The sequence below is a fragment of the Euwallacea similis genome, chromosome 25, assembly GCF_039881205.1.
Source record: "Euwallacea similis isolate ESF13 chromosome 25, ESF131.1, whole genome shotgun sequence".
Taxonomy (NCBI): Eukaryota; Metazoa; Arthropoda; class Insecta; order Coleoptera; family Curculionidae; genus Euwallacea; species Euwallacea similis.
The window spans coordinates 2632991-2764232 of NC_089633.1; the positions used below are offsets into that span (position 1 = coordinate 2632991).

The 131242-nt window shown below is 35.1% G+C and overlaps 1 protein-coding gene across 5 annotated transcripts; it reads left to right on the plus strand.

The window, feature by feature from the left end:
• The first annotated feature begins 235 nt into the window (after nucleotides 1-235).
• On the plus strand, nucleotides 236-61415 carry LOC136416847 (transcription factor hamlet-like). 5 transcript variants are annotated; one of them, XM_066402218.1, is made up of 8 exons: nucleotides 236-658; nucleotides 37814-38199; nucleotides 50514-50567; nucleotides 52108-52236; nucleotides 52291-52420; nucleotides 56799-56901; nucleotides 58598-58925; nucleotides 58992-61415. In XM_066402218.1, the coding sequence occupies exons 1-8, from the start codon at nucleotides 619-621 to the stop codon at nucleotides 60771-60773; spliced, it is 2952 nt and encodes a 983-aa protein (XP_066258315.1). In that variant the 5' UTR covers nucleotides 236-618; the 3' UTR covers nucleotides 60774-61415. The 5 variants fall into 5 exon arrangements, with proteins under 5 accessions (XP_066258315.1, XP_066258317.1, XP_066258316.1 ...); XM_066402219.1 differs by lacking the exon at nucleotides 236-658 and adding an exon at nucleotides 33094-33336; XM_066402220.1 differs by lacking the exon at nucleotides 50514-50567 and having other exon boundaries at nucleotides 237-658.
• The last annotated feature ends 69827 nt before the right edge of the window (nucleotides 61416-131242 follow it).

Here is a 131242-nt window from a genome sequence, read left to right on the forward strand (position 1 = left end):
GCTTGTGGCCCCCGACAGACCGCAACGCCACATCAGGACTCCCCCCTCTCTCTGCTACGGAGCCCACAGTGAGCCTGTCCCTGTCCCCTCTTTATCCGCTTGGCTCATCCCCCAAGAAGATCCTCGTGCCCCCACCCTTCCCCTCTAACCCTATCGACCCGTTTCGGAATCGGCAGGATTCTCTTATCTAGGCTCTATGTATTCCTGCGAGGAGCCGTCGGCAGCAACGCGCGCGCATGAAACAACAGACAATCGCGCCGCAGTGACAAAACATGACAGGGGCCGCCTATTGGCCGCGAGCGACGTCGCAGGAGAAGAAGAAGAGAAAAAAGTCAGCGTGCGAGTGACAAGTGCTGGCCTGCTTAGCTTCTTATTGTCTCTATAGTCCTGCGGGTTGTCGGAGTTGCCCGAAAGGATTGTTCGCGATATTTGGATGTTGCATTCATTTCGGGCTGGCAATTATTTTTCTGAATTCTGTTAATTGTTTGAAGTTGCAAATTTTAGTTGCAAGTATCGACCTGCAGGAAACTCTTCGGTACTCTTTTGTTATTATTTTGCATCGCGTGTTATGGGGGAATAAAAGAGGTTGGAGAACTTAGGGACTGTTCAATTTAGAAGATGCGCTCCAAATCTGTGGCCAGAAGAGTGACGGCTCTAGGTAAGTAATAATTTTATTAAGTCTTGTCTCGTCTTTATAGAAGAGTTAAATGCAAACAATAGATATGTGGGTCATCTAGGTATTGAAATCATTTAGGTCACTTTGCTTAGTTGAAATATTGGTCTGTTATATTACCAGTCTTTTTACATCAATTTACGTATCTAGATGTTTAGTTTATAGGTAACGAAAAATTTTATGGCAGGCCTCTTTCGATAGAACAGAGGTTGCAATATAGAGTCGATATATAAATTTTCTGTCTGAGAAAATCCTTAAAGAGAATATCAAATTCATTGACTGTTACATCCAATACTAAATACTCTGTTCATGTTGAATTATAAATTTTGTTTATTAACTGTGTTTCTATGTCACTTTAGTGCCTAGTTTACTTGAAAAATAAATATTTCAGTATCATCCAAAACAACAAATCAGAAAAGTGGATTCTAAAGATAAAGACATTTTTTGATTTTTCTAATATCTAAATTTAGGGCTAAGAAAATTTTAATATCTAGGCGGTGTTATAAACGCTTCGTTTCACAGCTTGTGTGAAGAAACGGGAAATAAAATTGAGAAATTGATTAGGGGGTGGGTCTCAAAGAAGGACCACTGTGCTCCACTTTTATGATGGGAAACGGTTTTTTCTCCTTATTCGAAATAGGATATGACGTTATGATTAATTTTTTCTCAGAAACACGTTTTTTTTAACGTTTCTTTTACTCTTACAAACGTAATAAAAATCAATGTAGTTAGTGCAAGAACTAAAGAAAATTGGTGTAGTAAAGGTATCTTAAAGTGGTCAATAGAATCAAAATATCAACAATTTAGCAGAGTTAGATATAAAGCGTAGTATCTAAAAGCTGCAAAAAATATTTGCAGAAATTTGTAGAAATCTCTCTGTATAAAGTACTGACTCGTACGTCCTATATGACTTTAATTTTTGACTATGTCAATACTTTTCTAGTTAGTTTTCTCGCTAATATAAAATCACGTGCCAACAATAATCGCTTTCAGAAAAAATTGTAAAATTCAGTTAAATGACATTGCTACATATTTAAGAGAGCTAGGAGACTTTTCCGGTTTTCCACAGAAAAACAGTTTACAGATTCTGCGGAATTCTAGATCAAACAGTCACATATAGTACGAAATTGAAAAATCTGAGAGAAGACGGAATCTTCAGCGAACACCTTTCATTTTTAGGACAAACACTAAAAAATTTATCGAACAATTAAGTAACATAAAGGCAATGCAAATCGGTAAAACTCAAATTTTTCCGATAATCCCCAATTTATTGCGTGTCACACTACCTGGTTGATGTTAACCATACCGCTTTGTAACGTCACACCTCTGCGAGAGTGTTTTACTCGTTTATGAGAATTTAGATTTTTTTTTTCGATTTTTTCCCCTTAATGATTTATTTGATTTTTGTAAAATTTTATATGTATATAATTATATGACCATTTTTAGCATTGTCTATAATGTTTAATAGAGTTTAACGACTACATAGACCTCCCTATTGACATAATTTGCAAAGTGATTCAATTGATTTACACATAACGTATTGTTACGGCTGGTGTGCTGCCGCCACAAGTAAAAGACAGAGGCAAAAAAAAGGGTTTATCGTGACGGCGCGCTCGACCGAGTGATTTATTGCTTCCTACTATGTATGTCGAATATTCTGATATGTTTGTTTATGTTAATCTTGCATGCTTGTAAGAAAATTGTGAAATCTTCTAGTCACCGGGTCTCTAGTTAAAGAGAGTGATTTATTATCAATAGTAAATCTGAAAGATTATGATACTACATGTCTAATGGTGACCATTGGTGCAAAAATGTCTTATCCAAATATTGACACTTTGGGACATATAGAGGATGGTTAAAGTTAAAATTTGAGTACGTTTGTTCACTATTAATTCTAAAAATATACTCTAGATATATACAATATTACTTCAAGTAACATATTATTTGACTGGGATTTTTTCGGAATCTGGAGGAGATATTTTAAAAGTGTACACGTATTTATTTCATTGAAATAAACAAAATCAGATTTGCGACGGATTTGTGGAACGCTCTGTAGAAAACAAAATGTAACTTTTCAAATTTTCAGGTAAATTACTACAGCTTTTATATGAATTTCTATTCATGTACCATTAAGACGTTGAGTTAATTTTGAAATAAACTTGTTATTAAAATATATAGATGCCATTGAAGATTGTCGCAAAATTTCCGTTTTCCCTTTTCATTATTTCATGTTACTGGGTAAATGAATAATATCACTTTAGTATAAGTATATTGATAGATATATGTGATGATGGTTGAGGCTAGAAGTCCTCTCTTAAGCTCTCGAAAATAACCTTTTCAATAGAAGACGGTATATTGCTACTTTTTCTTTGCAGAGATGCCACATTGCTAGTAAAAAATATCTCCTTTAAATATTAACGCCATTCTATAAATTTCCATCGATACCCATTACAAGCTACTTTGAAAATTTCCCATTCATGTTCACCGAACAATTCGAACGAGCAGCAAGCCTGAAAGCTTTCACAGGTCTTTACATCGGTCAATCGCATGTCCACCGTCTGGAAACCTCCCTCTACCGTAAGTTCGCATCCCCGCATGGAATGGCCCTTCTCATAGATATTCCTTAAGATAACTCGAAATTGCAAAGAACAAAGGTATTAGGTTGCTTATTGCTTTGTCAATAAAGGAATACGATTATGGATTAAATACCACGTTATGCCTTTTATGTGACCAAGTCACAGGAGCAATTTATTAGCAGGTCACGTTAAAAGTTTAAAGGTTAAATTCGGTTTGATGAATTACTTTCTGCAAAGACATGCACGGGATTTTCGCTAAAAACGAGCATGATTTAGAGCAGTGGCGTGTCATACATTGGAAAGTGTGAGTTTTTTGCTTAAAGTTAATCGATCATGAACACCATAATCACACAAAGCATACCCAGTAACATGGATTGAATTTTTTGTGTCGTATGTTATGGCTGCAGTAGATTGGGTACTTCCTCTATATTCTTCAAATTAATTTATCTTTTCAATGGCCAGGATGTTCATTGAAAGACAACTGAAGAAGACAGAACTAAAAACCACACGGTGTAAAATAATACCTTTTAAAGGATGCGTTTCAAAGCGGTCCAAAAATAATCTGTCTAAGATATCTTGATTGTCTTATAATAAAACCAGAGGCGTATCCTTTGAGAACTTTGGAAGAGGGCACTTTCGGCATCACACGCCTCTGAACTAAGGCCGGAAACGCAGAAGTCGCGTCCAAAAGAGGAGGATTGTGTATTGTAGTTAACGGAAGATGGTTTTTTGAAAGCAGATACGAGCATGTGAATGTTTAGTAATGGGATATCCTGATTGATGGGTACACTTTGAAGGTCCCTTATTGGTAAAAATGTCAATCGTGAATTTAAAAAGCAGCAACATTAATTTTATAATACCCAATTGTAGGCAATCCGTTATAAACATCCAATGGCTGCAAGTCGATGTGTTATTGGTCACTTCCACAAGTTGCCTGTGATAAGAGCGGTCTTACAAAATAGCTGTAGTTAAAATAGAAAGAAAAGACCATAAAAGATGAAAAGAATATACCAGTACGTGTGTATTACTTACTTTTGAAATCATAAACCGTTATCATCTACAGGCACTGAATAATTTATTGCAAAATTCATTACCGCTTTTCTGATAAGCAAATTGAAAATGTGATTGTTTCCAGATGAATAGGGCAATTCGGTGCTGTTGCGAAATTAATGCCTTTTGTATCTGAAATGGGTCGAGTTGATGACAGAACGACGTGATCGAGGTCAGGTTGGTACAAAGAGAATGTAACTATGGGAAATATCAGCCAAAGTGTGGCCATAAACCTGAGTCATTTAATTATAAGTGACAAATAAAGCAGAACCAAGGAATTCATACTTAGTGTTATTGGTACAGTAATAAACACGGCAAATTTGGCCGCAATAAAATTTCTGTCAATGTACGCCAGTCAAAAATTCTATGAAAGAGTCATAAGTACGTAGCATTTGGTTAATGAATTCTAGAGAATATTTCAGAAAAAAATTGCATTAGATCGATTCATGCAATCCGAATCAGAAGAAAGCCCAGCCAGCATCTCACAGGGCGGACGTGTTTTTCCATCCTAAATTGCATTTATGTTTTAAGTTTTACTGTTAATCAGGTTTAAAGTCGTTGGTTAAATCCGTTTTGCCTAGATAGAAAAGTGAAGAATAGACAGTTTGCCTCCCTAGATTTTAAACAGAAAAGTCCGGTGCGGTTTTGACTAAGAGGCAAGTATGCATTGAAGACTATCTCTGCATGAGAACTTCTAACTTCTGTTAGCTGAAAATATAATAATTTAGTATCCTATGGTCATGCCCGCACCTGAACAGGCCTTAGCCGCAGGACTCGAATCGCCATCAGCAGGACATGCGACCGAGCCGCAGGACAATCTCTCATCGGCGACACAAAGGACGACAATATGGCGGAACTCGCGTGCGATGGCCAGATTGCGTGTTTTATATCTTACATGTGCGCTTTATTACCTGACAGTTTTCCTTAACCGAACACCTTCGGAGAACGATGTGCTTTTCTTGAGTTCACATCGAAAAAGTCGAAAGCAATTCGAGTTAAGTTCAAAGGGTTCTTTAAGAGTTTAATTTTAAATAATTAGTCAAAAAATAGTAGATTTAATAATTATCCAATATAAATAGGTGAGAAATTACGTTTCGACCAGAAACGCAATAATGTTGCACTTTTGATTATTGATTTTTACGAATCAGTCGATAAATCAAGGTTTTTCGGGATTAAGGTCGGATTTTTTTAATAGAAACTATATTGGTTTCTCCGTCGACTATTCTTCAGAGAACCAAACGCGGATGTTGTTATATTACGTCTTTAGTTGTCCTGATGATGGCTTAAAATACTGAAGCTACAATCTCGACGAAAAAAGCAATCATGTTTCTTCTAAAAAAATCCGATTCTAATCCCACAAAGTCTTGATTTACTAAACGCAATAATTGCTGTCAAGTGTGGCCATAAAATCGTCCCTCTTCATCACTCTAAACAAAAGAGAAGAAACCCTTAAAGTGAATTAATGCTAACTGGCGAAGTTAATGGCAATAAGGGAAAACGAGGGGTAGTTTCGCAACAGACAACAGCGATCGTATCTAAATTACCTCACAACCGCCCTACAATCTAAAGTAATCAACCGCAATCAGGAGTGGGATCAATGTCAGACACTTCCTTGTTATCACGAATGTTTTAGGGCTTTGTTTATGGATTTTGACAAAAATATTTCTTTTATAGGTACCTATTTGATTAATGTCGTATGGAGAAGTTTGAATTCAATGACAAGCTGGAGACCAGGGAGGTTGTACAATAAGTTTTTGATGTTAAGTGCAGAGTACAGTGCAAGAAAGCTCGAAAGAGTCTTGCTTCTTATGTACAGGGTGTTCAAATCGTCGGGACGTCGGCTATATCTGGGAAATTACTTATTTCGGAGTCTGGAGAAAAAAATATTATGACAAAATCGATCACGACCAATCGCTGGAAAGTATTTTCAAGTTCGTAATTATACAATTAAAGGGTGTTTTTATATGACAAATGAATAAAATGCAATTTTTAGTTAAATTTATTCGAAAAATGCATATTTTAAATATAAAATATCAATTTTATACACAAAAAATTTGCCACAACTTTTGCAGGAAAAGTTTTTTTGAATGTTTGAAACTAAAGAGCGGGAGAAGCTTCCAATGTCAGTTTTCTCGATATTAACTGAACACAAAGCTATACTGTAATACCTCATGAGAAAAGGCTTTTTGCAGGCTATAACGTGGCGATTATGTCACCTCATATTAGTTCAACACTAAACCCACTAGGTGACGCTATTTGAAAACCATGGTAATTTTTCAAGTTATTTCGGAAAACTTAAATGGAAAGGTATAATTTTTGTGTCACGATTCGAAAGAGCGTCAAATTCTGTTTGGTGTAGTCAAAACCCAGTGCAAATATCTTGACCAATCGTCAATCGTTTTTGAAATATCGGCCTTTTTAGGTTTTTATACGAAATAATTGAGTTTATACCATTAAGTTCACTTTTTTTAGTATTAAATATTTTCCGCTTTCGAAAATATTTTTTAAACATTCTTAATATACATCTTGATTAAGTTCAACAATTATGTTGGTAAATTGATGTGTTAAAATACTTTGGTTCTAATTTATTTTTTCATAAAAAAAATTTCCAATGTGGCGCTAGCTCAAGAAATTCAAATAGTCTTAAAAACTTCTCTACTGTATAAACTTTCAAATGACATATGACATTATGACAAAATCATATTTCACAAAATTAAAAACGAAAGGAAATATTATTCACAAGAAAATAAGCAACTTTAAATTTAAGTAAGTATAAATCACTTTAAAATTTATAACGCTACTTTTAACTTAAACATTATTACCATTAATTAATTTCATTTTCAAAATTAGACCCTCAATTTCTAATGCGTTTTCTTGCCCCTCTATTCTACCTTCCCTACTCTCCCTCTTTGACGAATATTTCAAAAATTATGAGATTTTGCATAAGGATAAATATAGTTATACCTATATCTACCTTTAATTGAAAACTTTCTATCGCTCTACTAAACATCCTATATATCAGGGTGTTCCAGTTTTAACCCGCATAATTTTAATAGCGTATTGAACGTCAAAAAATAATGTCAGTTTGCTATATAAACCAACGTCCAATAAGGCTTCCTTTAACAAATATAGGGGGTTTAAATTAAATTTAAAAAATGGAAAATATGAAATTTCTTCAACAAGGGCTAGAAATTTTTTAACGAAATTTTGGAGGTATTGACGATTATAAATGATGCTTATGTTTCACTTGAAAACAAATTATATTTTAAGAGTAAAAATAAGTAAAATATGGTGGATCATTTTCGTTTTTTTTTTAAATTTCCAGTAAAGTATTGGTACCATAATGTTCTAATTATTAATTTAGGACGCATATTAACATTATTTTAATTTTTTTACATGGAAACGGTGAATAGGATGAAAAAATCTCGAGAGAAACTATTTCTCTAGAATTAAATGAGGAATCCAAGAATAATTTTTATTTCATTTATTTATTTCATAAAAGCCAGTAGCGTTCCACTTTTTTTGAAAAAATATCCACTAACATGGAGGTAGGTATGCCGCTGAAAAAATTAAAAAATATTTTCTTTCAGTAAAACATATGCGTCGTTTATCGTCGTTAACACCTCCAAAATTTTGTTAAAGAATCTCTAGCTCTTTTTGAAGAAATTTAATAGTTTCATTTTTCAAATTAAATTTGAACCTCCTGTATTTGCTAAAGTATGTTTTATTGGACGTTAGTTTATATTAACAAACTGATATTATTTTTGGACGTTCAATACACTATTAAAGTTATGCGAGTTTAAACTGAAACACCCTTTATACTTAAATGCAATTCCATATTAAATATGGATAATTGATTCTATTAACTGTTCATACCCGTTCGTTATATCCACTAACTAGGCCTAACAGGCTCATATTGTATACGAGATTTCAGTGTTTTATTTCAAATTTATATGTAAATGACGTAGGAAACTTCTTTAGAATCCAGGGTCATTTTTGGCTTTTGTTAACTTACGAATTAGTGGGGATTTGGTTCTAGTCTAATATTTCCTCGTACCAATAAATTCTTTTAATATTTGTGTAAAAATATATTCCATTAACATTTTTGTTACTTCATAAGAATTTGCTTATATTTTTAAGAGAATATAGTATTTCTGGCAACATTTTTAGAACTTGTCTGATAATTTAAAATTTAAAGGAAAATCTACATTTAGAATATCTGCTAATGATGTAATAACCAAAAAACCATTTAAGGAGCGTTAAATGAACTAGCGTAAAAGCCAATTGTTGAAGTAAATCCCCATTAACAAATCACTTCCTCTGTAATGTTAAGAGGAGTCCTAACACACTCCTGCAAAGACTGAATGTTAGGTAATACCTACTTAGGTGCAACTTTAATACTTGATGTTTATAATTCATTTTCAAATCAAAAACAGGTATAAGGCTCTAGCAAACCCTTGATACACTCCTCTAATTTGAAATTCAATCCATCCAATAACCTACCAGCTTTACTATAAGATACAAGCCGCACTTTGTATAACTCGTTATAAGATAATAGATGTCATAACTGAAATGATACTCTGATAAATCCGTTTTTAATTTCTAATATGTCCCCATGAATATATGTATTAAGCCTCAACCAAAGAAGAAACGCAAGCGAATCGATAAATTTATTGGGCAACCCTTCTAGGGAGTTTTAGCCTTTCGTACCCGCATATCTAGTATGTTGAAGGGATGAATGAAAAACCTTAAATACCGCATTGGAAACTTATGCTAAACCTACAGATCACTCCTTATTAAGTTCGTTATTACTGAATAAATCAGGACTTATTTTTACAGATGACAAAAAGTTCCTTCGTCTGTCAATAATGGATCTGACGTTGGTTATGAATTTGTAATGATCAGCCCCGGAAGAATAATAACTGACACACATAATTGGCACGTAACCGTGAGACAGTTTGAGAGATTGATTAAATTTAGACGTTATTGAGAAATTTTGGTATGGAAATATTAAGCCTCTCCGCCACAAAGATGAGAAAATGTGATTAAATTTCAAATACGAGAAAAATTCCACATACAAAATTAAAAGAATAACTGTAGAAGTATCTAGCGCCTGTTATGTTGTTGCATGTTCATTATAACGTTATTGATTCGTTGCTCGACTTCCGTGGAAACTAAATCTCCGATAAACTTAGCATCAGTGCTTAAAAAAATTGACCTTAAAGCAGTGTATAAGTTATTTACGTGTAGAGGACTGAAAGAAGAAAAGTATGCCCGTGGCCGAAGTTTGAGGTCCCATGCGAATTTATTCGGTCAAGGGCGTAATCCTTCTTTCGGTCTGTCGTAACGTTTTACGCACAAATCGTTTTTTAAATCTTTTGCAAGCAAAATAATATTATACTTAGTTATTTGATTAAAGGCGGTTAAAAAATTAACTGGCGTTATATTTATTCTACGGCCCGTTGTAACCAGCAACAAGCGTTATTGCAACTTTACGGCCCGTTGCCGTGAGCGACGGAGCGTAAAAATAAATCAACGCCCGCTAGTCATAACTTCGTTGTTTCTGCAATGGAAATTAAGATGTAAACAAACACTTTCTATCCATTTTTGCGTAAAGAAAAATTTGACGACGAAGGGATGTTTTTTTTTTTCAAAACATCGTTCCAGGTCTTTGCGGGTTCAAACCATAGTTATTTTGCGATTTCAGTAAGTTCGTCTACGATTTCACCGCATCAAACGCGACATTGCTTCAAAAGAGATCATCACTGAGTGCGATTATTCAACTTAAAACAGCAAGTTTTTTTATCTACGTATGCATGCAGCTGCATTACGACAATAAATATTTCAAGAACGGTTTAAGATCATTTCAAGGATAAGGTTTTCTAAAACAAAGACTTCATGTATGAAAGACCCGAATTAACTGAACGCGGACATCAAAAGTGCTCAACAAGCTCTAGAGTGCAACTAACTGATTCGTTCTTTAGGCTGACAATAGACCTCTTTTAACTGAAGCTTTTGATTTTTTGATTTCAAGTGGCTTTATCTAATAAACGGCGAATTTGTGTGCTTGAAGGGCCCTTCGACCGGTAAAAATCTCCCTTAGTGATCAACTTCAAGAGAGAGGTATGCATGTACTGACCAGAGTTGGGTATGTTAAAAAGCATAGGGTAGTTCATTAAACCGTCAAGGGTAATAAGCGAAAAAACTGAGCAATATACCAGGATAAACGGTAGACAGGATTTAGACGGAAATGGGGCTGTCAAGGATCCCGCTATCCCGGAAGTAGGATAGGAAGGCTGTCAGACGTGTGCCACGCGAACGTTTATAATGAAAGAGAAGTGATAAGAAAGCAGTAGTTGCAGCAAGTCGGGGTTAAGACATGGAATAATGGAAAGGTGCACTATTTGGGGTTCGACAGATGTTTGGATTAACCGACTTTCTTTGGTGGGCGGTGCAAGAGTGAGGCTGAACAGATTACTTTTCTTTCATTGCTATTGTTTCCTATTGAAAGAGTTTGAAGAGAGTGGACTATTTTAGAATTTGTTACAATGATCTTGTTCGGGTCAAATTCAAATCCAGATTCAGGCCACTCTTCGGCCTTCAGATTGTAAAAAGTGGTTATATCACGTATGGTTTCTTCTTCGTCGTTGTGAGGCTTTATTTTCTCAAAAATAACTGAATTGTAAAACAGTTCCACGTACTAAGGGGGAAAAATAAGGTATTTCATAAGTTATTATTTTTTTATGTGAAACCTAGAAGTCATTGGTTGAATGTTCAAAAAAATCCCTGATTTTTTTTTGCAATCCAGATAAAGTTAGTTCGCGTTAGTGTATAATATTCCGTCAGTTCTTAAAGTGTTTGGGGTAACATTTTAATCTAACAACAATAAAAATCATCATCCTTAAAGGGGAGTTACCAATCTGCGAAAAAAAGGTGAAATATTTGGCCTGAAATTTCCTTAAGTTTATCTCCGAATAAACAACTGTCCCGTTGTTGAAACGTACATTTAACTGATATTGAGTTTTATGCCTCTGGGAGCCTCTTATAGTAATATCAGACCAAACCTTAGTTTATTATAATAAAAGTATATCGTCGAATGTCAATATTTGCAGTATCGTCTAATTCAAACTATGCTATCTGTTGGTTTACAATGTTTGATATTCCTAAAATTAGGAGAAATTGGCAAAAAGTAACGTATTTGCAAATACTTAGAAGTAGGAACCCATATGACAGACACTGAAAAAAAACCTTGTGGGTGACCATGTACAAGGTGTCCTAGATAAAGTAAGCTCGAAAACTAGAAAACTAAGAAAAATTCTGAAAATTACATTTGATTGCCAGTTGATGATCGCAGAATATTGTCATATTTCATAGATTACGATTGTTGAAAATAATAATTTTTGACTCATATTTTGACAACTCTTGCAAATAAGTTTTATATCAAAGAGTTATCTGAGAGAGCACATCAATGCTCCTCTTTTCTTATTTGACTCACCATGCATCTCTTATCGTTTCCAAAATCCTCATGGAACTCGTTTTTTTTAAACACCCTGTATATACAAAGTTTTGGTTAATACTAAGAAAAACAATATCGGGTTTCATTTTGCAGATCAAATTTACCTCCATACGCACATACCCGTACATTAATAGATAAATGTTTCAAGACCGCGTTATTTTAAAAAAATTTCCGCGTGTAATTCGGTGAAATTAATCTTCCAATTATATCTACCATGAAAGCGATGTATTTCCTAGAAACTTTAGGATAAACACAGTGCTCAAACATTCCTGGAGTATTGTGAAAATATAGATATGAAGCTTCTCAACGTGTTTTTGGAATTCTGAAGGAGCAAGGAGCGGAAGATTGCCCTCTTTGATGGATCCATTTCTTGCGCTGGTCCTAATTCATTTTCATTGCTAATAAATAAGTGAAAACTCGATTATTTTCTTAAACACTTTTGCGTATTCGCTAACGAATTCCATCGTGTTGTAGCTTCCTTGAAAATGTTATTTTCCGCAAAAAATCCAGAGTATTTGATGTGAGGCGTAAACACGGAATATTCTCTACACTTCTGATTAGTAATATAAAGCCCTTCAAATTTATCCCCAACTTGCGAACCTCTTTGGAACACCGTGCCCCACAATAGCCACAAAGGTCAATTGGCAGCACTGTCAAAGTCAGTGATAAACCCAATTCCCTTTAACAGACGCCATGCATTTTGAATAAACGTGTGCGTATGAGTTCCTGGTCAAGCGATTGAAACTTTATAAAGTCGCCAACTTCCAGGCTTTGTACTTCGGATTCTGTTTGTGACTGGATGACAGACCTCGGACCGCAAAATGCCACGTTTTCAACTTTACAAAATGACCGCTATACAAGGTCCAGGGAGTTTATTATATTATTGCACATCAGTTTTTGCTTTTACTGCGACAATACCGTTTTGAAACTCTGGCTCGGAATTGATTGTTTCGATGACCGGGAAATGATGAAACCATTTTCGTGTTAGTTTATGGTGCATGGATTTCGAAATGGGCTTTATGAAGCTAACGAATAATGGGAGAATTACTTAGGAGGGGTAATTGTGTTTGTGGCTAAAGGTCCGGCTATGAAATGTTGCTTAATAAGTTATGGGATGACCGAAAAAGTAAACTTTATGGGTTTCTGTTGTTGCGCAACTAAAAGTGTTTGATGTTTTGATCTTGAAATGAATATTTATAAAAATAACTCACGTCAGGAATATGGTAGTTAAGTAAATTAGTATATGTGTTTTCTACACTACAAGTAGCCTACCTGATCAGATAAAGACTATGGAAATAATAGATAATTTAAATACGCTTTTTAAATTTTTCTTATGAAATTTCAAAAGCTATTGGTGCGGTTTGAAGTGTAATGGAAGTGTGGATGAGTGACTGAAAATGCCTTGTCTCCTCAAATTTCAGGAATCTCTATCCTGACTATATTAAAACGAGTTTGATCTCACTCACATTCATGCTTTTCAACTAACGTAGTCAAGTTTATGTCTTTTTGTTTTCTGCAACTTTGTTCAATGAGACACTAAACAATGGCTTCCTTTGACACGGCTTTACTTTTCCATCTCGACTCTTTGTATCGAGACAGCTTCTTCGAGTTACCGTATGAAAAAAGATTGTCTTCTGGCATATTTTTTGAATCTTTTCTACATCTCAACTAAAAAACTAGGACATGGAATAGTGCACAAGACTCAAGATTTGGGGCTAAAATTCGATTGTATAATATAATAACAGAAATGCCTATCAGGTTTGCAACCCAGTAAATATACCGATAAAACCTAAGATATCCAGTTTCTCTTTCAGAACACGTTTCTGATCAATCCAATCCAAGTGAGATCGAAGCTGAATTAAATAAATCCATGCCAGGTAGGGGTTTAGTCGGCATTAACAATGGACACTTTACGTAAGTGTTTTCCTTATGTTCGCTAGTACCCACTGAATTCATAATTTAGATTACAACTATAATATAAAGCTTGATATTCGAGAAACGAGAGGCATAGACTTTGGAGTAACCACACACAAATTTTTAAGTCTGTAGCATCATCATCAGGGTGCAAACAAACACGAATATAAGACGATTCACATGGACTACAAACCACTTTAACCCACCCAAATCGGCCTTTTAGAACGATGACATAATTTTAGTCAGATAAACCCAGTTTCGCACATTTCAACTGTTCACCTTCTATACATTAAAACTGTAACTGTTGATTTAACTGTTAACTGTTGTTTTTCGTTTTTCTAACTATTTTCACTAGATTCTGAAGATAGTGACGGATTTGTCACCCGAACCTTCACAAGGGTTTTCGTTCGAGTCGTTAGTGAGGAGTGAATGTTATTTTCATATGAACCATCAGTCTGAGGTGGTATGAAAATTTGGAAGAACAATCTGCATGAAACATATAAAATTGAATAATGGAAAAATGTTGTAAGGCTAAATTCTGAAAATTGTTTTTGCCCATGTAGAACGACGAGAATATTGAATTTCCACGTTTTCCATTTTTAAAGTTAGATCGTTGATGCTTGGTAAGTTGATATGAATATTTTTATGTTCTCAGACGTCCACCGTGGTATTCTGGGAAAATCAATATCCAGACCACATTAAACGTTCAGTGTTGCAAATAAAATCAGCATTTAAAGGTACAAAAGTGGAACCTCACACACATGCCAACTGTGCTAAAACGTGACGATCATTTTGGCATCTGAATGACAAAAAATACAATTCAAAGTTATAACATAAAGACTATAAATAATACAAGAACGTGTCTGATGACTGATATTTTCTGGGATATGTTTGCTAATCTAAAATTAAAACCAATATTGATTTTATGGTTAGTTTTTGGCCTAGGAAATTGAATCGTTATGCCAGCTCGTATAATTATTATACGTTTCAGTTACGTATGTCACTTAGATATAATTTTAGATATTTGTGTCTTGTTGCGGGACTATAAAGATATTCTGAGCGGCAATTAACGTGCTAGAATTTGTATTATGCAAAACTTAAATGCTCCTGAATAAATAATCTAAAAATAAAATAAACCTTATTTTGGAAAATTCAGAGCAATTGGCTTGCGTCCGGTGAGGTCTTGTAGCTAAAGGTAGCAATTGGTTGAATCTATCTCAAAACGAATCTTCCCGTCTTATGGACACCTAGGTGACTTGCCAACTGCTCTTATTATTGAATTTGTTGTTATATTCGTCATAACAATTCGTTATTGTTTTTGTTTAATAATTTTATCTTATGAAGCAGGCAAATAGTAACACACAAAATAGTCTATTCTTCATATAAATATTCAACACATTTCTCTGCCTAAGAATCAGCATGCTCTCTCTCTATAAGTAAATCATAATCTTGTTTTTGATGTGTCTGTAGATTTTATCATCTTCCTGGTATTTATTACTTTAATTTGGCTCGGCCAAATATAATAAAATTTCACTGTTCGAGAAGAAATTTTACCTGTCTTAGTGTACTCTATTCAAAATAGAGGCAAAAATCTCTATATCGTAGTAAAACAACTGAAGAGGGTTTCTCCTCATGGAGGTTGTCACTGTCGAGTTAATTTATTATGGTTTCTCCCTTTCAGGCGACACTCGACCGCTTTTAAGGCGAAGATAATTGAATTCCATTGAAAATTTGCGGTGTGACACAGTTCCGATTATTAAGGTTGTTTTAGATGTTGTAGTCTTTCCTATACAACCCCCGGAGACGAGCAAATAAGAGGGAGATTGAAATTAATTTCCGAACAATCGTGAGTCTGCAGATGAATTTGAAGGAAGAAACTCGCCCTTCTCGATTTAACCTTCAGTAATCAGAAAATTTAAATTGTTCGACGAATTTAAGACCGAACTTCACAGGCTGGGCGATAATAACTTCGTGACACCATCGGGCGATAATTATAAGCAATAAAAATTAAGATCAGGCGAAATGACGTCTTAGAGTGACAATAAAGTGAGACAGGGTGTTGCTGCTAATTAAAATGAGCCAAAGATACGACCAATTTGCGTCAAAAGGGTTCAAGACGCTGTTTTGGTAACGGCAAGTTATGGAGTTCCGGAGTTGTCTTAATTATCTTAATAAAGGAAACTTTCATTTTATTTCTTTCCTTCTTTTCGATACAAGGGTGTTTGTGTCAGCTATTACTACGGAACTTTCAAAGAATTCTCAACTAGCGACACTATTATAATAAAAGAACTAATTATGTCACTCACACCCCTAAGTTACACACGCGTCGACTGGCTGAAAAAAAGATCATAATTTATAAAATAATAATAGAGGTCTCCTACTAAACGACGAGTCTGTTACACTCATTAAATAATAACCGCCAAACAACGGTGGAAAAAATTGGTCAATAATCCTGCGACCGAGAGCTTAGAGCACGTTTGTCAGGGGTTGAGGGGGTGCGAGAGCGTCGGTCGTTTCGATTCAAAAGGATCGTAATTTAAGTTTGGCTGGGAAAACAGTGGTCCGACTTGGATAGGGGTTGATGGAGAGGAATAATTGACTTTTCGGTTTTTGCTTTCTCAGTCGAACTCTTTGCATGATCATGCCGGAAACAGCGCAGCAATTCAGAAAATATTTTTATTAAAAAGAGTTTTGCGAATTTTTTGCAAAGTAGAACGTAACGGTGTAAATCGCAAGAAGCAAAGTTCCTGACTTCTGTGAAGACCAAATCTGCATGCTCCTGAGCAGGACAGTCAGCACTCTTCAATTTGAAAGCAAGCCAGATATTTTTACGGAAATTATTAAGGACGGCAGAGCAAAAACCATAACGTTTCAAAACCACCGATCTTGCCCATGGTGTTTACATTAAGTCATTATCATGGGACTAGCCCTCTGGGTCTTTGTTTATATTAACAGCATAAAGATTAGGTTACCCTGCATGATGAATACTCCGCGGGCCTTTTCGCACAAATACTAACCTAGAATGTTTAGTATATGTATATCTTTATGGATTGCTGATGTGCTAACTCTCTAATGCTAAACTTATTATTCATATTGACCTAACGCTTGTATGACTCTTCTAAAGCAGTAAAAAAGTATGTAGAAACATGCAGATAAGGAAGAAAGGCTGCATAGCGGTTAATCGATTTACTCGAAAAGGTCACCTTGTCGGATTCTCCAATGTAAAACCTAATCTCTAACATCCTCTTTTATCTCAATAACTTCACAAATATTGTTATTATTATTTGCTATCAATAAACGTACTCGTCCTAGCTATTATATCATTATATGTATAATCGAATTAACAATTATCCCTTACAAATCTAGGGCCCTAACTTTACATTGAAAAAACGGACTTAAAAACCCGTATTATCTGTTAAATGTTGCAAGCAAAAACATGTGTTTTTGATGTCCATTAATCAAGTGCACATGTGATGATCCGCTATTAAACATCTTATTGAATATGTCCAGTGTAGCGTGTACACTTCGGAAAAGAGAGGGTGCCAGAGAGGATTCATCAGTTGAAAGTGAAACAGGGAGGGTGTAAATGTGTTAATTTTGGAATGGAGTTTGTAAGTTACTCCTGGGGGACTGGAATTTGTCGGTAAACAATTACTGCATTATATTTTTTAACGCGATTTTGTTAAGATTAATTAGGCTCTCCGGAATGAATAATCACGTCCATTTCTGCTTTACATGGGACTTTCTTGTACTTTCTAAGTACAACTTAAATAATCCACAAGAATACAATGCTTACAAGGGCAAAGCAAAACATATATCACTTTATTGTGTCAAGCAAATCCGGCAAAACGTTTCTATAGAAGCAGGGGCGACCAAATATGAATCTCTTTAGTGGATATCGATCACCTACACCAAAGAGAATTGTGTCTGTTGAAGACATCTATGATAAGCAGGTTTAAAATTGATTATGTTTCTGAATAATAGTAATAATGATTGTTATAAATAGCAAAATTCTGAATTTTAACTTTATAGTAATATGTCATAGTTGCATGGCCGTTGATGCAGATTTCCAAAACCCCAAAGTTGCCAATGTATATTACAGCCCGATGTGCCGACAAGATACGCATGTAAAGGGCATAGGGCCGAATAAGGGATGATCCTAGATATCTGACATCTCTATTCACACCCCACACCTGGCCCGTACGGATGGGGATGAACGGCAGGGATAAAAGAACAAAGTGATGACTTTGTTTGCGTCACTGATTTTTGATGGTTTTATTAAGGTTTTGGCAAATGATGCGTGAGTCGTGTATTAACATATAGGGACAAGGTACTAGAGAGTCACGAAAGTTATTTCAGAACTTTATGGTTCTTGGTAGTCCCAATGATGAAAATTAGTATCATCGTTACCTTATTTAGTTCCTAGTTCGAATGTTGGATCGCATGTTTGGATTGTACATTTTCTAAATTCATTGAAATGTAATTTTTCGGACACCCTGTGTAGAACTTCATATTCTCATAAAGAAATACTCAAGATCCGGCTTTAGGTAACCATCTTTAGTTTCATGATTGGTCCATTATCAAGCCCTGGTTGCAACGTGGACTCCCTTTTGACGCTAGCAGGGGGTAGAGTGGTATCCCCCATTTAGCACCATAGGCGATCAAAACACTTTTAGATAATGTCGCGTTAAATGACAATATAGCCCTCTTAATCCTTCATATTATATTTTCTCTGGATGAAAGTCTTTTACACATTAAGAGCCTCCTGTTACAGATTATAATTTTATGCACAATTTGAGTTACACTGCGGCGGAGTTTCAGAGACATCCGATACAGTTTCGGCTAAAATGAGGTGTTAAATCTGTTTATACCATGTCCAAACACCCTCAAACACTCCTTTATGGTTAATTTGAAGCGGCCATATGTGCGCAAAAAATCAAACATCGCCGGATTGAAAATGATGGTAACCGGATATATTGGTTCTGTGGAATCCTCATAAATATAATATTTTATTATGTCGGGATTTTCATTAAAAATCTCATATGACAGCAATATTGTTTATTTTAGTGGTTTTAATATTAGTTTTATTACCATCTCAAGAGTCCGACATTTGATCAGTCGCATGGTCAATACCTTTGATGTTTTCGACTTAAAACCAGTAGGAGTGCTAAGGGTTTCCATGTCGGGATCAACCCCATTGCACTTTAGCAGCCCCTGTAAGCATCCTGCGTGAGTTGATGTGTCCAATTTTTCACCCACAGTCTTTGTGTGATACCGAAGCGACAGGCCGACAATTTACAATCCCGGACACGTGACCGGGACTTTATGGAGATGTCAATATTAGGGGTAAGTTAAAATCGTTTCTGGAGACGATGCTAAATATCGCCTAAATCGAAAAAATTACGAATTGTTGGAGAATTCTGAATGATCTGAGGACATCCCCTACAGTCTTAGTAAAACTCGTTTAACTTAATACGATACGAGATACGAGAAGTACCAGACCTAATACTTAAAAAAAAAAAATGGAAAATATTATATTAGCTCTCAACATAATCACCTTTCAGAATGACACACTTTTTCCATAGATGTTCTATAGCTCCTATACCCTGTTCATAGTAAGAAGCTTCGATTGTTTTTAAATAGGTATCAACCTCGGCTCCACCCCTTCATTATTGGCAAATCTCTTTCTACCACGCTATTTTTTGAAATTTGGAAATAGAAAATAATCCGAGGGGGCTAAATCTGGCGAATAGGGTGGATGAGGAAAAAATTCAACACCGAGTTGATTGATTTTGGTCATCGCGATGACAGAAGTGTGAACTGGTTCGTTATCTTGACGGACCAAGACTTTCTTTTTTCCCAAATGCGTTCGCTCTTTTCTAATTTCTTCGCTCAAACGCAGTAATCAATTTGTATAATATTTTCCGGTTGTTGCTTTTCTTTTAGGGAGATAGTTAATTAAAACTATCCCACGTATATCTCAAAAAACTGAAGCTATCACCTTTCCTGCCGATGGAACGGTTTTCTGCTTCTATGTAGCTGATTCTCCTCTTTATTTTTTATTTTATTGTTTTGACTGTTCTTTCGTTTCAGGTGTGATATAATGAATTCATGTTTTATCCATGGTTATGAATCGATGCAAAAACTCGGCTTTATTGCTGTGAAACTTTACCAACCACTCCTCTTTGTTCAATTGTGAGTAATTGCGACATCCATCTTACGCACAGCTTTATCATATTCAATTGTTCCATCAAAATGCGATATGGATTACTTTTTGAGATGTCTATCATGTCTGCCAACTTGCACTATTTTAACCGACGGTCTTCCAATACAACTTTGTGGATTTTGACCACAATTTCTCGAGTGGTCACCTCAAGGGGTCGACCGCTGCGGAGTTAGTCTTGACCGTATTTAAACTCTACCAACCAATATTTTACAGTTGTTAACGAAGGACCAGATTCCCCCAGAGTAGAATTTGATTCGATGTGGGATAGACCAAGACCTTTCAAATGAAAGTAATAATCAATTTTCTCCATGTTCACAAAATCTACGAAAGCATTTCTTAAAAACGACTCCAAAACAGACTTAATTTAGAAATAAGCTTTTTAAGGTTATGTCTTTGTAATATAAGCAAATTTTTAACAAAAAAATCGTCATTTATGTGTCAGGTCGGGTACTTCTGGAACTATCTTCGTACCTTCTACAAGTTAATAATAACTTGAAATTGTCTTGATTAACGGATGAAGAACAGATAACAGTAGAATTTATGCAAGACAGGCCCCTGATGATATTTCAACGCCTATTTGCACTTACCACTTCAGCATTTTAAAAGCATTTTCTGTTTTCTGGAACTGTGCCAGATGGTTTAGACCTAGAATCACAGGGCGGAAGCCGTGACGATATATCGTGGTAATTAATCTTGCTTATTTGGTGGTCATTTGCTTTACTCATTTCGTGCCAAGACTCTCATATATGGAATTGCTGTTAAAATTCAAGGAGGTGCTGAATTTTAGTTTTATGGACTTCGTAAGTTATAACACTTAGAGGTCTCCGTCCGGGATAAAGATTTTAGGCAGTGATCTGCTCAGATCAGATTACCTCACCAATTAAAACCGTGAGAGTGGCATGAGCTAAATTTTTAAGAATCAGAATACTATTTACTTGGATTCAGATTTTGAAGTGATAAATCAATTTTTGTTAGTGTAATTGAGAGAGATGGAAATAAATAAAGACACCTTTGGTGAGAGTATCGCTATCTTGGACACACCCGACAAAGTTGCATCAGTTAACTGATATCATTGCAATATAAATAAAGTACGTATCTGATAAACATATTTGAGGTTGAAGAGGGTTACATAAAAATACGGAAAGCGTATAAACTTATCTCATTTTGTTGTCTCACACCAATCCATGCAACTTAGGAAATTACAACGTTTCTTCATAATTCATTGAGTGTACAAATAGTAGTAATTAATTCCAACACCTCAAAATTTTCTCATAAATGACTCGAAACCAATTCCAAGGAGATATCACTGGAATCCCATCAAAATACAGAACTTAACAAGAAATCAGATATTAAATTAGGGAAAATTGCTGCCGACGAGCCTGAATGGATCCTTAATTAGTTCTTCAAAGTTGGAAACGACATCCCATCACGCGATATCGTGCCCGATTCATCTATAAAGCCCTTTTGGCTTCTCTATAGGGCGTCCGGATAGACAAAAGTTGTTAGAAGGGTTGGTAACAGTGATTTGAAGGGATTGAGTGTCGGCGAATTAAAGGCGGTTGATTAATTGGTGTCACGAAACTGGGGATTTGATCAGGATAGGAAATTACTGTCTGGCATATAAACAATTATTTTGGTAACGTAAGTTCAAAATCTCGATAAATGTCAATTTTACTAATCCCATCCCATCCAAAAGTAAACCATCCACTCGGACGTATCATTTATCTCGAATGTCGCATTTCGCACCGTATCTTTTTCCATAAATCACCTAATTTCGGCAATTCTAATGAATCGAATGATGGACCCCATTGTGACCCTGAATGGGGTGTCGCGAAAACATCTGCTATCGATGTGTGCAGTGCCAAACTCGATTGAGCGATCATTTAATTCCCCAACGTATGGACACTGTCGTTGTTGGGCTAATAGAATCCATTGCTGTTTGTTTAAGAGATTTAATGTACAAAGCACGGCCAATGAAGCTTCTTCGTCGCTTAGAAAAAAATTAAAAGGTTCCTGCCTGATATGTAACAACGTACCTTACTCGAGGATCGGTAAATCACTGTCTAATATTAAGGAATCCAATTCAGCTTCTGGAAAGTCGGTAATAACGTTTAATATCCCCTCAAAATTGGTGTAGTACAAGACCACTTTGTGTAAGGTGGTTTAATAGGAGGCACAAGTGTTACGGACAGATATACGACATCTTTGCGTTCAAGTGGCCCACTAGTAGGCCATAAATCCTGAGTGCACACGCGGGCTTGATGAGATTTTATTAATTTCGTGAATTACGAGTTCATGGGACAATCTCCTTGGGATGTTGACCTTAAAGTTTTGAGTAGAACCATGCATTGAATGTCTAGGTTAAAAATTTATCTGATTTAAACATTTTTTATAGATCAACAAGGCGCCTTAATACATAAACATTCGAATGCACATTATGCACATTTCCATTTACAAATATTTAAAATTATTTACATCCGCCAAATTAGGTGTGTAAGCAGTTCCTCGAAATAAACAGTTGTCTAATTTATTAGATATCGATAACCCATGTGTAAACTGAATTTCGTTGGCATGAATTATTTTGGATATATCATCACCTTGGCCCTTTCTAAATATTGACAGAGCATCTCTTAGTCAACGATTCCGGGATTCCCTCTAATCAAACATCCACCGCTCTTTTGATTATTTTGACGGTGAGGAAATGCACTAAATTGTCCATTCTTTTTGTATTCTAGCGTAATTTGATCACATATATTTGTATAAGTTCGCATATTGAGGAAAAGTGTCGCTTTTCGTATTTATACAATCATTTGAAATGGTCGAATGCCTCCGTGCTTTGGAAGCTATTGAAAATTACGATCCGCTGCTAGCCTCAGTGGGCTACCTTGGTTTATTTTACCATATTTGATAGAATGCGATAAGTCATGAAGCATTAATGGCAATGGAAAACATTCGATGCAAGCGAAAATTCTGGGATAAGTTTGACGAGTGCAGAGGTAGCGCATATCTTTTTTTTCAAAAAATGAGGTTTGAAAATTCGACTTTTCAATTAAACCTGCTATTTTTTCCGGATATTTTAATATTTTGTGGCTTTTTATTGCTTTTTGAGAATCTAGACGCCCAAGTATTTTATTACCGTTCCTTCCTGATTTGATTTGGTTCCACTGAAAACTTCAATAAATTTAATCTTAGAGATGTTGGTGAAAAACCCGTGTATAAGCATTACACGTTCTGTAAATATCTTTACGAATTTTTAGGTTTTGATAAAAAAAACCTTTGTAAATTTGAGCAATTTTAAAGGAAATTTTCACTACAATTTCGAAAGGAGTTTCAAAGGTCTTTCCAGAGTTTTCAAAAAGCCATCTAATTACACGGAAATATTCTTTATTTGGTACTAGAGTTCCCATTCAATAAATTTTGCAGATTATTCAAACCTTTGCAATTTTTAGAATATTACTCCAAATACTTTCTACTGCTTTTCTGAACGGTTATACGTATGTATGAGCGAAAAATCTTTTGTCATTTTTTTTTTAATTTAAATAAAGACTTATTCTCGTTACAAACCGAATTGACAAGTAAAATGAATTGTAGAAATTCGATACTCATCATAAATGCTTTAATCTGCGAAAGGAAACGTCTCAGCTGTAAATTTTGGTCACAATTTTGATACACGTAATAAACCTTAGTCAGCAATTGTGAATGTCAACATATCAGTTAATCAGCCAACCAAGACACAACCTCATCATACTAAAATTTCATATGAACCATACCAGGAAATATGCAATGAATCCTCCATTTTCCCATACCAAAGTGATGTTTGCACACGCATTGTTATTCTTTGGTTTGCCAAATAACCAGTATCATGCATGAGTCCTATCAGGGACGAGTAATGACTGACTCTCATCCATCAATAAAAAGAAAACAAAAGCAATAACCTTCCGACTTATCAAATGGGATAAAACATAACACAAAGGCGCATCAATGCCTTCTGCAAGTTAAGAGCGATAAGAAGTGTGGGAAAACGTTTTATCAACAGGAGCACCACTTGCGTTGGATGTCTTCTCATCGCTGCTGGAGTCTGTTGGATTTCTGGTGACAGTTGACATTCGGAATTCGGAGTGGGTGAAGGAACGTTCAGTTGGGTGCACAGGTGGGAATTACACATTTTACCGAGTATCACGTGGTGAGCATTTCGGATGCTGCAAATTCAACAGGTGAGTTAGGAAAAATTCGAATATTTTTCCAGTTTTTTAAATCTTTTAATAAAACTTTCATTAAGTATCGAAAAATGCGTCTTTTTTTCAAAATTTCTACAATGTATTCGAAGGAGTTCTGAGTGATGAAATTTGGCCAATAGAAATTTTATTAGTGTACAAGCTAAGAACATATGTTGACCAATCTCCTTGTCTAGTTGTCGCAACGATGTACATATGTGTCGGAACTAATCTCAACTAGTTGAAATGAAACTCTGGTCCTCTCTTTATCCGGACTAATGGAGTAGTGGAATTATGTAATTTGTCTTGTACAGTGACAGTCGTAGTGCTGCTTCACCTTGTCAGCTCCAGCCCCTAATGTATGACTATTTATATTCAAAACAAGCTTTTATATCTAGCTGATAAGTGAGTCGCTGAAAAAAACTTAAATAGATAATTATCAGTTTTTATGGAAAGTGAAAGTGCTGGAAATGATAATTAATCCACAAAATTTCGGATCAGATATACCGTGTACCAAAGGAAAGTGGGTACCTCTTGTAACTTATCTGTTATTTCATATAAAAATGAAAAAATGTAATCACTGATTCAAAATAACATAACGAATTTTTCTAGATAACTTTGAATTTATGTTACTTCTGGCCCCTTCCGGGTTCGAAGAAAAGAAGATAAGGAATTCTCAGAGTTTTTGGTTTTATCTTGTGGCTATTCCATATTTCTTCATCTTCAATGGATAGATAATTTAGATACATTCCTGATAGGCTAGGAATTATAGAGATGTTTTTTTTCCTTCTTAATTTTATTTTATCTCTCTGAATTTTCCAATAGGTAGTTAGTAGTTTTAGAATTCCCTAAAGGCTTTGGAGTTGTCCAAAAGAGTCAAAGATCTCTAATGCTGGACAATGTATTTCAATTTGCTGAAGTAAGATTTGAAAGATATCTCTCATATACAGGGTGTTATTTAAGTATGTGGCCAAACTTCAAAGAGTGATTCTTTGAATGATTCTAAGAAGAAACGTTTATGTAAACATAGGTACGGCAATGCTTTGTTTTCAAGATTCAAGGTGTAGAACTTGTTTAAAAATCGTTTTTCGTGAAAATCTTAATAATCCCTTGGCCGAATTTGTTAAAATTTGACATTTACTTGTTGTTAAATGTTTTTTTTACTAAAAAAATTGCATACCATTTATTTAAGTGTAGTTTTAATAAAGCGTTTTTCTTTTTTTATTTTTCTTATATTTCCGGCACACCACTAGCAAAAGGAGACAAACAAGCCTAGCTCAAAAGATTCCTTTGTACTATATTAAAAACTGTTACCAAGTCATATTAGTTTGCGTCTTGTTACTTAGGAGTTTTTTGTATTATAATATGTAACAATTTTTGAAGAAACTCTGTATCTTGAAACCGGAGCATTACTAGTCCTATGTTTCATAAACTTTTCGTCTTAGAATCGCTCAAAGAATCACCCCTTGTTTGGCCACGTATTTAAATAACATCTTATATGCAAAGTTTAAAATTTCTACATATTTTTAGACTTTCAGCTTTACTAATTAAAAAAAAGTTTCCCAGAAAGCAGTAGGTTCGATGTAATAAAAAGTAATTTAGTATGAGAAAAATGAAGAAACAGAACTGAAACTCTTCAAAAGACTTAAAAATTACTGCGTAAAATGAGCAAACTTAAGCCCCTATACATAGTTTATTCTATAACCCTGTTTTATTAACAAACACCTCCAGGCAAGAAATCTAATCAGCGGGGGAATCCGCTTTCAATATGCTGCAAGTCAGCTGCCTATAAATTATGGAGGAGATATGTCCGAAATTAGTTTCTTTGTTTACATTTGCAGTTATGAAATTAAGAGGCAATTTGTACCGTTCCCTACTAGAAATCTATAGAATTGTTGAGGAACTTCCATTCCAGCAAACGACACAACCAAACTCTTGCTCCAACCCGTAACCACCAATAAAACAAACAATTAACGGCACTTAATTAATCGTTTTGAGATAGCAGCCCTTATCACATCGACCCTAACGAGCGAATAACAACCCCTGGAAGAGTCTTAAAAAGCGCGAGTCTTTGATAGGGCCATCTGGATAGCGACGTTCATTTGTCTGCCGGGGGGCTCTGAGTGCCACTCGTCTAACCGAACCATTAGTCGAGAGATGTACAGAAATGAGTGAGGAGAAAAGGGGGGAAATAAAGTTAAAAATTATTACTTACCACAGTTTTTTTGATGTGGTTTCAGGATTAATTTGGAGCGAAAGAAGTTCGTTTTTGAAACCAATTAGAAGGGACGCAGTGTCTAATTATTTGTCTGAAATATCAATAACCATAACACGCATAGTTATTTTTGAGTGATTCGGATAGCCATAAACGCTAAAATATTATGTCTGAGCTGTCCAATAACTCTGATACATGTTTATGTTGGGTGGCATTTATAGGATCCGACCGAAGTCGTTAAATTTGAGAGACGTAATTATGGAACTGATTTGCCAGAGGCGGAGCTAGCGATCTACCAACAAATCACTCAAAGATATCTCCATTAATAAAAAAAAGTTAATTTGAAGGCAATAATTTTGAGTTACCGTCGAACCCTTTCCAGGAAAAGCAAGCAAATCGTCGTAACTCGAGAAGTTTTCCTGAGCAGAGAAGCAATATATATTCGCACGCAGGCTGAATGCATGCCTAATGTAAAATAATGAATCACTATCAAAACAGCAGTTAAACCTGAAACCAAAACCAAAAACCATAACTTATATTGATCAGAAACGTGACTTGGAACGGATTCCGTCAGCTGGCCATCGTCTCCTCTCCTGACGATCGCCATTTTATCGGCTTGTGCGACTTTTGTTTCTCTGTTTCGTCTTAGTGGGTGAAGAAACATGGAGGGTTTTGTGGTCAGTGGCGTCCTATTCTAATTTCGTACTATATAAAAGTAATTAGTTTCTCGGTATTATATGTATATGATAACATATGACCGATTCCTGAATTGAAAGTTTTTTGGAAAAATATGAAAACAGGATCTCTCTCGACGATTTTTTAACAAATTTCTTTAAAACATTTTTTCCATCACTGCAAATACTTCACGAACCAATTATAATAAATAATACCTCTTGCTAAACTCTTCCAAAACGTGTGAACACCTAAACCGAAAAACTGAGAAAAATCGCCCGTGCACTTATGAGGCTCATTTATGGTATATGCTACACCCATCACAACATTTTAAATTTCAGGATCAGACTGTCATCTCTATCCAACCAGATAATTTGTCGATTTAAATTAAATAAACGCGATATAACAAAATGGATTAATTAGATCAACTTTTATTTCTTCGCCATATAATAGATAAAATAAATCGGTGAGGTATTTATCGAAAGGCACTTTCGAGGAAATTTAATTCAGCTCTTTGTGCACCTAAATGCTTAAAACTCTTCATCCGTCCTTTGCCAGTAACTGGCAAATAATGGTGAGTCAGTTCTTTTCGGAAATATCGCGGGATTTATCGAAGTTAATTAGCATCTAGATCACTTAAATTGTACCATGTGGTTGATCGTGCATTTCACTGGTATGGAAATGGACCAATTCCGAATTAAATCTAAAAGGGAACTAACTGCTTGATGAGATGCATCGCATACCTACACAAGTTTGCCTGATATCATTAATTGGTTGATTTGCTATTTTGTATGTGAATTTATTCGGACGTTACTATGTCCAGACCAATTATTATTGATGAATTTTGCAAAATTTCCATATTAGACAAATTATCAAAGTTTTTTCTTTTTCTGGGGGAATTATTCCTCAAATGGAAACGTTCATTCACTCTACAAAAATATATTCAATACATCTGCTGAACGCTAACCGCCTAAAACAAAACCCAGTTTGTAACTGAGCCTAAATCGCTGAATAGCTAGGGCTTACGCCCCATTCTTTAGTAGAATAGCGACAAAACAATGAAATAAACTAAATATAATAAAACCACTGAACAGGAGTAAACCGAAGTGTTATTATACACTTTTCAATTGCTTCAGTGTTACTTCATTATTTCCGATATTAATGACAAGTAAATTCGATTGCACACGCAGCTTAATAGACAGAACCGGACTCATGAGTTTCTTTCACAGACAATAGACTAGCATTTGATAAAATAGATTAAAAATTAAATTTCGAACTAACCTATTTGAACTATAGCATAAACTGAACCTGAAAGGACGTCGTCAAAAGGGAAAGGTAAAATTTAGAAGCTTGATGAAAACTTTTATGACAATTCTTGCTACGGTCCTTGGAAAAATATCACTCAAGATCAATACAAAATAAGCGTGCACAACTGAACCACGCGCAGATGTTTAAGACTAAAGAGAAATCTTTTTCTAATTTTTGAGGGGTGTCAAAAAAGCACGTTGGGGGTGAAGCACCCTTAACAAATAAAATATTGAAAAGGAAATCTTCCATTATTGCAGCTTTGTTTTAAATTTATGAATGCCAATTTTCGATCGGGGGATAAGATTTTAAGAGGTCGTATATTACGAATACCCCAGTTCAAAAGACTGATAAAATTTTTTTTTAATATCGCAGCCAAAGAAGCGAAATATTCACACACTCCTTTTTGACATCTTCATTTAATTCAATTGTGGAAAAAATTGTAGATTCATTGCGAACCGTTAGCAATCACGCCTTTCTCGACATAGCAGAAAAACCCCATCAAAACCCTTGAAACCATCCTTTTAAAATAACCCTCTAAACGTACAAAAAAAAAGCAATTTCGCACGGCCATCCTGTAAGAAACCCAATAGTTCAAGGGTTAAAAACGCCGCTTTTACCCTTTTTTGGGGCTGAAAGATCTTGTTAAAAACATATAAAATGCGGAATTAACCACCATGAAACCGAAATAAGGGTTTGAGAAATGACTTGCGCCAGGTAGCAGAAAGAGTTATAGAAAAGGGGTGGAACAGGTAAATTCCGAGTTTCCGATTATTATTTGTGAATTCTGGAAGTAACGTTCTTTTACATACAATTATAAAGGGTGATCAGTTCAAGTAAAGTAAAATTTTAAAATAATCAGCACCCCATCCGTAACTACAATGAAACAAATTAGTAGGGCCTTTTTTAGCACTTTGGAGAATAGTCTGCACAAACGGGAAGAGATGTGAACATAATGAAACAGAAGGGCATATTCTAAGCAAGAAGGGTCATCGGAATAGATTTCAAACAAAAGAACAAATTCTTTGAAAGGAATAAACGTCGAAAAAGTGCAGAATTTTAATCAGTCGCACCATGCTTTGAGCTTCATACGAAGCATATTGTGATATCGTCCGAACAGATATAAATAACATAATTTAAAAGTCAGACACAACATGCACACATGTCATATTCATTGTTTTCTCCCTCCAAATACGAACAAATCTGTATCATAGGGTAAAACATTTTAAATTTGCACCATTTATCTCGCAGCATAACTAATATCCAAAACAGAGACAGAACCACCCCAGAATCAAGCTTCTGAAATGAGATAGGATTATTTATATGAATTTTTCCCCTTTTAGTACGTGGGACTGTGTCAAATGGGGTTATCATCGTGTTTGCACGGTGTATATTACAGTCATATATGGAGATATTATGAGAGATTTATGGCTGCATATATTGTGTAATTCAATGACAAGTTTTTTGAAACGTGTCTTTCCTTTATTTGAAACCATAATTTTTCATCAAGTTTTTCCATGAGCTTTGTATACTTATTTTCAGTGTTAAATTGTCTTCTTTGAGTAAAATTTTCATTCCAGAGCCTCAAAATTTAATATCAGTTGGTAAGTCAAAACAAGAGCATCAACAAGCTCCTGTCAGAAACAGTAGCAGACTTTAAAATGGGAGCTTAAAAGTGTTCATGAGAAATTCACGAGAAAGGCGCCTGAGAGGCGTCACGACGCCAAATTGATTTCGGGATGCGATACTTGGTATCCTGCGGGTTTTGTAATTACGGGGGAAAGTGCTGTTTTTGACTTATAACGCTGAAGAATGGGGCTTTGGAGATGTTTTGATGAAGACCGAGGTTGCTATTTAGGCAAATTTATTTTTTATGATGAAATTTCCAGGGGGAGTATGAAAGGGATTTAATTTTTTCTCAATTTTAATTTGTAAGTTCTGCGATTTTCCTGTTTAAATACATGTTTATATGGGGCAAATGGAAGTCGTTTTTTGGGTATTTTGGTGCTTGGTTTTAATTAATTAGTGGTTTATTTGTTACTTACCTTTCTATACAGATTTTAATTGAGATTTTAGGTGATTTATTACATCCATTACGTCTCGTTAGATTTACATGCCTCCCTGTGTTGAATCATGCCTTTGCCCAGAAATTTAACTCATTTACTTGTATATTGGCTCCATTCTGCTTTCTCTAAGTTGCAGTCTTCAATCTCACCCACATAACTAGACCCTTTATCCAGATATACTATCCACGTCCTACTCCTGACACTTTAAAAGGATTTCCTTTCCCAATCGCATTCATAGAAATCCAACAATGGAACTCGGGATATAGATGGTCATATATCTTATCTAAACGTGCTTTAAAGTTGGGGCCATTGCATTTAAATTTGGTCATTCCGGCGTTTGTTGCTCGGGCCACGCGATAATTCACTCCGATCTTATCAGTTTTAAAGTTTTTTTCCCAATTGGAAAATCCATTTGGTCAATTTCGACAAAGGAGAATAGTTGGAGCGAGTGCCTCTGCTTGGCTCTTTTAATCGCCGGGGTTAATGAATGGTAACGGATTTTTACCCCCTGAGCAATGTGTCAAGGCAAATAAGTCCTGAGAGGCTCTAGAATCAAGAAAAATGTCCTCGAGACATCAATAGCTTAAACAGCAAATAAAATATCTCGCTCCTGTCTTTATTCTGTTTACAGGGGCGGACTCTGCAGTATAATCAAAAAGAACTTACAGAGCATTTCAGAATAGAGCTGTACACATTCAGATGGTTTTGTTCGTGGTGGCGATGATGAAAATCATTAAGTATTTTTTAAATGTTGTTTCTTTTAAGATGAAAAGTACGGTTCTGGAAATAGCTTCGCAGTTAAACAGTCGGGAAGACAAAACGCAGCATGTCTTGCTCTCGATGAACGCACCCAACATATTATTAGTGGCCACCCTTGTCGAAAGGTGCGCGGAAGTCCTTTATTCTCTCCAGGAATTCAATGAGAATGCGATCAGATCAGAAATCAGAACTGCATATTCGCGTTATTCTTTTCTTTGCTTGCGGCAATTTGACAAAAGTTAACGCTGTCTGGGGTGGGAACTACTCATTACGTTTAACGAACTTTTTAACTTCTTTTATTCTGTATCTTTAACGATGTTTGCTTTTGTTTGAAAGCTTTTTCTAAAATATTCTGTTGCCTCCAAAATGTCCCATCTTATACGATACAATTAACAATGATCTGAGACAGGTAAAAGCCAACTGCTTTGAACCCCAAATTCAACACAAACGTCTTTATCAGCTTCTCGCTAGATTTCACATTCATAAACTTACTATCTGTGCCGACCCAACATCCCTCTTTAAAGTCAAATTTTTTATCCTCTCCATTTTCATTCAAATTTTTATTTGACTGAGACGTCACAAAGTCAGCCACTTAAATTCACATCCTTTAAATGGAGTTTTGCATGTAATTCGATATTTTATCGTGATTTTTTCAATTGGTTTTAGTTTATATGAAAATTAGGGGTTTTCTGGTTTTTTATTTATGTGTTAACCGTTTCTAGGGCCTGTTTCGAATGGGCATTGTTATGATTCCAGTTTGATTCGATGTATATTCGTTTTTAATTTAGGTTGAAACATTTTATGTTTTAATATGGTATATTTCAGTTTTTAGTAGTGGGAAACTGGTTGAAATTCCAAAGTTAAAGATCAACACAAGAAGGTTTTTTTGGGTTAGGTAGGAAAATAAATTGCTTTTTTATGGTATGAGGATAAGTGACAAAGATTCAATATTTTTGGATTTTCACGCGTTTTAAAGAATAGGAAGATGTCACAAGTCATAACTTAATGGAGAAGAATGTTAAACTGTTTTCCTCTCTTTGGTATATCACGATGTTTTGGTTCTGAATCAAAAAATGTGAAAATTCAAGATGGCGCTCATTAGAAGAAGCAAGTCGATTATGGTTCCCAAAAATGGAAACGTCGGATTGAAAATATGACTTCGTGACATGGTAGAAGGGGAAAAGTCATAATGAACGGGAAGTTATAACGCCAAAAAACTGAAAAATAAATAAAATCGTTTTCCCAAAAGTTCAGTTTTTTCCGAATACCTACGAAAATAGTCGTAATTTTTCAAATTTTAAAACGACATATTCTGGAACTCCCAATTGCGCAATTTTGTCTCAATTTAACCGACCTCGAGTCTTTTGTGGCTACCGAGATCTCCATGGTTGAACTCCAGGCACAGTCACCCTGTATATCAACTTTATTATAAACTGAAAAAATATAGCTCCATAATGACTTGAAATATAGGTCAACCCTGCAGGTTAAGGACAGGCCAAACAATCCTCCTAGTGGATGATTTGTCAGAAGGACCTAAATAAGCAATCACGTCCACGAGTCCAACAAAAGAAGAAACCCGTCTACTAGACGTCCCATAAATCATTGCGAAACCACAATTACCCAAACAAAAACCACCTTTACGGCGCACAAAAGCTAAAAGCTCATTAAAAAGCTTCGCTCCGTGCACAAACCGTCGCTCTATATACATACCTACCCAACATTACATCTCTCCGATCTCTGAGATAACGGAGGAGCGGTGGAGGGGAGAGCGTAGCTTTCGGCTATCCCTAGGGATTCCACATAAACCACGCCCTCTACGCCCCTCCCCAGACTCCGCCTTGTATCCCGGATAGTCCCTGAATCTTTACTGTCTCTGGTGATCTCTCAGTGTGGGCTCAATGCTTGATCAGCGCTGTCATTTATCATGTACTTTTTTGGACGAGTGATGCGAACGTCCCCTGTGATGTAATTTCAGGCTGGAGTCACGTCACTGGTGATCGGGCACAGTTTCGTAGTGATCGAATTGCAAGAAGTATTGTGACTGTAGGAATTCGGTCATTTTTGGTTTGTGTGCGGTTGGGCTGGACTGGGGTCCAGGTTTATTGTCAAGATTGCGGCGGTACTGTTCCAGCACAACCACATTATGACAGGTAATGAATTATTGATTAATGTTTCAGATTCATATCTGTCCAATTAGAGCATTAATTTGTAATTGGGTCAACTAAGTTAGGTCTTGTTTTCTTTTGAAAAATGTCCGTATTTGCACTTTTCTGTTCTTTTTCGATCAGGTATTTTTGGTATTATTTTTGTTTTAACCAATGTTCAATGTTTACCTGTAAGCGAATTAAATTTCGTTGTTATTAATGTACTGTTTCACTATTAAATCTGAAGGTTGTCATAGGGTTGTTGCATGAGTTTTCCCATAACTATTGGTGTAACCCAGATCTTCATGGCGTATTAATACCTATTTTGTTACAAATTAAGGTGCAAAATATGTAAAAACAATGTTTTGTTTCATGAGTAGAACTTACAAATTTTTGGTTTCGCACTTGTTGCACATCATACTTTTTTCACGAATGGTGTTTACTTGCTAAAAAAATCGATTCTTGCAGGGGTTTTTGTCAATGATCTATGTTTGTGATCATATGTGAAAGTAGAAAACATTTACTAATCATGAATATAACGTGTTATAGATAATTACCTTTTTAAGGTGAGTACATTTGCACATCTTTCCTTAGAATTAAGCTGTCGTAAACATTGAAATTTCCAGTCTGACATTCCAGCTAATTTCCTTAGAAACGTTGAAAGAAACGAAGATTTTTTATTTGTACTTAAACAGCTTCATGTTAAAGTTGTTAATTTGGCGCTTACCTTGAGACATACATACAATTTTTATGTGAGGGAATTTATGAATAATTGATACATACACCTTAATTTACTCCAAACTTGATCTTGGGACTGTTATAAAGGGCTACATGTAGATATCTGCAAAGAACCTAAAATCACCATAAATGAAGGTCTTTAGGAAACGCCAACGTAGTAAAGTTGATTTACAGTGAAGTTGATTTGTAAAGTGAAACTGACTTCCGAATGATCTGAAAAATTATTTCTTTTGTCAAATATGATGAACCATAATTTTTATTTTTAGGAATTTCAGGTTAGCACACGTTGTAAGTCCCTTACCAAGCTTTTAATTACCTACGCTTCATTTATATATAGGAACCTTAATACTGTCCAAAATAAGCTACCACCCTTGCTTCAATTCAAGATTTTATATCCAGTATACGCCATTATACGCACTCAAAACTTTCTCTCATGTATTTTTTTCTTTCATTAAAAAAAATGTAAGGCTAAGTCATTCGTTTCTTTGGGCCACTCTGCATATTTAACTTAAGCAAACTGGTACTTACCCTGTCCCTTGTCGAACACCATCAGACTGGTATTCTTCGTTCCAAGGTTCCCTGAACCACCGTGGACAATATACAAGTTAAAATCGGCGTGAAATTTGTGCAAGGATGCGTCCGCCGATTCTTCACTTGTAACTCTTAGAACCCTATTGAAGAATAATCACTTTACCAGCATAACCGTGTCAGTCAACCCATTATCTTCAAGATGAACCCGGTATTGTTTCAATGTGCTTAAAGCGAGAGACAATGGTATCAATTGAGATGGTTCGCAGAAGCGAGCACATAACGTTTATGTTCGAAGTTCTTTCACTAAAATTGTTAGAAACGGATGTAGATTTTTTCTTTCAGTATTTATTGTCGAGGTGTGCGTTATGCATAAATGCATAATGAGTTAATGGCGGTATTCCGTCAGGTGTTCACTACATTCGAAATTTACTGTAGACTGTTATAGATAACGAGAAAATGATACTTACACATACAATGTGAAAGAATTTCTTGCAACAACAAAAAAATTGGAAAACCACATCATGGAAAAGAGAGTAGGAGAGATCATGATATGAGATGTAGACCACCATGTGTAAGAAAGTTTCCATAAAATTTATATTTTTTATTGGTGTTTTCTATACTGCCTGTATATCTTTCATTCGCAAATTTAATGGCATATTCGGTGAGTCAAAGTGAGGAAAAAAATCTCTATAAGCATATCTAAATAATATCTAAAAAAATTCTTTCGTTACTAAATCTAGGAGGTCAAAAAAACACAATCCCCATGTTTTCGAAAGAGTTCGACAGGCATTTAGGGAAATTTTAAATTTGAAAAAGATAGTAATTTTAACCTCCTTTTGTAAATTTTACAATGTTAATTCATTGATTTTAATTTTTTGAGTTGCATTCAGTTTTTTTTAGAGATATACAGGAGTTTGAATTTTACTTTTAATCTTGAAAACGAAATAAGATACGAAAAATAATCAAAGAATGGAAAAATTTTATCTTTAACTGCCCTATTCGGAATAATTATAAAAATTACAAAAATCTACTGGGCGTTACTATTTTTGTGTAAAATTCTAAAATATCTTCTTAGGCAAACTCCTGAAATTCTTCGATAAATTCTTATATGTCTAAAAGACATGCAATCGGTTTAAGCATTTCTTAAAAAGTAGTAAGAAAAACGATTTTTTTCTAAACTTCCAATGCCCTGTATTTTAGAAATAAAACAATTCGGGACATTTGTTGAAGGGAACTTGTATTCTCAGGTTGAGCCAAGGAAGAGCTCTTTACTAAATTTTGTAACCACTCAGGAAGATGATATTATTATTTATCTATATCTCATTAGCATAATTATATTAAAACGGATATCCTATAGTACATAAAATCATATCTCTCTGGCGGTTTAACGAAAATACACCACCGCAAGTTAGTTTAAATTGAGTGTTATCTTTGAAAAAAGTGATATTTGTGACCTATATTCTAAGATCAAGTCATAAAAGCGGCATAATGCAGATTTGTAATAAAGGAAATTAAATTTGCAGCCTAAATTAATTGCTTTTGAGAATGGATATAGAAATTTATTGAAATCTCGATTGAAGTATTGTATGAAGTATTATTAGTAATAATGGTTTCGTGTTATTTTATGAGAATTGTTAACGGAACTCTACAAACTCAATGGTGTTTCTTAAGGATTGCACCTGTCGTGCCTATCAGGTTTTCAAATTCGAGCGACACCACAAAACGATAAATGCAGCTTTAAATAAACGAAGGCAAGTTTGCGCATTTTTTTCAGTAATTTCCCAAAGCAATATCTAAAAAATTCCGATTCTTACCCATTTCAGAAAATTTTAAAAAAATAATTGAAATAAGGAAAAGAATAATTAAAATCTCTACTACATAAATTTTTCATCTCAGTTGAATTTCATCTCTTGGCATATCTTATGGCATAAAAATTTATTTTATCATAATTTGACACTAGAAAAAGGATTTTTTTATATACATATAATAAAATAAATGTTATAGAATTATATAATTTTATAATATTTCCACCCATTCATAATATTGTGATTGGCGTCACGCCTACGTTTGACGGATTCTCACCTTTGGTTTGGTATCTATGAAAAATGTTTTATGGCTGGGACACCTAGAGTTGGCCTTTAATAATACAATCCCGTTGTTGTATAATTAGCACATAAGAAGACAGTTTCAATTACGTCATAGGACTGTTAAGTGGGAATTTCCTACTAAATACCGGATTTGAAGATGGTTGAATATATTGGACTATAACCGCAGTATGTTGATTGAGCGTTGGAGAATAGATATATACAATGTATAGTATAGTTGCCAATGAGCTTTTAAAAACTCATTGTTCGCAATCTTCATTTTCATGCTGTTATCACTTAAGGCACGTGTAAATAAATAGGCTTGGAACAGTTTTTATTACGAGACATAAGACTATTTAAGAAAAGTAATAAGTGAAATTAAATATTTGCTTCACCTTTTCTAAATAATGGATTCTAAACACTGTACTTCCCGAGACAAGACCGCTTGAGACTATAGCTTATGAAGAAGAATTGCATTTTTCTTAATTGGTCTAGTTGTTTTAAAATACTACTCACGTGATCTCCCTAGCAAATCCCTATCGCCCTTCTGCGAAAACAACATTATACGTGAAAACGATCGGGCTGTAACGAGATATTTTCCATGCAGCTCCCGAAGACTTTTATCGGACTTTCTTCAGTACAAACATACGAAAAGCACGTACCAAAAAGGTCGTTCTCCTTAAAACGACACCTTGTTTTGTCTCAGGAACTTCTCAGAAAGACTGAATTAGACTTAACTGGGTTTTTGTCTTGTTTTAAGGCCCGAATGTTAGGTCAGGTCAGGATGATTTTGTCGGCCTACGAAAACAATCGGAAAACGAAAAGCAAAAGGAGATACGAAGGATTTCACACCACAGTGTTAACACCCTTTATAGCTTGTGCAAATTTAATACACGATATCGATAAGGTCTGGTTTTATTGTGTTTGACAAGCTGATGGCTTTATTTTGAGAGCCAAGTGGCCGTCGTTTGGCCTGTTTGTTCAGGACCATCAAATCCACACGAAGCCGAAACTATCAGGTTTCTGCAATTTTCACAACATTTAATTTCGTTATCTCTTTGACCAGCTTTACCAATGTTTAACCGCCTCTATCGCTCTAACCGACTGTTATAACTAACATTTTATTGCAGAGGGATCGGAAGATGAGATCGAAGTAGCGTCCGAAGCTTCAGAAGATCACATCGACAATAGTACTGAAGAGCCCCACACTTACATCAACAACAACTTTCATCGGAATCCCAAAGATATGGTATCAGAGACAGCTATGTTGTCTGTTAAGGCTGATCTCTATGAGAACAAGTTTAGCAAGTTTTTGAAAAGTGAAGATGAAGAGAAGGCGGAACAGTTCTATCGCAGCACTATTGAGATGGTTCGGGCCAGTGGGGTGCTGCCTAGCGATTTGGAATTGAAAGAAAATGGGGTTTTTGCTAAGAGCGCCATTAACAAGGGTACCAGATTTGGACCTTTTCAAGGGAAGTGGGAAGGAACGCCTCAAGATCCTCGGTTTGCTTGGGAGGTAAGTGACTCTTCTCTAATATTTAAACTGTACTATCCATAAAATTTTCGTTACAAAACCCTCGAAACATACGTCCCAATTTCACACCCCAATAGCCACGGATTATATATCCCTTATTTTAGGAAATAATGTACAAATAAAGTTCAGCATTCTCACCCCAATCAGCCACCCCTTGTATCGATAAACGTAACGTAACTAGACCTCTTCATGCAATTTGGATCTAAAACTGTCAACAGTGAGTGTTATTTTAACAGTTTAGTGGTGTAGTGTATCTTACAAAGAAAACTTTCCTTATTAGCTTGAGTATCGGTTTTTTGAGAGGTCGTGAAGCAGGGGAGAGGGGTCGAAATTTGAAGCTTTTGAGTGCTACACGTTAATAAATGAATTTAAATGATAATGATAATAAAATTCGCAATTGCTTAAGTTTCCACCTTTCCCAGCATACACTTAATTACCTACTGTTTGTGGTTCAAATAAGTGTTGTCTTGTAATAGCATTGAGTTATGATGCTACAAGAACAGGCATACCGTATCTTTGTGCTTTGGAATAACGCTGCTAATGTGTTGCATATTGCAGAAATATCTGTTATATTTATTTATTGTTACTGCTGCCCAAATCAACTTCATTAATGATAGTTTTTGTTAAATTGCTGGAATCAAGCGGCAATTTTGGAAAGTATTATTGAGCCCCAAAATATTTTTTTTTATTGAAGGTCTCATTCAAGGTGATTAAAAATCAACTGCAAATTTTTCCTCAGTTTAACCAAGGTTTTCTAACACCGAATAAAACAAGTAGTTTCTGCAAGTTCCATGAGTTCGTCCGTGTTCGGAATATAATATTTTTCTTAATATCATCGTAATCTACTCAAAAAAAAGTTTTAATTATCTAACAATGATATGAATTCCTCTAGACTCGTAGCCAAAAAAAAAAACATCTCGAGAGTGCTTCTCTAGGGAACATTCCTTATATGTATAAACAACGTCAACTGTGTACATGCTCAAGGTATTTGCAAGATATTTAGAAGTGTTCCCGAGGTTAATATTTCAAGGTATTTCGGGCTATTTGTGAGGTATTTAGAGGTATTTTTGAAATATTTCGTTGTACAAAAATTTCATCAGCGATCTATCGGGTTTCGTTTAGACTGTACATTTCTAAAAATATCATTCCACACAAAATCATTCCAAAACATACTACTCCGAGAATTGTCTCGCACCCATCTAGAATTACAGGCTAAAAAGCAATATGAAGAAATTATGAAGATTCCAAATGATAGAAAATGTTCGATCTCCACCTGATTCTTCTATTATTGCATGCAACATAAAAAGATTGCTGAAACTTTACAACTATTGACGGACTATTTAGCTAAACTCAAAGATATGATTTCACTACTATGCGAATGACGTTCTCACAAACTTATAGTCAAATATAAATCATTTGCTTAGTAAAAGTGCATCATTACGTATGAATCTACATGAACAAGGTGCACTGTTTATCGCACCCACCGATCGATGGGTGACATGTAGATGCCTGAGGTTTCCCGAATCATTTGACGATTTGTCGATTAAACAACTTATCATGTTATCTCTTTTATCGCAAGGGAGCTTCTTATCTCTCTGGATAATTTGCATGAAAGCATATTTGATTTTTTAGTCAGCGATTTGATTGCGGTGGAAGTACATGCGAATAAATGCTTGGTCAATCGTTATTTTAAGGGTGGTATGTGCAAAAATTCGAATTATGAGGTAAGTTTTTAACAAAATAAGGAAAAAAGTATGTGCTCAAAATTGCATGCTTATTGAAGAAGGTACGTGTTTCGGTGATATGAAAGTGCGAAAGGCCTTAATTTCAATTTATACTGAGCCAGTTGTTGGGATAACTACCTATTTTCCGTTTCGTTTTATTTTGGATAACATAGACAACCTATAGAGAACAATTTGGCAGTACCAAGCTTACGTGGTACGTAGCTCAGGTGGTACCAATCAAATCAGGAGTAGGACCTTTCTGACAGAAATTTTGAATAGAATTCATGTGATCATCAACTAGATCAAAAATAATTGTTGTGTCAATGCCAAAGATTGAAAAATGTTCTCTCCTACTTCCAATAGTTAAATTTGCTAGCTTGTAATATGGTATTCTGTCAGACAAAATGATCACTTAGCGTCTTCATCTATTTCATATCAAATTTCATCATCACTCTATCCCCCAATCACCTCCTCGTAAGTGTGTAATCCAATCATGATGATGAAATATGAATAACTGTTCATCCATCAGCTGTGTTGTTTAATATCCGTAATATCCAAATCACTTATGTTTACCAGATAAATCATGTCCCCAATAAATTTTTTACCGCATTTCACTCAAACTAAAATATATGACTTTTAAATCTCCTGATGCCTTTATATGCGCTAAAGCTATAATTAAGAAATCATATATCTTGTCTTATCACTAAGTCCCTTTTTAACGTTATAGATAATACTTTCTCATCATTGTACACATTATTATTGTGATTGCATTGTAAATAACGCGTGGTTCGGTGATACCGTAACATTTGATTGAATATTGTACTTACACCTGGAGGCCTTTTTGATATTTACTCAGATTAACTTTATTGGTGTGAGTAAATAATTTAGGGTGATTTTCCAATTTGAATTACGACATTGATTTTTGTTATGGACGCAAGATGATAAAATAAGTATATGCTTGTAAATCTCAATAATAATTCCACTTTTGAAATACTGATTAAAGCATCTTAAAATACATCGGATTCCTTACATTGCTAGTATAAAGTGAGTAATCCACTCATACGTCACTGCGTACATGTGAGTGAAAAACGTTCGGAATTTTATCGATAAATATAAAGCTCAGATAATCCGCCAACAGAGTTTCACACGTTATGCCCATCCCCCAACTGCTGACAAAGGGGATGTAAATTTCTTGCATAAAGCCCTAATTTTGGCAATAAAAGGGAAGATTTCGGGTGTATTGGTGGCATTGTTATTGGGTGCAAAACCAAATATCCTGTAAGGGATTATATCGATCTTCTCGAATTTTGATTGAAAAAGGGGTTTTTGGGTGAATCTGTCAATCATCCCGGCACCTGGTATTGGCACAGCTTAGGGAGAACGTTAGATTAGACGGAAGCTATATGATTTATTTGTAGCAAAGGTTCATTTTCGCCAACAATTTTTTAAGCAATCAACTTTTCATCTTAATTTTCAACATTTTATTTCGCACCTTTAACAAAAGAACAGGTAACAAATCCTCTCCTAAACACAGAGATCCCAGCTTTATCTTCGGATAGATTTACCCAAGCTGGGACATACGTATTGACACCTAAAGTGGCAATTTCTGAAAAAAGATACCTTCCCGATGATTATCTTGTAACCGCCAATATAAAGACTGCCTAGTGAACACAAAAACACGGTCCGATGGGCCAAAATTCCTTTTTGCTTCGCAACAATGCGGGTAATCATTAAATAGATGATGTGCTGGCCATTGAAACGATCACCCGAAGGACATAAATCTCATGAGGATTCTATTTGAATTTATGGCATATTTGTTGGAAGATTTTTGTGTCGAGGTGCGTATTCTTTCATTTGAGCTGTGTTCTTTCCAGATATTAGAAATTTTAATTTCTGCAATTTGCGCTGATCTGTGTGGCTTTTTTGAATTAGAAAAGCTGTTAATGCCAAAATACCCCTTTTCAGTCTAATTCAGGTTATTCAAAAATTGCAAAAATTACTAAACATTTTAATACAGATTATTACAAGCTATTCGAACATTCTTCAAATTTTTGTTACCGTATCTTCTTTTCATCATAATCATCTGTTTTGTATTGAAATTCAAAAATATTTCGCTTTATCTCGTATCTGTTTAGAATTCCCGGGAAGTTTTATTCAGGATCGTTGAGGTTAATGAAACGGAACAAGCTGAAATTTTTCATAATTTTCATGAGGCAAATTCGACAAAGAAGTTACAGTTAGTAAATGACCATTAAGATGATGATTTTGCGTTTGCTTTGTACCGTAAGGAGCAAGACAATAGTTTTTTTAAGAAAGCTTTTTTAGGCTTTTCTGCTAGTCCTTCTTACAAATTATGAATAAAAGAAAATATAATATCTTAATTTATTAGGTTTTTTTTAAATAGAAATATTGGAGCAAAATAATCTAAATTAGATACAATTACGTTACGTTACAGGGACTTCAATCTCGGGATAATTTAAAATCAGTTAAAAAATGTTGAAAGAAATTATTTTAATTAAATCGATTGATAAATATTACTTAAATTACCTAACGAAACGTAGTCTTGTTAAATATTCCGAATACGTCATAGAATGTAATCATTCAATATTAGAAGTTGCTTCTGCTGCCTGTATCGAAAGGTAAATTATCGAATTACGTGTTTTTAGAAATTGAATAAAGAAAAATTTGCCTACTTGAAAATGCGTAAAGGGGATTTTTGATGTCCATTAATTTTAAGTAAATCATTGTGTAAACAAGTTTGGTTTAATCGACAATAAAAGATAAATATTACCTAATTAGAAATTATTATTTTCAATGGTCGTTGATATAGATTTTGAGAGCTATTGAACCTTCGAAAGCGAAAATTATATCTAGGTAAGACACTCAATGGAACTCACGTTGTGATACTTCCGTGTTTCTCCTAATGAGGTGTCATTGCAGTTATCTAACAAGCATCAAAAGATCACAGACTTACTTGTCAGATTAATATGAAAGAAGAACGATTCCTTAAACGTCGACCATTAATATAAAAACTAATAAAAATAAATAAAAAATGAAAAATTAAGAAAGCACCAAACCCATCCATCATGTTCAAAATTCCAACCCTGCAAAAGAGCTTTGCTAAGCCCGGTGGATGAAGCTTTACCATGTAAACGTCATTCTAAACTCAGTTGGGTACCTTTACGAGGTGTCAACCATCACTTATTCTCATCCCTTATCTCTGACCGGTGTTTTCAGGTCCTTAGTTCACAGTCTAATGCTGGATAACTTATACCATGGATGGGTACTGTAGCTCAGATTGGGTCTATTTTGGGAACCTAATCATATTCTAAGCATTAAATGCGGTTCGTGTCAATTGAACGGTAGCATCTCTTTGCTCGCTTTGTATTTTGCCGAAATTTAAAGGCCAGGAGGGCGTCATTGAGAAAATTTAGACCCTGAATGGGGCTTCTGGGACGGGGTGTCGCAGTTTGTAGGTGATTTATTATCTTTTGTGTACTGAAATTTGATCGAAGACTGCCTGTGTTTCGATCATTTATCAAAAAAGTAGATTGAGATCGTACTTTGCCTGCCCGTGCTTTGACTTATCTATCAGTGGAAAGAATCATAAATAACCCCCAGAAACAATTAACACACTTTCAAAAACTCCAATTATTATTCTTCTTGCACCCTTGTACGGCGAAACTTTATTCGTAAAACTTCCCAAGGGGTTGAAATTCGATTGGGGGGTGCAAGAAGGAAATTTACTGTTAATAAGCCGAGTTATTAGTGAGGTCGTATATCAGTTGACATCTGCCAATGATGGCATGTTCCGGATCTGACCTCTCGCTTGGGATATTACCAGAAGATTTACTTTCTCACCCCTTAAGACGCGCTTTGAGGGGTTGCCGGAGCTGTTCTGGTTTTATGATCAATTATGATCTTGTTGTTTTGACGGGCACGATAATAAGTTTAAGATGAAGTGCGTTGGAAGGTGGATTTGATGTTTTTGTTGTTTCTGGGCTCTCTTACAAAATATAGGGTGGGACAAGTTCATACCTATAGGTTAATTTGGGAGCTTTAAAAATATGGTGATGAGAAATTCTTGTTTTGCTTCTGATTGCTCGATAAGCGAATATAATGGGAAAAACTGCTAAGTCATCATTTATTTAAAACATACTAAATCATTATTTTGATTGCAATATCTATCAGCAAGGTTTTCGGAAAGTCTAAGGATAAGGACAACTTAAGAGTCGTTTTTATTTTAAAATGTTTACCTTATTGTAATTGGCAATGTACGAACTTGGTAATAGAATCCGGGAGGTCCCTTCTTATCATCAACGTCACCGTTTTTATTTCCTGCTTATGCATAGGTTAGTTCAGAATAATTTCGTTTCATTTCCTGCTTATCTTATCTTTCTTCTTACACTTTGGACTTCATATTCTTATTATGTACTTGGAAATATGAAGATGGGTATAGGGGGAATTTTGTTTTGATATCCTGAAACAACTTCTATATTTTTTCTTAACGTTTTTTGCCGATAATATGTGTCCACGTGTAATGATTTGGAATAAGCTCATCAACGTTTCCTTAGACAAAACTTCTAAATGTTTTAGGTAAATATTAGGTAAAAATTTAAAAGGTTTCTTGTCACCCTAAGACTCTCATACGTCTTTACAAATTCGCCAAGTTGGTAGGAAACCTATTTTAACGCTGCGAAATTCTCAAAAACACATTCTAAATCGCTTTGAAATCTAATACAATTTAATAGAAAATGTAGTTTAGAAGCATTAAATTTCAAATCCTTTGAAATCCCATATAGAAGATAAGAAATTGCCTGAATTTCTATGATTCCAAAGTAATTTTTATTAAAAACAACTGAAGAAGAAAATCCAAAAATTCAAATATCTCTCTAGTTGCAAATTGTCCCTACTGTGTTGCTAGGCTCAATAGAATCCTAACAAGTGATTCAGAAAAATCTAATAACCCTTGGAGAACTGCAAAAACATTTTAAAACTACAACAAATTTTCGAAGAACTGACAAAAATATCTATGAAAGTATTGATAAAATATCTTTTGTATTTAAGACATTTTCAAGAATAAACGCTTAAATCAAAATTTGGGAATTGTTGAACCAAGTTACATGATTTTTTCTATGTATGTACAATTGCATAACATAGTTATGAAGGAGAAAAATGTTGGCATTTTATGCTGCAAAAATACTATGTTAAATTGATAACACTTTGTGTTTTTTTGTAAGTTTGTAATTTAGAATTATTGTTTGCCCATAACTCAGATATGACCCCAATCAGTTCATTTTAAAATACAATTCTAAGAAAACAAAAATTCCCTAATACTTTAAAAGTCAACACTCAAAACCAAAATGTAGGTCGACATGTAGCCTCCCTATACTTGTTATGCAAATTGCAAAACATCTCAATATCAATAAAATCAATTGGAATCATTGACACATGATTGACGGGAAGGCCATGATGAAGCATTGTTTTCTGACCCGTATGCAAATCAGCTTATACGGTTCTCACACTTCACACTAACTATATTTTCTAAGCTATTCTATTGAAAATTTTCATCCCAAAACGGTGAAAACGTTCACAATCGAAGAAAGCCGGACAAAAAACTACATAAAGAAACAAGATTATCAAGTATAACAGATATTAAGTCGCGCATAAAAATAACATGTTTGGGCGCGGAGAAGATTGACACCCTAAATAGCCGGATCTGGATCCTAGTGACACATTTTTGATGCGTTTTGTATTCCCAATTATGTCTCAAAGAAAACACATACACTTCAAGGGTCAGTTTTTGACCTTGTCTTCTGTTGAGGGATGGGCATATGAATATGTTTATAACGCTTTTTTCTTGTATTAAGGGTGAGAGTTTTAGATCAAACAGCCATCATACCATAAGTCACATTTCACCCCAAAATTTCATCTAATATCCTTAAAAGAATAAATCATAGAAACAATATGGGATTGACCTTTATGTGACTGTTTACAGGATGTTGCTTTGACCATATTTGTGTGTCGTGTGAATGTGACATCTGCTACTATTACCTCGGATATATGTTTGGTTTTAGGATATTTGAGATTTGTAACATTTGCAATTCCCTTATTAAATTGGAACTGAAAGAGATCCGGAACGAAAGCTTTTTTGGGCAATTTGCCAGAAGTATCATAAGTCATCAATGTTCAGGAAGGCTTGAAATCTAAGAGTCAGCTGCATATTCCTTGCGTCATTTCCCTTGCTAGTCTCAACCGCTTTTCCGGAGATTTTCCGGTTGATTTCCGGCCGCCATTTCTTGGGATGACGACGGAAATTTGAGGTTTCGCAGTTATTATAACTTCTAACGTTATTAGATACTGCTTTCAGTATTTGAAGGGATGATTGTAATTTTATCATTGTTGGCATGTAGATTTGTTCATTATTATATCTAATTACTGAAGGATGTGATCCTAGAATGTCTTTACAAATATTTAATTCGAATAACTTTGTAATCTTTAGGAACGTGCTTGATAACGCAAATAGTGCGAGTCATGAATTTTAGAACAAGTGCCACTTTGCAACTATTAAACACAGTGGAGTAAAAAGATAAATGGCCCGTGACAAAAACTGTTGCAACATGCCGGACACTCATTAGCTTTAGTAATCGGCCCTTCAGTGAGCCATCTGCATGGATAATTTGTTTAGAGACAGAAAAGCTGCCACCATCTCATTCCCTAGGTTCAAATCCTATAGGTTAATCCCATTAAGGACGCAGTCCCAAAAAATATCTTACTAATATTATGCAACAGATGCATCCATCACAGTGTAAGAATAACATTATTCAGGAACTAACACCTTAAAAAAAGGCATTTTTCTCGAGAAACGTCCCAATTCCTCCCTTTCAATTGTGAAATCACGTCCGACCTAATCGGGTTATTAACACTTGACAGCTTTTGAATATCGGAAGCTTTTGCAGCTTTTCTATGCTCTTGATCGATTTCTGAACGCCTATTTTCGTATCACTTTTGTTAGAAGTGTTCAAAAGATGAGATGGAATTGCCATTTTAGGGGCTAGTCTAACCTGGAATGGTGAAGACGCTGTTGTACTGTTATTATCTGTTTTTGAGCCATTCTGGTTTCTTCTCTGAAGAGGAGCCTTTGAAGTACATTTGAATTTTCGATGATTTTTTAAAGCGATACTACTGAAATTAAGTAGGATTTTTTTGTAATCACAAAGGTCATCGATCGTATATACCTCAGAAACTTAATACAAATTCGAAACCAAAAATTTCATTTTTATAAAAAAATCTCATATTTTTTGTGACCTATTCGATGGAGGTATTTTGTCAAATTTCATTAAGGAACAGTCTGGATTGTTTTTCGATAAACAAAAAATATATTGGTGCTTTAAATTTAGCGTGTTAAAAGTTTTCTTGTTCATAAATCGGCTCCCAAATATAAAAGTTATTAGAAGCCCAATTTCTCTGAAAATATAGGAACCACGGTCAGAAAACCACAAAAAATATGCCGCAATCTAGCGGCGAAATTTAACAATAAGCTTAATCGATACCTTGCTATAGACAATCTCACGTATACCTTTACAGTTACCTGATACAGACTTGGCTTAGGTGAAACAAGCGTTAAAGCTTTAACGGACAGATGGCGCCACAATTTGAAAAAGGCTTAGTTTTTGATACATTGTTATAATCATAATAGAGATAAAATAATGAAAATCATTAACACCGTGCTAGTGACAAAGCGATTGATTAATGGGTCATGATCTATTTTTGAAACTTATCAAATGAGTAGATAGGGATCTAATGACATATTTTAAAAGTGATGTCAAAGAGACCTACCAAATATGATAATAGGACATTTAGTATTTTATAACTTGAAAACTTTATTAGACTATTTTTTTTTTGACAAACTTGTTCATATAAATTTAAAAACGAGTAGGAAGAGAATATTAGGATGTTCGCAAATTGAGCGAAATTACCATCATATTTAAGTTGAATTTGGAAGCTTCTAACAATAAAGATTACTATTATGTGAAGAGAAACAAAATAAGTCTTGCTAGGAAAAAATTACCAAGAAGATCTTAAAGAACTAGACTAGTTTTTTCAAAAATAAACAGTAACCTGTTAAGTTCAGTTAATTTCATAAAGTTTGCATTAAAATTCATTGCCAACCTTTAAGCTTTTTTATATACAACACTTGTCATATTAATAATTGATAATAAATTAACACAATGGTAATGGCACAACTTTTAATCCGTTGTTTATTATATAAATAAACCGGAAGCGAGACTGTTATTTAGATAATGTGTATGTCTACAAATAGAGAGCAAGAGTAACTTTTATATGTTTCACTGGGAGTAATAAGATCAGCAAAAGCTCGAGGGCATAGAAATAGAAGATTTAATTATTATCTTTTATTTTTATTATTATCTCTACGAGCAAGACCTAGATTACCATCTAAATTCTAATAAGTGTAAAAATTCACAAATATATCAATTTCGTGGAGATTTAATCTACCAAGAAACTATTTCTTACATGCCTATAATTGATTCATAACTCACCTTAACATGACTCTCATGTTAAGGTGTGGTCCTCATCACTGAACTAAAATAAGGGCATTTTAAACTCCTTCCCCATCATCAACTTGCTTTAAATCACTTAAGGACAGCGGCGCTTGAAAACCCACCCAAGCTTATCGTCAAACATAAAAATCGAATTTAAGAGACGACAGTCTAAAATTCTATAACGTCATGCCTCACGAACTACCCTCTATAATTTGGCCTTTTAAGATCCATTTTTTAAGTTTACCGAAAACTTTCGGGACAATAATATTACACGTGCCGCAATTAGGTACTTTTATCGTAATGACTTCTATATATAGCACTATTTAAAAATTTAGATAACGTGTTTAAATATGTACCGGTAATCTAATGCTTAATAATTTGAAGGAATTTTACATATGGTAAAATATTAAAATGCATAAGTGAAATTTTTAACGAATATTCTTTGAATATAATCAGCCAATCCCACGTAGAATGCTGTGGTCCTTGGTGGCCGCAGTATTTCTATAATATTGCATATTCAAAACAGAATTATGTGCGTATTTTTACAAGCTTTTTTCTAGGAATGCAAATCTCTGTTCTTAGAATATATTGCAATTCCTGTAATTTGTTTATTTTTCTACGGTGTGGGATCGTTTTACGCCCAGACAAGGTCTAGACAGCATTTTACATCGGTAGCAGCTATTTTTAGACAATAATATCAAAGTCGTTTGAAAGAAATTAAAGAAAAACAAAACAAAAAAAGATGGTTTAACATCTTTGATGGAGGTAAATTAAAAATGTCCATAATTATAGATCTTCGAATTAATGTTTTTTGAGTTTTACTTTCCATCGTGGTGATAGTGAGCGAAAAGAATCATGCAAAACACAATACATTCGCTTATTTCACACGTTCCAGATCTACCTAAAAATTTTTGGTTTCAAATTATTATGCATTCGCTTAAATTACTCTTACGACAAAAAACTGAACGTGTTACCTAAGAACCAATTGAATTTAAGGCACTAAATTAAAAGCCTGTACAGGGCAATCAATTTATATTAATTCTCTTTTAAATTATAATTACTCCTACAATACAATCGCATTAAACAAAGCTAATGTATACTTTCCTCTTTAGCGGGAAACCGCAATTTCTTGCAGAATTTCCCTTTCATGTCCTGCCAGCAGGACATAATGACAGCGGGATTAAGAATCAGCCCATTAAAGGGCGGCTGAAGGGTCGTTTTCTCCGCTTTGAGGGTGTCGGAAGCCTCTTGCCCTTGTTTCCTCCCTTTGAGGGTTTAATTGATGCCATGATTTTGGCGTTAAATCTCATACGCGAAGGGGCAGATATTGTTAAAGTTCAGTTTCGAATTTACTATCAACTAAGTTGTCAAAAATCGACACATAATTTCCTATTGCACAACGAATCTCACTAAAATATCAAGGTGCAACCTAACTGCCTTATAATCTACTTCTCGTCTCATAATAGTATGATTAATATTTTTCATTTATTAATATACTTTCTACATAAAGTAATAATTTTTTGTAATCAGCAATCAGTAGGCTTGACCGGTTTCTAGATTGATGCAAATCCCTAATTCGCTTAATTATTACAAGATTTATTAATAATCAATTTATCCTTTCTGCTGGTGAACAAATCTGCAATAATTCAATGTTCCTACTTAGCTACTGAGTCAATGTAATATTTCCTCTGGTTGTTTTCCTTGCAGTTTCTTTTGGAAAAGATGAAGTAAATGCCAATACTGGTTAGCTTTTTGGTTATCTACTTGGTAAAGTTCATTAGGTTCTCGATCAATTGGCTTTTAAGCTGTTTCGAAAAGGCATCAAATCGCACTCCCGAACACCTATCACCGAAATATTTCTAGAAATCATTTTTCATTTAACAATTGCCATTCAGACTTTCCTAGCATTGCAATTCCAGAAAAATGACTCCAAGTTCACAGTTGACTATTTTGATCTAAACATGAAAGTAAAGGGAATTAGTGACCAGAAGTATTTCCTCTGTTATAGGATTCTGACACCATCCGTCTGGCAGCTGTTCGACATCAGAAGCAATTATTGATGGTAATTAGTGCAATTTGATAAAAAAATTAACTAACTTCAACTAACCATTTTGAACGTTAACTTACTATAACTACTGTGTGTAACATAGAATATAATTTGTGAAAAATCATCCAAATTGTGCTGATTTGAATTAACCCAAGGGCAGTTTCTATGTTGAATCTCGAGACTTTTGAAATAAAAGATTCGAAGACTTTAAAGAAATTTACTGCTTCGTACTTTACGTGAGTTCGTGCTTTACCGAAATGTAAGTAACACTTATCGAATAGCTTTAAGAAGTACTTACTTCATTTGTCAATTCAGAGATGATCGACACCAGGTATTGTGATAATATTACATCAAACGGATTCTTAAAGCTTAAATTTGATTGATTGAGAACTTTGGATTTCTTCAGGGTCCAAGACCCGTGCAGATGGTAAGCTTAAAAAAATATTCATTCGAGTGAGAAATAAAAAAAACACATCTCATATGACTAACAAGTTGGTGCTGAAAATCTGCAGGTGACAGTGTTTTGGGGGTAAAGTAGATTACAAAATTGAATGGAAATCTATGCTGATGCAACGCCTAGGGTAGAAAAGATATTTGCGATTCACGTATCTATTTTGATGTATGAACTATCTCATAATCAATATTTATTTCTATTTCAAGTTTTATAGCTGTTTTTTGTGCAGTTTTGTTGTATTTTCTGAACTTCATTCAATATTTTTGCGAATATTTATCAAAATATTTAAATGTAGGTAGTTTTTTTATTGTGTCATATATGCTTAACATGCTTTAGTATCATATACGTACAACTATAAGTTTAGCTAGATATTGATCGGAGTTTGGCACTTTGGAGTTCCTAGACCTTATAAAATAATTGTGACCTAATTTCCTAAAATTTCGACAATAAATAGCGAGCGCCAATCTGGAATCGGGAATAAGTGACACATAATAGCACCTATCCAGAATGTTCCATGATATTGTTCCAATGATTCTATACTGATGAGATTACTTGAAAATCTGCAAATTTGAAAGTCGCAATGATTAGAAACTATACTAGTTTTTTGGTAGATACAGGAATGAGAAATTATTTTTATCTCGAAAACGGCTACTTGAGCAACAAAACACTAAGAAGCCTTTTTTGTTAGGGACTGAGGGAATATTTTTTTTAAATATTCATATTTAAAAATGTCAGTGGCGTACCATTTTTTTTCCAACTTTCCATTGAATGGCCGCACGGATGTCACTAGAGCACATGGAAATATTCTGCCTAATCCAGAACATACACATTTATCTCGCCATAGCGTGTCCCGAATTTCATGTCCGTATCCTAAACCGTTTTTGAAATATTTAAAAAATATTAAAAAAATAAGAAATTAAACATCCTGTATCTTGGAAACAAAGCGATTTCGGACCCAACTTTGTTCCTTCTAAGTATTTGTTTTTATGAGTTCGACATACCTTGAAAGTTTATCGATATGTTTATGAAACACTCTGTATACATTTTTTACACATTGCGTACGATGCAATTTCCAACCTTTAACGAAAATTATTGTTGCAGATTTTGGCAGGTTCTGGAGTGCGAGGCTACCTCGATGGATCTCTGGATCATCAGAACTGGATAAAGCTGATTAGGAGCAATCCAAATAAAAATGCTTCAAATATGCGCCATTTCCTAGTTAGTGGACAAGTCAGTATAAATATTTTCAACCAAAAATTTTAGATGATTTGAATGGAATCGTAGGTATGGTATGAAACTTTCGTGGATGTTCCTGCCGGCGAAGAACTCTTCTTGGGGCCCAAAGAAGCTTTGAATCTGCAGGATATGTTCGCAGATTCCACTACCAGTGACGATAGATCTGATAGAGAAACTGGTGAGCCCGTTTATGTGATATTTTGCTTGTTTTTCGCGCTTATCTAGTCGAACAAAATCATATCCTGTTTGAAGGGCCGACAGAGGGCAATCAAGTCCACCCCATTAGAATCAATTCGCGCTCATTATCGTGTCAAGTGAAGTCAAAACGGCACATGGCCGGATATGGTCACCTCTTCCGGCCTATGTGCAATTAGAGTAGAATCGGAGGAAAATCAAAATATAATCGGTGAAGGACCTGAAGGGTGGGTGAGTCACGCAAAAAGGGTTAAAAAAATGACTTGCCGAAGAATTCAAGCTTCACTTGACTAATACCAAAAGTACGTTAAACATGAATATGTAATTCTTCATACTAAGTGGCGATTCCCACGCAAAGAAGCGAATCCGACCTGATGGTGCCTTACTGCTTCACGCTGGGCGATGGTGGTCTATGGGTTCACTAAACAGGTGCGCGTAAAGTAGCGTAAAATTCGATGGTTTGATGGTCAGGAATTCCAACGGTTTTCGAACCTGTTCCACTATTAAATTAGGGAAAGGTGTAGACTAAAACTCGTCCAAATATCGAGATGAAAAACACCACGATCAATCATGAACTGATCCCATTGGTAAACTCGCACGTGCCCCCAAAAACTAACCCCATCTTTTATCGTAATTATCTTCGTCATTATGACGCAAAGGCTCGATGAAATCCGTGACTTCTCGCATCTGTCCCGGGAGCAAATGCATTTATTATTATACCCCACCCTGAACTAGGAGCTAAAGGATTGGACCATATACAGTAATGGTCCAAAATATCATAAATAACGTCCCTGACGTGTGACATCTCTATTTAATCCGGCGAAAGGGTGAGTGCCCCGGATTACAATAGATGTGATAATCCAGCATTGCCGGAGGTCACGTGGCCATTATGTACCGCAAATCATTGTTTTCCATGTCCTGTCAGGGTTAATGTTTTTCTCAAATGTGCAGAATGGGCTAACGGGAAATCTTAGTTAAGGATTTCCACCCCATTTTGAGTTTCTCTAGTCTAATTGGGCAGTTACCAACTGAGACGTTTTCTGCAGTTCACTTAAACTTTCCGTCCTTTCGTCGGACTTAGATCGTTAGGACCTCCTACTCGGGGACCTACCCAGTCGGGGTTCCCCAGTCGGACTCGGACCAGCCAGGGGCGCCTGGTCAAACGTCGAAATTTTTGAGTGAAGTGCAGTTTTTCACTCAAATTTTAAAAAAATTGAATTTCATTATATATGAAATTTCTGCCTATAATTCTGTCGCAATTGGAGGTAAATTTGTTTTCTTAGTAAATACAAATTTGCTTCTCAAATTACACAACAGTCCCCTATCCGAAACTAATACCAGATTTAAACCTTACCAACTCTCCTTTATTTAGAAGAACTAATTAGGACAAACGCTTGAATTTTTATAAATAAATTTATGAACTCTAAGCCACTTTGGTGTGTCAAAAATTGGAAAGCTCGAACAGGTTCGAAATAACCTGCAGTTTTTAAATCAAAAATAGTATTTTTCACACTGGGTTTTTTTTTCATTTGTGAGTTAGACACTTCTTATATTAAATTTCAGTCACGAGCGACATGTCCAATTGACAAAAATTATAAATGAATATACAATTTTAAATCGAAACATCCCATACAAATTCATATCAAAACCTCCAGAATGACTTTAAAATGTTTGTCAAATGCACAGCAGCTGATCGCTGATTAATCGGATTTGCTTTTAGCTTTTGTGCGACCGCGGGGGGTTGTAAAAACAACCCCCGTAACACGGCCTTACCCCTTTTCTCTAATGATTCTCGCCAACGTTACATGTGTACGGGGCGTGTGCGTAAAATTACCCGCGATTTTATGGCTTAAAGCGATAATAATAGAACGAGTTTTTCATGTGTTAGCGGTTTCTATGCGACTTTTTTTATTATTGGTTATCGATGCACCCTTTACAACTAATAGTTGCTATTAGGGCGGATATATGAGATTTATAGGCCAACAATCCCTTCTCCATTGACCTAAATCTGTGTCCAAACTAACTTGAACGAAGAAACTGACCCAGAAAAGGTTAATAGTACCACCACCACCACCGCTAAAAGCAGTCATGGTACAAGCAAACAACTCCCCTGCCCATAATGTGTGAATTAAAAACTTTTAAAGTTCAGGGGGTGAAAACCCTTAGCCGCTCGCACGAACGCAAATAGAAAAGGGCTTATTTCACTCCATTTGAAATTGAGATGTAACTTTAGATTGCCCATTCATGGGGTACCCGGATTAAAACTGTTGATAGATAAAAATACTTGATAATATTTAGACAATTTCATCGGCTATAGAGGATTAAGGTGGATTGTTTTTTGAGTTGCACGCAAATTTATTGAAATAGATTTGGAGTGCTCTAAACCATCAGATAAAGTTGTGTGTCCCTTGTGCCATATGGCCCCCTTTTGTTTTTAACCAAACGTTATGCAATGAATATTTGATTGGGGCGTAACGCACCGTACCACCGACAGATGTGTCGGTAAATACGGTTAAACTGACACACCTGACTTTACCATCCAACCGTCATGATTTTCGAAGGGATTTAAGGCCAATTTGTGTGAATATATTTAGACATATAAAATGAAAAAATTGAAGAAGGAATTAGGCAACACAATACAAAAAAACTCCAGGAAACATAAACAAAAACAGATTATCGCAGCATTCGGAAAATCTTCTGGAAAATTTACACAATTGCAAAAATTCTTAGAAAAGAAACATAGATTTGAAAAATGAAGAGTACAACAATATTTCTTTAAGTTTTGGACTTAAAAAAAAGATACACAAAATTGTAAAAAACCCACACTAACCAAAACTTCCATATTTGGAAATTCATCGAGAGGAAATACCAAAGGTTTTTAGAAAGTATGCAAAATGTCTTACCCAGCAGTAAAGCGACAGTACTGCACAGTCATGTGAAATTGTTAATTAATTAATAATCTTTTAATTGGATATTTTGCATTTCTTTGGGTACAACATTTTTAACTCGATTGTCGGCAGATTTAGAGCTGCACACTTAGAGAGTGATTGAAACTTTTTTTTCGTCGACTGAATGCAATTTATAGAGTTTTGAAAAATGAATTCTGCGAAATTTTTAAAAAAGACTTCTGCGAAATTTTAAAATAATTCTCGGAGGTTTTCACGTGTGGAATGTGTCAGATTGCCTTTGATAAGTTAACTAAGTAGTATCAGAATCAATAGTTACTTGCATTTTGTATTTTGTTTATTTGTCATCTCGGAAAACCAAAACTAAATTTTTTACTAACGAAATAAGATAAGAAAAAGTGAGATGTACGGTCCACTATCCGGTTTATCTGACTGTACAATTTTTTGAGCTACAACCTCCTCTAATTGTTGCTGCAACAGAAGAAAATCTTGAAGGTTGAGGTTGTATATTTTGTTCTCAATTTGCTAGAATTTTACACTCAAATACTGATTGTGAATGCCAAATGATTAAATTCATGTGCGTGATGTAACAAACGTTAAAACCCAAATCGGGCGACAGTTATCAATCAGGATCTAACGTCAATTTTTTCCGGGCATTTGCCGGAAGCTCACCCTCTCCACATCCCTCATTTTAATAATTAAACTTCCCACCCTTATTTAACACTACTGAATCATTTCTAGTGCTCTGACGATATGTGAGAGAATTAACTTTTTGTCAATACTTAATTATACAAAATTTGCAATTAAACTCCCATCCCTTGCACAAAGAAGCATTTAAAATTATTATTAAGTCTTAAAGCAAAGACAACGCAATTAAGTTTCTCTTTCTCCCTAAATTAACAATTACTCTACCACGAAAAATACGTCATAAACACCTCTAGCCGAATCAACGACTCCGAATTTACTAACTCCCAATCCATCCCCCACCATTGGGACTCACTGACCGACATAAGTGATAATAATTATTGAAACAGGGTAAAAATGTTGTGTGTATATCGTTTGACCGGGGTTGGAGGGGGTCATTTGGTTCAACGCAAAGTGATATCGCCCTTTTTTAGTGCTTTGCTCTATTCATTTAGGGGTGCAAGGGTGCCGTGGGTGCTGTATTGTTCTACAACCTGTTGATTTTCGATGTGATTGTTCTTCACGGTCAAATTGCTTCGTTCTTGGTATGTTAAAAATTTTTCAGATTTACCTTGAAGTTTCTCTACAAGTTATGGCCCTTCCTTATCTCATAGATCAACATGCGGAATATTTTTAATATAATATATATATATATATATATTATATATAAATATATATAATATATAATAAATATATGTTTTATAATAATATATATATACATATATATATAAGATATCTTTATTTTTGTGATTACGTAACATTCTCTTTTAGCCTCACAACATAGCGAAACGGTTGACGAGCGTGAGGAAGAGGAAGACGACGACACTCAAACCAGATGCTACACCTGTGATCAACCATTTAGTGATGTAGATAAGTAAGTTGGGGTTTCAATCCTTGATTCTATTTTAAATTGAATTTAATGAGTTTAATTTGTGTGGCCAATAATAATAATTGTTGTGAATTTATTTAAAGTTCAATGTACTGAAAGATAATAGTTTGATAAAAATAGTTTGTTGACCTTGGTGATTCTGCTAGAAAAATAGATACCACCATGATTATTGTAGTTGAACAGGAGACTATGAGGAGAAAAATAACTTGTTTATGTGGCCTTGTTATTGACATAAGTGAGTTTATTAGACTGATTTTTCCGTTGATGATGTTATTCTTGCTAGGGACATGGTTAGAATGAAGTGTGAGTCTAAAAATTTCCACCTCCCTCTAGTCATTTTTACTATAACGTAAGTCGATAGACTTAAAGAAGATAATAAAATATCAAATTTAATTCTCGAACAAGCGTGAAAAAATGTATTAACGCTGAGAACCGTAAACGGCATATTGCAAGATTTCTTTATTATAATTTTTTTTGGAAAGGATAATATTAAAGATTCCGCAAATTCACATTTTCCATAGTGCTTTCCATAGCATTTTTAATATATAATTATTAATATGTAATTATTTTCGACCTGCTTGCCGTACTTCCCTGTTTTTTCCACCTTGGCCACCGTTTGTTATTTTAATACGAAATAAACATGATGAAATGATGCAAAAAAGGCATATATTCTTCTAGGTCTACGAATTAAGAAAAAAATATTTCATAATTTTTTTTATTTAATGGCTCGTAACTTAATTTGCGCACTCTCAGTTTTTGGTCAACAAGAAAAAAAATTTTGCTTTAATGCATAATGTTAAAGAACCATTTACATTATACAAATTTATAGTGATTTTTTATTTATTTATCTATATTATTTGTAGTTTGCAAAAAACCATTTCAAAACCAGGGAACTAGGGGTTAATCTATGTTATGTATGTATTAGTATACAAATTTTAGAAAATTTTCTATTATCTCCGTACATAAATCTAATCCTTTTTGCAATATACCTGTCAAAATCAATATTATTTTATACAAATAACTGACAACACAGGTTTAAACCAAATTTCACTTAATGGTACCCAGTAAGACTAATATGAATGAGCCCAATGAGTTTCACAGTTTTTTTAACGCGGAAAATTAATTACGATATCCTAAATCATGTCAACTGTTATCAAAAGTTAGAAATCTTCCACACGAAAACCAACAACCATCAAAAACTCACCACACTCATAAATTGTGAAAACTTCTGAATAATAGATATAACCATGTTGGATACGGTGTCTTATCGTATCTGATTAAAAGTCTCTATAGTCTGTATTTTTTTTCTAAAAATCTTTCATTCACCTGAAATTTTGCTTTAGAAAATACATTGATACTGTACCGAGTTTTACTCGAGAACGATATTCACAAGAACCTTCATATAAAGGCTCGATATAGTTTAGAAAAGGAACTAATCGTGTGAACATCACCAGATGGCACTGCGATTAATAAAAGGAGTACATGTCGCGTGTGAATCTCGTAAATAATTTATTAATTATGGTGCCTTCCAATGCACGATAATCCATCACCCACTTTAGTGGTCGCTTTCCCGAAACATTAAACCAAACTATCGATGTGCCCAGCAATATTATTCAGCAGCCTTTTATTAATGCCCTTCCGAATCAACGTTATCAGCATTCTCACATGTAAAATTTTCCAGGTTAGACGAGCACCTAATCCTAAAGCACCACCACCGGAAAAACGAGTACCAGTGCGATCTCTGCCCTAAAGCCTACTCTTACAAGCCCTGTTTGATCCGACACAGGGCGCAAGCCCATGGTGAAACCAAGAAGTACCACTGCGAGAACTGCCCTAAGGTTTTCACAGACCCTAGCAACCTCCAAAGACATATCAGAACCCATCACGTGGGAGCACGGTCGCACGCATGTGCAGAATGTGGAAAAACCTTCGCCACTTCATCCGGGTTAAAGCAGCATACGCATATTCACTCGTCTGTCAAACCTTTTCAATGCGAGGTTTGCTTTAAGGTCAGGAGAAATCATAAATTTATGACACTGATAAGGTTCCTAATCTATGATTTTGATTCTTTGTAGGCTTATACGCAATTCTCAAATTTGTGCAGACACAAACGCATGCACTCAGACTGTCGACTCCAAATCAAGTGCGCAAAGTGCGGTCAACCATTCTCCACTGTTACGTCTCTCTCTAAGCATAAACGATTCTGTGACTCAACTGGACAGCCACCCTCCCTGACCTCACCCCCTCAGCTTCCAATGGCCAGTAGCTACCCGTTCTACAGATCCCCTCTCCCATTTGCCCTTCCTCCGCAATTTCCCAACTACCAGATGCAAGGCATATTTCCCACTACTCCTAACCCCGCATTTATTAACCCTTTCTTTCTGCATCAATACCACAATGCTAGAGCTGAGGATGATCATCAGATGAAGATTAATAGGAGGGTAGATGAAGATGAACCTGCGTTGAAGAAGCGCAAAGTGGAAGACAGTAACGAAGAACATATAAAAAGGTTCAAAGTTGAGGCTCCTGAAACTATAAGAGCTGAATATGAACATCAAACGAAGATTCACAGGGTGAAACTGGAAGATAGCGAGTCTGCGGTGAAGAAATGTAAAGTGGAGGAGGGCTCTAGTATCCTCGCCCAGCTGCATAGAGTTAAAGCAGAAGAAGAGTCTTTTAGGAGAGTAAAAATGGAAACTCCTGAGGCTATCGAGGCATACAAGGAGAGGTTCACGCCCCCAAGATTGCCAAGTGTGGTGGAAAAAATTAGTCCTCCGACAGCGGAGGAGGCGGATTTAACTCCATCCCCTGCAAGGCCTACAGCTTTCACTGCAACTAGAGATAAAGGAAGAGAAGAAGCTCCTAAAGATTTTACTATCTCCAGGCCAGGATCTGCGTCAAGTCAAGACGGGGAACAGCCCTTAGATCTTTCTGGGTGGCACTCTTCATGCCCTACTCCAACTACGAAACGGAAGGTGGAAGTTGTCCCTAGCCGGACCCCAACACCACCTACAACGTCCGCACTAATTGAAGTGGAGGAGCAAAAGAAACCCTCCCCTATAACACCTCCCATGGCCTACCCACGACCGACTTACCCAATGATGCTGGAAATGTACCGAGCGAATTTTCCAATGTTCCAGCAGGGCAACGATCGGTTGCTCCCATTTGCGCCTCCTAGGTTTCCATTCCTCAACTCTTCTTTACATCAGAGACTTGACCTTCTTCGGCCAGGCCTTCAAGGTTTCAATCCGGTCAAACCTTACCACGATGTTATACACCATCCGAACCCAGGCAAGGTCAAAGATCGCTATGCTTGCAAGTTCTGCGGGAAGGTATTCCCGAGAAGTGCCAACTTGACTCGGCACTTGCGCACGCATACTGGAGAACAGCCCTACAAGTGTAGGTACTGCGAACGGAGTTTTAGCATTTCTAGCAACCTGCAAAGACATGTAAGAAATATTCACAATAAGGAGAAACCGTTCAAGTGTCCTTTATGTGAAAGATGCTTTGGACAACAAACTAATTTGGATAGACATCTGAAAAAGCATGAAACAGATGACGGGAATGGGGTGGTTGCAGTGGCGGATTCTCCAGGGAGCAGTAATGAAAACGAACGTGAAGAGGCGTACATTAGGTTGGATGAGATAAGGAACTTTGTTGGGAAAGTCACCACTAATGGGCAAGATTACTTCAATCCCACAAGACTCTACACACCTCCCTTCCAGAGCGATATAGATGTTGTGGGGAAAGACGAAGAAGAGTCTGAAGTTTACTCCACAGAGTCTGCAGAAGATTTCTCTAAAAAGGAAGCTCCAGTTGGGGAGGCTCTAAATAATAATGAGCAGCCTAGTAGATAATTTGAGTAGCAGCGTCCAAAATGCAACTGAGGTAGAACTAAGCATATTATAGGAGCCATCTGTGTTAATATTTAATGTACGTAGTTTTGGTTGATTTTAATTAATTTATGGTACATATCTTAGGAATAAGGTTTTTAAATGATTATAAAATTTTTTAAAGTTCCTACACCTTCGACTTCTTCGTCAGCTTAGAGGCGTTTTTAGCACTATTGTTAATGAATAAAAATTGTCACCGCACTTGTATAAAATCACCTTAAAATAGATTTAAGACATTTAAGCAGTATATTTGAGACAAGAAATGGTTTGTGTAAATAATTTAGGATTTTTCAAATATTTTTATTCATTTTACCTGTTACAATGAAATCGTAATTTTTGATGATTGTTTTACGCTATTATATCAAAAAAAGTTTATAAGAAATTTGTGAAATTAAGCCAAAGGATTTTTATTTTGAATATTTTAGGTTTATAAATAAAATGTATTTTTATTATTATTATTATTATTTTAAAGGTACTTAATAAGTATGATACACGTATTATAATGTACTTAATGGGACTTTCAAACGCATATTAAACAGTTTCAACACTCATGTAATTTAGATATTCCACTGATTGTAAAACTATCCGAAAAATAAACTTTATTACAATGACAGATATGGAGATTTTTTGCAATTTGTAACATTTCAGAAATTAACAGGGCTTTGCGATTAAAGGTTAAATCATTTTGTGCTTCTCAAAAGTTCGTTAAAACTATCCAGTTTCTTAGATTTACCCTATTTTGTGAATATTTTCTTTTTCAAATCAGGCCAATCGAGTTCCTTTGTTGAATTTTAGAATAGGACGAAATGATTTGGATTTCAGAGGTGCAATTTGTATTGAAGAAAGAAAAAAGATAAAAAGAAGAAAAAGATAGAGGTGGATGTGGTCTTCGCGAATTTCTTTGTGAAACTAACAAAGGTATATCGTCAACAATTTTCTCATAGCAACAAGCAACAATAAAACAAGTGGTTACAATATCACAGATTTCAGCAGGTATTGCTTCAGAAGTATCTACCATTAAAATGAAATTTGACTTTGAACAATCAGATCTTCCTCTTAAATTTATCCTGATTCACAAATTCAAAGTAGTTAGATATATATTCGGTCTCATGCCAAGGACTGTTCTACTCCTTCGGGTGTTTTTCCTGTTAATCACTGCCTGCATACGAATTCTTACCGTATTTGGGTAACCCTAATTAAGGATCAAACCTCGTAAACTACCAGCACACCATTCATACCGAAAAATCGTGCACCTCATACCTCCACTAATTAGCAAGAAAACTCGAGATTAAGAAAAGGTATAGACAAATCTACTGTTGTAGATATAGCTCGTGTACATCGCGTGCCCAAGTAAGTCGTTTGACCTACATTTTGACCTTTCACCGTGTTGATACCAAGACCACTCCCCCGAACACTCTTTGTGAGGTCCGGGACCGAGGCCTCGAGAGAACATTAAGCGAAGATTAATGTCTAGCATAGATTTATGTTGAAACGATTAAGACAAAGCCATCTCTCATGTAGTTCGACTTCAGGTTGGTGTCCATTATTGGAGCATATGAAAGGTACTAATTTAGAGTTAAGTCATGAGTAGCTATATATTTTTGTTACATCAGTAACTTATCGTATGAAATGAAATGAAATTGAAAATCATAGGTACACTTCAAGATATGTTTAGTAATATCTTGACTGAATGGTGAAAGTAAAATTCTTTCTCTCAGTATCTTACAAGTCTGGGAGATCCAGATCTGGTGGTCGTACAGGCCATTAGGTAAATGAAAGCTTATTCAAAGGTTCTTAGTTTGGTAAAATGAAAATCTTTGATCAAAGGTCTTTTATTGCACTTGTAGATAGTTGATTAACGTTTCTGTGTTCCCTGCATCTCTTACGCGCATATTTTTTGATGGTGTGCTGGATACTTTTAGGTGCTATAAATATTGTGATCTAGATTCCCAGACTGAAATGCTATATATTACGGTTAATGCATGCATACGTACCTAGATATCGTGTAATTTAAAACGGGTATGATGAAATAAGCGCGAGCGCTAGAATGATCGTACCGTAGCGTAGTACCCCGATAGACGGGGACGTTTTCCTTGAAGTCTGATTGTCCAGTAGCCAGCACGCGGTGGGTGGAGTACTTTCACCGAGTAGTACCCGTCCGCCTGTACGTCACCAAGGCCACGCTAATGCACTGCGAAGGTACCTATTATTGCAGCCTGACGCCTATAATTTGCGACTTGTTCTAATGGCTCATGTTAACACCCTTTATACATATATCTGTTCTTCCAGGTATCTAGCTCGTTGAATGCGCATCGACGTTAACTTCAATCGACTTCTGGTTTAACTGCCTCTACGATCCATATTTTCCTCAAACTAGAAAAAAATTAAACGAGCCTTTTCATTGTGGGGCTCGAACAGGCTCAAGAGCAAAATAATTGGTGATTGCCACAAAGATGCCGCTCTGATAGCACATGACACTAACGGGGACCATTTTGTGCTAAATAAGACGTTTATACGAATGTAAAAAGAGCGTTTCTATAGTGCATAGTAATTCTTCAGCGACTTGCGGCTGGCTTTAAGCATCCCGGTAGGAATATACGTCTGTGGTGTTGTTTAGACTAACAATTGTGTTATAACTTAGTTTGAGAGATTTTTTGCCTTGGAGGATTTGCATTTAAGCGGCGAGATAAGCTGATAGTAATTCGTAAATTACGACTTTTTAAGAACTTCTAGAGAAGTAACTGTACATTTTGCTGCTCAAACTCAAAAATTCCCATTTTACATCACTGATTTTCTAAGCAAATGATAGGAACCTTAACTCTTTGGACGTAGTATAATCATTGTGGCCCTCTAATTCCACCTCTCTCAACTTAAACATTCATTTGGCAATAGCAATTACATAAGTTGCACTTTGACCCACTTACAGACACATACAGTAATACGGAAACTCCCATCTAAACAGTGTGAAGGTCTCAATCACTGTTTCTAATTGACTTGACCACGCCCGAAATATTTACTGCACGTTGATAATCACTCAAAGATGATTTATTTAAAATAAATTTATCTCCACTGGGATTCAAGGTCTACTTTTTTTCAAGTTTCGAAGGTTCGTGGTCGTGTAAACGGTAGGATATCCATCTGTATCCTCTATTATGTTTATTGGATTGTCACGCATTTTTCGTTTTGCTTCTGAGACTACCATCATAACTCCATGTTGGAAGCAGACATGAAACAGTGGAAAACTGCTTTCGAATTCTCAAGAGAGGCGTCAAGACAATGAGAAAAAAGTCCACCTTTTTTTCATTTCTTTATCCACGTAACTCGTATGCAAGTTGGTGCTTAACCGATGCGTTTCCCAAACGTAGTGATTGATTGACGCACAAGTTCAACGAAGATTGGTTATCGAGGGATTTTGGGGGCAATTATGTCTGAAATATCGACTTGTTTTTACAATGCAAACTGTGCCAAATTGAAGACAGGATTTCTGAATATAAAGTGAATAATCGTCTCACATACATGGAATTTGACTGGGGGAACAACCAAAATAAGACAAGTGTAGCGGTTGACACAATCGATGCTGTTTTTTAGGTTTTGTTTGATCCACAATGGAAATGCTGTTTAGGATAAATTAAATGGTTAGTAGTGTTCTCATCTGAACAGCGTAGAAGAATGCAATTCAGATATCAATTCAGAAGTAGAACTCGTTGGTGGATTACTATTTCGCAAGTTTAAGAAACATAACAAAAATTGCTTAAAAATTGCATTAAAAAGTTGTCAATTTATTCTTTTGACTGTACTTGCCGACTGTTGATATTCTGGGAACATCAACAGTCGATGGACCAAGTAACCCAATACTTTTAAACTCGTTTCCCGCATTTGCGGGTTTGTCCTTCAGTGTCACGGGCCAGCTCTCTCTGAAATCTGAACATTCAAGATTCTAAAGTAGAATTGGAGTCTCTTTATAGATATTTCGACTAAACTTCAATTAAATAAGCATAAAAAATTAGCCATGTAGTTTTAAGGATGAAATTATCGTCGTAAAGAGTGATCAAGTGCATCTCAGTCGACAGAATGGGCTTTGAGATGCTAAATGATTGCATATTAATTAAAGCTAATTTTCTAGGTAAATCTAGTTTGAACTATGAAAAACACTACTCTGGAATAATTACAAATGAAAAAAGTTGAATATTTTGAGTTATTTATTGGAAATTACTAATTCGGCATCGCAACATTATTGACGCAGTTAAAAAAAAGCTAGACAATGTTGGTCCATATACAGAGTGGCCCTTTGAAAATGAAACAGACCTGTTTGTGTCCAGGAAATTCTTTTTTCTATAAACACTGAAACACGTTAATTTTATTTTTTAGGGGAACATTTTTAACACTGACAAAAAGACACGTTAAAAAAGATTTATTTTACAAAAAAATGGAAATCAAAACGAGTTCTTATCAGATTTACTGAAATATGTTTTTGCTATTTCAAGTCTGAATAATTTTCAAATGACGCGATAAAACTTAAAAATATAAATTACCCTGAATTCAGGGAAGCAAGGGTTTTCAAATGAGGTATCATTCGGCCAATATCCCTATTAATATTTTAGCGGTTGTAATTACGGCTCGAAGTGTAAAATAATTTGGAAGTAAATTTTATCGCAAAAGTTGTCTCCCTTAAAAATAAAATTGACGTTTTTCAGTGTTTATAGAAAAGAAGATTCTTGGGCACAAACTCGTCACTTTCATTTTTAGTGGGCCACCCTGTCTTTTATCAAGTCCACAGAGAGTGTGTTATTGAAAATGGAAAAACTTTAAATGCCAGTTTCCTCTATAAACTTTCAAAATATGCAGGCTAAGAAAAAAAACAAAAAACATCGAAAATTACAGAAATGATAACTCTTTTAATGGTACACTCTGTATGTTATTGCATGTTTAGAAAGCTTGACAAAATGATTTCAAAACAATTAAAATTAGTTTGTATATTCGCATAAACGGGGATTGACAAATTCGGCTGCACAGTTTGCATTTTTAGAAAAGGAATAGAGGCCACGGTAGCGTAGGCGGCCATGCACAAATTCCCCTACTCGCTCTAAAAAATAACTAAATTTTGCATCAACAGCTCTCAATATCGTTAAGGAAGTTTTTCTCAAGCTTTCTAAATACGTAATACAGGTTGGTCTATTAAAAACGGCAAAGTTTCGTTGCAGCAAACAAACCTTGAACTGTGGCCGTATTGTCACGAATCAGCTACTAAACTTTTGCATTAAAAAGGAAAAAACAAATGGATAGAAGATTATTAATTATAACAAAGCAAGTCATCTCCGTACCCGGAAGCAGCGTCTATACTATTGAATAAACTAAGACGTAATTTCTAACAAAAGCAATAGTTCAAGCTATTGTTACTTCAATTTAAAAATATTAAACAGTAATTAAACTTTCTTCCAAAGTGTTCCATAAATAAACCCACTCGGAGGAATTACCATGATCCCAAGGTGTGAAATACATATCATACAATTATGTGGCGCTTTTTTCAATACCAGCTACCGTGACATGTGCAACATTATCCGATCTAGCAGACATACAGAATGTATATTCATAGGAGAAGAAAAATGTAACATGTTATTATTTCAGAGGCGGAAAGCTGTTTCTTGCACTGTAATTAACTTATGTAAAGGTGACTTTAATTTGCTGAGACAAAATCAGCAAAAACCCGATTCTAGTGGTGAACAGTGGTCGGGATTTTGCATATATGATAATAATTTGCCGTAACATTGGCAAATAGAGCGGTTAAATTATGAGTAAATGCAAGGTGAACCAAAAAATTGCTGTTCGGTTTCCTTAAATGATTTATTGCACATGAAAGGACAAAAACCGCAAAATAATGAGGAAACGTCTTTGTGGCAGAAAGGTGACAAGTTTTATAGACGATTTCCTCACCAAATTGGCCTACAAACAATCAGATTGATGATGACCAATGTAATATTTCGGTTATTTTCATGACAATCTATTATTGTTATTTAATCGAGCAGTTAAATAAGCGTGATAATGGCACAAAAAAGAGAATTTAGAGAGATTGTGTTGGATGATTAGCCGCAAAAATTTGAAAGGCACATAGCTCAGATGCCGTGGTTACGTATGCGTAAACCTATACTAAGTTGTGGGAAGGATTGTGTGCGAATTAATACAATATTATGGAGTTCTTAAATATCTCTTGTAGCGAGTTTGCGATGCAGTATAATGCATATTTAAATTAGTTACCCTAACAGCTTATCTAATTACGAGATTAGATACGGAGAGGCGTCGCACGTTACCGAGGATCAAATTGGTATTAAATTGAATAGGTTTTTATGGACTTACATAGGTATAAACCAATGTGGAAGAGCCTTGAATCTATTCAAACTTTCCCAATGAGATTGCCAATGTACAGGGTGTCCCTTAACGTCGTGATAATATTTCAGGTTGTGCTTCCTCAGGTCGTTTTATTAAAAAAACTTCATGTGTATGTCTGCAACGGCTCAAATTTTTTAGCTACAGGATGTTGAAATTTTTCTTTTCAAATAATTATTTTTTAATTTTTCACAAAGTAATTTAGATATTACCCACAATTTTGGTGTGAGTTAATAGGACATAAAAGTTCGTCTTGTAATAAGAAAAGTAATTCTATTGATTAAGCAGTGGCGTTCTTGTATACATGTCTTCCGATATTATTTTCGAAAAAAGTGGATCGCCACTGACATTTTTTCGCAGGAATATTTTCTATGATTAGGTTGGTCAATTCTACATGAAAAAGATCTGTTACGCTCTTCACGTTAGACGAGCCGTTCTTGATTAAAACAATAAAAATCGTCTTAGCTAATTCGTTTACATAAGAGTTCATTGTAAATTATTATTTTACATTAAATATTACATATTCCACAGTTTATTATACCAGACTTTTTTCATGTAGCACTGACAAGCCTAATGCGAAAAAACGTTCCGCGAAAAAATGTCATGGGCGTACCATTTTTTTCGTAAATAATGTCGGAAGACATGTATGCAGGGAGGCCACTGGTTAAGCAATAGAACTTCTTTTCCTATTAAAATACGGGGTTTTCTGTTCTATTGACATACACCAAAATTGAAAGTAATATCTCAATTATTTTTGAAAAATTTAAGAATAACAATTTGGAAAGAAAATTTCAATATTCTATAGGTAAAAATTTGGGCCATTGCGGCTATATGTTCATATCAACGTTTTTTCATTAAATGACCTGAGGAATCACACATTGAAATATTAGCACGACGTTAAGGAACACCCTGTATATTACAGGCGGCTAAAAATTGTTAAATTGATACAAAAATATAATAAAATAAAGAACAATTAAATCTGAATGACAAAAGTAAAAATTACCATATATATTCCAAGACACCAGATTTACTGCTGGCTGTCCCATTTTAACTAGATGCTATTTAGAAATGTCGGTAAAGCACGAAAAGGTAGAAGTAAATTATTAATTAGGGAATCTAGAGCATGATGGGTTAGGTAATGGCAAAAACCTTCAAGAAAAGCTATATTGAAACAGATGACGACAGATGTTTCGGCTGTGATTTTACTCAGTATGTCTTTCATAGGGCTTAACAGTGCGTCAATTCTAATTACGAAACTATTCGTCAATTCTAGTTACTTTTTAGAAAACGAAGGCGTGGTTTTCATATAGAAAAAAACCATTTCATTTTGTTTGGTGTGTAAATCATACTTTAAAAACACGAACAGTATACCCTTCAATAGTTCTCAGTTTTACAATAAAAACTTTCATATGCTTTGTTGGCAGCCGATTCAGAAACGCAGAAAATTGGTTTATTAAAATTAAAATTCACGTGACCATAACAGTCCTTTGGAGGCTAATGGTAAGCCAATCGCATTCTAATGAATATCTTACCTTCAATTTCCGTATAGATCACATAGCAGCCTGAGCAAAATTGTATCAAAATGCATTATAGGCGAACATGTAAAATGTCGTTTTTTTCTGTACGAAGAACGTGTTTTTGTTCTCTAAAAAGTTGCTTTTCGTAACTAAAATTTACGCGCTATTAAGCCCCCAGAAAGGCATTTTGGATTTATAGCTTTTTCTAGTACATTAAAACACTGTATATAACTTTTGGAATGCTGAAAGAGAAAGAACTCTAAGACTTATTTATAAGAGGGTCTAACCGTTTAACTCTTTTCTGAAGAAAATTTTCATTCTTTTTCCCATTTCTGATATTTCAATGATTATTATTTGCAGATTTTCATATCTCAATTAATGAATTGTATTGAGATTGTTAAGTTTAATATGACCTAAGTAAATGTAAAATACTTATGCCTATTTCAGTCAAGTCACTATTCCGTTAATAGGACAACAACCAGCCTTTCTAAAGTGCATTATTTTAATCCGATTTGTAAAAATCAATCATTTCATTAGACTCATGCTTTACGTTAAAATTTGCACTATTCACGACATTATAAAGGCAAACAAGGAACAGGTACGATTAAATTATACTTCAAGAAATTGTGAATAATATAACCAGGACCAAAATAGAAATCTTGGTCTTTTGCTTAACAATCTAGAAGTAACATCATAGAATGAAGAGAACATGTCTTGTTAATGCATTCAGAATCGTTCATTAATGACCTCCATACTCCATGTGTTCGTCAAATCACATGAGCGCTTAACTCACATGACTGCTCTTTGCACCTGTTCAATCCCCCACACTATGCTTGAGGTCTCTATCTGTCACTTATGAAGGTTCTAATTTTTGATTAAGTTTCTGATAGAAGTGCAAACTCGCTCATATGCAATGTATACGTTAAGCGCCGCATAAACGGTAATAGGTATAATCATAAAGGCAACTTTGTATGTTATAGTGTGCGTTTTGCGCTGTATAAACTCAGCTTAATACTAAGATAAAATGACTTAAATTTAAATTAGATATCTTTATAATTTTATTAGTTTTGGTTTTTTCGCGATGCAGCCGAGACTAAGGTGTTGTGACTAACACGTATATTAATGATCAATTAATAATCTCGATTGAATATTAAACCATCAAGTGAGTCGTAGCTTTGTAACATTTCTTCTCAATCACATGAATCCGAGGAATAATGCTGTGTCATTGTTCATATTTTCTTTCATAAGTATTGTTTTTATGTACCAGTTTATGTTCAATTTGATAACACTAAGACTTAATTGTATACACTTCTTTCAAGGCTAAGTTGAATTTTAAATTTAAGATATGTTATTTTGCAAAATAACCATTTTGAGTAGAAGTGGATTTTAGATTCAAGGCATACCGGGTCTAAAAGTAAGATGGGTTCAAGACATTCTGTAACAGGAAATTTACCGTCCAAATTTCAAGTTTCACCTCTCATTAGCTATCTGCTGTCGGTCGTTCGCCACTCGTTAACAAGACGACATTACTGAATGAAGGTTATTAAATAGAAGGTCGTTTTATTACTTAACAATTTTCAGTTGGTCTCTAAATGGAGAGGGGAGCTTCTGTAGCGCCTATTAACTAAACAGATCCTTTCAAATTCACACACTCTCTCTAAGATAGTAGATAAACTTTAATTTAGTTAGTGATCACAATTACTGAGCTACGGATAGTTACGGATTATGATTCAGTTATGATTTTGAACCAGAATGCACATGAGTATCCCCCACGGAGCAAAATAACATCTACCATTGAGTCCAAATTGGTGAGGCATCCCCGAGAATGATATGCCTACCTTGCGATTCCTTACATTTTCGCTCTATTTTCTCTATTATCTCAAAATGCCCGTTTACCTTTTGGTCACACGCCTTGACCATGTTTCCTCTAAGCTTCTTGAGGCGCAACCTCAATTTTCTTGGAACTTTTCTGACTGATAGACTAGTCTGCCTGGTCTAATAGTCTTAGGATTTATTTCTGACCATCCGGGCATTGCATTCGAAAGAAATGTGAATCGAAAAATGATCTTCTCTCTAATATAATCAACAATATGTTCAATGATCTTCCAATTCCTTTCCCTTTCACCGAAGAAGATAATCCTACTGTTTACAAAATTCATTTCGTATCCTATCTAAACACATTATTCCATGATGTAACATGGATAACAAAATCTTAACAGTCCTTAAAACGTTATATTTGAGCACAATTTTGCTACATATGGGCATTTGACTGGCAATTATTCCTAAACATATACTTACATGCTACATATTAAGCCCGCTTTTTCAACGGCTCATTTCACTCGGTTGAGCACCAAACTCAGCAACGCTAATGAGATAATAACATAACTTTTCGCATTGTATGTAACATGGAATGCTCCTCATTATCAAGGGAAAAATCGTGACGACATTTGATATCATATATAAGCCGGAGGAAGTTCCTTTCATAACACTGCCAGCTGCCATCATAAAATATGGTGGATGCTTAAGTACGTGTAGAAAAAAGTACTGTTATATAAATAGATTCTAAACAGAAGTTAATAATTATTTTTTACCATTTGCAGGTAGCTACTTGTGGATGTAAATTCGTTTTGTATGAGGCGGAAAAGAGCATAATATAACCATGGGCGCCCATTAAAATTGCTCTTCTCCACCGCAAATCAAAATGAAAAGTAGACATTGCAATCCGATTGCTAAGCTACTTTATACGATATGTTTGCAATTGGAGAAAACGGTCTTTAGACCGAGATGCTTTCCATCATAGCGTTGCTTCATGTTGCCAGATCATGCAACTCGCTTGAAATTCCCTCATGTCATCCTTCAAATAACATATTGAAAAACTTGACTCTGAGACATATTCTGACTATTGGCTCGAATTAATAGTGTCACGATAGAGGAGACTGGCAACGCTGAAATCATATTATACATATGCCATCGCGGTCACCAATCGGGCAACGTTTAATCATCTCCCAGTCTTCTTCCTCCTCGATGTTCTTCTTTTTGTTCTTCGTTCTTCTACGATTAATAGCAGAACGCCGCGAAATCAATCGTGCATCGCGATACTTGTTAGGCCGATGTTCATATGTCGTTAAAAGTCGTCATGGCGACCAGGGTGATGAGCTGAAATCGCTCGACCACCCACCGTTTGTACTTTGATGTCGAGCCTCTGAAGCGTCATCTAACTGTAGATGTTTACTTAGTATTTTGGGTGTTTAATTATTGCTATTTGGGCTCTCAGCATTTTGGTACTTTCGGGATAAATTTATCTATGGGCTCTTCAATAGGAACATTTTGTTCTTCAATTAAGTGCCAATTTTAGCCACTACACCAAGTTAAAATTTAAAAAATTTGACATATTTTCTCTTACGAGCGCATTTTCTAGCTGAAGTGACATTTTACTGCACGCGTGAAATAAAAAGTTTCACTGTACTCAAATCAAAGTGACATCTGTCAGTATTACAACTTTTTGAAGGTATTTGACGTTGACATGTGTGCGTTAAAGTTTTTTACCGCATGTGTCCGTGTGAAGATTTTAGTCACTTTCCGCACTTATTAGGCAAATAACTGTATTGTCACGCTACGTCAGCAGGAAAGAAGAAATCACGGTTCTTAATTCGGACTGAAAGCGGGTGCTACGTTATGCTTCATATACGTCTATACTCCGCCCCCCACCGCCACAAAAGAACCAATAAATACACCGGGCTGTCGAGATACCTCTTCAGTCAATGTCATGCGACACGGCAAATCCTTTCGTTCGTTACCTCATCTTTTTTTATATTGTTCCCCGGAATTGTAAAGGAAACGTCACAAAGCAATTTAATTTGGCCTACGGTTTAAATGTTCGAAAAATATTTTTAATTCTAGGCCTGTTACGGGTAAGCTGACACTATTCCAATACTTGTCATATACCTGTAACATGTCCATCAAATTAACATGAAATTCCGTCATACAGAGGATTAACTGGTTAAAATGGGTCAAAAGCAAAAGGGAAACATCTGCAATTGTGAGCTCTGAATAGACAAATTTTTTGCCTAATGAGTAAATGAGACTAAAGTGACAGTTGTTCAGTGAAACCATTGGCAAGGAATAACTGCAAGACAAAGGAAAAATTACCAAAAAATATTCATTCTATGGAAAATGCAGACGAGGGACCCAATGGTCCGGTTCAAGATGTGAGATTGGAAGAACTCATCAGTCGGTGGAGAGAATCGCGGTGAACATTCGGAATGATGGAAGCAAAAGGAGGAATGAAAAGCATATACTCATTGACAAATGTAATCCATCATATAAACTATATGATGCTTGACTATATAACAGCTTATTTAATAATTCATAGTATTGGGCAGCCTGGCGAGTAGAATCATCTTACATAAATTTATGTGAGCGCTCGTCGTAGAAGAGCAGCTGGAGTTCCCCGTAATAATTTTAATAAAAGACAAATTTTCTTGATCTTCGAAACTAATTTTTGATCTAGAAGATGGAGTCATCCGCGTACATCCTACTTTTTCGATTTGTTCGAATTTGCTCGAAAACTTCAAGAAGAGCATCCCCATGTTATATCAATAGGTTTTTCCAGAAACGATAATTTGAATCAGAGTACCTTCTATTGGTTGATTTTTATGGATTGAGTATCATCGAGGATTGGTAGAAAATCAGCTTATGAGGATCAATCCGATCCAAGTCTAGAAGGCTTCATCGACGTTTTATCCCTCGGGACAGTGCTGAGTCGGCGAAGGATACATGGAAATTTCGAGGTTTTTTAGTGGGTAGGCGCAGTAGGCGGATCTCACATTATCCAGCCGCCGGAACAACAGGCTGGATGACTTTTGAAGATTTTTTCTCGATAAAAGGCCTAGAAGGCTATAACAGTATCTGCAATGCTTAACGGTTTGTTTAGAGATAAATGAGCAAGCAGAATTGTCTAAGATTTCCTGAGAAAAGAATCGAGTATTGAAGAGTTATGGAATATTTAAGCATGAAAATAACTCATAGCATAGTAATTTCGCAGTGGAGGAAAAGTGATCGAAACGATGCCAGCATAACTTATACCCAGAAATTGATTTCATATTAAGATTAACTCTTCAGGTTCTCTTAACTTTTTGTAGAAAAATATATCGAAGGTAATATGAATTGGTATGGACCTGTGGATTATCATTTCACCCTCTTTTTTAGTACACTCATCCTAACTAATTGAACGAATTACCTTACCAAATTTTCTACTGCAATCTCATACAATATGAATTATCGACTGTCCATTACCTTATCGACTTCTAGATGGAACAATCCATTCATCACTTCAACCGTATGCAAATCCAACAACAAAGCAATTCCCTGACGTAATTCACTCAACTTTTCTATCGTGATAATACTTTGCTCAAACGATATATTAATTGTATTGTCAAGAAAACCGAAAAGCGTAAAGCAAGTTGCGATACCACCGTATATTTCACGTTACCCAACGGTCCAATTTTTATTTTCCTATGCCGGTATTAAAGTGGTACTAGCTGAGAACAATAATAAAACAACAAAGCGACAAGTATATTACTCCTTTATTGCAAAATTACAACATCGGTTGATGCAGATAGAATTCGGTGTCAAGGATAGACCCATTTGTCATCTCATACTTGACGCCAAACTATTGTTTCCTGGACATTCTATCTAATCGAGCTGTTGATCAAAGTTTTTGATGTCCAGAACCCTCAGTATAATGCACAATTGAAACATTATGGTCGTTGAAAGTAAAACGCATTGTTCACCACCTCCAAACAAGCAATGGTAGATTTAGATTTCATTAAAGAATTTATTGTCCAGCCGTTACCCGTGGACACCAAATTTGGTCACAAATAAACGTTAAGCTGGTCAGTTACATGCACATACAGTTATACGTTATAATGCAATCTCTGTAGGCGTAGGTGGTACTGCTCGATACGGTTATTGCCCCGCAGTACCTGGTGACTTCAAAGTTTCAAGTGGGCATTTACATTAATGGTATGAGTTTTTGCAGACATCAAATTAAATTCCAAGATTTACTGCCATTTACGATCGAATAGTTTTCCCGTTCCGTTGCGAGAAAGAAGTGATAATTTTATATTGGATTGCTTTGAGGTGCTAGATTCCCAGGATTTTACTGTTTTCAATGAGGATCGCTCTTTAAGGCAAAAAACTTTACAGTGTCTGGTCAATTTAACGTATTTTTCTCCATGCGTAAGTAGCTGAGAGGAGCGGCACAGTACATTACATAAATATCCTCTAATAAATTAGCTTAATTTAAAACCGGATATTTTTCTTCTTAATTTGTAGGCGGACGTTCTTGCTGAAGACAAAACCTTCGGGTATAACTATATGGGACTCTTCAATTCGCTTAATGTACCCATTAATTTAACGTTGTTAACAAAAAGAACAATGTTGGTTCAAGCGATTTTTATCTTGCTACATTAATTTGTAAGCCGGTCTAGCGAGATCTGAATCGTATTAATGAATTTGTTCAGCCGTTAGATTTATCATTGCGTTTATACTATTTAAAGGCAATAAACATTCTGTAACTTTTCTGGTTTAACATATTTCATCCATAATATACAGGGTGTCCCAGAATGCGGGGATCAGCGCTTAACCGCATACTCTTGGTCAGAAATATATTGATTCATTGTGATATATTTATTCGAAATTGTCTTCTGAAGATACAACCTTTGAAAATCTCACTTTTTTCAATGCTTTGCAGATAAGTCGAAAACGGCTATATGGATTGCAACGAAATTTGGTATATAATTTTTCTGTTTCTCGGGGCACATTCGACGGGGGTTATTATTCTAGAACCATCAGGGGTAGTGGTCAATTGCTAGAAGATCGAATGTTAAATACACCAGAACTTTTTTATTCACTCATGAAGACGGTTGATTTTTTTTAATGATATTCCCAGTCAGTTACGTAATTTTTTTATCTCTTATTGAATTTTGATTTGGAACCTCAATTAGACGAAAACAAAATGTAAGTTTTTATTTCGATTCTTGGAAAACAAGTTACAATGAATGTGATGCCATTGTTGTGTAATTGACAAGAACGCTGTCACCAGCTCAGTTTATTGTTGACAATGTCAATGAATGAATGAATCTGGCAATTCAATAAGAGATTAAAAAAAGTTACGTAACAGACCAGAAATTTCATAAAAAATATCAACCGTCTTTATGAGCGAATAAAAAACTTCTGGTGTGTTTAACATTCGATCTTCTAGCAATTGACCACTACCCCTGATGGTTCTAGAATAATAACCCCCGTCGAATGTGCCCCGAGAGGTAGAAAGATTATACACCAAATTTCGTTGCAATCCATATAGCCGTTTTCGACTTATCTGCAAAATTTTGAAAAAAGTGAGACTTTCAGAGGTTGTATCTTCAGAAGAAAACAATTTCGAATAAATATATCACCATGAATCGATATATTTTTGACCAAGGAATATGTGATTGAGCGTTAACCCTTTCATTCTGAGACATCCTGTATATGTATATCTTGCATAGGTGGCCGTTAAAAAATTGTAAGATTGAGAATGATTTCGTTTGTATCGTTTTCGAAATAGAAAAATCTACAGGCGTTTATTGAATTAATCTATGGCGTTTGCTCTGAAATTTCCTAATTTATCTCATAAAACAATAGAAAATGTTGAGAGCAATTTATTGCTATAAAATTAATAATTAACGTTATTGGGTCACAATACCAACTGTCTCCGTTGAAAAACATTCTGAATGACCTAGTGTGCTCTTTAGTGTAAAATTTTCTTTTCAATCTGTTCGCGTGTCTTGCATACTTATATGAGTAAGAAAAATTACACTCTAATCAAGGACTGATAATATTAATTTTCTCCAAATTAAAATATTCAATGAATCAAGTTACAATTTCCATTATATACTGGATGTGTCGGAAGGATCGCGTTAACCGTCAGGAACGTATTGTACATGAAAAATAAATGTAAAAAAACTCAAATATTATTCGATTTTCATTTGTTTATAAATTATAGTATAAATAAAATTAAAATATAAAATTTTAAAAATTCATAAATTTCATAAGAAATTTAATAAAGAAACATTTTGGTTATCATAGTGTTGTGTCAATAAATGCTCAAAAATACCGCTATTGATTTTAAAACATTCTTTACTTCGTCTATGAACAACATTTGTTGCGCTCCTGTTTGCTTCATATCAATTAGTGATTCTTGAGTCCACTTTCATTCCTTACTTCATTTTTAAACCAGCTCCGCAAATAATAGTCTAATGGTGTGAGGTCTGGAGATCTTGGAAGCCAACTAATAGGACTACCGCGACCAATCCAATGTCAAGTCAGTATCAGTACCACTAATAACAAAGGTACTTTAATCATAAATAGAACGGTAGTTAAAAGAAATTATTCACGCTATACCTTGTAAACAAATGAAAATCGGGTAACAACATTTGAGTTTTTTTACATTTATTGTTCATGTACAATACGCTTTTGAAGTTTGGCACGATCGTCCCGACTCACCCTGTATTTAACTATTACTGTATTTTTAAAAAGAAAAAATAATAATAAAGGAGGGTCAAGGCGGCAAAGTTTAAATTAATTTTTTGGCGTTTATTTTCCTTTTTTCTCTCGCTTTCAACATTTTGTTTTCACCTATTTGTTTTCATATATTTTGATCAACATGTAACTCAAAGGAAACCGCAAAACCTCACCAGAAAGTTGCGACAAGCCGAAGTATTCACTTTGTAAGATTTATTGAAAAAGTCAGTGTTGTCTATTGTTAAGGAATTTTGTACCACAATGCTAATCTGGACAATTGAAAGAAAAAACAATGCATGCCACTGCTCTTTGAAATAAAACTTATTCTTTCAAATCTGGATTAATTAGGAAAAAAATCTCTTAACCTTTCCGACTATGACACACATATTTTTAAAAAGAAATTAAAATGGTTTTAATATACATATTTTCAACAACGGTTGAATACCTATTCAACTACTATTGAATTAACAAAATCTTTACATCAGGGGGTTTGAGAACTGTAATGTATGAAGATAGTTCATCGAAAAATAAGAATAGTTTGCTTAATAAACTTGTTCCCAAATATTTAAAGATGAAAATTCTGAAACAGGGTGCTGAAATATAAAGCTTTAAAACCCTGTATCTCGAAAATTACATATTTACAGTTTATTAATCAAATTCAATTTCGATTTATCTCGTTGATCTTAAAAATTCTTTGATGTTTTTGGTTTTACCTTTTTCATAGATCTTATAAATTCCCTCTTAATTAATTAAAGTATATAATTCATAGTAACATCCGGATCTGCTACATTTTATTCTATAATCAAATGCCTTTTTTGCATCAAAATAAGGAATATCGATTGAAGAATGCTGTAAGGAACTATTCTCATCGAATGAGCTTTCAAAGCCATTGAAATCAACCACTGATGTTTATTATGCTTCGAAGTGCCGTTCTTGAAGCAATTTTTACTTTTGTATTTAACAGTTATTGGAAAAATTACATACATTTCAACTATGAAAGACTAGTAATTGCTTTACAGCGGTACGTGTTTATTCTCAGGCCAAACAATAATCAACGAGTATCAATGTTAATACCTTCACATATAGAAATTGATATCTTTAATTTTTACCTAAAATACAAAACCCTATCAATTATTATAAGCCACTTATTACAAAGACATTTAATTTAATTGGAACATTTTGAAATAGAGCAATAAATTTTCCCGACTGAGAAACGATGGCAGATTTCTCGTATCTTATCCGTGTTAGCTGCTTACCTTATGCAGGAAACGCTAGCATATAATAACGATAATTAATAGGTAGAGTCGATTATTTTCATAATTGTGCAAGTAAAGGCTTGTAGCATTAAGATTAGATTAACCACTTACTTAACCACAAAAGAATAACGTATGGCCGACACTGACATTATTCTCCGAACAAAAGTCCCCCATGATTTGACTTCTTGTAGCCGATTGATGAATTGATTCAAATTGAGGGTCAGTATTAACTATTAATCTACTTATTACTCATTAAAATAAGTCCTTATATCAACGTAAATAAATACTAAGGTTAATCGATTAAGTTAAAAGTGGGAATAATTACTTCTCGGTTCTTGGGAGAATTATTACATAAACGTGTCCTCAAAACCCTTTCTTTTCGGAAAAAAAAAACTGGGATTATTAATGCTTCGGTCACATCTTCATCGATTAAGTTATGTAAGCCCGGTGCAGCAAGATCAAAAACACATCATAAATTGTCTTGCCCAATAATAATTATTGCAAAGTGAGCCAGTAAACTGGTCCTGAACTTAAGCGCATACACAAGAGAAAGGTCAAGAAGATTAATGTGTCTCATCATGACGAGACCCAGAAATAATTACCAAAGTGATTACTTAACTTTACCTTCGCTGATTCTGGTTTTGGTGCTGGTTGGACTTTTGGGATAATGTATGCTTGATTTCAAGGCTGGAAGATCTCTGATATATGAGCCGATTCGGCGTTGTAGTGATCTTGTCCTCTCATGTATGTCACATATATTCACATTGATAATGCAAGTTTATTGTTACTTCAACTTCACCTACTGCCTCATTTTCAACATGTATTAAAATCGATTCAACATTTCAAATTTAATATAGAGATTTTCTGATAGGAGAATTATCGTTATTATGTAAGTAAGTAGCCTTCCTAAATATCTCTGGTAATGATTTTGATTTGCCCTACCAAGGCACCTACCTACCCTAAAAATAAAATATTAATATACAAAGAGTCTTTAGTACCTGTCAATAGACTGCTCCTTCCACTTCATTTCATTCGGCAAAATTCCAAAAATATTCGTCCGGATATTCCTGTATAATTCAAGAAATCATTAATAACATCAGGGCAATAAGTATCAGTAAGCAAAATGTCTATAAATTGCAGTGTGTGCTGTTCAAACATTTTTATATCATCCAGAAAAAAACTTCAAGATATCTAATGAGAAACATACAATGGATTGCATTACATCTTAATATATTTTTTTAGTCACCCCGTACGTTTAAAATTGTGATTAGCCTATACCTCTGCCTCCGTCTTGTAAGTTTTGTATTTAAACAGTTCTTCAATCTTTACAAGTATGTGTATATGTATATATTCAAATTCAAAATTACATCACTCCAACTATTTGCGACTCTATAAAATGCAAATTCTCCTGAATGAAGATGACCTCGAATGCCGACTTGCATTTTGTGTGCAGAAACCATCATTTATTCTGTTTTTACATCCTTAAACGTATGGATGGATGACAATTTGATATATTTTCAACAACATGCAGCAATATTCCATCACATTTTTCCTGTTCTACTACTAACACAATAACGCTCATCTATGTGAGTGAATCGGAAGGAGTTCAGTAAAATGACCAGCAAGATGTCTTGATCTAACACCTATTGATTTTTTTCCGTCAGTACTGTTGAATTTTTCTTTTTTTGATGACAATAGCATTTCATACCCAAACTGCTTTACTAACCTTTAGCAACAATTTAGTCAAATTGAATTTGTACTATATGTATATCCTGATTCCAGATAGGTATATTTAGATCAAGAGAACAAACAAAAATGGGGCTTATTAAAGTAATGACAAGTAAATTTAAAATGAGCATAGATTTTTCATCAATATCAAAATGACGTTGGAATCATTTTCACTATCTAGTTTGGAGCAGCTTCAACGAATTATCTAGACCCTCCCCAAGAATTTAAAATTGTGACCTAGATCTACCGCTCATTAATTCATTAATTGATAGTGAGGTATCATTCCATCAAATATTTCACATTCTGAAGATATGAGACCGATTTCAGCTTTGGTCCTAATTTGGCCATCGAAGTCCTAACTCGCAGAGCCTTGAGACGCCTATACGTATTCCATTTCAAAATGGGAATCGAACGCTTGACCAATACTTATGCAAATACAAAGTAGATTAAGAACAAATATATCTGGAGAATAAACAACGTATATTCTGATCACTTCAAGAGATATAACAATCAATGAAAATATGACTTAAATGGTTCACTTTCGATTTCTCGACTACAAAACATCGCTGGGTGGTTAGATTTTGGACAGTGGCGCCCCACTCCTCCTTTTAATCAATTGCGGTTAAAATCACAACTTAAAATAACTTGAACAAAAGCAAACCTTCATAGCAATTGCAAGCACAAAGAACACTCCTAAAATTTGCTTTAAGATCCTTTGGAACTTAAATTTAAAAAATTGAATACAAAGAGAGTGCGTAACCATTCAGTACTACGCCTATGTTACAGCAGCCTGATATAGTTTCGAGGTCGATAATGCAGATAGTAAAAGGTGTGGTCACTCTGAGCAAATCCATTTTTACCATCTTGATGCTTAGCAGTTAATTACTATAGCAACCGTAGGTAATTAAATGATTATGTTCCTTATAGCGTGGCATTGTTGCTTGTAGGTAATTTAAATTTTTATATTTGGGAGTGAAGTCGGTCATTTGTGAATTATGTTCGAGGAAATTGCTTGTAAAACCTTCAAGTGGTTGTCAATTATTTAAGAATGAGTGGTTCATTTGGAATGTGGTGTCATTGATGTCTTAGGAAGACTGTCATATTTGCCGATAAATTATTGTTTTTTGATGATTTTTGCAGCCTTGACTCTAGACATAATTTGGCATTGAGTTGGTTGTAAGAATGTACCAGGCCATCTTTCTTGCTAAAATTTATCGAATTCAGAGAATGATAGCGGTTTTACTACCGTTATTCCGTCTCCGTTAATGGTTTATATAATTCCTCAAAAATTTGCTTATTATTAAATTGAAAATGAGCCAATTTATGTGAACTCAAAATGATAATTTTAGGTAATAAATAAAGTAATTGCCAGTGACTTGATTTTCAGAAAATAGACTTTCAGTAAATTATACATTGTCCGGTGATTAGTTGATCCACACCTGCATAAAGTAGTTTCAGTATTATAGGCTAGTTCGGTTATGCATCAAGGAGGATATTATTCGTGGCGATTCAAGAGAAATCCGGAAACTTTCAGGAAATTCTGTATCCATAAAATCTTATTTTGTGGCCACTTTAGGATATCCGGTTTACTTTACATTATTTTCCTTTATTTGCCCAAACCATCTACGCTTTAGTCTTCTTTTAAGCTCCAAATTGTGCAATGCATTTCTTTCTCCTGGAGCCATTAAATTTTAGAAAAGTTTCTGTACTCTCTTAGTGCAAATTTAGTTTCTTCAAGTCCTTAATTCTCACGAACTTCTTTGTGAGTCTGCAAAACGAAAAGCGGAGCGACGAGCATTGGCAATGGATGAATTATATTGTTTTTGGCACATATAAAAAAAATCAACATGTTAACTTTGACTTGTTTTTTTTATGTTTAATTCTTTTTGTCTAACTTAATCCATGCAATAATACAACGGTTGTTTTGTGACTCTTTTGGTGCACTGGTGAGTTTTCTTGTAAGAAATTTGAAAATTACGCACCTTACTAAAATGGGCGATAACTTAAAAGCACATGATAACATTATGATTTTGGATCTATCTATGCAGATTTATAGAAAATGGTTTATGTAAATCATTTACTGATGGTTTTCTTTGAAGCCACAGTATCTATTAAACAATGAATGATTGGAAGCCCAATGGTCTTGAAAACGCTGTTGTTTGGCCGAGTCAATGTCTTACTCTTTTGACAGATTTTCTCTCTAGCCACTAATAGTAGAGAAAATATCTGTGATGGGATGGGAAAAATTTCAACTTTTTTAGAAAATTCCGTATAAAATAATCAAAAAGTAGTTATACTTTCATTCAAGAGAAATTGTGTTTCTCCAACTGTTATAATGGTACATATAGCCATGGCATAATTAGTAAATTCTATAAAGTTTTTTGATCGTTTATAATATCTTCTGTATGTTAATTATCTTCATTTCTCTCCATATCTAATTTTAGTTTTGAGAAGTTATTGAGAGCTGGACAATTAGAACTACCACGGCACTTTTGCAGAACCGCTTAAACATAAAAAATATCATATTTAACGAAACATATTTGTTTAAAACGAATAAATACTTAATTAATTAATTATTATAAAAAATTCTGGGGAAACTTAAATTTTTTTATTACGCACACAAAACTATTCATTTCCTAACTGGGTACATAAATAACTCTTTATAACAAAACTCTGCATTTCGTGTTTAATATACTTAATTCCTTTGCAATTCTAGTATTTGCTTGACTCTTAATTTCTTCATTTATCATTCTGTTTAAAATTCTGTCATAAACTGTAGTACGCGAACCTAATACCCTAATTTCTCACTAAGTGCTGACAATAACATATGCAGTCTATTCTTTATGGGAGCTGCACTAATGCAGGTGTTTAGTTAGTTTAAATAGACGTAATTAATATCTAAACTAGGACAAAAAAACGATCACATTAACGTCTTTATCCTTGCACCATACAGGGCTATTATATGCTATACTAATCCTTAATACCATCCTGACATATTGAAGAAATTTATTAATCAGTTCAGTATGGTCATATTTATGGTATTGCGGTCGCCTCAACGCAGGATGCCCATAGATGAAATTGTCTCACGGGATCTTCTTATTTCTTCATCTTTGTTTATGGGCTAATGTTCCTATTTAGTCTTAATAGGCTCGATATTGGTTTTCACCTAACAAAAAAGCCCGATATCAGTAATCTGTGTAGCAATTACTGCCGAGATTTATTACGTTACACTAGGGAAAGCGTCATTATCTGTATCTTTGATGTGATTGATTAGCTAGTAGGTTTTGATATGCAGATTCTAGCAGGCATTAAAATCTTTTAGCATTATCTTAGTATGAATAATTTGGCATAAAGAGAGAAAAATAATTTATGCAAACATTATTGGTTCTGCGTCTTATTCCAACAACTTAATATTATTTAAAATGATTTGAAATTTTTCTTCGGCTCTACGCAACAGATCTTAACCAACATTTTGCGGTTTTGCTATGATGCGGTAAACAGTCGCCACTTTTTCTTAAAAAAGCATGTTCAATGCCGAATGCGGTTAAAAAAATTATTATTCACTGCTCATAGGCTTAGAAGAATTATTACTAATTCCTTTTTTTTCAGAGCACACTCAATTAGTCAAATGTCTTCTTGCATGGAATAGGCACCTCTAGGTGTGATAATCATGTATGATTGCGATGCTCTGTTATAATTTGAAAATGTATACTATTTTTGATGACATATGTTAAGTGATAACCACATTTACCAAACATTTTTTACTTATGTTCCAAAACAGTCACTTCCTTAATTAAACCATGGCAGCAATTAGAGTTGACAAAAAAATCAGTCTAATCATTTTCTTCATTATTCCGTTTCAACCTTTAAAGGCAATTAAGCAAAAACTTATTAAATTCTTGAAGCTTATTGCGTAAAAAAGCTGCCATTGATTTTTCTATTTTAATCATGTATCAATATTCAAAAGCTAATTGCGTAAGACTCTTTGATCGGTGCTTTGATATAATTAATTTCAAGCGATAGTATCACTAGAGCGATAAAATGAGATTTTTTTGTTTTAGTTCTCATGTCAGTGATGGGACTATTAAAGCGTATTTGAGAAGATTTTTCCAAGGCATAAATGAAGAGTGATTTTCTATTATGTCTATATGAAGTCGTTAATATCTCATAAATGTAGAGACAGTGAAAGCAGGTGGTGCTCAAGCGGCACCACAAGTAGTAGGAGAAACCTACAGGTTTCTTAAGCAGGTTCCTACTTCTTTTAGGTTTTCTTTAATTACTTCTTTTAATACCTACATCTGTAAATATTTTTTACTATCCGTCGATCGGTAGTTTGGATTGGCTTGTGTTATTTTGTTTACAATTTACTCTGCGTGCCAGGCAATGAAAGTAATTGTGGATTTAACCTGTTAGTGCTCTGTTACAATTTCCGATTTCTTGAGAAGGAAGGCGTGGGGGAGGAATCCAATTACCATACGAATTCATACATGACAAAATTAACTGGAAGATGGCAACAAATTCAGGGAAAACGGAAAGATAATCGTCATAACTGGATCATCCTGAACCCTTTTTACGTTCCAGAACAAACTAGATAATCCCGCTTTAGTCTTCCTTCATCTGCTCTATTGGAGCATTTCTAAATGTATTTTTTAAATTTTTCTATGCATTTTATGAATTTTTATTTGTGTAGATGTAAGTGTTTTTGTGACAAGGGCAGAAAGACCCTATAGCCTATTTTTCTGGAAATAAAGATTTTTGTGCATGTATATATATATATATATATACATATATGTATCTGCTTGTCAACATGGAATAATCTACACCAATGAACAGCCGCCGCCTCGGAAGTCTCAGTGCGACGCTTCGCGGCCTTGCGAGGGGAAAGTGTGCGAGCCCCAGGGCTCGGCGTGGTCAGCCTTGAGTCCCGTTACCGACCATTGCGGTTCGTCTAGATTTAATTTAACCATAAAAACATATACCTATTATATTTTTCTAATTACATGCCAAATTTAGGCGTTCAACGGATGACTACCTCAAAACAAGTAGACTTCTCTCTTTGCAAGATTTAGAGTGGTTCTAGCAGGAGCTTTTAAAAACAGATATGTGCACCCTCAGAAACTGGATTAGGCTATACCGACTGCCCTCGGATGGAGGTTTTAATAGCGATAAGCGAATTATTCCTACTGACTTTTTCGCATATAATCACTTTCTTATAAAGCAAAATGATTAATTAAATAGTTTAATTATACCACGAGCAATACACACAAACAACATTCACATAGGAGTAATAAACAATTTACCCAGTGCATGATCTGTGCTGTGATCTGACTTATTTTCTCATTACAAATTAGCCTGCTCGCATTACCACTCGCCACCAAATAATCGTCCAATTTATAACTTAAATACTTACTTTTACTTTTGGGATTTGTACCTCATTTATAATAAGCAATTAAACAGGATTTTGTTCAGGCCACTCAGCGAACTCGGTTAATGTCAAAAATGAATTTTGACATTATGCAAATCGGCGGCTGGAAGATAGGCATGCGATTTCTTGGAGCTAAAGATGCCGCAATGGTTTTAATTGACATGGGAATGAGCGTTATTGTGTAATAACTGTCTGATGGTGGAAGGCAAGTGCGTACATTGGAATGTTTAACTGTTTGTTGTGGTTATTTTTTATTTTTGGACTTTTTCGAAACTTTTAGGTCGAGGAAAAGGTTGCCGGACGAGACTAAGTGGTTCCTATGATGAGTGTAAAATAGGTTCTGTTTGGGCGAGCCTCAAACCGTTATTATTGCAATAACTTAGAAAATTTTCGCAGAATTGAAGCACTTCGCGAGAAGAATGATCTGATTTTTAGAGATCTTGAGTGAACAAGAAAACAATATTGCTTAGGTTATAATTCATCGGAAGGGCATTGTGGAAAACTTCTTGGTGCTTGTTGTGATTTACTACTAGTCAGGCAAATTTTTGTGGAATTTGAGTTATTTAAAAGTTTAGAAGTAGTGGAATAATCTCGTAAATATAGAGCACAACAGAGACCGGACACTTCAATCTGTAAAGGGACACATTCCCTCCTCATACTGCCTTTTAGACAGTGCCCCTAGACCCTGATATCATGTTTATCATAAAATTGAATAAGTTTAACAAATAAGGGACCGAGGAACTCTTACAAATTCACAAATTTAAACTTCTAATAAGTATTATATCATCTATGGGCAACTCTGTATTCAAGGAGAGCCCCGCTGGCTTACAACGAATATGTCAATTATATTGAATAACTTTGAAAGATTTCAATCCCTCGAATTAAAATTTTGAAATACATATAGAGATTCAGGAAACTCCATCTTCAGAACCATCAGTTTTGATTTGCAACTGCTCACTGATGACCGAGATATGGCGATTTCTATCGAGATTGCATTCATTGTCAGACAAGAAGGGAAAGGTGAGAATGTGATGAGAAACATCCTGAAATATGTTTTTTATCAAAATATTTTCAGAAAACTCCATTTTCAGAAAGGTCACTGCTGAACTTCGCGAATACTGATGGCTTAATGGAGTCTTAATGAAGAGAAGCTCTTCCAAAATTTTCGTAAAAATCATATGACTTTGAATGAGGAGTATGTGAGAAACTTCTAAAGATTAAATTTTGATGCAATATCATTTCAGGTTCGTTCAGATTTCAATAAAGACTCATTTTTAGAACCATCGCTTTTCTCATTTTTCATTGGAAAACCATCGTTGCTGACTAAAAAGCTGATTTATTCTTCAAAATTGAATGATTTTTCGTATAGAAAGGTGTAAGAAACTCTTATAAACTGTTAGAGAAAAAAAGGAGTAGAAAGCTTATACAGAACCCTCTAAAAACACGAAACAAAATGCAGCTTGGCGAAATCAGGTAATTTTAAGAAAAATGTAGCCTCACAAAAGTCTTATTCGCTTACAAGAAAAAATATTCAAATTAAATTAAACACGAAAGTGCATCAATCTAAATCTATCTAAATCTAATCTAAACACTGAAGAAAAGACAACCATGTAATGATGAACAATTCAAAGATCTAGGAAATCGGTTGTAGTAGTCTGCAGCGCTTCATTCATAGGCTTTATCCTCTTAATGAGATGATGATCAATGGATTGGTATGCTGAGATGCTCAATCATTCCAAATAAGATTAATGAAATACTGGGAAATTCCTATTATGCCGCACTAATATATATGTATATGATCATTTAAGTTGAGATAGTAGTGGATTCATAGCAATTTGTAACAATGAATCATCTTCCTTAAACATGGAGAAGGTTTTGCGAAGACAGTAATGCGACATTCAGAATTGCCAAGGCTATTATTGCGAAGATCTCTTATTTAACCCATCCATGAAATGTAGTTTTTAATTAATTTTATTCAATTAATACATTTGAATAAGTTAGGTCTGCGTATCCCATTCTATATCATTCAAATACACTTGTGTACATTCCTTCATACATGTGAGGATACGTGAGGGTACTGGACTTCCGATCAAGATCCATCATAGCATACCCAGGCGAAAGTGTGTTTCATTTCAAATGTAAAACTAGAATATTTATTTAATAATTAAGTGCATTCGCTAGATCAATTAATACTTAAAAAACCGTATAAGACAAGTGGAATAAGTTTTAGGCTCATTTATTCCAACCTTCGTATGAAATTTCACTTCCTTTATGTAAAATTCAATTCTCCGCATGCAGGTCATTATTCACGAAAATAATTGCGGCATCAAACAAGATACAAACTTCAATTATCTTTTTGCAGTATATAGCAATTAGCAACAATGACAAAAAAAGTCTTTATTATAAAGATCACAACAGAGCAGGGCCGGTGAAAGTCCTACTTGTAGCTGAATAAATACACTCGTCGTGTGGTGATCTTTCGATCAGATAAGAAAAAAAATTACAAAACGAATTCATTATCATAAACAATTATGCCTTTTAAGATGCGAGGGAGATACGATCTATGTGGTAGATAGCAACGCCTTGCAATGCTCACATGTTGGTCTCGATTCTGTCAGTCACGCAGGTATCAAAAATGATTTTCTGTACCAGTGAGGTTGCCTAAGTGTCAATGAATGAGTTCTAGGTAACAGAGCCTCGTCTAAGATGGATCCTTGGTGCCACGCCCAAGCAGCCACCCGCAATTTTTCTGACGGAACTAGATCAGGCGATTCAGGCGTTCACTTTCGATTCCGCGCCACGCAGGACCGGTCGTTTATGTAAGAATACTTCGTCTCGTTATGTCTCCTGTTCATAGTTCTGCCGTTTAAATATTATTTACTGCTGTTATTACACCACGATTGTCAATTCTTAGATTTGTGTAGGTTGCTCGCTTACGGATATCTTCAGGATCAGATAGGCACACACACGGGCTATTAATATTGAACAGTATCATGGGCAGGGGCAAAGTATCTATGCTTTGAATACCGCATTATTGGATATTGTTCACTGTTTGATTATCGGGTGATGGAAAGAGCTGCTTTAGACCTGTTTATTAGTTCCTGATTTTCTTTGAATAATAAAGCATAATTAAGAAAATTCGCAAAATTTAACGGCTAAGCTAGTATGAGTAATATCAGAGCCAGTCAGGCAGAAGTCATTCATCTACCAAATTTGATATCTTAACAATGCAATACTGGTATCTCATTGTTACGCTGGACCAATCACTGGAGAATAACAATGGTAATTTGCGCTAATGCGATAATTTCTCCGGTCACCTTAGCAATGTTGGAAATATTTTAATCTTACGTCCGTACTCTTCGAGAATGTTATTTAATGAAATTCCCTCCTTAAAAACAATTCGTACGACGAAACTAAATCTATAATTCTTGACTACAAAATTTGACACTGATCCAATTGAAACTGAAAAAGGATTCGTGTACGAATGTGTATGTATTCAGCCATTCGGGTCCTTTGGCCCCGACATTCTGCTGGGAATATTTTTTCGGTGACAGGAATGATCGGTTTCTATTACTGTTTGCTTCTAATATTTGAAAACCGTTTTTTGCAACCCTTCATGTCAATTTCAGCGAGGTGTCGGGCGTCGCTCCCGGTGTGGTCCTGAATGGCATCGGCGAAGGCCGGACAGACCACTCTCTGCGGTTTCGCCACCTTTTCGAAGTCACATTCTTTGGCTGAATAACAAAAATCATGTTTTGTGAATATTAATAGCGTTCTAAATTAACTTTTTTAAATATCAGTAAAACATTGCGTAGTCCAGCTCTATTTTTCATGATTTGCCGAATATCAATCGTTGTCAGCTGAAAGGGATAGGTACAGCCAGGCATAACACTCGACGTGTGCTAGAAGATATCGCTTAGAAGTTTCGAAAATTAATGCAAAATATAGGATTTCCAAGGTTCTGGGAAATGAGCCTGAGTCTCAACCTAATACGTAAAAAATGCGGGTTCTAAACATTTAGGGAACTCAACCTTACAGCGATGAACTGCGGTTTCGAAGAATTCCAAAAACGAAACGCAACTGCAGGATTCCAAATTACAGCAGCAAAACATAAAATATACAATTTCTATCAGAAAACTATAACAAATTAATGGCAGCGAACGATTTCCTGCATCGTCTAGTAAGTAGTATGTCGTGGGCAGCTGAACCAGATAAGCCGTAAACCACGTAGGTTGGCAGGACTGCAGCATAAACGTCCCATAATTTGCAATTATGTTCGTTCTGTATTCGTCCTGGTATTATGAAGAGATGTCGCCAGTTTGCAGACTTTTGAATTATGTGTACCCAACTAGCGGTATTTCTAATACTACAAAGCGCATTTCGCAGACTATGTCAAGTTTCCTGAAATTTTACGGGTTACTGCGAAGCAGTTCCCTTCATTTCAACGCTACATAATATGTAAATTATTATTGAAGTCAATAGTTTGCAGCCCTATCAGTTCACAGATCTGTCATAAATTAATAACACGATATAATAGGTGTAAAACTGACTAATGAGCGTGTTTATATCGGAGCGTTCTCACGTTTTTTTACTCGGTCGTGCAACTGCGGTTCTCGGACCAACTAACTGGACACATTCACTATCAAGAATGACCGTTTGACAGTGCTCTCATTTCGTGCTCGGATTAACTGCATCGTCACAACGTCATGGGATGGCCAAATAAAAAAGTTTCCGCACATCCATAATTACATGCTAGGAATGACGGAACTAGGCCGTTGCTGAAGAGGAAGTTCATGGCTAGCAGAGCAGGATTAAATTTGAAATTTTATTTTCTTTTAATGTTTTGCATCGTGTGGAAGAATCTAGTCCGTTATTTGTAGATCGGCGAAATGAGAGAATTGGCGTAGATGCGAATTATAGTGATTTTCATGTTGAAAGGGTTTTCATGCGTTGCGCAGCACTACTCGTATCTTAGTTGCTGTTAATCAAAAGGCCATTTTTTATCCAGAATTTAGGGAGAAAGATCAAAAATTGCTCCCAATTCGTTGTCTACATGTAAATATCTTCTAAATTGCGACCTATTCTGTCACTTTGGATATGTCCCTCAACAGGTACTGTAAAGTCCTTGAGTTTTTCAGTCTTATTAACTAATCAGTCAATTTTGCTATTAAAAATTCTAAGATGCACGGATTCTTCAGTTCTAAAACCTTTACAAATACATTTATTCTTGTCTTGTTTGTATACTAAATTAAGGACGTCTATCCTTCCTCCTCTCAAAAATTCTAGTACTATTCATTCAGTTGTATTACTCCTTACCTTTCTGCCGTGTCATGTCTAGTATAGTGAACATTCTCTAGAGAACTTTCAAAAGAGGAATACGTTCTTTTTTGATTTTCACAACTTGATTACCAATCTGTGGAAAATTTGTGGGCCCATGGCCCAAGCACGAGGTTCAACTTGGGAATTGCTGAAGGTTTCCATGCCCTGGCCATTACCTTGTCCATAAATTTGTTAGATCTTGGTCTTAGACAAACTCTAATATGGTTTTAAGCAATGAGAGTACTACTAGTTCCTTCATACGTAAACAAATTATTTCAAATTTATTCCATATTACAACCTCCAGCTCGTAGATAGAGAGATGCTAAATACAAAATTAACACTTTCTCAGTTTTAACGACTCGATAACGACAATTAAACCATTCTAGCCCTAAGGCCCCTTCTGCGGGTAATACTATTAAAACGCAACTAACTGCAAAGTCAAGTAATTGTGGGCTGTAAACTTAAACACGTTTGCTGTTACTACTTATAATATACTTCCAAGTACGCATACTTATCGGTACTATTTACGAATGAGCGCAGTAGCAAAAATCTAATAGTTAGCAGGCGAATGCATAAAATTTCCATCATTGGTAAGCTTGGAAGTCCGATGGTCCATCTCCTATAAATCAATATTGCGGTGCACCCAGGAAATTACGTGAACAGTTAGGTTCCCCAAGGTGCTTCTTGAGCTCGGTAGAATCTTTTTCTTTCTTATTTTCACTCGGAATGGGTGTATAAATAAACGCTGGTGCTGTTAGAATATCTTGATTTACAGGGTTAAGTGCCTGCCTAACCTGCGCATTCGTGCCCTTTTTTCCTTGGACGTTATTGACCTTGTTCATCTGACCATAAATGCGGAACCAAGAGAAGACCTAACTGTTTTGATCATAATGTACCGAGTTGCAGTCATACTTTTGACTTATCGAGGTGGTACCATTTGATAGCGTGACCACCGTATAATTAAAAAAATGAAGAGCTACCGCATAATTCTTTGGTTTTTAGTAGGTAGTGTTAATGGTAATGAATGGGTTTTGAGAAAGGAGTGAATCACGAGATGCAGGATCCCACTATTGCCGAGGTTCTATGTCTCGTGCACTAATCTTTCTGAAAGTGATAAATAATTAATGCGTTCTCAGATTCCTTTCGACGATAGCCCCAGCAGTGATTCTAGTGTACACCTAATACGTGTCTTGTGTTTATATTTAAATACACGACATGTTGCTAGTCGCTAGTTTCCTAATTACCATATTATATGTCATATCCGTTGTCTGCTGTTGAGAGTTCGTGTCAATACCTCATTTATTATTTTTTGTCGTCGTTGTTTATGGGTTTGAAAAGTAATAGCGTCTTCCTACACCAATGAGTTGCTAAAATGAGTTGTAGTGAGGTGTTGACGAGAAATGTAGTACCGGTAGACTCATAGCTTTTTAACGTATGCAATTTTCCAAAAACCGTAGAGAGGAAAGTTGAAAAAGCCGGAGATTAATAACACGTGAGACGTTTTGTTTGAAACGTATTTATTTCAATAAAAAAATTCATCCTGTTTGGTTTGGAAAATCCCCCTTTTTGGACCAGGATACGGATGACGTAAAAGACCGGGAATCGAACCGGATAAAAATAATATATATTGCCTGATGCAATTGAATGAATTGAAGAAAATGGACCAACTGGAAATTGACCTTTTTCAGGATAAACTTGTTTCGGATCTCGGATATACGCAAAAATAGTAGTAATTTCAAGACTATGTGAAAAACTAAGAGACCTGACAGCACATTCTCCCTTCAGGAGGTAAGAGTATGAAATTCTCTATTTGTCGGGACTGCTACAAAGAAAGATCTCTAATAATATTAAATTTAGCTCAAAGTTTTACAAAAACTGAGAGTTTTGAGAAACGACTTTAACCCATTTGAAGCAAGGAACAAAAATGGGTTTACCCCATAAAAATGTTATTCTCTACACTTCAACAATCATTTTCAACATACTCAGTGACATAGTGACGTTATACAGTCTAAATCTCAAGTATTTGACTACCTTATTATCTCAAAAACTGTTGGAGTTGGGAGTTTAAATTTGAAAAATATGCATATTTTCTCTTTTACTCTTTATCGCAACAAAATCGCGACTTGTCGTTTAATTAACTTACCACATACAACATACTTTTCCCTCGATTAATAAGCAAGATGCAACGTTACATGACGAATCACGTGTTAACCGCTCCTTGTACTTCTATCGCACCAGAATCTAAGATTTCCATCTGGCAGATGAAATTCTTTCCTTGCAGGAACAAGATGCTGTTCGACATAACAGATCATCGGCAATTTTCTTAAATGGAATGCGCCACTACAATGAAATATGTAGATAAAGATAATGGCCTCAGATGGCTAAGCTCATACCGTATCATTAGACGAGTTATCGTCCGCTTTTGCTTATCTCCCAGATAACGCCCAGGCAATTTATAATTTGCATACAGAGGAAAGGTAGCCATTGTAGCCTTAGTCGCAACGGTTACTCTGCGACGAATAACCGTTATGGTCAGTTGAAGCTGTCCTACCTATTGCGTGTAATTTGGTAATAAATTTGCGATATAAGGGATAGTGAAAGATTAGCAAATTTACTAAACTCTGCCAAGAAATATTGCATACTTATTTCCGGATGAGAACCGGCCATGTATCTTCGAGTGTTACAAATACCGAGAAAAAAGACCTGTTTCCAATTAGATGGTAGAAAACAACCGTGGAAGCAGTTTTTCAAACGAAAATGGTGATGGAGTTAGTTGTTGATGCCCCATCGTGAATGAGTTTATCCTAACAGTGTGTAATCGCTAACTACCACCTTGTATGGCGGCCCCTTTTTTCATTAGAGCGGAGCTGGTGTATTTTATGTGACAACAGGGACACTTTTTTAGGGTATCGGGGTATCATCTTTGTTGTAAGAGCTCGTTTCTTGAGAAATTGCTGAATATGGCGATTTAAACAATGCGTCAGGCATGGAAAGCTGGTATTTGCAGAAGATCGAAATTCACCTTGACAGGAACGTGAAAACGCAGACACGCAATTAAAGAATTGCAGTGTTGAGCAAAAGTGACTGTTTTTTTTATGAAGATGCACTTCGTCGTTAGCAACAATTAAGTATGATCAGTTGATGATACTTAATTGGAGATATTAAACTAATAACGCTTAAGTGTTTTATGTTGTTTTAAAAGCAAGTGATAATTTGTTTAATATATTATATACTTTTGCGTCTATATACCATATATTTTTCTTATTTACCAATTTAGCTTCCTAATAATTAAACCTAATAAGACTTTTCAGTAATTTGCTTCAAGCGTTTTAAATCTTTGGTTTAACGGGATGGGCTCGTGGCATTCAATGTCATAAAAATGCTATAAAATTCCCGCAAAAATTTGCCTTGTGGTTTGAAGCAAAGCAAATGAATTTTTAAGAAGCATTTTGAAAGAGTGTTCACAGTCGCTCCACAAAACTGCGAGGTATGATTGTAGCCATTGAACTCACTCAAACTGTCTATATGATAGAGGTGAGGAGGAAGCCCAGGATCTCTCATCAGGGCCCTGATTCTATAGGAAAGTATGAGAAGGAGAATTATATTTTTGGCGACGTTTTTTTCAATTTGATTGAACAAATGTTCACACTTCCAATTTAATTCATAAATACTTATCAGTGGGTCAAAACAGGGCCAAATGCATCGGTCATGTTATTTAGACACATTATTTTTGTTACATTTTGTACCGAATGTATTCCTAAGGTTTTCCGAAATCTGACATCTTGAACTTATTGTCCCGTTCCTTTTTCCTTTAATTTAGTCAATGAAAAAAGTTATGTGAATGTAGGCTGATTGGGGCTCTAAGGAATATTTGTGAGGAAAAATTCTACATAATGGAATATTACAAAGCCACTCAATGAAATTAAAAGATGTTTCTTGTGAATTGATGGAAAACACGATAAAAAAAACGAAACGAAAAAATCACTGTTTCTCTATTAACTTTTTGCAAATTATTTGAAGTTGTTTAACACGATATACATCACAGTTTTTTATTGATTTCGAAATTTCGGGCATTTTACGTGAACATCGTAATTTACGTAACCATATATTCAGAGGGCAGCGCTTTAGACTTATGCAAGCAAGTGAAATGAAAATAATCTGTAAGTCCATTTTTGTTCGAATCGCAAGAGCATGGGAGAAAAATAATTTCATAAGAGAGGCCTTGCATATCAATTAAATCCACAAAAAAGGCTAGATTCTCAATCCAACGCGGAAACCATAATTTTATACAAATCCTAGAACCCACAGCTCTAGTTTGAAAAAATACAAGTAAAAGTTTCTCTTACCACGCACTTTTATTCAATATCCTATCGTTTATTCAATATGCGTCGCGGTAAAGAATAACATTAATAATCGGTGTTATGAGACAAGATTTCAAAACCGTCTTGTTTTGATTTTCATGGGAAAATTTGACAATTCATGCGAAAACTTGATTATTTTATAAAAACAACAGCAAACGTTTACTTTTAACTTTGATTACCAATAGAAAAATCCTCGTTCTAAATACGAATAAATTGACCAATAAAGCGTTCTTCTTATATGCAAATATTCAGGGCGCAGACCAATAAATTTATGAAAGAAAAGGAAAACCGCTCTTACATCACGATTCATTATCGTTTACCGTAGCCGCGTAGCAGCAAAAACAGGCTGTCCTCTTTTTTTCTTATTTCTAGTGTCTCAATCCCACGTTACCTGCTGAAAATCCACTATATTTTGTCTAATTAGTCTACGTGGATACGACAGTCGTTACTCATTACTAACGCATACGTCTATTTGCGTGCCTAATATGCTATGTTCTTAAATTATACGTTTAATCACACCTAAACGCACGTATTCAACAGCGAAAATTTCACAATGAAGAAGGAAATAAACAAAACCTAATATAACGCAAATCTTCTATTTGTTAAGGGCGCTTTATGAGTTTTCTCCATTTTACACTTGAAAGAGCACCAATTAGTGCAAATCCTAGAACGCAGCTATTAGTGGGAACTATTATGAAATCCGCATAACAGAGAACTTTTTTGGGAAAAGCGAAATTGGAGCAATGATACACGTAATTATTTTAACGAGGAAATAATTATTGGGTAGGTTTACTTGTGTGATATTTGAAGTACCTGCAAAATAATGGCAACGGTTGTGATATCTATGAGAGAAACACATTTTACAGTTTCCGAAAACAAACATCTTGTTTTACATAGCTATTTGGACTCTGTAGAAAGTTTTTTCTCATCAATAAACTGAAACGATCATTACCCGATGATGTCGCTGATACCGTCTAATTTACACTTGTCCCAATACCCAATTAGTAGCTTTCCTTTCTGCAGCTCTAATTATGCATAAAGTGTATTTATAGCGAAGAAGAGAAAAACAAAACAAACTTAGCAGTTAAACTCTGACAAAAAAAAACTAATTAAACGATAAAAAGTAACAAAGCATTATGTAAGGCAAAAAAGGTATAAGTAAATTTCTCTCCATGTAGATGTCATCAGAAGTCGTTTATAAGCGCTTGTTATGGTCGTGTCTAATGAGTGGTAATCAATTAACAGAGCGATTAACATACGGGGAGTGAGCGCACGTACGGGAAATGGGCATGTTCCTGAAAAAGTAGGAAATCTCTCGGAACATTTAGATTAATACAATTAAAGACAGCTTTTTGCCGGTCTTGCACGAAACAGGTATATCGCGTAGATGTGTCGGAAAAAACTTGTAAACATGGCTTTTTGTGTCATTAAAAATGCCATTAATCCACTAGGCAATTGAAAAACAATCATGTCTTTAAGCAACTGATGCGATTACGTATTATACGATTTTGTTGTACTTTTAAAATTCAATTGCAGATTTTTGATCAGATAGCTATACAGGGACTTGCGAATTGTGGTGTCAAAATCAAATAGGGTGATAGAAAATCGAAAAATAAGTCCAGTTTGCTCATGTCCTTAAATCTGTCATTCTTAAGATACGAGGTATTAAAGTTCACACCGGAGTTTTTCCTATCTCATGTTGTTTCTATGATGTGAACTCACTCAGATGTATTTCCAAAAAACGTAACTTAAGAGATCAGTTAGGGACGATTCACGAGTAAATTGCTACGTTTTCTGCTATCTCTCAGCTAAAGTAATAGTTCTTTGGAGCAAGTTATGTCGCATATTTCTGACTTCCCTCGAAACGTTTATGCATCAATCTTTCTTGTTTTGGGACTTCGAAGCAAGTGTTGAAAAGTGAGCTTTCTAGCAAAGTTTCTATCAAGTTTTCTCCCTACTATTCAATTTTCATCACGATTAAAGAAGAAAAATGGTTTGCCCTTCTATAGATGTGCAGCCTTGTTAATGAATTACAAAACTTGGTACTTTGTAGTGCTCGTTCTTCTTGTTTGTCCTTAATCTGTAGAACAAAAACATGTAAATACAAGCAGCATATGAGATTTTTGCCATAAAAAGGTAATAATCCTTTAATGTCAACTAACCGAGCCTACTCGCACCTCGTAAATTTAACGGTTAAAAGGTTTCCAACCATTCCCTGTAAATTTATTACACTAAAATAGGTATTACAGTAGAACGTACTTGTTCTCTGTATATTAATTTAATAAACGTGCATCCGGTTCTGATTTTTGTTGTGTTGAGTGAAAATTTGTAATTAGTTTGATCAGAACCGATGAGTATAATATTTATAGCCGGGAAAAGGAAGCTAAACAGCAGCTTGCTTCTTTTCCCTATAGTCACAATTTGCGGCTAATTACGAAAGCCTTAATCCGTTATTTCCATTAAAAGCATTCTGGTCATAATGGAGGACACCATGATGAATTGACGGATCTCGAAATACCAAATATTCGTGAAATATCCATCAGCAAAATCGAGGACGAGATCGTGTCCAGGTTTAATTAATGTCGATGCGCCGAATTTTTACTACGAAACCTTTTACTCGAAATTTGCTTTTTTAAAGGAAAAATTTCTAAAAAAGAGGTCGGTCGTGTCCGACAAGGCGCTGTGAGGAAAGAGCTTTAATAAATTTCGAATTCAATGCGTGATGCACATTAAAACATGAAACTGCAATTATTCTCGGCTAGAGTTGTGTGAGATACCGATTCATAAATTGACTGAAAGTTTGTAGCGAATGCTGTAAAGGAAGTCGTAAATAGTAGAAAGGACATGATTATCTCGAAAACTAGAGAGGAAAGAAGAGGAAATTTGGGAATTGGATTTTTGGTGGTATTTGAAGTATTTGAATTGTCACTATTGCAGAGAGTCCTTTAACTTGGCATGCATGTCTTTTCGTGGACTAAAGAAAACGCTGTTCTATAGGATATTAATCGCCTTGGTTCCAGCCAAGAAAGGACGATAAACCATTAATATTCCAAATAGCCAACGCCGACCTACATTTCACTGAAAAAATCAAAATATACATTGCACCAGCACAAGGTCCTTTCTAAGAAACGTCGTTTATTCTTTTTCTTCTCTCTCATTATATCTTTCCGACCTTGGATCGTTTCCTGTTATCATAGACGCTTACAAATGTCACCCAATATAATAGAATACTTCTGCAATCGATATAATTATAATAAAAAAATTCGAACGCAACTACTCGAACTGTACTAACTAGTTCCATTTTTATAATTTAAAGTTCAAATGGTCATTGTGGCAAGGTCGTTTTGTTCGATACATATAGGTACGTGCATATACGACAATATAAATTAAATCAATTATATCTAAAAGCTGTCTTTGTGGATATTTATTGGCTGTCGTAGGATAATTAGCGATTAAACGGGGGATTCGTTCAGGCGCTAGAAGAAAGAGTGTGTGGGAAAATTTAATTGTCTTAAAAATAGGCGCGTAAGAGGAAACTAGTGGTCAAGCCGTGATTATACATAACGTGGTACTCAGAAGCCAGAAAAATTCCATTGATATTTAGTGGTTAACTTCAATGCAAGGAAAAGCTGAAATGTGCAGGCTGTAATAAATTTGACAAATATTCCTCCAGCAAAGTGCTTAGTATTCTTGTTGCGCTTGTTGGTGGGGCCTACAGTCCTTTCAATACAAAAAAATCGTTTTTTTTTTATTTTTCTCAAAATGGAATTTAATTTCATATATTACATAGTAGCTTATAGTGTGTCAGGAAATCAGATAACTATCGGAGAAAAGCCTAATTATTGGACCCTACAATCATAGATATATGGGATTCACGCAAGTGATGCAACTACTCATTAACGTAAATCCCATACCATACGTCTGCTAGTCAAAAGCAAACCACATGATTTTCATATCTGTAGACGGATTCAATATTTTGATTTCCAATTTTTTCCTATACTGCGGTTATACATCATCATTCCTCATAAAAAAACAATAGATAAAGATCTTGATCATTGTTAAATGTACTTGATCAGTGCAGAACAATTTAATTTGCCATAGCAATGATATATAATATAATAAGCGTATTGAAAATTATCGATGAATTTTAGGGCATATGCATGAATGCAATTAGGAATAAAAAAGCATGAGTTATGTAATGTAATTATTTTTTACTGTTTTTAAGTCCTTTTTGACAAATAAGGCACTAATGCATAGCGACGAAATCGAAGAAAGTGATGCGACGTATGATCCTTAATATTAAAAAACAGAGGTCTGCAAATAAAAATGCTTCAATGTTATTGCAATGCCACTATTATGCGATGGAATTGTCTGCTATATCTAGCTCTTCTAGATGTTTGATTTCAATCAAGTCGTTGAGTTAGGCCAAATTTTTTACGAACTTTTTCCTTCATTTTTTAATTATTCAATGAAGGTCTGCTCCATGTATAGCCTGTCATACTTCATTACACGATTTTGATTTTTCGTTCAATTTAGATTCTGAAATAAGATATCATATTAGGTCAGATCAATTATAAAAATTGTGGGTACTGATTGACTAATTATTACAGTTTCCTAATAAACAGTAATCTCGATACCCTCAAGATTTAGATAAACTGCGTAACAGCTAGAATGTGCAGAATTTTTTAAAATTAAAACCTGATGGAGGCTGACCTCCAATCTTGAAGAGATTGCGGTGCCACATTGTAATAAGGCAATAATTATTACAAAAGACGAAACGCCCAATAAAAACTGGGTAAATAACAGAGACCGATTTGTTGCTAACGGAGTGTCCATAAATATCTTTTTTGCAAGGATAGATTTCAATAGATGATAAACGAAAAGTAGGTTCAACTATCGCAATGAACTTAGTGAATTAAGGCAAATCATGTATTTCGCATTTTGACTAACAAAAACTTAACTGGGTTAAATAAATTTTCAAATCCTCTGAAATCGTTGGTTTCGATTCTCATGCCTATTTCTGAGTGGAAATAGATCGTTCTAATGCAATAGCTATAATTTATAGAAAAAAATAGAATTATAATTTTTGCAAATATATCGCTAATAGAAATCAGCTTGTGTTACAATTTGTCAAATTACATGTCCATCCTACGCCATAGCTTCAGCACAATACGATGTCAGTAACAGATTGTATTTTGTGAGATCGTATTTGGTCTTCCTGCTGAAGGCAACTTTTTACCATCGGTCATTTAATATTTAGAATCGCAGATTCAGACTTCCTATTTAATTATCTCATTAATGATGGATTGGCTAAGAACAATGAAGTTGTGTGATTATTGTATAATGAACTATTATTGATTGCTTCAGTTGGATTCCGATGGCAAATTGACCTTTATAGCGAGAGGTAATAGTATAGTTTTTAATTTTTTTTTGAAGAAGAAAAGTAGACAAAACTACGATACTTTCTTTCTTGACGATATTGTGTAAGTACTTCGGGGAGAGAATTTTTAGAAATATATGTACCTGCTATTTAAGATTTTCATGATCGATATTGAATACTTTTAAACACTGATCGTTCGTCTGAGATTTTAAGGTCTAAAATGCAGTATACAGTATATCCTGCAGAGAGCTAAAGAATTAAAAATTCTACTTTCGAGTGAATGAAATTCAAAATTCAGAAATTAACGGAAAATCCTGAAAACTAAATTTTGCAATTTACATTAATACCTCACCTCGAACAGGTAAAAAAAATTGTGCGAATTTTCCTGAAGTAAATCAACTGTTTTTGAAACTGGTGCTACAGTTTTTCATTTGTGTAGAATGGAAATTATTGTAGCTTCAGACTTGTAGACTGGCGAAATTCTAATTGCAAAGTTTCTTCAAGGTCAAGTTTTCTGTAGGCAGAGTCAACTTTATGGATATTCTACAGTTTTCCAATTTACTCAAGAAGTCAGATGGGTCCCTCACTCGTCTATTCTCCCAAACCTCTGGGTAAGAATCGACGAATATTATCTGAAGCGTAGCAAGCACATCTGAGGAGAATGTTCATTAAACTGAAAGCTGTGTGCATGTCTGTGTTGAGATCTTACTTCTATTAACAAGAAATGTGCGAAGAAACAGGTAAAGCAAATTTTCTAATGGTGGATTGGTAGATCTTCATTTTTTGACGGTCACAACATGATACTGCAAATTATACTATAACAGATCTTAATGAAGAATATCGAACACTGAGTTTGTCTTAGAATGTTATTTATATATCAGTTATAGTTCAATACTAGCAATAGGTATTCCTGAATATTTTCGGGCAAAAATTGCTAACCCCCGCGTCCGGCACACCCAACAACTCAATTACAAACTTGGTTACAACCCTGGTCGTTCGGCCTGAAACTCAGTTAACTTAGTACTGCAATTTCTACATATCCACTTGTCTTTATTTACATCCTAACCTTTCTCAACACCACAAAAATACTTACCAAATTGAACTTGCTACTAAAATGTCAGTTGACTCAGTTGCAACAATAATGGAATAAGGCAAGTCCGACGTATACACTGCCTGCCCGTCCAGCAGACTTGAATCGGTACCTATGGAACCATTGACAGCACGCTTTACGGTACTGCCGGAGCAACTTGATGCATTTTCGCATGCACACTCTTCATTCTTTTAAAGAAGATTTTCCAAATTCACACCATTATTGTCAGAGCCTCCACATTTATTATTGGTATGATGTAGCCATGATTTTTCTCGTTAGTTTCTCCTACCAATAAGCACCGGCAATGCAGAGACGTGAATCTTGTGGGGATTTTAGAGAGATTCGATTTACATGGCAACACTGGCTAATGCATTGTGTAACTGGTGAAAGGAAGGGCATCATCTCGGAGGTGCCCCGCCCTGCCCTGCGGCTATGAGGCCCCCGCAGAGCGCTACTATAGACGTCCCGCGCGCCCCGAACCTCACCAGTGGCGTTCATTCAAATCTTGTCTAGTGAATTGGGAAACATAAATACAAAATATGCGTTTGTATGATAAGATCGAAATAAAATAGAAAGTTCTAATAATTAATTGTTTATGGTTTAAGGATTGATATTTTTCGACGGTCTTAAGTGCGAACGAGATTCTGACAATATCTTTTGTAATAATTAATGTGTTGGAAATCAATCAGTCGGCATAATTATTTGTTTTTTGAATCTATTTTTTTGCATATTCATTATGAATTGTTTCCTTACCTTCACTCTGCAGAGCATGCGGATCTTCAAATCTCCTTCGTTTGCAAATGAAGCATAACTGGAATTCGTATGATGTCACCGGAGGTCGAACGGTAAACACAATCGTTATAAATATGTCATCTAGTATTAATTGGATTAATTCCATTGACACCTAATATACATATTGTGACAAGGAATAATTGCCGTATGTAATTGGATTTTCTTAGTATCATTTAATTTATTGGAAGAGGAGCTTCTGGTATTACCATGAGACAATCCATTTGTGTATCCGCTTGATTTCATTCCAGGCAGGAGCTAGTTTTTCTTTCTTAATTATTCTGAGAAATTCTGTGAACGTCCGTAACTTCTTATTTAATGATATGTCAAGATGCATTCATCTAGTTTGAGATGAAAATGATGAAATGAAAGGATAATATTTTATAGATTGATAAATAATGTTCCTTAACGGGTAATGTGTGATTTTCTAATCATCCATCCTCAGTGAATTATATGAATCTCTTTTGCATCAAAGCATGAGACATTTAGAGCCCTAAGCCGACCTACTGTATATCATTACGAAAAAACATAAATCAGAAAACCCATTTTTTCGACAACTTCGTGATGACATGCAAATCGGCAAATTGAAGTTCCACTCTGTTGCTGATTATAAGCTCAACTTTCTCTTTAATTTTTCAACTCATCAATAGTCACTTTTGAAAAGCGTCATCATTTTTCAGATCATGTTCTGTCCTCATCACACAAGTTGCAGAATCTCATGTGAAAATGTAGAATCTGCATACTATTCTGTCACCGAAACTCCGTTGAGACCTACAATCGAGCCTCTTATTAAGAAACAATTTCAGAGCAATTTTCCATGAAATTGCTTCCATGGGCAATGCATAATAATAATTTTGCTACCATCAATATTACAATAACGTTCTCGTTTGCTAATGTAAACAAAGATGCTCACAATCGACGTAACTCTTTTGTAATCTGGTTTAACAGAAAGAAGCCACGATCCAATAATGTTCACTGCGGTTTGAGAATTGACCAAACCGCTCTACAAGGTGGAACTGCTTGGAAATAGCCATCTGCATACCTTCGCGGATACTTGGATTGAATTGGTATAAACAGACCTCCCTGTAGGATACTAGGAATTTAAATAAATATCCACTTATCTGCATTCAGAAGATGCATCACAGCAGGAGACGTCACGATCATTGAGCATCTTTAGCGGTTGAAAATTGTATTGGGTCATGTTTCTAATTAAAAATGTTTCAAACCCCTTGGATGAAAAATTCTATAAAGTCAAGTACCTACAGAGGAATAAAGGTATTTCACAACCCATCATTAATCAGATTTATGCAAAACGCTTCGACTTATAACAATGGCGCCTAAAGTGCATGTTTGCACAGACGATTAGCTAAATCGCTAACACCATAGCGATCATCTCTCTATTTACAGGAACCCAATTATTATGCAAGATTTGATCCTGCATTCATCTATTATTATAAATACCATTAAAATACGATTTGATTGATACCATCATTAATCTTACTTAGAGGTGGATTCGATCTAACTTGTAAAGGATTTGGTGTATTGCAATAGCAGAGGTATTATTATCGAAAATGCTTTTTTTGCAGGTGCTGGAGTATTGTGATGGGTCTTCATTGCGAGACTTGCGAAAGTGATCCTGAAACAAAGATTAATGTTACTCGCATTTAGCTCAATGGGCTCACAAAGGCGTGAGTCAGTTAAATGTTTTAGTAGATTTGTTTGGAGCTCGCCTATTCATCTAAAGGGAATAAACAGATTTTACGACACTATCGCTCATTAAATGATTTCTTCCGTGAGATAATAAATCAATTTTGAAACCGCGTGTTTTGCCAAGAATTCCTACTCATTATGAGCATAATAACCGCGTTAATAAAGCTACGTAGTGCCAGACTTTATTGGACAGCCTGCTATTTTAAGAGCTTCCTACAGGTGTACCAGCTATTAGAACTATAATAGCGGTTTATTAACATACTATTTATTTACCAGCCTAAGTTTTGCATTATACAATTGGCACTAAAAGCGAGCAAGCAATAAAGCAGTAACATTGATTTATAGTTCTGTATGCAGCTCTAAACCGCACTAGTCGGGATTAATACATAATACGGGGTCATATAAAAGTGCGGTTAAAATGAAGCCATAAATCACATACCGACATCATCGATTTTCAACGGCAAGAAGAAACCAAAGGCATGTGTGTAATACTCACACTTCACGGTATCTCGATGGAACTAATATTGCAAATAATAGTCCCATGTGACCCCTTAAGATCTAATTAAGATCTAACCACTGAAAGCGTGGCAGCATAAGTTGCAAAAATCAATAATTCCGATACCATTAACTGAGAAATAACATTCCTTCGCCAATAAATTACTTAATATCGCAAAAGGAAATCGTTTAAAGGTGATATTTACTGATCTCTCGCCCGTATGGGTTGAGTTTTAAAAATATTTTGATGGGTCTATTTGACTTCATTTGTATATTGACTGAAAACAGTAATTTCGAAATATTCCAGAAATTTGACCGGACATTTAAGAGGCATCGGATTGTTGGGGAAAACGCAAAGAAAATATCAGACTTTGGACGTTGAAAGCATATTTTCAACAGCTTATCAGTTTCGAAGATTTATTTGATCTTCATGAAAATTGCGATCTATATGTAGGTATTTCATTGCAATTCAGAACGAAACCCCCCATATTTAGCGTTATTATAATTTGTTGTTTTTATAGGGTTTTTATATCTCTCACCTCTTGCGTTCTGTTGACAAATAACCGCCAGAAAAATCTCGCTCCTAAAAATATTTAAATATTTGATTTCCTCACGATGCCTAATTTTCAGGTAGGAGATTCATGGTTTTTATCTATAGTTTACTACATTTTTATTGTTACTCAGGGGAAGAAAGATCACTGCACCCAGATGGGGCAGGTGCTCCAGTCACCAGAACCAACATTAACCGATATTTGTTAATGCTGTGGTCAGCTACCCAGCCCCCAAAATGATCATTAACAAAGAGTTGAAGTAAGAATTACTTCATTGTGTCATTAAGCTTTGAGACCAATAAAACTGTGTATGGATTTCGAATTCTTACCTGTGTAACGTGTACGTATGTGAATTTTTCAAAAATGAAAAATTATATGTAATAATAAAATTTTTTAATTTTAAAGTGAAAATGTCGTAAATAAATAGCTGGGTGAAAAATCTTTAATAGAATCCTAAAGGTACTTTCACAGCCGTTTTGAAAACCGATTTGTTCCATCTGAAAAAATGTTGAATTAATTTTTTTTGTAAGACCATTATGAGTCAATATTCCCTTTGATTTTCCTATCAGCCTAGTGTCGCTATTTTTACTGCATGTGGCGTTTCAAAAATATTGAAATTGATATTTTGTATAGTATTTTAAATTCCTCTATGTAAATATAGTCTGAACTTTGGATTATGAGTAAAATTCGAGGTGAGGATAATATAAAGAACATGGACCTCTTTGCCATTCTCATCTTTGATGAATTGAAACTAAACTGTATCGCTGACGTATACTTTTTTGTAGTTGATTTAGAATTTTTAGTTGAGCAATGTTTGAAAAACCCTATGTCATGAAGCCAATCCTGTTATTGCCTGCAGAACCAGAACTCTTGCCCAATCCTCCGGCATACTATGGGTGATTTATACAAGTTTCAACCACAAAGTGTGATCGATTTAATGTCGAGTCGCCAATATTATCATTTAAGTAACTGTAGCGTTTTAGTGCTTAGACGATAATAAATAAACCGTAGGCTAAATTTCACATCCGTGGTTTTAAGGCTTTGTTGCGGAACGCAGGATTTTTCTAACTTGCTCTTAATTTTAGCCAGAAGACCTAAAAATTTTAAGATCAAAAGATGGATATTGCAGTTTATATATATTAGTGTTAGAGTTTCCTGTCTCTCGGTTGCTGACGCAAGATGTAAATATTCCAATAAAAGCAACTTTGGCCCCAAATACCGAACTAAACATGCACTTATCCTGCGTAATATCAGAATAATGATTTAATCCTTTCCAGGCCAGCTATTTGAGCACAATTACTTTCAAATTAAAAACCTATTTTCTGCCGTTTTGATGCAACAACATCGGTATCAATTGCGAATCAATAATTGTGTCACCCGCGGCATTAACACCGAGATTTGCTCTAGTTTAAGGTAACTTTCGATTTCTTTCGGTACGATCTGCAGTACGTTTGACCGCGCCTAACTTGGCCACGGTACATCGGTTTCCTCCGATTCAATCTCTTGAAAGGAGGCACTCGCTTTGATGTCAATACATCTCACCCTGTCCTTCACGTCTTGCATTAGGGTCAAGAAGGTAGGACAGACTGGGTCTTTAATTACTTTTTTTTTGTCAAAAGCACCGTTCAGGAACAAAGGTGACCTTGTTGACATTATCATCTGTTAATCGATACTTGAATTTGCTGATGACAAGATGTGGACTTTCATTTCTTAATGACTCTTCAGAATTGTATAAAAAAGCCCTTGCGAGCCGCACAAAGCTTTCGTTTGGTACTGATGAGGGCCGGTGCATAAATATGAGAAACGGGCTCACCTACGGGGCATTAAAATTTCCTGAATATGTATCGTGTAGTGATACATTTAAAACGCCCCATACCCATCAAGAACCCATCCTACGTGCGTTCAATTGTTCTGCATGTCTACTAGATTGTCCAGTTTATTTTCAATCCCCCACAAACCTACTATACCAACTCGCCGACATTCCCTTAGCATGCTCTTGTTTGTACCGCTCAAACATAGTGGTACTAGTCAAATGGAGGAACACAAATTACTGACTTACAAGAGTGACCCCAGCGAAAGTGGTATGGCAAATGTCCATCGAAAGTGATTAAGTATTCAATTTCAAAAGTATATCGTAGGTCTTTTCTATGGAATCCCGAAGTCGGTCTACGCTAAAGCAATTTCATCCGAGAGTACTCTAGATACGTCGTGTTGTCGCACACAAAGACATATGGGCTTATTATATTGTGCATAAATCCGTGGACATTATTATGAAGCAACAGGAAGAGGCAACACAGAGCGGCTAAATAATTCATGAGCCCACTGCTGGGATGTCAGCACTAAGGCAAAAATGCGCGGGCATCCATATTGGTCTTTATGGGAGGTACTTTATGGTTCCTATGGGGTTTGGACGATATAAGTGAATGGAGATTTTGATCATTTAATTTTAATGTGATTGTAGCGGTTTCGTAATACCTATGTCGGTCAAGTGATGTGTAGGTGCTGAACTGAGCAATATACAGCGTGTCCAAAATAAAAATATCTAGAACGAGGATCTCGTAGACGTTCTCACATTATCTGCTCAAAAAATTATTTTTTTCCATAAACATTAAAATCTCAAAAAATTTTGCGAATCTACGTTGGTGTATAAAGAGATGCATTTTTTCATTTATTACAACTTTTCCAGTCCGCAACATGGCAGCGAAGTGAAAATGGCGCCTATTTCGCATACTGCTATTTTTAGAACATGGAAATGCTCATACTTTACACCGAACTACCATCGGTTATAACAAATAATTGTTTGCAGTTTGTGCGCGAAATCTACGCTCGTTAAAAACTTTCGATTTCATCTATCAAAGTAGTATTTCGCGTACTTGACACAAAAACAACTATGTGTTATTGATCCCTCCAGTTCTTTTTTACTTTTCCCAATCAACCGAAGTGCAATCGCTAATGCGCTGGCCAGTGCATCCGATGGACACGACTGCGATTGGTTCAGAGGCGGAACTTCAAATCGCTTTAGCTCAGAAATCCAATGAAAAGTTTTACTCCAAAGTATCTAGCCTGGACGGTTTCCGAGGCCCATTGTGTTTCGTATTTTAGTTCTCCCATTGATAAAACCAAAGTAACACGCCAAAGCTAGAAAGGATACACTTGGCACTTCATTGAAAACAATATCAATGAATAATCTAAGAAGATCCACATTGTTTCACATAATAATAATTTTTATTCACAATCTTTGATGACACGACCTGCATGTTATTATTTTTTCGATAATATTCATGCGCTTTGATTTTGTTGCCTTGTTAGTTTCAAAGTAAGTTCAAAACGTGCATTCGGCGAGAATCAGTGTTGTTAAATACTTGGATGTATGAACCCCAAAACCTAGGTACCACCCATACTATACACTGCGTTGGGCATGTTGCGTTGAAATACCAACACCTGGGTGCTTACACTCACCGTTTCATAATCTCGGCTCTTTGGTGGAATCACATAACACACATAAAAACACGGCAACTCTTGTGACTCACTTCAGAAGAAGTAAGTAGGTCGAAAGCTTAAATGGCGGTCGATCATCAACCGACATGCAGATAAGTGCAGTGGTGTTAATGATCTGCTCGTAAAAACAACCGCAATTATAAAATTCTTCACTTTTAATGGTTAAAGTAGTAAAAGTACACCTGGGAGGAACTGCCGATATACAGCGAAAATGTGCTATTTTATAGCTCTTTTATTAGCTCAATTTTTCGCTCCTCATTTCTGACTCAGTCGTTTGAATTAAAATCTCGATCAGTAACTATTGACATTTTAAAACTATTTCCAACCCAACAATTGAGTGATACGAAAGCATTGAAAAATGTTGGAAACATTCCTCATATCATATAATAAATAGATTCATTTCAATGATTTCAATGTCAAGCGCAATTATTACGTGTGGGATTCCAACGATTGTAAAATTACGTTGACTTGCTGACATTTAGTCTTCTTAAGGAAGCGAAATTATTATTTTTTCCAAATAAATCCATAAAGACCACGTAAGTCAGCATAATAATAAGAATGGGTAAGGCACCCGTCTTCATACCAAATTCTTTGTCATTTAATCATTAATTACGTATCCTTGTAAGATACGATCATATCTGTACAGTGTCACTTAAAAAATAGTTACATAAGAACCTTTAATTTTATTATCCCACATACAGGGTTAAACAAATTTTTTGCAGAGTGTGAATTGTATATTTCACTTCCTTTGTACTCTACAAAATTGTCACATGTAAGTACGAAGTCAATTTGGTCGTTGCAGTTTTGTCTAGATTTCCATTAACTAAATATGAGATGGAGCTTCAACTTGCGTCAAGTCATTCTTCTATTGACTTGAGAATGCCAAATTCTCATGTTACATATGCAGTTTCAAAAAAATATATCTATGGCACATTCGTATATCTACTTTTCAGTGATCAGAACAAGAAATAATAATTGCCCTCCCCCTGTATATATTTCTTCATTAATTCCACCTGAGGATCCTACACTCTAGAATGTTATCTCTGCCCAACAAAAAATAAAAAACAACTTTGAATTGCAAATCACTGAAATAGATTTAAACATTAAAGGATGACAATTTGTTATACATATAAGAGATGGTATCTCTGCCAGATAAAGCATTGTTCGTCTCATGTGAGTATTATGTGCCAATAATTATTATTGTTATTGCCAAACCCATAAAGCAGTTTTTATTCAGTCAAGAATAAGATTTTGAAGGGTATAGATACATTCAAGCGCCAACGATTACCTAACAACTATGAAGACAATAATAATGGAGAATTAAAATTTTCAGTAATAATTTTTTAAATGATGGTGATTTCCTCTATTCCATTATACAATAGAGATGAGTGTTGCGACTTCAGGAATGAAATAAGTGATGATTCATTGACTTTTTTATTTTTTATTGTTGTCTCATCGTCATTCTTAAGTCTGTCTCTAAATTTTAAAATGGATGTGGAAACTAACGTATTTTTCGAATGACTTAAAAAATAATTTGAAGTTCATACTGTTTGACATTTAGAATTATTTTTGATGAATGAATGAAGTGCATCTTGATCTTGATAACATCCGAAATGCAAGATTTTGACATCATTGGAAGACAAAATTGCTGAAGTGGTATTTAAGGAATAAATCCCTCTGAGCAAACCTGAATGAATCTCAATGTCATATTTAGCTCCTTAAGGAAAGTTAAGGAGGGTGCAGATTTTCGCAGGATACTTCTTGATTTGGATCGTCTGGTGTTAATAAACCTGAAGCAACTACCTCATTCAGGATTGAATATTAAATCGAAATTCATGTTCTTTGGATGCGTAGTCTAGACAGTTTATATCTGGTGTTATTTCAGCTTTCTTCAGATTTATTACTGGGGCTTTATGTAAATTTGAATATTATGTCGAAATTAATGGAATTTTAATGCATATTCCAGCAATTGACCTCAGGTAACGTTAAATTTCTCACCGAGGCTTCATTTAGGCTTCGGGTTTTAAGCTCCATCAGTTAATTACTTCAATTCAAATCGGATTTACTACTTTGTGCTTCCTTCAATTTTGAATTACCCATCGCCGTGAAATCCCTGGAGTTTTAATTAAAGTTGTAGCCGCTCTCTTCAGGCAAGTTTAAATCGGATTTATTAAAAAACTTCATTTTAAAGGCTTTCTAAAATTCCCAGAGCTTGTTGGCACGAATATTCCTGTCAGTTGCTTCAGGTTAGTTCTGGAAGGAAGATAGTGCCAAGTCCAAAAAAAGATGTTTGCACAACTCGCGTCACGTGTTTCTACTTAGGGGTGTTCTCACAAATGGTTCAGGTGGTGTTTGTATGTGGTTTTTAATTTTTTTCTTTTTTTCGTTCCAGGCTATATTATGGATCTTTTTTGTGTGTCGCTAGTTATCCTCTTCCAGTTCCCCTTAAACGGTCGATTCCTCTTGAGGACCTGATACTAATTTGGATTCAAAACAATTTTTACTTTTTTAAACTTTTCTATTTTCGAAAATTCCTGGGTAAATAAATCACAAATTTTAATTTCCATGCTGCTGTTAATATATCGAACTGGTTCTTGAGATTGACGGGAAAAGACGAGTTTGTATCATGTGCGTGTGATGGGTGTGAAATGAAGATGCCAACTAACTCACCTTCAACTGACGATCGAAGATTGATCTACAAGAAGAATATTGGTATTCGAGCAATCTTAGGGTTGAATCCCGTATTTGCTGTACCAACACCAACTAACAAGGTCTATGAACTTAGGTTCCTGTTTTGTTTCGGTTGACCCAATATAATATGAGACTACCGTTGATTAACTAACATGTCATATCGTTCTTTTCATCGAATTATTTGTTACTTCCTCCAAAAACCGGTAGGAATTTATAAATGAATACTTCTTTCCTGGTGATGAAGTTCCTATTTAGGTTAATAATAAGCAAACGATCAATAAGAAGAAAAAGCTCATGATAAATTTCCGAAAGGATCCATTTATGGAGAATTAGATGCAATTATATGACGCCTAATGACGATGAGTACGTTTACGGAAAATCGAGTGATAAGAAGTGGCATTTCTAAAATATTGACTTCCTCTGTAAAACCTTTTGCCGCTAATATAGGTGAATCAGGAAATAGATGCGCATACGTCTGCCACTTTTACAAAGTTTTTCGGAAGACGTAATTATGACCATAAATTATTAAAAGACTAAATTTTAATTGGGAAATTAATGCTTGCGGTCACCATTAGAGTTCGTTAAGTAAAGGATGCAATGCAACATTACACACCTGCTATTCTAGTTTCTATCCATTTTTAGACACTTTTTCCAATTGATTTAATTAGTTATAAATGAAAGTTGCCCGAGCTAATGATAATTATTTATTTTATAGGTTCAGTACTTAGTTACATCAACAAAACCTAATTGTTACAATTACTCTATTTTTCTTTTGTTTATTTGCTCTGCTTTTATTCTATGCATTACTAATTCCAACTCGAATTAGGTTAATGCATTGAATAAGCGCCATTAGATAAATTAGCCCTTTCCATGGAAAAACTTAAACTAAATTTGATGCTTGATTCACTTCTGAATGACAGCCACTTGCACAAGCTTGTAATTGAGGTTGAAAAATCATACAAGTATTTTATCTGCAATCTCCATAGAACATTGCAAGCGCCCCAACACATCATGTGTATCGGAATACCATTAGAGTGACCTTTGCAAATTCCAAACTAGCCTGTACAGAGTGTTCCTCGTCGGGCGTGGTACTTATCACACCAGAACGAAATAATAATATTAATCTTTGACTCGGCAGCCGTTTCTAAAACGTTGAATCCCATTGAAAAAAAAATGATCAACGCTCCGGCCGTTGCATGCAGTTTGCGATAAATCGATAAATAAACAAATACAAGTTATTTGATTGGGTTTACTACTATAATTCCAAACCTCTTCCTGCTCCGATTATAGTGTCATAACTTCATAGATTTTAGTCCACCATAACAGTTTAAGGAAATGAAGCTTCCAGAGTAAACCGACTCAACTGTTAAATAACGGACCAGGGTGTGTCTTCTAGGTGTCCGCTCAAGATTGTCATTTGTTTAGGAGTTATGGCGGTTTCAAAATAGATTTGTTTCCATTGAGGATCGTGACTCGATGCACAGATAAGTTACCTATTGAGAGTGAAATTCTATAGGGTCCTTTTTAGATTGTATTACCGTCGATACCTGTTATGCACGTGCTACGAGCAAGAAATCGCCATTATGCAGTTAATTGCTGTAAAGCTATTACCGTCCGAGTGTATGGTTTCAGAGTAAACATGACCTCCTAAAATGTGTATTAAAACGATTGTTTTCGTGCTTCAAGTAGATGTATTATTATGGGTTTTATAGATTTCCTACAATTATTCTTTATGATCGAAATAGAAAGGTGTGAACGGTGCGAATATGTGAAAATTAATCTAAAAATAAAATTATTTTAATTATTATTGAGTTGGCAGAGGCGGGTGTGAAGTGGTACCACATCTGCGTAGATGTTTGCCGGACGATGGCAAATTTTGTTATAAAATTTATAATAAGAACTAGGTGTGGGTGGTTTCAAAGTCGTATTTTAACATGGGGATCTTGAAAACCGATAGAGATAGGCTTTAACAGAAAAGTGTTTGTAACTTATTAATATAAAAAAAGTTTACTTTCGGATGCATCCGGGAAATTCAGAAAACCTCTAATTTCTTTGCATTTGATTTCTGATTTAAATTACACGCATCCTTTGTTTTTATTTTGCACGTCTCATCCTCCAAAGCAGTATTTTGCACACTAGGTAGATAAATTAGTTTAATTAATTTTTTTTTAATTTTATGCCGATTTCAGGAATACGTAGAAGTAAATATAATTATGCACACGTTAAACAAACTGAAGGTTTTACAACTTTAAAGTATTTTCGACATTTCCATGGCATTTATTTATTCATTGTGTACCATTACTGTAAGGCAAAATCACAGCCGATTTAAAAAAATGTTTTAGAGCTATAACTCATAGAGTTTTTGAGAAAAATACCAAATATTATGCATGCCTGAAAAAAGAATTTGATGACGATTTTAAAAGTGTAAATATTGGACATAAGAAAATTATATGACAATTATAGTCCTAAAATTAAACAAAAAATAAAAAAATTAACAATTTATCTCTAAAAGCAAGAAAACTGGGAACACTGCTAAGAAGTCCTCAAAAAAGTATCTTAATAAGGTAAAACCTTTATTCCTCTAACTGTAACCGTATAAGGGTTATTTGCAAAAAACGAAAACTACCAAATTCGTTTTTTTCCGGATATCTTCGTAATCATTCGGAATTTAGCCGGTATAAAAACAGATTTGACCGTTTCCGAGATCATCATGCAGTTCATCCTTATCTAGCACGAACTGCATATTTTCAAATGTTTGCAAAATGTTTGCCATGATGTCAAATGATGTTGGAAAACCGATACAGGCAGCAGAGGCAAAAATTTGATAAAAAGAAATTCCGCACACACAAAATGATGGGTGGAAGATGTAAAATGTTGTCATTTGCCTATTGAAATAACAGAGGAAGAGGAAGATGTGTACCTAATGATAGGAGCGGGTTATATTAGTGCTGGTAATACAGGTAGGACCGAGGACGGTTTACAGATTACTACATGTATGGATAGATAGGTAGATAGACAGACCTCATTTATTTAATGATGCCTTCATTTCTGATTTATGACTAAAATCACTAGCGTTTTCTTAATTATCTATAATACAGTTTACATTATTGTCAATTTCACAGAAGTAATTTGTCATCATTGACCGTTAATTCATTCTCCTAATTTACAGAAATAATTATCAACTGAGAAACGCCCCAATGCCACACACATCGAGAGCCAAAACCATGACCGAACAAACAAATATAAATTACTCCGATTGCCAAATAAAAAATATTTAGACTGGTTATCTCAGTGAAGCGAGCAGGTACCTCATTTAGGTAGGTACTTTCACTCTTCAGGGCACAATGTAATCTGCAGCCCAAACGGTAGATAAAAGAAGTTTTGTTTATTGTGGGTATCTATCCGAGAATGGACACGTGCCTAGAAAGGACTAATTATTTTTAATGGCGGTACCCAAAGAGTACCGAAGGCAATAGCTTACGCAATTGACTTTTGCATATTTGAAGACCGCTCTCTTACAATAATATCGATGCCTACGGTAATAAAGATTGATTTATGTCTAGGACAATTAGCAGGAAGTTAATGAGACTCAACAGGTAGGCTGTTTGGAAGATTATTCTTCCTTTCTATGCGAATTACGCTCCACAGGGTTGTTCCATTATTCACCTGCAATTAACTGTGAAACTGATTCAAAGGCACTAGCAAATGATACTTTTTGCGGCCTGAAATTGAATATCCACTTTAATAAATCGTCGGAGATATCCTCCACCCGATCATTAAGAGATGATCGATCGAGCTAAAAGAGTTTGACATTTCTTGGTCAGTAATATCAGTAAAAGTGATTTATTCGAGGCAGCAAAGGTTGTTCTAATGGTTTTATTTGAGTTGTGTTCTTGTGGCTGTTATGAAAAAGTACCTTTGATGCCACGGGCTACACATTAAAAGTGAGGTATTGCTTTGATTGTAGATCGTTAAAGAGCACAAAATTGTTCTAAAAACTATCGCGTGTTTAGTAATAATATGAAGTGCAATAGCAATTTCGAAATTGTATTTCGTAGTAGAGATAATCATTTCATATCATGTGTTTGCAGATGTACGAGTGTGTTAACATGCAAATTGAGGGTGGATTTAGACAGGTTCTTACATACGTATACGGGGCATTCCAAATTCGGCTCTCACTATTGGGATCTCGGAAACTAGTGGAGATACGAAAGAGTATAAATGAGGCAAAATTGCGTAATTTAGCGCTTGACCAAATGCTATTTTCAAAAATTTGAATTTTCTGAGTACTCCTGAAGATAGCCGGAAAAAACTAAAAATTAGAGATTTCGTTTTTATTTTCTTAGCGTTGTTTAACAAGAAAGTCCAAAACCTCAAGTACATTTTCATTGTTACTTTTTCTCAACCACACGATGACGTTTTCAAATTTGCCATCGGACTATTTTTCTGTCGAAAAATCCAATGTGGCGCCCATAAGAAAAAATAAAGTTGATGATGATAGCCGAAAGACGAAACGTCGGATGACAAATCTAATGTCGGATGGAAAAACCTATCCTTGACTTCAAAACTTATCTCATCAAAACTGCAAGCATACTATGCTTCGCTTCATACATTCAGTTGAACATAGCCCTCAAAGCACGCCCTAAGCAAATTTATATCAAGCTATGTGTTAAAGTTTACACGCCTATTACGTGGTTATGACAAATCCTTCCTGTCCACTCACATACCACGAGAAGGTAATTAATTTTTGAGCAACGGAGCCAATTGCGACATTTTAACGCCCTAAGATGATTAAGATTAATGGTACTTGATGGTTCTGAGCTCAGGTAGATATTGCTCGTTAGGAAATATTTGCCAAATGTTACTGTTGTTCGATCACTTATCAATCAACGCAACTACACACCTTAATTTAAGTTTAGTATTTTTAACGTTTACGCAGAAGTAGGTGCAATGAATAAGAAGTTGATGAATATGAAAATTACTTGCAAATTTCCATTTTGTAATTTTGTTACTTACTTCATATTCATTGTATCTACTTCTGTACAAACTTAAACTATTTCTTGTAGGAAATAAATCTTCTATTCATTTACACACCTTAAGGCTTGAATGAAAACTGATGTTAATGTTCTTATTTTCCAAGTCCACGCTCAGCTATGTAGAATGTGTAATGGGACATGGAATCAAAGATTTGAAATCCAAAGGTTCTCTGCTCAAATTTTCAGGTTCAAGAAGTTTATGTTCAAAATAACGCAAAAATTCGGTAAAATGCTACTCTCAGCTCGCAAATGCCTGCGGTAAAGAGTCATTATCGCACGCTTGCACAAAATAGCATATCAAGCAACGAGCACGACATTTTGAGCACGTTGTATTATACGATGCTTTTTCCACGAGTACAACAATTTATGAAAAACGAAGGGGACTTAACTTTTTAAATCCAAAAAAATCAAAAAAGGTGTCATCACAATTGCCAGTGAATGGTAGTGAATGTTTGTGTGTCTTGCATTGATGCTGTGGATGCCGATATGAAGCCGTGGCATAATATTTTTGCTGCATCGTATGTGTTTTACCATGTTATTATCTTCGGAAAATCCAATTAAATATTGCCGTGCGGCAAATTTTTTTTTCGCACGCGTATTGTAAGAACTTTTATTACACATATGGCAATGTTATATATCCACCAAAATGTTGCATAGTAACAAATTCCACTTCGATATGCGTGCGGTAAAGTGCCACTTGCAGCCCACGAAATTCATGCGTAGTAGAAAAATGGCATTTTCTCATGAATTTCAAATATGATTTCTTCCATTTTTGCTATACGATAAACAAACACAAAAAAAGCGATACTATATTTGAAGAACCCTATTATTGCTGCTGGTTCCACTTATTAACTGAGTTATGAAATGAAGCTCTCCGATGCCGTTACGTAACTAGTTGTGAAATGAAACCAATTTTGATTGCAAAAACACTCTGCCATCTTACATATCAAAATTGGAAAAATCGCTGCGTCAAAATTAAATTTATGGAAAAAAATAAAATTTTAATTTTATTTTAATGCAAAATTTGCACCTGATTAAATGTTAAATGGCAATAACAAGACAACAAAAGGTTTTTCTAGTGAAAAAATATGTACTGAGTAATCTAAACTAGACCACAATCGAAACATTATAAGTTGCTTAATAGTAACCTGTTTACTCAATTAAACTATTCTCATTACTGAAACATTTTGGCCAGTCATCGTATCGGAATAACGGGGACGGCCATAAATAATAATTTTCAATCCAATGGTTAACACTTCGTTGCTCCCAGTGTTGCAAAATCCTTCCTGGTTAGCAATTTATGGTTTGCTACGACCCTGCTGTGTGATGTTGCTGACCTATGTCCTAAAACCCATAATTAGTTTTAGCCGTTTGCGTTATGTATGGCGGCAGGTACCTGACTCAGACACAGTTAACCACGACTTCCTATTATTTGAATATATGAACTTAATTTAATCACGTCACAAATTATAAATAAACTTTTGACATGCCTACATCACAAATCTGATTCTAAATCCGAAGCCCACATACATAATTACATAGCTCGAGATACTGTTGCATGTGTTTATAAAATAATTAATTCACCATAAGAGCTAATCAATTATAAAAGATTATTAATATTGAAAGTAAAAGTGTATTACTAGCCCGTGTAATTTAGATATGATATTTTTTAATGGTGGACGTCCATATGTGCACCAATATGGTCCCATGATGAAGAAATTCATATTTCGTCATGCTAATGCGATGTCACTGATTACGAATATCGCGCTGACATGCGTCACTTATCTTAAGATTACTTAATGGATTGAACGTACGAGTTATTAATTTTGTTCTTACCTAGCTTAGAACCTCTTGCAGATGACGCTTCTTCACTTCACCTTTAGCTGTCCTTGACTTGATTTTGTGTTGATTGTTTTTTTAAAAATCGAACCTTTATATTCGAAAGAGTAATCTATCAAGGATCATTATAAAACAGAATACTTACCTAAATTATCTAAAATTATTGCTCAGTCATTGCAAAATCAAATCGGGAAGCTTAATCCCGAGAGACATTTCCAAGATTTGTTTACGTTTCCACTTAATCGAGCGTTTTTTTGAGTTACGTCAATGCTTCTCAAGGATTACCTTTTTACAAGCTATTTGTCACCAAATCCGCCTTTTAATTGGAATTTCTGGGAGTGAAGATTTTTCTCAGACTGACCAGTTTTTGCGTCATTTGCAGAGGTACACAACATATGTTGTGTTTGGTAATCTATGCTCACCTGGCCACGATGACTTTGGTTGGCTTTAGGCGGCACCACATACCAAAGAGTAATTGGACTATAACGTAATGTTTTGTGTAATTTCAGTACCTGGAGATGGCTAAATATATTTATATAGAATTTTCCTAGAAACTGAGCTTGATTATGCAATTTGATTAGGCACCCACTTATAGCATATGCCTACCTACATATTTCCATACGCGTAACTAAAAATGGATTTGAGCTGTGAAAATCAATGGGCGGATGATTTTTCGTATAATATCACAGTGGAGACTTAATTTTTGGGTAAAAACTTAAAACTGCATTAATTTAGAACTTGATTAAGTGAAATCTATTTTTCTTATAACACTTTATGGTTCAAAGATTTAGGAGGAGTCTAGTCTGCACGCAATCTGTTGTAGTTAGTCTTCCATGATCATGCCAGATTTGTCAAACAACGTGATTCATATAGATAGATTTATCTTACTGATGTTTAACTTGATGCTATTTTGCGTGAACTGAAATTGCTTTGAAAAAATTGCAAAAGACTGAAGGCTGAAGCTTTGTGTACAAACAATACCGCAGACAAGTTCCATGAGCAAAAGACTGAGCGACAGTTTGAATAGTGTAGTTGCACGATTTGTATCAGTCTGGTTGGTAGTGTTCTCAGCTCATGCAAAACTGACGACGAAACGTTACGTATAGATCAGATTTTATTTCTAATAAAGCAAAGCATTCTGATACCCTATTTCGTACCTATCATTTAAATCAAATTTATAGGTCCCTATGAACTGAAACGAAAAATTCTTATACCCGATTTTGGGTTTGAACTTCGGATTTGAAGCATTGGTTATGCAGTTGGCATGTTTTGTCCGTGTTTTTGTCATTCCTTGGCAAGTATAATTAACATTCCAACTATGGTAAGGTATCCGTTCCATCTGGTATTCAGTGTGTTAATTTGAAAACGAACCACCCTCGATATTTCGTTTGTTATAAAAAATATGTAAATATGCAAAAACACGTCGATTTTATTTTCAAGGAGGACATTCTTTATGTCGATTTTCTATTAAATTAAATGTACCCTCTAGTGGATGTGGAAACAACCATTACAATGCCACTACAGGGGAGTTGAATTATACTTCATTTAAAAAGTTTTTCAATTACCTTTCCAAATGTACCTGTTTGCTTTTCATTGAGATATTTTCGAAAAACCATGCTCAAACTTTAAATAAGCTTAAGTATCAACTGTGTTGCAGAAAAATTGTTTATTATTGTTTTAAGTGTTCAAAATGCTCTCCATTATTTTCTAAACAGCTAAATAAAGTTTGTTGGCAAACTTTACTCTAACATGTACAAAAACTTCTACTTGAATTTCCCTACACGCAGTTGTAATTCTTCTTTTTAACCCTACCAAATCTTGAGGCCAGGTTTTATAAACAATAGATTTAAGGTGCTCCAAAAGAAAAAGTCCAGAGACATTAAATCGAGCGATCGCGACGACCATTCGTGTGGTCGTCTTGGGCCAATCCATTTGCCAAAAAATCTACCGTGTAACCATTGTCTAATAGAAAAGAAATAATGTAGTGGAGCGCCATCTTATCGAAATTGAAGAAGATCTTCTTGCAAACGCTATTATAAATTTTTAATTCGCGAAATAAAATTTACAACAATAAATAATAATTTAACAAAAAAACTCAAGAATTCCATTGTCTTTTTTTAATCGAACAGTTTAATTTTTCCTGTTTTTTCTACGAGTAGAATATTTAAATAAATGCATTTACATATACCAATAAACAAATAAAAACCAAAATAATCATCTGTTATAAAACCCAGCCTCAAGATTTTGAAGGATTGAAGAGAAGAATTACAGTTGCGTGTAGGGAAATTCAAGAAGAAATCTTTGTGAATGTTAGAGTGGAGTTTGAAAACGGACTCTATTTCTATTTAAAAAATAATTGACAGCATTTTGAACACTTAAAACATGAATGCATAATTTTTCCACAATATAGTTGACACCCAAGCTTGTTTATGGTTTAGATATGATTTTTCGAAAACATATCAATAAAAAAACAGATACATTTGAAAAAGTAATTGAAAGACCTTTCAAATGGGGTATAACTCAACCCTCCTTCCCATTTAAGTTTTAATGGTTGTTTCCACCCCCGCTAAAGAGTGCAAGCAATTTGATAAAAAATCGACTTAAAGAATGTCTCTCTTAAAATAAAATCGACGTGTTTTTGGATATTTAAATATTTTGTATAAATAAAACGTGTGGAGCTTGGTTAGGTTTTAAATTGTTACGCTCTATGGGGAAATTCATTTTTTCTACCATGTCTTCAGTAATAAAGAATTTTCTGTACTGCGCTGTATTGAAAAATTGCATAAGCAAATTTCTGCCATATTTCTAATCAGAAAGGTGCATTAGCAATTAAAGTTTACTTTAAAATACTCTCGTGGATGCTGCTAAATGATGGTGTTTATGTAGTTCTCTCGTCTGAGCACTTTTCATTCTCCAATACCCACTTTAGTTTTAACCCGCTTTAGGTAGTTATAGTGCCTCTTTTGATCCAGATTGGAAGTTCCGGCAACTCCATCAAGGTGTTAAGCACCCACAATATATTATGTACAACGCGGAACGTTATAATTACTCGTACCATTCTGAGGAACGTAATCTCTATTGACCTGTTTCTACGAAGTTTAGTCGATACCTTCAAAATAATCATTCTAATCCTAAAACTATGAATGAACCACTGTAAGTTTATTACCATACCCCATCTATCTCATAAATTTATCTACACCAACACCTTCCTAATTTGGCTTTAAAATCTGTTCAACTTTGTTGTCGTCAAAAATGACAAAAATCTGATCGTTTGAGGATTTTTACCTAAACCTGAAGTTACTAAAACTACTGACGTTAATAAGTGTGTATTAGAGGAATAGAATGTGTTCAAATTAGTTAATTCTGAAACTAAAATTTTCGTTTAAAAGAATCGTTTTTGTTATTTAAAATATTGAGCTTGAAGCAGTTCATACGGTTTTGTCAAGAAATAACAACAATCGCTACAGTTATATACCACGATTAGGGCATATTGCGTTAATGGTTTTATTAAGCAGCATTTAAGCCTCGTTTTTAACGCTTCTTCGCCTTGCTTATTTGTCAACTTCAAATAAAAACGAATTCTCTTTACACATGTTCAAAATGACAAAAAGTTGCCTGCTCTTGGTTTTTACGTGGAAACGCTTTGAAAGTCTTAATTAGTCTAATTGGCTTACTAGGTAGTTTTTAGTGCTGTTGAAGTTCATCATGTGGCTAAATGTTGCCCAGCAACTATCTACATTTAGACTGGAGTAGTGTATTTTTTTAAAATAGTGAGCAAGAATTGAAACGTAGCAAAATTTAGGGCAAACTTTAAAATTACACATCTATAAGCAAAAGACGTTTATAATATACTTTCAGAATAATATTGACATATTATTTTATATTTCATAGAGATATTTGAATACAGCACCACTCCTCGCCCCCCACGCGCGTCCCGACGACGAATCGACGCCAATCCTGCACTTGCGCCGCCTCTTAAAACAAATGAAAGTTTACCGCGATCGGCGTTTGTTTGGTGAAGCTACGCTGCTCACTTGTTCTAATGTTTGATGGGCGAATGTTTTTCATACAATCCTGTGGTATATGAAAAAGGAGGTGTGATCGAGGATGGCTCGCTACATACTTAAGGCGTGCTCTGCTCGGGGCTCGACTAATTATCTTCCTCCGGTGCGAATTAAGACCACAAATAAAATAATATTTATTCAAATAAACTTTATGTGCATGAGTGCAAATTATTCTTACCAGATCTTGCAGTTGACATCAAGACAGCAAACAACAATCTCTGTGCGTAATGCTGTCTAACTGCCCGGTTTCATCATAACTAGAGACAACAAATACGAGTAAAATCACTGATGCCCGGTTTAACCTATCCGCAGTTAACCTGTCGGTTAGCGATGAACTTTGTCATCGAGCTAGGTAAATGTTCCTCATTGTTAGTGGAAAACACAATGAACGGCTGTGTCTCGATCCAATTGAAAATCGTTAACTCATTGTTAACCAACATTGAAAGTCAGCTAGATTAACTGGCCTTTATTCAGTATCGACAAACGAGCATCTAGTCGCAGTTCACCCTGATTTTACTTTTGCTTTCTACATCGGGCGTGGTCACCAGCCTACGCAATAATACGAGTAGTTACGCTTTTTTTATTTCGTCCGAGCTATTGCAGCGTTGCTACCATTTCAACGGGCTGTGAAGGCTGAATATCGTTTTGCAACTCGTGAGGTTGTATAAAAAAAATCACCCTGTGTAGAAAGTATATGGAGTGGAGCTGTCACGGACGTGCGGACGGTTTTGTTCGAATGTGGATTAGTTCGCCTTTAATCGGTTCGGCTAACAATTAATTGGATATGCTCATATTTAGAATGTCCAACATCATGTGGAAAGTCAGCTTCGCACAAAGTATGTATAATTAGACTTCCACGACAGATGGTTCCATGTCAATGTTCAAGTAATGATCAATAAGAGTATCAGAAGCGACAAAGTATGTGTATCCGAAACATAAGCTGAAAATATACAGGGTGTTAAAAGAAGAGAGTAAAATATTTAAATAACCAATAGTATGAAGCAAAATAAACAAAAAAGTCTTAATAAACATGGGTCCGCAAAGCAATGGTTTCGGAAATATGGAAAATTATTATTTTTGAAACATTTATTTACAATTATTTATTATTTATTTATTACGTGCAAACAAATAAAGAAAGCAAAACTTCTAGCAAAAACAAAAAATGAAGTTACATAAGATATTCAAAGTGCCCTCCTTCCATTTCCAAGCAGGCACGCCATCTTTCTCTAAAGGATATTCGAACTCTTTTTAAAACCTCCTCATTGCCTCGGATTTGTTGGCACTTGGTTAATTCGTAGCTACAGTCTCTTGAGGCTATTTACAGGAGTATCATATACAAATTTTTTCCAATATCTTCAAAAAAGAAATCTAGAGGGTTTAAATCAGACGATCTTGCAGGCCGTAATACAAGACCGCTCCTTTCTACCTAACAACGTGGAAAACTTTGGTGTAAATGCTCTTCAACGGCAATCAAAAAATGAGCTGGAGCACCGTTATGCTGGAACCAGATTTGCTGTCTTTGATCTAAAAGCAAAAATGCACGTCGGTTAAACGGCCATAGTAAATAAAAACTTGTGCACTGACAACAGTCAAATACATAATGTTTGTAGTATGGTAAGAAAATGCAAGATTTTGCAAAATAAAAAAGGAAATAAAAAAGAATAACTTTTGTTTGTTTGTATATAATAAATAAGTAACGAATAATTGTAAATAAATTTTTCAAAAAAGAATAACGTTGAATACCTACGAAACCGTTATTTTTCGGACTCATGTTTATTAAGACTTTTTTTTATTTATTTTAGCCCATACTATTACCTTTTTAAATATGTTACACTCTTTTTTGAACACCCTGTATGTGTCAAATTTCCAAGTTGTTTAGTTCCCTTCCAGTCATTGTCAATAGGGTCATTACCAAACTCGCACAATATTGCTCCTCTAGGTAGGTAGAACTTGTGTTCATGGAAAAATACTATTAATATGTAATAGTATATTATATATATAGTATACATATATAATAATAATATATATATATTATATATATAAATATACAATACCTATTGACCATGACGTCGCAGTTTCCATCTTTGTTAACCTGTTCAGTCAAATGGACGACAAATAAGATGCAATGTCTCACGTCATGGTCAATGCTTATTTCCAAAACTTTTTTATAGAACGCTAAGAAATCGGCAAAGAGATACCCACATCATTGGCGATAGTGCGCTTAAATTAAATAAAAATTATAAAAATGTATAACAAATATTCATATTGACGATGTGTTATATTTTTACTAATTTTACTAATCTGCTGATACGATTAAAGTCATGTTACACGACATGAAATTCACAATTCGCACAGACTGAAGCAACTGCTAAATCTCAGGGGATAAGCGAAAAATGATCATTGTAATAGAGGTAACGTCTTTCTCAAATTATGAACTTCTTCGGTTTTTGCTAGCATAAACCATCGAGTGTTATAAAAAATAGTAATATAACGGAGCGGTACCCTTTTGCTAAGTTGCTATGTCTACCTTGAATAACGCTAAATCTGATGAAATTTAAAGTATTTGCAAGTGGCTCATAATTTTTTCATTATCGGTTTGTTATTATATTTGACAACTTTTGAGTACCATAATTTTTTCACGGGTGCTGAAGCAAAATTAGGTTACAGGTAGATTTATTAGAATGCTAACTAAAGTGAAAAACAAATTTAGAAAAAACGTCCGTCCTGGATACACCACAAGTTTAACTGGAATGCACTGAATATTAAAGATGTCAGTTGTCGATATTCACAAAACATTTGCACTAAAATGAAAATGCAATTAGATAGGTGGTGCCACCCCGTATCATCAGAGGCCGGCTCTGTAATACGGTGGCAAGTACGAACTATTGCTTATCTTGTCACACCTTCTTACTGCAATAAACCACGGAGCTTATACAGCGTGTCTCAAATTGGTTGTTTATGTACGGGAATCTCCGTGACCGTACAAAATACAGTGTCGGTTAAATGAGGAATGTTTTATAGAATTTTATTTAAAAAACTCATATCTATTTAAGAAATTGCTTTAGATTTACCGTTTCCTAGAAAAGTGTAAATAATAGAACGATCACTATTAGAGCTGGAAGAGCTGGAAGTTAGAAAATGCTACGTGCCCTCGCTATGGTAACTTTTAATCTTAACCTTAAGTTTTAATGACTAGCCCTTAAATGTTCTCAAAATCGACATTGAAAGAGGGGAGAATCTTCAGTAGCTTAGAGAAACCAAAGTTTTTTAATATTACGAAAGTTCTTGGGGTTAGAGTTGGGAGGAGCAGAACAGCAGTTTAGTTCCCCTGGTGGGCTTCATCAGACGATAAAATCTGTTGTAAAATGCACGTTATTCCGAGAATGATGATGATATTTGTAAGAAGCGATAATCTCATATCTGATGTGAATACTAGTAAACTTTCGATTTTTGATCATATAACAGCTCTATTATTCGTTCATTTGCCCTTTCCTGCAGCTCGCCATTCTGCGAAGGAATATGTAGTTCAAATCTGAACAGCTGGGCTACGAATATTGTCGCCACAATAGAAGATCGGTTTAGACTAAAACAATAATCAAAATACAATTAACGTTGAGAAAGCCACTGAAAATCGGTACGTACACGGAACAACATGGGAGTGCGCCCTCTAGTGATAATCGTGATTTCAAGTACTTCCCCCAAGAGGTCATCGCAGGACACAGTGTAATTCAGTGTGGGTGTTCTGGTCCTGGGATTCTTTGTCCACTGCAATGTGGAATGTTTCTCAACATGGAATGCCAAAATTCCTGTGCTTTATTCTAGGATGACCGGAAAAGCGTTCTTTGCCGATTTTCGTAATGGCATTTCAGTTGGACAAACAACTTGGCCTAAAATTGAACCAACGCAACCATTTTCAAAACTGGAGCATAAAATAATTTCAAAATGATAAATAAACAATCTTACACGAAATTACCTGAAAACAATCTGTCCGCAACCGAGATATAACCTATGCAATTTCCATAAGGCAACGTTATAATGCAAACTAGCCTTAGGTCACGCTATAAATAATATTGCACATTGTTACGCTTCATGACTGATATCAGACGACGCCATTTTTCCTTTGGTTGCTAAAGGATGTTTTTTCATGGATAAACGTAAATAAATCATAACATAATAAATACTTGCCATGTTCCACCTCTCTGTTTGTCTACATTAATCGTTCAAATGTCCGTCTTTGTCTTTTAGTGCGGCCCATGCTATGCGTGAATTTATTTCGATTTTTTTCGGGGTTTGTATTATGTATGTCCGGGTTTGAATATGTAACATGGGTAGCATTGTCTATTGGTTAATGGTTGAGTATTAAGATTGATCGCCGTGTTTAGATATAGATAGCTATATTATTGTAATTTCCTAGATAGTCGAATTAGATAAATGGGAACGTTTAGATTTTGAAAAGATTCTTAAATCTAATTGTAGTAGTTCCTATTAAAACGGCAATGCCCAGTGATTACTGATTTTCCGTAATGCATAATCTGTATATCTCCTTTGACTCTCACCTGAAGCTTTTATTTCAAAGAATACTCGTATTTCCTTATTGTCTTTGAGGGGACAGGTGTAAGAGGGGATAAAGTAAAGAAGGAATTACCAGTAGAATCTAGATATGAATGAATATATAAGGCGACTCAGAAATCTTACCATATACAAAAGTTACGTGTTTCGACTTTACAGGGTGTCAAAGTATTTTTTTTCATTCTGTAAATTGAAAATAAATCTCACAATTTTTGAATTACAAACTTGAAATTGCTCCTACGCTACCTACGCCTCGGAAACATACAAAAAGTCGAACTTCTGATACTCTGAACTCTTTTACATCAAAAAGTTATTCTGCAAAAAACCTTGCATCTCTCTAAATTTTTGGCGCATCTTGACCATGGTTTGGAAATTATTTCTAATTGTATTTACATCTTCTTGAACATTATTCCATAACTCCTTTCCGTTATTAGGCACGAATTTGTAGACCAATAACTTCAAAATCCAATGGGTTTAAGTCAGGACTTCGTAGTGACTCGGTACCCCGAGCAATCTATCGCTATGGGAAATTCATACCAAGAACTCCCTTACAGAGCTCAAAATTCCACATAACGAGTTAATTGAAAATTCATGTTGAAAGTGAATGGCTGTTTTTCCAATTAAATATGCCTCTCCTTGTAAATGTAGCCTCGTTGGTGAACAATATTTTATTATAGAACAAAGAATCATGATATTGCTTTTTGAGTAATTGCAGAAATCAATTCTGGGTTGAAACTCCCTGCGAGATAATTTAAACAGGGTTAAAACGACATGGAAATAGTTTCCGTAGAAGTATAGAAATTGAGGATTCTCTGACTCCTGTTGTTTCAGAGATTTGTCTGGTGCTAGTTTCTGGATCTCCCAATATTGAGACGAGGATTTCTTCTTTTTAATCCATAGTGAGAAGTTTTGGTTTCAACGAAATGAACCAGTCTCAGCCAGTTTGTCGCATAAATTCGTTCAAAACATAAAGTTCCAGATATTTTTCAGAAGCGACTTCTAAATAACTTGAGCTGAATTGCTCTATATTTTACCATCTAGCACTCAAGACTAATTTATAATATTGCTTTTAGGATATCCTATATTTGTATACTCGCAATGAGTTATCTTCCTCCGAATAACTGATTGTTATCCCCCCCCCCCCCCCCCCCTCCCCTTAAGTTATCACGTTGCAAATAGATTGTAACGAATATATTAAATTGTTTTGCTCACTTCCTCAAGTTATTATGACATCATGTATGTTTGATACATACGGTGATCATTCAGCGTACACTCCACTCCATCTACACGAAGAAAAATGTCTTTTCCCATATGTTGCCTATTTCGTCTTCGGATCGCGGCTGAAGATTAGACATCCCGTACATGAAGATACATAGTGCGATATTCATTCTTCCTCTGGCGGAATCGTTTTCAGTCACCGGTAGGGAGTGGTTGCCGTTCAGATCAGCAGGAGCTTTTCACGCTGACCACCGTAAAAATCGGCAGTAATATGCAGTAACTCACAGAATGAGCCGCATGGGCGTGAGCGGTACCTAACCTCGGTAACCCCTCGCCTAAGAACCGGCAGATGTTTCAGCTACTAACGTATGTTTTAGTCGATTTTTCCTGTGGGCTAACGAAGAAAATTACTATTTCCCTGTTGTATATGATTGCATCGGTGATTAACTTCTAAGGTGGGTACTCTTCTAGCAGGGGTAAAAATTATGATTTGCCAGTGACAATTATTTTGCTCTTTCCAGATCCAAGAATTAGTCTTTTATTTGATGGTTGAGTCAGTGGTCCATTAATCAGCAATCAACTTCATAATTGAGGATCGGGAGCTAAAATGGAAAGTCATCAACATGCGCTCACCTTGTGTGGTGGTATGGCGACACTATTGAGTATCGAAATTCTGTGATACGCAAGCGGAGTGATAACGTCCTTATCTGCCCTTCCACTTTAATTTTGCTAATCGCGATTTTGAGTAGAAATTGAAGTAGTTTTCTTTATGACCATATCGCAGTTAACATGAGCTACGGAGTTGCGTGGCAAATTGATTGACAACCCAAGCACCGGCAATCTTATCTCTATCTCGTTTTTAAAGACACCTTAGGCAAGATCCAGCGAAATCTGTAAAGCCACCATACGAAACAATCAATTTTTTAGCAATTTATTATCCACTTAACGCAAAAAAATGTTTGTTGAAAACTAAACGTACACACTGTCCTAATAACAACCAGGGCTATAAAACCAGATAATTAATCACCCTTAATGATTTCTAATTATCACTTGCAACCAAAAAAAGCCAATTTATGGTTTCAGACACTTATAGTTAATCTTAGGTTAGCATCGCAATTATTATGCCGTTTAAAACTTAAACGAATTAGTTACATGCTACTTTTACTCATTTCGCTTTGACTTTGCTATGGGCGTTTGTGATTAAGAATAAAATGTGTGTTGTTAGCCCTGGGGTTAGTTGTTAACACTAGATTGAATTAAGTAACTTTCAGGAAAGATACCTATTCTTCCATTTATTGTTTCAGTTTGACAATTATTACTCAATTAAAACAGCTTAATCACAGAAAACCTTTATTTCCTAGTGCTAATTTCAATGGTTTATTGCTTGTCACTCACACACATATTCGTGTTAAGAATAACGCTAAAACCAGAAATATGTCTGCGGAATGGATAATGTTGTATATTAAAATCATTATCAATTCTAAAAAATCTTCGCTTATCGGCGCTCTAACGGGCTAATTGCATCTAGGAAACAACTTCTGTTCAGTTACGACACAATTAAACAAGGACAATTGGAATAAAATTCTGCACAATCGGATAATTAGTTCTCAGGGTAATTAATTGATTGAGTTAAATGGAAGGATTATCGACATATTGTAGCATCACTAGTTAGAGCTCAATAAAAATCTGTGGCGATAAAAACTCGTCTAGTTAGTGTTACCACTAAGAAAGGGTTTTTGCGATACGCATATGTGACGATTTTTAGCAATATATTGAAATAAGCTACCTGATCAATTTATTAATATTGGCTTTCGCCTCAGTATTATTTCCTCAATTAACAGCGTTGTCGGTCCCAATCAAAGGCCAGTGTTCTTTAATCCTGTTAAATCTTTTAAATTGCCATTTAGAAATGCTATGAAGTCTGTTTTTGTATACGCCATAGCTTGCGTCGATACCTGTTAATTCGGTTTTCTGTATTCCATATTCAAGTGATTCTAGATGACTATTACCTGTTATAACTCTAATTAACATCCAATAATTCCGCTCATTATGCAGTAATTTTATGTCCGTTTAATTGGATTGGAGTAAAACACTTTCATTTCAGTCGTATTGCTGCCACAGCTTCGATAAGGTTAATTAGGGTTAATTTAAAAGACACTCACTGGAATCGAGAATGGAGCTAATCTAGAAAACGCGAAATCAAATTGATAATCTTTTGTAAAGCGTTATTAGTGGATTTTTGTCATACCGGTTTGTGCTTTTCACAACGTTGATTATTTCCGTTTTTCGTTTTATAGTATAAATTGGTGTTTCTCAATGGATTGACGTGCGAAAAGGACGCAGTTCTTGAAAAAGGATTAACTGTTTGATTAATTCATTTGCGGACACTCTGCCCATCTTTTTATTTATTCTTTGTACTTTTCCAATCACCTCTGTCCGATGTGATAATTGTGATGTATGAATATAAAAATCTATGAAATTTGCTACCACGGGAGCTAATACTAGTGAATAGATGCAACGAAGTGAAATCATTGGTAGCCAATCAATTGACTAGCCTCTTTCAGCTTTTGAATCTTTTTCTTACATTTATTAATCATTGACCATCGGTGATTCACCACGCTATAATTATAATAATATGGTCTATGTGTTCTTATTGTTTCTACTTGTATTTTATCTGTGCTCTGTCCTTGAGTCCTCTGACTTATGAAAATAAAATTTGAGCGATTGATTGATCTAGAAAGTAAGAAAAAGTCCTTTATAAATGCGAGATTCAAGATTGAATCGGGTTCACCTGGGGATTTTGAATACTCCTGAAAAAGCACATAAACTTCCTAAAAATTCGAAAATATCGAACTGATCAAACATTTATAAAGAAGAAGTGGTAACATCTGAGGTCCTCTGCCATGTATCTAATTTAAAATGCATGCCATGCATTTCATGTTATTAAACCAGTT

Coding starts and splice junctions, on each gene's coding strand:
- LOC136416847 (XM_066402218.1), top strand. CDS start 619: ATGCGCTCCAAATCTGTGGCCAGAAGAGTGACGGCTCTAG. Junction 52,421..56,798: donor TAGATCTGATAGAGAAACTG/GTGAGCCCGTTT, acceptor ATTCTCTTTTAG/CCTCACAACATAGCGAAACG. Junction 58,926..58,991: donor AATGCGAGGTTTGCTTTAAG/GTCAGGAGAAAT, acceptor GATTCTTTGTAG/GCTTATACGCAATTCTCAAA.